The sequence below is a fragment of the Gobio gobio genome (assembly GCF_949357685.1).
Source record: "Gobio gobio genome assembly, chromosome: 7".
Lineage (NCBI taxonomy): Eukaryota > Metazoa > Chordata > Actinopteri > Cypriniformes > Gobionidae > Gobio > Gobio gobio.
In genome coordinates, this window is record NC_137103.1 from 17160040 (window position 1) to 17304218 (window position 144179).

At 40.1% G+C, this 144179-nt stretch overlaps 2 protein-coding genes across 2 annotated transcripts; one reads left to right on the plus strand and one right to left on the minus strand.

Moving 5' to 3' along the window:
• Positions 1-43566: 43566 nt before the first annotated feature.
• Positions 43567-91040, plus strand: galnt5 (polypeptide N-acetylgalactosaminyltransferase 5). The gene is made up of 10 exons (XM_079821941.1): positions 43567-45404; positions 45501-45667; positions 46196-46315; positions 47929-48064; positions 50050-50169; positions 82054-82171; positions 82488-82817; positions 82962-83042; positions 83142-83285; positions 88943-91040. Exons 1-10 carry the CDS (start codon positions 44350-44352, stop codon positions 89078-89080), a joined length of 2409 nt encoding a protein of 802 aa, XP_079678067.1. The 5' UTR covers positions 43567-44349; the 3' UTR covers positions 89081-91040.
• Positions 91041-110835: 19795 nt separating this feature from the next.
• Positions 110836-119677, minus strand: cytip (cytohesin 1 interacting protein). Its single transcript, XM_079821899.1, has 8 exons — positions 119405-119677; positions 119017-119066; positions 118879-118933; positions 118572-118674; positions 115928-116021; positions 114860-114926; positions 114560-114626; positions 110836-112640 (listed from the first exon to the last, which is right to left on the minus strand). The coding sequence occupies exons 1-8, from the start codon at positions 119579-119581 to the stop codon at positions 112222-112224; spliced, it is 1032 nt and encodes a 343-aa protein (XP_079678025.1). The 5' UTR covers positions 119582-119677; the 3' UTR covers positions 110836-112221.
• Between the last annotated feature and the right edge of the window lie 24502 nt (positions 119678-144179).

Here is a 144179-nt window from a genome sequence, read left to right on the forward strand (position 1 = left end):
TAAGCTGTTCCTAATCACCTCTGAGGAGATTGAATATGTTGCTTGCCAATAAATAAATAGTTGTCAATTCATGATACTTTGTCATCTCTAAATTTTTTTAATACTTAAATACATTGTTGTTAAGAATAGTTGGCCTATTATTTATTTTACTATCAGCCTATACTGCTTCCAGGGATCGTAATCGGTGATTGGCCCCAAAAATCCTGATCGGAGCACCCTTAACTGTGAAGGATAAGGATCCAGTCTTATCTTTTGCAGGTTGGAAGAAGATGACAACAACATACTGGGAAGCAGACAAGACAAGAATATAACTGACTTGACAGGACAATATCTGGGAAGACTTTTAAGACGACTTGGAAGACTTTGGTCAGCTAATGAAAGGAATCCTCAGGTGAGTCATTTCGCATGCATATGATATGCAGTTTTCGTGTGCATATTATATGCACTTTATGGCATGTAATACGCATGTAACCCACACCACACCACTAATCCTACCCAAGGGGTTTACAGTGTGTATCATATGCACGCAAAACTTATTTTTGCTTATAAATTGCACAATAAATTCAATTTGTGCTTTAGATATGCACTTTAATGAGATTGTGTTGGTAATGTAGGTAAGTTAGTCCGTATGTTCGGACGAGGCCAGACACCAACTGCTGTGTGCGAGTGTAACGCACGTTAGATAGCACTACTCTCACAGTAACTAGGTCACTATAGCAGCAACAACTATGGAGCAACGCAAAACGCAGGGATCTTTGGACCAGAATCAGAAGATTTGGATCGTCTCACTGGAGCAAAGATAAGTAATAAGTGTAATAGTATAATCTAGTAAATGACTCTAATCAATTTAGTATAAATTGGTAATCAAGTATAATAAATAATAGAGTCAATCAAGTAGGGAAAAAAATTATATTATAATGGTTCGACTGATTCTTTGACTTCAGTCAGTCTTTTTTAAATTCGCAATGAAATAAAATCAAAACAGAAATAACAACAAATCAAATGAATTGAATAGTAAAGACCCAAAATATATTTAAACAAAACAAATTTGACAGTGCAATATATAAAATAAAATACTGAATTTCACACAGTAAATTTCAAAGTCAGTGTCCGTTTCTCAAAAACATTCAGTTTGTAAGGCTTGAAATCAGTTTCACAATAAACTTCAGGTTTTTGTTCAAACGTAATGTCCAGTTCAGTTTTAGTTCAGGGTCTCAATTTCAAGAATATGAGAGCAATGTCCAGCAAAACTGGAAAAAAAAGTTAAATCCAGGAGAAAAACACAATGTTCGACCCACTGAAGATCCGGGTTGAGAGAGGAAAAAAAAACTCAAGGCAAAAATAGTTTGATCCTACCAGTTTGACAATTTCACACTCTTTTCAGTTTCCAGGCACGAGATGATGGAATGGCTCGCCAGTCCGAACGGAATACGAAGATTCAGCAAGGACAGGATTCAGGAACACAATTCTCAGTAAAGGAAGACAGTAAAAAAAAAAAACCCGGCCAAGGAGAAATATAAATCAGAAACTAAATTACAGATGTTTCTCCCCGAAAGAGATGTTGATTAACGTTATTATTGCGTCTGTCTCATCACGTCCTGTTCAAACTTCGTCACGTACACTACTATTCTCAAAACTTGACCTTCTAGAAGTTATAGATCACAGATTTAAGTTTCAACTTACAATAATCGATTGCTGGATTACTAAACAGAGGACTCTCATCATACATTATGCAACCGCGTCTTCTCTCGCTCAAGTTCACTCTCGTTCTGCTTGCTTGCTTGTGCGCGTGAGTGCGTGTGATTAGAACTCTGGGGACTGTGCTCGCTGGTAGAGTGAGGAAGAGCCTGGCGTGACAGTGACAAGAGCATTATCTTAGAATAAATGTAATAGTTATTGTGTCGGAATGTTGATTTAGAATGTTACAAGTTCAGGAGGAATTTGGGAGAGGAAAAGAAAGCCATGTCGGTTCTCAGATTAAACATAAACTTTAGACTTAGATCCTTCCTTGCTAGGCAGCAAGGGCTTTCCAGCATTTCTGAGGGTCTGGGCATCATTCCATGCAATGTTTAATGTCTTTAAATCCTGAATGAATATTCTTTGCCAACTGCCATGTTGGTGTCCTCATGGGCATTTAGCACCTAGAGGTGTCCACCTCATTGCAATCTTTGGGATCTGATGGTTCTGATGGCCGGCCATTTTGAGTCTTCTATGGGCAACGATGGTATGGAGGGTGCATGTGCCACTCCTAATTGTAATACATTATTGGTGGCAGTAGCGCACATAAACGCTACAGAAATATTAACAGGCTATTTACATGAGTACATTTAAATTAAAGAATTTATACTTTTACTAATTTGGTACGCTACTCCATACATCCCCCTGTCTCCTGTTAAAGAGGAATGGATGTGTTTACAATCTGACTAATTAGTTGCCTACTTTTGTAAGGTAAAATGAAGCATGGAATATTAATTTCTGCCCCTTACGGCTAGGGTGCACTGCATTTTCTTATTTTAAATATATGACAGTGTTCAATGATTCTCAAATGACTCGATGGATGAATCAGTCTCTCTAAATCCCTCCTTTCTGCGAGTCTACTCTGCTCTGATTGGTCAGATGGCCAAGTCTGTTGCGGTCTACTACGTACAGCACGTAATATCGCCTATTACCATAACTGAACTTCAGCTCCGTCAGGAGGCTTCTTAAAGCTCAGCGATAGTGCACACTGTAAAGACAGTAACAATGACGTCGATTTTACACCAATACCAGCTCAAGTCCGAATCGATGATGAAAAATGGGAAGAACTAGTTATTCATCCCTAACCTGGAGCAGGACGTTTCTCAGTGATGATACTCAGTTTGAGGTACATTAAGCGATATTTCAACTGTAATTCCTCACCATCGGAACAACGAATTTGGGGATGCTCCCTTAGCGACAGCGTATCTGGAGTCAGAATGAAACTATTCCAATCCTGATTGGTGTTGCGTCATGACGTAGAATGCGACGGCATACCCGGAATCTACATAAGGGGGGCTGGCACAAAGTAATGTCAGCTTTCGCTCTTCAGCATAGCGCTCTGTGTCAAAACTGTTCTGTCTATTTATTGTCGTTTGTCAAAAAAAGGAATATATATTGTGTGAGAATGGCGGAAAGAAAGTTTAAGCGACGTGTGCATCCGTGTCCCCATTTTATGTCGGGCTCGGATACACATTCGCTGTGTGTGGAGTGCTTGGGCGTTCAGCATGCTAGAGCGGCCTGTGAGCATTGTGATAAGCTGACGCTCAGGGTGCTTCACTCTCAGCTGGCCGTGTTCAATATCTCCCTCGCCACTCAAAGCCTGGGAAGGCCGTCCACCAGCTCCTCGCACCGGCAGTTGCAGAAAGAGAGTGTCGCCTCTAGAGCCTCTCCTCCGGGAGCTTGGCAACAGAGGCGGCGCTCTCACCAGCAGTCTTCAGCGCCTAAGGGCGATCTGAGGAACGTCCTTCAGGCAAGGAAGGCTGCTGGGAAGAAGTCCTAGCTGCGGCTGGGCTTCTAAGAGCGGTCCCCGCTCTTGGGAAATCGATGTTGTAATCCCGCCGTCACTGACGCTTCGGGCCACACCGGTTTCCCGCGAACGCACGCTGCACCAGCCGCCTCTGGAAAGACAGCCTACGCGTCCGCACACCGGAAATCGTTCCCAACTACTCCCTGCCGGTCAGCCGCTTCAGGGGGTTGGGGGTTGAACGAGGCTCGGATAACACCCGAGGCCAGCCTCGAGGCCAGCTGGTTCCCTTAGTAGATTATCTCAGCGCATGGGAGTGCCTTCCGTATATTTCTACATGGGTCCTGTGTACTGTAGAAAAAGGTTACAGACTGCAGTTCGGTCACCCTCCCCCAAAGTTCAACGGGGTGACTTGGACTGCAGTGGTACCAGAGCGGACCTCCGCGGTCACCATGTCCTGGTACAAACAGACAACACAGCAGTCGTTGCGTACCTGAATCGTCAGGGGGGTCTGAGGTCGCGCCCTCTTTGCAGACTGGCGCATCACATCCTCCTGTGGTCCCAAGGGAAACTGTTGTCCCTCAGGGGAATGTATGTCCCGGGGGTCCAAAATCAGGGATCAGACGTCCTGTCGAGGCAGGGGCTGAGGCCCGGGGAGTGGCGGCTCCACCCGGGGGTGGTGGAGGCCATGTGCGAGAGGTTCGTCCCAGTGAAAGTGGATCTGTTTGCGTCTCGAGAGACGTCCCACTGCCCACTGTGGTTTTCTCTCACGCATCCAGCCCCGCTGGGGTTGGATGCCATGGTGCAGACACCATCGCTCTGCTCCCGGGAGTACTGGAGAGGGTCCGTCAACAAGGGGTCAGCCTGCTCTTGGTGGCACCTCGTTGGCCGACTCGAGTTTGGTTCTCAGACATCATAGCTCTGCTGGCGGGTCCCCCGTGGCAGGTCCCTCTGAGGAGGGATCTCCTATCACAGGCGGGGGGCACGATATTTCTCCCCCGGCTGGGTATTTGTAACCTTTGGTACCTAGAGGCCGGCCTGCCGGCAGATGTGATTGAGACCTTGCTCAGTTCCAGGGCTCCATCTACAAGGAGACTGTTCAGCCTTAAGTGGAATGTGTTTTCCACTTGGTGTAGAGAGTGTGAGGTGGACCCAGTTAACTGCCCAGTGGCTTCAGTGCTGGGATTCCTCCAAAATCGCTTCCCTGCGGGTCTTATCCCGTCCACACTCAAGGTGTACGTGGCTGCCATTGGGGCTTTCCTCGCTCCTGTGAGTGATGGGCCTTTGGGTAGGCACCATCTGGTTGTGCGGTTCCTCCGTGGGGCTCGGAGGATGAGGCCTGTGGCTCGTTCCAGAGTTCCAACCTGGGATCTGGCGGTGGTACTTGAAGGTTTGGCTGAGGCCCCCTTTGAGCCACTGGAGTCGGCTGAGGCAAAGAACCTGACCCTTAAGGTGGCCTTTCTCCTTGCTATCACTTCTCTAAGGAGAGTGGGGGACCTCCAGGCCTTGGTGGTGACGCCGACTTGCCTGGAGTTTGCCCCTGGTGGAGTTAAGGCCATCTTACATCCTAAGCCGGGCTATGTGCCCAAGGTGCCATCTAGTGTGGCCAGGTCATTGGTTCTTCAGGCATTCCATCCTCCACCTCACGTGACGGCGGAAGAAAGGGAGACTTCACTTCAGAGGGCTCTTCGGAAGTGGCTTCGGAGGGCTCTCAGAATATATTTGGAGAAGTCTGCGCAGTGGAGGAGATCTCAACAGCTGTTAGTGTGCTTTGGTTCACCCAAGAAAGGGCTGCCGGCTTCGACTCAGACAATTAGTAATTGGATTGTCCAGGCTATAGCCACGGCCTATCAACGATGGCCGTGAGGGCCCATTCCACCAGGGGCATGGCCTCCTTGGTGGCCCTCCTTTCTGGAGTCCCGATGCAGGATATCTGCGAGGCGGCTGGGTGGGCCACCCCGCACACTTTCATAAGGTTCTACTGCTTACACCTCCCTACGACACCTGGCGCAAGGGTGCTCCAGTCCTAGTTGTGCCTGGGTTTCCAGCTTCATTCTAGGGCAGGCACTACCCTCGGTGTGGCCTAGTGGGTACTCGTTCCCTAAATTCGTCGTTCCACCGCAGTGCAAGTTCCCTCGAAAGGGAATGGCTCGGGTTATGTCTATAACCCTTGTTCCCTGAGATAGAGAACGAGCACTGCGTCTCAGCGCCACACCTCGTCACGCCTGGAGCACTTGCTTCATCACGATAACTGACATTACTATGTGCCAGCCCCCCTTATATAGCTTCCGGGTATGCCGTCACAATCACCAATCAGGATTGGAATAGTTTCATTCTGACTTCAGATACTCTGTTGCTAAGGGAGCATCCCCAAATTCGTTGTTACCTACATAATAATAAACACAATGCGTGCACAATAAGTGGACAGGAAATATGCTAATGTTTCATCTTGACGTCACAACGAAGCGGTCTGTTTCAAAAAACGATTTGTTTAATTGACTAAGAGTCGACTCTTACTTTTGAGAGACAATAACTTTATATATGGTGCATTTTAAGATTTAAAACTTTTAAGGATGTTTTCATTCACTTGGGTTCACATGGTAATTTTCAAAAATCCATAATAGGGGCAATTTAAATAGTCCAAAAACTAAAAAAAAAAATGTTTTTGCTGAATGCTGAACACATGTAGGAGTTAATTTAGGATTAATTAAATGTATACTCTCAGGCTTATTTTCTAGCTTAACCAGAAAGAGTTCTGCTCGGGTTATGTATATAACCCTTGTTCCCTGAGAAGGGGAACGAGCACTGCATCGGGACGACGCTTTGGGGATACTCCCTTAGCATCAGCGAATCTGAAACCAGAATGCCAACTAGGCCAATCCGATTGGCGTGCGTGATGACGTCATCGTGACGGCATACCCGGAAGTATAAAAGGGGTGCTGGAACGTAATGGCGGTAGTAATTGCTCTGAAGCATGCGCTCCAGGCGCGCCAAGGTGTGGCGTCGGGATGCAGTGCTCGTTCCCCTTCTCAGGGAACAAGGGTTATATACATAACCCGAGCAGTTCCCTTTCGAGGGAACTCGCACTGCATCGGGACGACGCTTTGGGGAACGAGTACCCACTAGGCCACACCGAAGGGTAGCGCCTGCCCTAGTGTGAAGCCGGAAACCGGGCACAGCTAGGACTGGAGCACCCTAGCACCAGGCGTCGTAGGGAGATCCAGGCTATAAAACCTGATAAAAGTGTGTGGGGTAGCCCACCCGGCCGCCTCGCAGATATCCTGCAAGGGGACCCCAGAAAGAAGGGCCACCGAAGAGGCCATGCCTCTGGTGGAATGAGCCCTCACAGCCACAGGTGAAGGCAAACTGCGCACCTGATAGGCCATGGTAATCGCCTGGACAATCCAATTACTGATTGTCTGAGTAGACGCAGGCAATCCCTTCTTAGGTGAGCCAAAACACACCAACAGTTGTTGTGATCTCCTCCACTGTGCAGACTTCGCCAAATAAACTCTGAGCGCCCTAACCGGGCAGAGTAGGTGAAGTCTCCCCTCTTCCGCCGTCACATGAGGCGGAGGATGAAATGCCTGCAGGACCAATGACCTGACCACCCTTGATGGCACCTTAGGCACGTAGCCCGGCCTAGGGTGTAAGATGGCCTTTACTCCTCCCGGGGCAAACTCCAGGCAGGTCGGCGTTACCGCCAAGGCCTGGAGATCTCCCACTCTCCTGAGAGAGGTAATGGCAAGGAGAAAAGCCACCTTAAGAGTCCGATCCTTTGGTCCAGCCGACTCCAATGGTTCGAAGGGGGCCTCAGCCATCCTTCGAGAACCACTGCCAGGTCCCAGGTTGGAACTCTGGTCCGAGCCGCAGGCCTCATCCTCCGAGCCCCACGGAGGAATTGTACAACCAGCTGGTGCCTACCCAGAGGCCCATCACCCAGAGGAGTGTGGAAAGCCGAAATGGCAGCCACGTACACCTTGAATGTGGACGGGGTAAGCCCTGCAGAAAAACTATCTTGGAGGAACTCCAGCACTGAAGCCACTGGGCAGTTAACTGGGTCCACCTCACGTTCTCTGCACCAAGTGGAAAATACATTCCACTTGAGGCTGTACAGTCTCCTCGTAGACGGAGCCCTGGAGCTGAGTAAGGTCTCTATCACCTCCGCCGATAGGCCAGCCTCTATGTACCTGGTCCCCTCAGGGGCCAGACCCATAGGTTCCAAATCTCCGGGCGGGGGTAAAATATCGTACCCGCCGCCTGAGATAGGAGATCCCTCCTCAGAGGAATCTCCCACGGCTGACCTGCTAGCAGAGCTATGATATCCGAGAACCAAACTCGAGTCGGCCAACGGGGTGCTACCAGAAGTAGACTGACCCCCTGTCGACGGACCCTTTCCAGGACTCCCGGGAGCAGAGCAATCGGGGGAAATGCGTACAGACGCAGCCTCGGCCACGTCTGCACCATGGCATCCAGCCCCAGCGGAGCTGGATGCGTGAGGGAAAACCACAGTGGACAGTGGGACGTCTCTCGAGACGCAAACAGATCCACTTCCACTGGGCCGAACCTCTTGCATATGGCCTCCACCACCTCTGGGTGGAGTCGCCACTCCCCGGGCCTCAGCCCCTGCCTCAGCAGGATGTCTGCTCCCTGATTTTGGACCCCCGGGACATACATTGCCCTGATGGACAACAGTTTCCCTTGGGACCACAGGAGGATGTGATGCGCCAGTCTGCAAAGAGGGTGCAACCTCAAACCCCCCTGCCGTGCCCCAACCAGTGAGGGAGGCGTCTGTTGAAACGGATTTCCGGCAACAGGACGTTCCCAACACTGGCCCTTGGGACAGAAACCAAGGTTTCTTCCATATGACTAGGGAACGAAGGCCACTGCGCGTTACCCTGATCATACAGAATGGATTTCCCCTCAAGGAAAGCCACCTGGTTTACTTCCATATCAGGACATGGTGGCCGCGGAGGTCCGGGAAAAAGCTCCTCAGAGCTTTGTAGACCGCCAGCATTTCCAGGCAGTAGATGTGCCAGGAGAAATGCCTGGTCTCCCACAGACCTCTCGCAAAGCGGCCGCCATGACCACGTCCCAGCCAGTGAGGGAGGCGTCTGTTGAAACGGATTCCCGGCAACAGAACGCTCCCAACACTGGCCCTTGGGACAGAAACCAAGGTTTCTTCCATATGACTAGGGAACGAAGGCCACTGCGCGTTACCCTGATCATACAGAATGGATTTCCCCTCAAGGAAAGCCACCTGGTTTACTTCCCATAACCACGTCCCAGCCAGTGAGGGAGGCGTCTGTTGAAACGGATTCCCGGCAACAGAACGCTCCCAACACTGGCCCCTGGGACAGAAACCAAGGTTTCTTCCATATGACTAGGGAACGAAGGCATCTGCGCGTTACCCTGATCATACAGAATGGTTTTCCCCCAGAGGAAAACCCCTTGATTCCCAGCTACCACTGTAAGGGTCTCATGCAGCAGGCCAAGAGATATTCTGTTGGACGCAGCCGCAATGAGCCCCAGCAGACCTTAAACTGCTTCACAGTGATGCTGTGGCCTAGCTTCATTTTAGAGACCAGGCCGCCTGGAAGAACCCGATATTGGTACGCTTTGCCCCAAAAAGCGAACCTCAGGAACTTCCTGTGACACAGAAGGATGGATACAGGGAAGTATGCATCCTCTTCAGACCCATCGTGACAGACCAGTCCTCAGACTGGATCTGAATCACAATGGCGGAAATGCTAAGCATCTTGAATCTGAATCTCCTCAGAGAACGATTCAAGTACCTCCGGTCTAAAGTTGGATGCAACTCGCCATCCCTCTTAGGAACTATGAAGTACTGGCTGTAGAACCCGGACTCCCTGTCTGGCGGAGGAGCACATTCTGTGGCCTCCTTACCAACAGGGAGTGAACTTCCTGTTCCATTACCCGAACCTGCCCAGGGACCACTGCCGTCCAGACCACCCCACTGAACTTCAGGGGAAGGTAACCGGACTGCAGTCTGTATGCCCCTTCCTACAGTCGCAGGCCCCAAGCTGATATATTCGGAGGCATAACCATGCGCCGAGATAATCTGCTAAGGGAACCAGCCTCTCGAGGCCGGTCTCGGGTGTCAACCGAGCCTCCTCCCCGACCCCCTGAAGCGGCTTACCGGCAGGGCGAAATCGAGGAAGATTTTCGGTGTGCGTACGCGTTTGCTGGACCACCGCAAGTCTTGCTAGAGGCGGCTGGTGCAGCACGCGTGCACGGGGAAACGATGTGGCCCGAAGCGTACTAGACGGCGGGAACACAGCATCGATTCCCGAAAACTCCACAGGGGAGGCGACCTCGATCGCTCCTACCCGGGAGAGGGGGCTGGCCAGCAGGGGGCCATATCTAAGGGAGCAGCTCAACAGGGCCACAACCCTAGAGCGGACACTGCGATTAGCAATTGCCTGAAACTGATGTGTCCCGCAGGCCACAAGGCGGCGAGAACGACATCAACTTCAGGAGGGCTCCATCTTAGATGAATATCCAGTTCACAAGTTAAACACGCTTGGGTGACAGAATTAAAGTATCCAACTTATCAAAGTCGGATAACATGACACTCAATTCCTCGGAATTAAATGCCATCATAATCACCAAACCCATGCAACCTGATCTGAATAATAGGCTGAATAAAAAATATATCTAACTCCTCAAAGTCAGATAATATTTTAATTTAATTCCTCAGAATTAAATGCAGCCACAATAAGGTGAAACATAGTCTGAATGATAGGCTGAATATCTAACTCCTCAAAGTTAGATTATATTTAATTTTAATTCCTTAGAATTAAATGTAGCCGTAATTAATCAGACGACACTGTTTTATTTGTATTTATACGGACTCATAGACCCCGCGTTGCCTCAGCAACGTGGTTCAAGCCGTCATAATACAATTGGCTTTCATCCCTCGAGAAAAAAAGCCAAACAGTGTCACACAATACAGTGAAACATGGTCTGAAATGACTGAATATCTAACTCCTCAGAGTCAGATAATATCTCATTTAAATCCTCAGACTTAAATGCAGCCATATCAGACAAATACTGATTTATTTTACTATACGGACTCGTCCGTTAAGCCAACCAGTATCTCATGCACACCGATCGCGTGTGTTCACATTAATTGCAGACCCATAACCTGCGCGCTGCCTTTTTTTTCTTTTTTTCCAGCAATCGCGTGGATGGAATCTTGTATATTTAAGAAGTGCTTATGACTTTGACTGCCTCGATGCTGAGTACGTCTAATTCCTCAGAATCAGACCTCTCACACATCGCGTCCTCCGCCCCGGGGGAAGAAGCCGCAGCGCGGGCTTCCACACGGGGAAGGAGAACATCTGAACTGTCAGATAAAGACTGGGAAGATGCCTCAGCAGTCCCAGTCCCGCTGACAGTCCATCCGTGAGCCCCATGACCAGCCTCGCCGCACCGCCTCGGCGGATGCGGGACCGATCCACGGGGCTCACGCCGAGAGCGGAGCACTCTGAGCGTCAGCTTTCATAATGCTCACAAGCGGCTCCCTCGAGAGCCGCTCGAGCATGCTGAACGCCCAGGCAGTGCACACACAGCAGGTGTGTATCCGAGCCCGACATGTAGCGAGGGCAAGGATGCACACACTGCTTGAACTCTCTCACTTTTTCACACTTCATTTCAATCACACACTTTCACTGACATACAACAGTAAATAGACAGACAGTTTGACAGATAGCGCTTGCTGAAGAGCAATAACTACCGCCATTACGTTCCAGCACCCCTTTTATACTTCCGGGTATGCCGTCACGATGACGTCATCACGCACGCCAATCGGATTGGCCTAGTTGGCATTCTGGTTTCAGATTCGCTGATGCTAAGGGAGTATCCCCAAAGCGTCGTCCCGATGCAGTGCGAGTTCCCTCGAAAGGGAACCTTGAATAAGCAGCTTTGTCAGGGGGGAAAAAAATCATGCTGGTTGACCAACCTTACCGGCATGAGTTTCTAGTGACCAGCAATAACCAGCATATACCAACGTGGAAATTCATTCTGCTTTTAGGTGGCCTATTCAGCATGGTAAACGTTAACTAGCCTGATGTTAAATGCTTACCTGTTCTAATCAGTTTGTATGTCTTTGCTTTCTTTCAGAAAAGATGTCTTCTAGCGCTTCACTCTTACATTTACATTTATGCCTAAACAACTTGCATTGCAAACAAGATACTTTTTTTCATGTTCCCTGGGAATCGAACACATGTTCTTCCCATTTCAAGCACCATTATGCTCTGCTGTTTGAGCTACAGGAACATTATACAAAAGGATCGAATGTAATGCTCTGATGTTACATATAAAGTGCACAAAGCTAGCTTTAAACTATTATTAATTAAAAGCTATTTTAAAAGTATTTATGTCTAGCTGAAGCAATCTATCTTTAACACAAGACATGAGACAGACTCATAAGAGGCTACAACATAAGCTTCTTTTTGAAGACAGTGAAAAATATTGGACATTTTTCTTTTTTCAATTCTCCTTTTCTTTTCTTCCCCTCCCTTGTGTCTCCAGGTTTCTGCCTCTATCACTGCGCTATTGATAAGATGTCTAAATTTATTGCAGAATAATTCTGAGGGAAAAGAGATAAAAGGTTTCTGAATAAAATATGAGGAACAGGCTGTAAATTGTAGCAATGCATATCATTTCATTCAAACGTAGGACGCAATTACCATCTGCAACGCTCATCAGCCCTTCCTTTATGGCTTAATTATATGTTTAATGCTATCAGATCAAGGAAAGGGCAAAACAGATGAATGAGGCAGAGAGAGGAAAGATTCCACAACAAGACAAAAGGCATATGAAAAAAGTAACATAAAGGATAGAATTGATTTCATTTACTGCCAAATTGGGAAAGTTAATTTAGACACATTGTGTGCTCGTCTTCTCTGTTGTATGATAATAAAAAAGACATGTATGGCAGTAGGCCTCATACAAATGTAACAAAGGGAGTCAACTTCCTTCAAAACCACCACATGTCAACTAGCCTCTGCTGTAGAATTATATGACTTGTTAATTTTTATAATCTATATAAGAATAAACCTCAAGGCTTTCTGGTTTTTAGACCTATCAGACGTTGAAACGCTCACAAGGCCAATTCAGTTTTTTTTTTCCTCAATGAACAGATACCTTTATACTTCATTCATTTACAACCCAAAATCAGAAAAAGTTGGGACAGTATGGAAAACGCAAACAAATAAAAAAAGAAGTGATTTCTAAATTTACTTTGACTTGTATTTCATTGCAGACAATATGAACAAAAAATATTTCATGTTTTGTCTGGTCAACTTCATGTAATTTGTAAATATGCATCCTTTCCTGTCATTCAGACCTGCAACACATTTTAAAAAAAGTTGGGACAGTAAAGCATTTACCACTTTGTAATGTAGCCATTTCTTTTCACAACACTAAAAAGACATTTAGGGACTGAAGACACCAAGTGATGGAGTGTTTCAGGTGTAATTTTGTCCCATTCTTCCTGCAAACAAGTCTTAAGGTGGGCAACAGTACGGGGTCTTCGTTGTCGCATTTTGCGCTCCAAAATGCGCCACACATTCTCTATTGGAGACAGGTCGGGACTGCAGGCAGGCCAGTCAAGTACCCGTACCCTCTTCCTCCGCAGCCAGGACTTTGTAATGTGTGCAGAATGTGGTTTTGCATTGTCTTGTTGAAATATGCATGGACGTCCCTGGAAAAGATGTCTTCTTGAAGGCAGCATATTATGCTCCAAAATCTCTATGTACTTTTCAGCATTAATGGTGCCTTCACAGAAGTGCAAGTTACCTTTGCCAAGGGCACTGACACAACCCCATACCATGACAGACCCTGGCTTTTGGACTTGTTGCTGGTAACAGTCTGGATGATCCTTTTCTTCTTTGGTCCGGAGCACACGGCGTCCATTCCTCACAAAAAATACCTGAAATACTGATTAATCTGACCACAGTAAATGTTTCCACTGTGTGATGGTCCATCCCAGATGCCTCCGAGCCCAGAGAAGTCGACGGCGCTTCTGGACACTGTTAACATAGGGCTTCCTTTTGGCACAGTACAGTTTTAACTGGCATTTGTGGAGGTAACTACGTATTGTGGTACTTCACAAAGGTTTGCCAAAGGAGTCCTGAGCCCATGTGGTGATATCGCTTATAGACAGTGTTGCCACAATTACTTTGAAAAAGTAACTTAGTTACTTTACAGATTACTTGATTTTTAAAAGTAACTAAGTTACTTTACAGATTACTTGATTTTAAAAGTAACTAAGTTAGATTACAAGTTACTTTATTAGTTACATTCATCAGTTGCCGACAAAATCTCTGCAGCCTCAACATAAAAATGACAACCGTTTTTGCCAACACTTTATTGGAAGTGCATTTTTAACAGTAACGTCAACAATGTATCTCCTGAAATTGTATCTCCAAAAAAAATCTTCTGACTAATCTTATAAAATCTAAACATGTTAATGAAAAGGTACAAATTACTTTGTGTTCTTATTAAATACATTTATGAAAAACAATTTATATTTAATTTTTTTAATTATATTTATATATGAATGTAAATAATGATATGGGCCTACACAAATAATATAAAATTACAAGATTTATAGTTTATTGTAAACCTAATGTGCAGCTCTGTAAAGGGACAACAAATATATGATAGATACGTGAGAACAATATATTTTTTTTAAGTGCACAAAACTATGAAAATATATGAAACGCTTCAAAACAGAGCGGCAACAAAGCACTTATGCGCATCCCGGGTGCAGAATGATGCGCTTACAGCAACATGGAGTCAGTGTGTGCAGTGCAGCACATTGAAAAGTTCACGGCATAAAGAGAAGATGAGCGTTGAGCGCACAAATCCTAGTCTTCTATGTAGCCTATATCGGTCCAAACATTCACTGATTATTTGTTTCTTCACAGTTTTAAATTCCGGTTATTGTGCGTGTAATAGTCCTTGTGTTGTCACCTGGGTAGCGAGCACAACATCTTTCAGAAACCGCTAGATAAACTCCAGGAAGATAAATGATTTTATCAACATATCAAGTATTATAACGGGAATATATCATATTGGAGTGAGCTTTACCGTGCTGCTGACTGTAACCGAACGACGCGCAGTTTTGCTGAACGGAGAATGACAGCTACAGCGGAGGAAAGACATTCAGCTATGGAATGGCTTTAGATGACTTTGTAGGCTACTAGCAAATAATAATATGCTAATAATGATTGCTGAAGGATAATGTGACAATGTGACATATATTTCTGATGATTATTTAATTATCACATGCCTAATCTGAGCAAGTGACTGCCTGTCTTCAGTTTTGTGAACAGGATGCGGCAAGAAATTTGACGGAGGCGGTCGCCTCGTAATTCTCTATGCAGGAAAAACCCTGCTGAGATTCAACAAGAAAGCAAAAATATATATTTTTACTAAGGAAAATGACAAAAATAGTAACTCACAGTGACTTAGATAAGTTACTTTAATCTGACTACTGGTTTGGAAATAGTAACGCGTTAGATTACTCGTTACTGGAAAAAAGTAGTCAGATTAGAGTAACGCGTTACTAGTACTGGCATCACTGCTTATAGATGAATGACGATTCTTGATGCAGTGCCGCCTGAGGGATCAGAGATCACGGTTGTTCAGCTTAGGCTTGCGCCCTTGTACTTTACGCACTGAAATTCCTCCAGATTCCTTGAATCTTTTAATTATGTTATGCACTGTTGAATGTGAAATATCCAAATCTCTTCCTATCTTTCTTTGAGGAACATTGTTTTTAAACATTTCAATCATTTTCTCACGTATTTGTATGCAAACTGGCGATCCTCGGCCCATCTTTGCTCCTAAAGGATTAGACCTTTCTTGGATGCTGCTTTTGTACCAAATCATAATTACAATCACCTGTTGACATCACCTGTTTCAAATCACATCATTATTTAACCATTTTACCTCATTACTAGCCCTAAATTGCTCCTGTCCCAACTTTTTTTTAAATGTGTTGCAGGTCTGAATGACAGGAAAGGATGCATATTTACAAATGACATGAAGTTGACCAGACAAAACATGAAATATTTTGTGTTCATATTGTCTGCAATGAAATACAAGTCAAAGTAAATTTAGAAATCACTTTTTTTTTTTTTGCGTTTTCCATACTCTCCCAACTTTTTCTGATTTGGGGTTGTATATTCAATATAAAGTGTCACTGTTTATTCTTTAACAGCTTAATGCTTGTCAGTTTCTACTACATTTCTCAAATTCTGAAGATGATTTGGCCACAAGCTTCTAACTAACTAACAAACATCCATTAAAAAAAATAGTTTAGGGTAAAACGGGGCTAAAGGTGCACCAGGGTAAAAGGAACATTTGACTCTCTTTTAAACCACTAGATGGCACAAAATTCAAATCTTTTCTTAACAACCGCTTTTGATAATGCAAGTGGAAATTTGGCTGAACCTTGATGCAATCACGAACAGCAACGCAAAGTTGATTCTGTGCTAATTTGATCTAATACTTAAAGGGGTACTTCAGCACTGGGAAGATGAATTTGTATTTAAACTGGGTAATTTATGAAGTAGAAATGTGAAATATTTTTGAATTTGGTGCCTTCTAGACTGAGAAAAGACAGAAAATGTATTTTTGTATCATGTGGATAAAGACAACAACTCCCAGAATGCGCTTGCTTCGCTGCCCTACAAGGCCACTCCCAAAGCCACGGCTACTGGTTACATCTCTTGCCCACCATTACCGCCCCCAACGTCCTTTTGATTTTCATAGTAATACAATAATTTCGTTCAGTTAGAGAATAGACACTACAATTAAAAACTGAACGTGTCTTTTCAATAACGTGTGAGTGAGCCAAACGAAAGTCACGGGACAAATTCAGCAGGAGTCAGGTGTCATTCATCACGAGAAGAGCTGAGCAGAGCTGAGGTAAGCGCGGCAGTCATTCACAGCGCGTGTCCAGTCTGGCGCGTTATCAGATCATGCCTATGGAAGCTAAACTTTCATAGGAATTCATTGAAAAGTTGAAACACTCACTTTTCTCTGCACCGCTCCGTTTTGAATGCCCGAGGTCGAGCCGAGCGCATTTACATTCTGTGAGTGAAATCCCTCCCCTGTGGGCGGGATGATAACATGTGGAACTAGCTCCTTCTACTGGCTGTAGTCTTAAGGCTCTGGCCAAAAAATTCTCCAATGACGCAAAATGACCATATTTGCATCGTCGGTGGATTTTTTACAGAAATAAAATGCATAATTCTCTCATCTCAGGGGGATATGAGGGGGGAAATTACCATAGTTTGAATATACTACCGGGTTTCTACTGATACAACGTTTAATGCTAAATCGCTGAAGTAACCCTTTAATGTTTTTTAAATTGTAGATTTATGTAGCAAATGAGAATCTATAAAAATTGACTATGTTTTGAGACTAAGGTCTTGTTAATGATTTCAGTTTTGTTCAAGGTAATTAAAGCAACAAGGGAAGAATATGCAATGCTATTGTACTTTATGGGGTAAAAGGTCATATCATATCACATAATAATATAAATGTATTTGTTACTACTGTAAATCTATATATTACATTATTATGGGATCTCATTTAATGCTTTCAGAATCTTTACCTTTTTAATAATTTTGTTTCTGTACATTTAAAGTGAACATATTTTAATGAATTTAATTGAAAAATTGAAAATATTATTGAAAAAAATTATTTTATCATAATAAGATGAAAATTGTATTAACTTATACATTATTAAAAACATTATTTTAGCTAAATTATTTGTATCAGTAGTTTGTGCATTTTTCCCTATGCTGGTGAGCTTTTTACCATGTGCATTTATACGATTTTTAAACGAACAAACCACTTTTATGATTTATTTTTCACACAAAATCTATTGCTCCATCAATGTTCAATACAGGGCTCAACATTAACGCTTGTCCGCTTGTCAAGGACAAGTGGATTTTTTGAAGGGGCAAGTGAAAGAGAATTTTTTTTTTTGAAAATTTTACTTGCCCGACCTGACAAGTAGCCTGATAAAACGTCATTAACAAAAAATTACTAGGGAATCACCAAAATGCAAGAATTCTGCATTCATTAGTGTAAGTGGCAATCGATAGTAGATAATATATAATGTATAATGAACTGACGCTGTTGACGCTCGCGCAGCCTCTCGAGGAGATATCTAAACAAATGTGCACCGCTCACACAGAGAAACTCAGTAACATACTGCAGTAAAAATGTAGAAATGTGGAGTTTATTTATATTTATAAAATTATACAGTTGCAACGTCACATTACCAAGAGTGCTGTTTTCCGGAATAACATCACGACTGATTTCATATGACAGTTCCATAAACAATTATTAACATTAAGTCACTTACATTTTAGATGCAATATTGAGTGTTTTTGTTCTATTTCAGCAGCGAAAATAGTTCCAAACAAAGATCACAGCAGAATGCGTGTCACCGCAACAGCGTGTTAGTGAATGAATGATTCAGCGTTTTGAATGAATCGTTTGAATCAAAGATTCAATGACCTATTCGTAAATGACTGCCTCATTCTTGAAAGAATCATCCGTTTGAACGAATCGACTCAATGACTCGCTCATTCAGACGGTCACCTGCCGCCACCTACTGGCGTTTTAGTTTCATGTTTAAACATTCTTTCCAACTTTTCTTATTTGTATATACAAAAAATATGTTAAATGATCTCATAACATTATTTAATGCAGTTGTAATTTTTCAGTGTTAATTTATTTAATTTGGTTGGTAACAGCCAGTTTCTTCTTCTAATTTAATTTATTGATCACATTTAAGAATATAAAAGGAAAGCTGAAGCATAGCCTATATTTAATAAGATTAGGGGGAAAATGCCCTTTATAAAAGGTAAAAATATCACAAATATGCAGATTTAAATATGTCAAAGCTGATTGAACACTGGTGAGATTATTCCTTCAGATTGAATACATTTTATTTACAACACACAAAAAAAAAAGATTTTTTTTCCGGACAAGCATTTTTTTTTACTCAGACAAGTGAATGACAGATTTACTTGTCCGAAGGACAAGCACGCGAACAAGCTTAATGTCGAGCCCTGCAAAATAAATATGTATTTTTTTCTGCAATCAAACACTATGGGGGTAGTAAAAAGCTTTTTTTTTATTAAGGTGTGCCTTTAGCCCTGTTGTACCTTACTAATATTTATGAAAATTATATTTGTGTATTTCCTGCACAAATGGATTAACAGGTGTTTGAGAATGAGTAATGTTCAAAATCTGTATTGAAGCATTTGGAGTCAGCCTGTTCATGAGGCTCCAGGCATGCCACAGGGCATGGAGGGGCCAATAAAGTCTCTGTCCAAGCTCTGAGATGCTGTCCAGCTCGCAGACTGACATTTAACACTGCTGCCATGCAAACACCTGCCACTGCTATCAGACCAACTCACACGCAGTCAGGCCACAATAATTGTACACTATAAAATGTTTTATGAGGTAACATATGATTTAACAGGTTCCCTTTTAGAGTTCGGTTCACTCAACATTGTGTCATGGCTGACGCTATGGGGGGAGGGGGGAGGTCCTCCTTCCTCAAATCTACTGAAGCTTTAGGCAAATCTCACCGGCGGGACATTTCGCCAGCCAATGGCATTCAAGCGCGCGAAATAGGAGCTCTGTAAGGTTTTTGCCTTTGCCATTGCCTCAGAATCTTTCTCCTTCAGCTACAAAAAGTCATCCACAGCTCGCCATTGAGGTCGTGTCCATATGCCCTTAATCAATGGTGGACCTTCAGACTCTGGTAATGAACTCATGCCGACTAAGTGTCCGCATTCTTCTCACCCAACCCTTTAAGGACATATGCCCGGCTTCTCATGCTCTCCCCTCTGTGGTGGAGTTGCAAGTCGAGCACGAGAAGGCTTGATCCTGCTCTTACGATCTGCCATGTACAAAGCACAAATCACTTTAGCTCCTTTACACGAATGAGGGGCTAGGCTCGACACCAATACCAAGTTACACTGGGCATATTCCACGTGGAAACATGCAACACAATGTCTGCCCGTAGGGAGGACTTAGAATACACATATGACCCGAGTAATGGCTGCATATGGAGCACACTGAGGTATCCAGCCCACAGGGTGGAGTGTTTCAACTAGGGATGAACCGAATCCAGGATTCGGGTTCGGCCGAATATTGGGCTTTTTGGCGGGGTTCGGTTTCTGCCGAATTTTTTTCCAGCGAACCGAACCCTATGCTTGCACTACGCGCGCTCCACTGGTCGAACGTAATGACGCTGCCGTTGATTATGGGAACGTGTTTACTAGGTGGACCATTCAAATACAGGCTGTGAGAAAGTGAAAATGGAACCCGTAATAAGAAAACGTGTTGTTTGGAGTACTTTCAGTCAAAAGAAGGTGATTCAAGTCGAGCTACATTTCGAGCTACAAACACAATTTGCAATGCCGATTTGTCTCGTGGTGGCAAGGACCCTAAACAATAGCCACTGTTAAGACATTTGCGTATGAAACTTCCGAAAGAATATGAGTTGTGCATGAAGGAATCTACAGACAGCAGCCAAAATGCAGCAACTTCAGGTACAGCAAAGGAAGGACAGTCATCCTGGCACAATGTTGCCTATTCTTAATTAAAATTAAATTAAATGAAAAATACACTGCTTGTAGGGATCCTCATTTCGGTTAATTTTCCCAACCGACAACCGCTGCTCATTATCCGATTATTAACAGTTAACTGATAAGATTATAATATTGAATTGACATTAAATAAAAATACGATTGATGAGTGTCTGTGACCTGTTAAAAAGTTATTTTCATGGGTTTATTTTACAGTGCAAACAGCATCATACAGATCAGATAAAATATAAATTCAATTCAATTCAAATTTATTTGTATAGCGCTTTTCACGATACATCGTTTCAAAGCAGCTTCACAGAAAATGCATCTACATTACAATTTAATTGATTTGTTCATGTTATGCATTTCAGAAGTGCACATATACAAGCACACAGATTAGCTAACTATCTATTATTAATCAATATAATAGCTATGGCATAGAAATAAGAATACATGTTGTTAATGAATAGGTATAGATGAGCATGAGTGTGTGTTGATGCAGAGATGCGTCATCTGAAGTCCTCGCAGGAGTTGAGTCGTCTATAAATAAAGATCTATAAATAAAAAGCATAAAATAAACAGGCCTACAGTAAATATTTTTCACTTAAATAATTACCAAATTAACGAAAATACACTGAATCCATTTGAAGCTTTGAAGAACCGGAATAGTTTTTTTTTTTTTTGTGTCAAATAAAAATAGCAGGCCTACCTCAATCCACACCTTGTATGTTTTTTTTTTTTTTTTTTTTAAGTAACATGTCTAAGTGATGTGGGTTAGTCTGGAGCGTAGCCTGTTGACCATTAGACCCGCGGCAGAAAACAACCTCTCAAGCCTTGTTTATACTTTCGTCTGGCTCCACAGCGCGAGCCTCTGCTGACTGTGCGCGTGCCTTCTGTGCTCGCCATTGTGTTGTTCTTTGAAATGACAGAGGGCGACTTGGGTTAATTGTTCTATAAACCATCAGGAAAAAGTGGCGAGAAGAACATACGTGAGTGACAATGTTTACTTACAAAGTAAACTTGACCAAAACCACACTACGAAAAGCCTTAAACAAGGCTTCACATGGCACTGGTGCCCCGGAATACAGAGATAACGCCTCACTAGAGCGGCCAGCGCCTTTCATTTGATTTCCTGCATATGTCTGTCAGCGAGGCGCCATGCACTAAAGCCCAAGAGGAAGCCACACTCCCGGTGGGGCATGGCAGTCCCTGAAACTGGTATGCCACAATAGTGTCCATGATCCAGTGAGACAACCTCTGATTAAAGAGAGCCTTCCCTTTCTGCTGCCCTCCGTAACAGACAAAGAGCTGGTCTGAGGTCCTGAAACACTGTCTTATCTACGTAAGCGTGAGGGGCGCATACTGGACAGAGCAGTGCCAAGGCTGGGTCTGCCTCCTCCAGGGGCAGCGCTTGCAGGTTCACCACCTGGTCCCCAAAAGAAGTGGTGGGAACCTCGAATTCCAGGCACACTTCGTCAACCGAAAATGCTTGCAGGTCCCCTACCCTCTTGATTGAGGCCAAAGCAACCAAGAGTGCTGTCTTCATAGAGAGGAACTTAAGCTCAATGGTCTGGAAAGGCTCAAAGGGAGCTATCTGCAGGGCAGATAGAACCACTGCGAGGTCCCAAGAGGGCATCTGTAGAGGGTGAGGCGGATTTATCCTCCTCGCTTCTCTAAGGAACCTGCTGACCAGGTCGTGCTGTCCTACCGTTTTTGAGTCGACAAGGTCATGGTGCGCTGATATCACAGCCACGTAAACCTTAAGGGATCCAATCCTTCTTGGAGGAAGGAGAGCACAGACCTGATGGGGCATTTCCTGGGCTCTTCCTGTCTCGTAGACAAGGCTCTTGCGGAAGTGATGGTAGCCACCACCTGAGGTGGTAGTGTACTCAAACCTTCCGCATCCCATCCAGGGTCCACACGTGTAGGTTCCACAGGTCGGGACCAGAGGGTGCTCTGTCTCTGAAAAAGGAGGTCCTTCCTCAGAGGGATTGCAGTTTTGCAGTTTCATCAGCAGAAGCCAGCTCAAGAGGAGTTCGTAGGCCGCACTCCCTCCAACAGTCTCCCCGCCTCCGTCTAATGTACATACAATTTTCTGAACAGTTATACTGTTTTCAAGGTCTAGACACGTCATTACTGCCATGTGGAATGATTCTGATTGATTCTAACAACATGCAATGTAAGCAACTTTCCACACGTAGACAGATAGAAGCATATATCACTAAAAATGCGTAGACTCGATGTCACCCAGGCCCAGATTAGTCCACAGTGACCTCGGAGGTCATAGAAAAGACGCCTCCAAGTCTAGAATCGTCTGCCGAAAGGACCATCTCCAATACTGGATCGGCACAGAATCATGAGACGCACACACAAAGCTCCGCAGAATAGCAGTTTCCATCAAGGTCGGGAACATCTTAACTAACTATCAACAAAGCACTTCTCCAAAACATGCTGATACTACATTGAGTACAGAAGTGAATTTATTTTATTTAGTAAGAAAAAAAAGTATATCAAAGAGGTACATAAAAGAGTCCCCACAAGAGTCCCATAGCTGTGACATAGATGACCCAAGGGGTCACTTTAGTAAGACATACAGTTAACACATGCTGAGCACTCTTCACTCCCTGGAGTGTCAAACCCCAAGGACATTTGCCTGTCAGCACGTCTTGACACAGACTCAGAGCAGCACCTAAAGAATGTGGATTCAAAAGCACACAGCAACTAAAACACTACAATATCCTAAATTACTCCTTGAATATAGAGAACTGATTTATCAAATGTAGGAAATGGTTATAACTTGATTATCATTAATTCTTATTTTAATATTGAACATAAAATCATTCTTGAAGGATATGTGTCTGATGAAGAGACAAGTGATGTTTGGCTTGACCCTTGACCCTTTAGTAGACCACCTTGTCGGTTGAGGTACGCTACTGTCGCCGTGTAGTCTGAACGGATCAGTTCGTGCTTGTCCTTCAGCAGGGCTCGAAAGAAGTGCAGGGCTAGACGTACGGCCAGCAACTAGAGGCAATTGACATGTCATAGGCGCTGGGGTCCTTTCCAGGGGCCCGTGGCAGCATGACCATTGCACATGGCACCCCAGCCCGTGGCAGAGGCATCTGTTGACAAAAATATGCCTGCAAACTCTGTCAAGGGCACTCGGCCCGTAGAAAGGTGAGGTTCGACCACGGGTGAAGGTCTGAAGGCAGGCCCGAGTGACTGGGACCCGGAGCGTGCCTGGTTGCCATGCCCATCTTGGGACTTGATCGCGAAGCCAGTGCTTAAGCTTTCTCATATGAAGCAAACCGAGCAGCATGACTGCCGCTGCGGATGCCATATGCCCCAGGAGCCTCTGAAATAACTTCAGTGGAACTGCATTCTTCCCCTCGAATTGACGAAGACAAGTCAGCAGTGACTGTGCGCACTCACTCGTAAGCTGCGCATACATGGCGACTGAGTCAATTTCCATACCGAGAAAAGAGATCCTCTGCACGGGGGAGTTTGCTCTTTTCCCAGTTTACCCGAAGGCCCCGACGGGCAAAGTGCCAGAGCACCAGATCCCTGTGTTCGCAAACCTGGTCTCTCTCCAGAGAGAGAGCTAGTATCAGCCAGTCGTCGAGATAGTTCAGGATCCGAACCCCGTGCTGCCTGAGTGGCACAAGGGCTGCCTCGACGACTTTCGTGAAGACGCGAGGTGACAGAGCTAACCCGAATGGGAGAACCGTGTACTGGTATGCCTGCCCCTCGAATGCAAACCATAGAAATGGTCTGTGTCAAGGAAGAAGGGAGACATGATAGTACACATCCTTTAGGTCGATCGCTGCAAAACAATCCAATGGACGAACACATTCAAAAATCTGAGCACGCAGATTGCTTTAGTGTAGGTATGATGTCTTTTAAAGCCAGAAGCAATTTGCTAATTTTGAGAGCTAGAGAAGGGAGACGCGCAGTATTGCTGAAATTACTTCTTACAAAGTAGTTAACAAATTCCTGATTTGATGTGATTAATCTTTGTTGATTAATTTAATAATAAACATTTGCGATAATCTCCCGCTTCATAAAACCCCAAACTTGCGAGAGTGAGTAAAATTATGCACAACACCCGCGCCAAAATTAAGACCCTGTATGGTATCGATTTAATATCGGTACTTCGGTATTAGATTGTGGTACCGTACCGAAGCCAAAATTGTGGTATCGAGCCATCCCTACTAGCCAGGCACCCAGAAACTGAACCAACGGGGTCATGTGAACCACAGGCGTACCCACGATGGGAGAGCAAAGCAGAATGACCGGCCCAGACATAGGAGGCATTGGAGCATCCCGAGGTGTGGGCGGGGTCATATTCCGCGCCCTGACAGAGGGGGCCAGGGAAGGACCAGTGTTTCAATGCGGCCTGCTCTGACAGGGGTCTGGCGACAGAGGGGGATGAGAGCAGCGAGGCATTGCTTCGCATATTGTCAACGCGCCCTCTTGGGGCTCGGAGGTGAACATGTCAAATCTTTCTTTAACCATGAATAGGGTGCCTTCGGCCGTGAGGCCAGCGGCGGGAGATGTAAAATTCCCTCGTCACCCTCCCCTGAGAAAGACCCGGGTTTTTCTCCTAGCTGCCCGTCTCAGGATCGCCGTTTGGCCTGGGCCACCTTCCTGCCACCTTCTCCGAGCCCTGGCCAGGGTCAAGGCTGCTTCTGGGGCCCAGGCAGGAGGGGCAGGAGCTGCAGGAGGGCGCCCTCGACAGGGAGCAGGCTGAGGCATCTTAGCCGGCGGCTGGGTGAAGGCACCAGCTGGCCACCGGGGCAGAATATGTTTAATTGCTGAAAACTTTGTTCTCTCAGCCTCTCACATATCCGCCAGGTTGAGCCAAAGATGACGTTCCCGGACCACACAAGTGGACATCACCTGACCAAGAGAATGTGCAGTAACCTTAATCTCCCGTAGGGAGTGGTTGGTTGCCGCACGCAACTCCTGCATTAAAGCAGGGTCAGCATTACTCTCGTGCATGTTTCGGAGGACCTTGGCCTGGTGGACCTGAAGGATCACCAAGCATGCAGAGCAGACGCGGCCTGGCCTGCAGCTCTATAAGTCTTTGCCACCAAAGTAGACGAGAACTTACAGGCCTTGGACAGGTGCTTTGGGTCACCGCGCTCAGCGTGGGAAACCCCAGTGTACCCTTTCGCCGCGGCGCCATCGAGAGTAATGAAGGCAGAGGAGGCCATCGAGTGATCGCGGTAAGTTAACGGGAACTTCCACGATTTTGACTCCTTCTCATGCACTTATGGGAAGAACGGAACTGGAGGCAGGTGCTGACAGGTGTCAGCATGGGCCGCCCCCAAGAACCAATCATCAAGCGTTTGGGACATGGCGGAGGGTTCCACTCAAGCCCGATGCTCTCAGCTGCCTGGGCAAGCATGGCCATGAGCTCTGGATCAGACTCGGGCAATGCTAGGACTCCCGAGGAAGGCAGCACAGCCGAATCCTCATCTCCAGAGGAATCCAGCCCACCTTGTGATGCGGCGATCAGCATGGCGTCATCCGCCGGCACCCCGAATGACACGCTGGGCCCCCCGTGGAACGAATCAGCGGCCTCATCCGGCAACACTACGGGTTGCAATGCGCTAGAGGGGGGTGTGGACAGAGGAGGATTCGTCGGTTCATTTCACATCGCGACCCTCAGATCACCCTGACCACCAGCCAAAGTATCCCCTCTCGAGGAGGAGATAGATTGGGGTGTGGTAGAGGGGACTCTACCTCCTAGACGGAGGTCACGGAGTCTCGATCGCAACATTGCGATGGACATGTTCCCGCTGTGGGATGAATGCTCTCTTGGCGTGCACAAGGCCCAAGCACGCAAGACAGTGATCATGCCTGTCAGACGGACTAACCATGTGACCTCACCCTAGATGGAACGCGCCATAACACCAACACTCTGGAGAGTGGAGAGATGCTCGTCTTGAAGAGTAGAAAAGCCAGGAAGGCAAGTGAACACTCGGCTCCGAAGCAGAAATATAATGCGAGATTGCACGCGCAACTCCTTATATACTCACGAGGTGTGTGCGGAGTCACCCTATACAAATTCTGTATACAAATTGTCTTGCCATTTGCTCGTTTTGTAGAACTTGAAGGCGATTGGCGATTGAAGGTGATTGAAAGCGAAACCCCCATTCTGTCAGTCCCTGAAGTAACGCGTAGTGACAGACTGAAAGGGAACTGAGGTTACGTTAGGTAACCAGAGATGTTTTATTCTAATCAAAATTACTGAATCCCTCAACGCCCTCAAGTTAGGCCAAGAAGATTTGTCTGTAAGGGTACTGTCTTAACACACAGTTACCTGACAAATATTTTTAAAGTAAACCTGACTCTCCATTTTCTTCCACCCCAGATAGGGGATTTCATCTTTATTTTTATTTTATTTTCATTCCTATTATAACTGTTATACTATATATATTTTTATTTTATTCACTTATGACTATTTTAACTTCATTTCTGTGTAAAGCACTTTGAATTGCCATGGTGTATGAAATGTGCTATACAAATAAACTTGCCTTGCCTTGCCTTGAATCAACTGAATGCATTTGGGTTACACTAAGAGAAGGGTTTTAGGAGTCAAATCAGGTAGAAAAAATATCTTAAGGAAGCAACTGCACATTTGTAGATTTTACAGAGTATAGTATTCTATGCTAGCGGTAAGTGGTTGTTCAATAAAGCCTTTTAATCAAGTGTAGGCCTATTTATTATGTTATAAAAATTAACAGCTGTTGCTAAAGTAAATGTAGCCTATGCACTAATTAAAATGCATAATGAGAGGAAGGCTACATGTTTTCTGTTAGAGATGTAGAATTAGTTTTCTTGTTACTTTTTGTGCAAATTAATATTAAAAACTATTTTAAAACCTTCTAAATTACTTTTTGTAAATAGGTTTAAGGGTTCTAAAACATTTCACAATTAATCCCTGTGTTTTGATAGGCCTTTCTTCTTTGATAGTATTATGGATATCTGGATATAAAATGCTTTACCTGCAGTACACTTTCTCTGCAGTACTACAGAGTCTTTCAAAGCTGCTCTCATAATAAATTGCAAAGAACATTTGCTTGTGTTGCTAGTGTTTATCTGCTAAAAACACAGAATCTGTGCAGATCTTTGTCATTTTATTATCGAAGTTTGAATTTGTATTGAATATATTTTGTTATTATATTATTTTTCAAATTGGGTGTTGTTAATGGGGTCTGAGATTAAAGGGAAATTATGTCATTAATTACTCACCCTTCATGTCGTTCCAAACCTGTAAGACCTTCGATCATCTTCGGAACACAAATTTAGGTATTTTTGATGAAATCCGAGAGCTCTCTGACCCCTCCATAGACAGCTATTTAATTAACACTTTCAAGGCCCAGAAGGGTATTGGAAAGACATCGTTAAAATAGGCCATGTGACATGGGTCAACCTTAATTTTATGAAGCGATGAGAACACCTTTTAAAAATGGACTAACCCAGCAATTGGGTTGTTTTAAGCAAATATTTATTCCAACCGCAGGGTTAAAACGACCCATTCACTGGGTTAAAACAACCCAATTGCTGGGTTAGTCCATTTTCAACCCAACTTGGGTTGTTTTTAACCCAGCATTTTTTTAGAGTGTAGGGTGATGCTGATCGCATTTCCTGCCCCAACCACTTACCCAACCCTTAATGACCCTGCTGTCCTCAGACTGCTGTGACTTACGGCTCTGTGGTTGGATGAATATTTGAATGCTACCGAGTCCCCACCCTGATCTGAATTCTGACTTGTGATAGCAGCCTAAATCATAATCACGCCATGTTCGTTTGTTGGCCAGAGGAGAACTGTCCCCCGAAACTGGGCCTTATATTCAACAATATTATTGAGCTTATACTGTTCTGATGATGTTGTATAAGAATTGGACTGAGTTGGACGAGGCCATCTTTTTTTCTTGCAGAACTGCTTTATGGCTGTGGCTGCTGTCCTAAAAACTGCTTTTTTGTTCTAAATAGCTAAAACACACAACATGTCAATTTTCAGGTAGATGTTCTCCATCGTCAGACATTTATATTATAAATATTTATAGGTAATAATATAAGTAATTATATTAAAAAGTAATATTTGACTAGGCTCGTGCTCAGTAAAAGGGGTCTAGTATCGCACCTTAATGTGACCATTTCTCAGCACTAAATTTTGGGTACACTGGGTTTGTATATATTTACCTGTTATTAAATGAACTACGCTGCCATCTAGTGACAGGGTGTTCAACAGCTGAAAAAGGAATGCATCTCCCCTCTTCCCTGCTGAGTTCCCTCTCTAATTTAAACACACATTGATCAATCAGCTGCTAATTAAGGTTTTTGGGTTTATTACAGCTAGGTGTGTTGAAGCAAAGTCAGAACTAAACTAGTTCTAGTTAAACCTGCTCTATGTTATTGCATGGTGTAGCATTAATTTTCCCCAGCAGAGAATACTGGAATAGGTGTCCACATACTTTTGATTATACATAACTGGCTCACCTGTTTTGTGAACTTCTGACATGTCAGTATCTCTAGTTAAGTATGACACTGTACAAACCTCTCTCTCTATCATAACGCTTCATACGGGGGGAATTCAGGTTGATTGGGGCACATTTTGCCATTGAGATGAATGTGAAAAAGTGTATTTATATCTTTAGTTCTGATTTACTGTCTCATGGATAAGTGTATTTTAATGTGTATACAAAGTACTTTTGATGGATAATACAGTGATTACATTTTGATGTGCCATTGCAGAAGACATAGAGAGCTGTATAAAATGAATGTAAAAATCAATTACTTAAAATGTTTTTTACAATAGCATTTATTGTATTAAATTGTACTTTATGTATCTCTGTTGAGTACCTGTAAGGTTCAATATATAGGTAATAGATTTCAATAATTGTTTTGAGACTGAGAATGTATTAAACATTGATTTATTTAATTGAAGCATTTGTAAATCAATTTACAACACACTGTTTTCATGTTATCAAAATGAAAATCAATTTCAGGTGGGCAAATATCGTGCCTTAATAGAGCAAGTTAATTTATTACATTAAATGTGATCATATACAATAGGCCTATAACTAGACTTTTTTATTTATTTATTTGTTTTACATATTTTCATTACTTTCTACCTCTGTCACTCACACTGATTGGCAGAAACTGATGGGCTGGGTTTGTCTCTGCCTGCAAAAGAGAGATTTACATATTTGAGGCGAGGTCCTGTTTAAGGGCTATAGTGCTGGACATAATAGATGCACCATCTCAGCCCCAAACATTGTAATCCAGGACTAATTAAAAAGATTGCTGCAGTGTGAGGATGGGTAGACAACTAACAACAACCATTACAACAGTCCAATTCATTTATTTGACTGCTGCGGTATAGCAGAGGTGGAGATGATCACTTATAACGGCTATTTACAGCTAATCACAGCTGCAGGAAATAGCATACAGATTTCCCACTCAGTGCCATACTAGTGAGTGAAAAAGTGCCATACTAGTGAGTGAAAAAGGAAGCAATTGAATTCAAATGAATTGTTTGAAAGGTTTTCTCAATGGGAGCCTTCTCTCCAAACAAGCTGAACATTTAGTATAAAATGTAATCATAATGAATTAAAGCCCTAACAAATTGCATACATCATAGTTAACATGGGCAGATAGTACAGCAGGAAATGTTATGAAACAAATTAGCTCCAACAATGAAAGAAAATGACCTCACATAACTAAATATTACGGTCGTTTCAGCAAGCCATATTTCTTAATGAATTCTCTAATTAAATTAATTCACACATTGTGCATAATTTGAAACAGGAAATGTCACTGGGTCAGATTTAACCATAGTCATGCTGGCTGTCGGTTTCAACAAGAGACACATTAGCTAAACATGACCTCTATGCAAATGAAAGACCAACTGTTGTAATTTTAATTCCAAATCCCTAATTAGCATGTTATAAAGACAAGCAAGATTGTTCCGCTCAACTCAGGACATGCCAGAGTCACTTTTTCGGGGTCTGAAAAGATCTCAATTAAGGGGGTTGTCTACATTACAAGGCTCTTTTCAAGATAACATGTTTAACCACAGTAATTACATCTTCTACTATTATATTAATTTGGAATAAACAGGTAACATTTTGAGTCTAAACTAATTTACCATTCTCTCGTTCCAAACCCGTAAGACATTTGTTCATCTTCGGAACACGAATTAAGATATTTTTGATGAAATCCGAAAGCTCTCAGGCCCCTCCCTAGACAGCAATTTAATTAACACGTTCAAGGCCCAGAAAGGTAGTAAAACCATTGTTAAAATCATCCATGTGACTCCAGTGGTTCAACCTGAATTTTATGAAGCGACGAGAATACCTTTTGTGCGTAAAAACAAACAAAAATAACTTTATTCAACAATTTCGTTCTAGCCTGTGTTAGTCTCCTACACAGTTTATGTTTGCTTATTTTGACAGTGGTTCTCAAAGTGTGGTACGCGTACCACTAGTGGTACTTAGGCTCCCTCTAGTGGTATGCAGAGGAATCACTAAATTAAAGTCACTGTAAAGGCGATTCTAAAATTTGTTTATATTCTAAACACATTATAGGGTTAGAAAAGTATTGCTGAAACACGTTACAAAGACTGAACTGTGTTGTACTAAAATGGTGGCTCGATGACGCACTGGAGCCATTGAGCATGGCCCCTCCCCTAACACTATAACAACTAACGTTAGCAGTGTTGCCAACTTAGCAATTTTGTTGCTAGATTTAGCAACTTTTCAGACTCCCCTAGCAACTTTTTTTTCTAAAAGCACCTAGCAACAAATTTAGCAATGTTTTAAATTTATTTGGCAACTTTTAGCAACTTCTGGAAAGTGACTCTAATCCAAACAACACACGTACAAGCTAGCTCAATAGGCCAAGCGGTTCATTCATAATTCCTTAAGATCGCTGTTGAAATGTGGAAATCGCTGTAAAAACCGGAAGATCATTTAGGTAGCATATTTACGGAGACCTGCATATGACATGCAGGAAAAAAACTAGTAGGCTAAATCGTGCACACGATTTATAAATCGAGGGAACAAATGAGTAAATCGTGTGGACGGTTTAGCAAATCGAGGGAACAAATTTGTAAATTTGGCGCACAATTTACTTTTTTTTTCTTGCACGTCATGTGTGGGCTCGATCCGTACATATTAACTAACACATTGCTTTAATTAATTTTTTACAAACAAATCTAAATTAGCATTTCAAATAATATAGACACGTTACATAATTACGAAGTTTTACCTTGCGATTACGTAATGACGTCACAACGTCATTTAGCAACTTTTAGCAACAACTCGATCTGCCTTTAGCAACTTCCCCTGAAAATTTGTTGGCAACAGTGAACGTTAGAGCTTAACCGCTTAACCGCAGTTATGCCTTCATCACGTAAATGCATATGACCTAATTGTAAAACGTATAAAAAGCTTATAAAACAAAATATCAATAGAAGCAAGGCCGGACTTACCATTGGGCTTGACTGGGCTGAAGCCCATGGGCCCCGCCCAATAGGGGGCCCCGCCCTTTTACGTTGATTTTTTTCAATAATATGTCAGTCATTTAATTTTTAATTTAAAGTTTGTTGATTGGAAAACGTGCGTGCTTATTGGGTGCGAAAAGGTCCGAAATCCGTTCAAAATAAGGATGCTAATGTCAAGGCTTCTGAACGCCACTACAAACATCAGAAGAGACTCGATTGATGTCAGAGTTCGCTTCGTTTGGATGATGTGAACACGGTCTTCCGAACTCGGGTGCGCACCCGCGAACCGTACCAGAGTCCGCTTAAAAAGGGTGGTCTGGGGTACGGTTATGCTGCGTTCACACCAAACGCGAATTGAGCGTCAGGCGCGAGTGATTTCAATGTTAAGTCAATGGAAAGGCTCGTTGACGCGCGTCTGGAGGTCCCGCGGCGCGGGAGGCGCGTTACGCGCGGCGCGAAGGACGCGAATCCGCCTCACGCGCGAATGGCGCGAATTGGACGCGAATTGAGCGTCTTGCGCGATACGCGCGTTACACGCGAATGGTGCTTTTGTGCATTCACGCGTTTGAAGCGAATTCGCGTCTGACGCCCGAGTTGAAAAATTTGAACTTTGGCGTCAATTCGCGCCGCGTTAACCAATCAGGAGCCTGCTCGCTGCTGTCACGTGGTAAAGTGACGTGTATGAGAAACCCTGCATAAATTAAAAACTCTGTGTCACAAAATGTAGTTTTAAGACGTTTTCAGGTGCGAATGTAGTTGTTTAAAGCTCAAATCTGTGGTTTATTTATAAAGAGAGCGCCTATTTAAAAAAAATAATCTTGTGTTTTTGGAGTTGTGAGATCCAGGCTATCACCGGGCAATCACTGCTCATAACCCCAGCGAAGGCAGCCTTTCCTCGGCCAGTCCTTCTGCTGCTGCCGCTGGCTCTGATGTCCTGTAGTGGTGCATCTTGTGTGGATCTAACGGGCGATCTTTGCTCTCATGAATATATAATTTGTTGTCTGCCAAATCGTTTTGACTGAGGGCAAAGAGAAGTTTTATAACTTTATATTTTAAGGATATTTAAACATACATGCAGTGAAGATAATGTAGGAGTTGCCTGGACCACATTTGTGTGGCTATTAATGCTTAATATATATGTTTAATGAAAATGAAAAGAGGCAGAGTGGTGTTTTATGACATATTTCTCCTGGAGTGCCTTGAACGCGCGTCAATTTCGCTTCCAGCGCTCGATTTCTACGCGCGTCCAATTCTCTGCTGACGCGCGAATGCATTCAAAATGTACGCGCGTGAAACTAGACGCGGTAGACGCGATTTTGACGCTCAATTCGCGTTTGGTGTGAACGCAGCATTAGGGTGACCACCTGTCCCGCTTTGCGTTGTACTGCACAGCATTTTCACCCCTTGTCCCGCATATTGAGGGGGATTGAGGGATCGTGGCAATCGAACTCGGGTTCGTTCCAGGCAATCGAACCAAGTGTGAAAGCACCCTAAAACTCATTTGAATGGTGAGTACTTGCCCAGAGAATGGTTGCTCTACCCACCATCCATCGGTTGTGTATTTTGTTTTGCTTGCCGCCTTTTTGGCAAAGGTTGCCGGTCAATCCCTTTTTGAGTCTGGCTATATGTGATGTAGTAGACATACTGTAGGTCAAAGTCAGCCTAACACTTCCTATATGTGTATGGAGATGTATATAATCTATACAATATGTCAGCACTTTTTTTTTTAAAGATTTATACACTCATAGATTTAGCTATTTATATGTAATACAAATGATTTGTTTTTCAATATGGTTTCCAGGTAAATAAGTGTTTTATTCTCATTCTGACCAAGACATTTGTGCATTGCAATAAAACACATGATCACTTTGAACTTTTTTAATCATTATTTATTTATTTATTGGAAAACTTTTTCAAGCTTCAATCAGTGGTCATATAAATAAATTATCACGTTTTGTATTTGTTCTTTTTTTTTTTACATGTAACACTGTATACTGTACCAGTCACCTTTTGAAATTAGCTTTGCACTTCAAATAACGATTGGATCGATTATATTGTTACGCCACCAGATGGCGACAAATTACTTTTAAAAAACATTTGTCATTGAATCGTTCATTCAGGAGATTGGTTCAAAGATGCTGATTCATCTATGAAACGATTGTATTTGATTGAGGAATTTAATCATTCTTTCAAACCCAAGTTTTTTTTAAATAAATAATTCAGATTAATTAAACATTTTTATAGACTTCAGCAATTAACATAAATTATGTTATTTTGTTTAGTTGTTTGTTCAGAATCGTGATCTCTATTTTTATTCTCAGTTTATCCAGAATTGTGTTGCTCTAATACATAGCTTATGTATCATTTTGTTCTATTTAAAGTAATGTATAGAAGGTAGGGCCCGAAAGTGACTCAAGCCCAGGGGCCCCCACCACCCTAAGTCCTGCCCTGAATAGAAGATATATCAAGAAGAGGTGGATTCATTTTGTGAACAGCTACCTTGAACACCACCAACACCTGCCTCTACAGTGATCGTTTTACACCGGATAGTTTTACAAACGTTGATCTGAGACAACTGGGATTCACTGATAATCCACTGCCGGACCGACACAGGACTTCATCCGCCCGTCCCGCCAACACCAGGGGCACGTTCAAAGCTCAAACCGGTGCGCAACGTTTTGCCACGGTTTCCGGTTGAACGTCATGTTTCCTGGAAACGGTGTGCAACGGTGTGCAACCAAGCCTGTAGTGCTTCAGTCAGAAATTGAAGCTTTCGCGCCTCGATCGCCCCCCGGTGGCCGGTCCCAGTATAGCTCCTAAACCCCGCCTCTCCATGTATTAGAATGGGCGCGAGACACACTAAACAATTTAATTACACTTCAAATAATTGTTTCCTAAAGATGGTTTCTGTCATTTTAGGCAGTTTTTATTACAATAATTTCATTTCAAGTGTTCGTTTTTTAAATAAGTTTAGTTTTAGTGAGTTATTTGATGCTATAAAAACGAGGGGTGTGACGTCATGATTGACAGCTGAGATTCACGGCTTCTCTGAATGAACTTGTCACTGAGGCACTAACGGACTTTTTTCTGGATTTTTGGGAGGAGATTGGAGCTTTAGCTTTAATTTCTACACTTCCATAACTGTTTATTTCACACCAACATAATGAATTGTTCTGCATCTGCGAGAGTGTGGGCGGGCTTTTGATAATCGCGCCTCTACTTCCTGTTCTCTACTGCGCAACTCCGGTCCCGAGATCGCTACTGCGCAGACTCGGTCCCAAGATGTCAGCGCCGTGAGCGGGCCTATGAAAGCTTCAACTTTGGTCAGCGGAAGTCAGTGTGAAGTCGCGTCGTCCATATTTTTTTACGGTCTATAGCTGTGTCCCAATTCAAGGGCTGCGTCCTTTGAAGGCCGTGTCCTTTGAAGTGCGCGGCCGACGCAGCCTTCAAAGGACGCACCGAGACTCGTTTACAGTGGAAGGTATAGCGGATTGCGTCACCGCAGCGCGACGAAGGCCGTCCCAATTCGTAGGTCCTTCGAAGGCTCCTTCAAAATATGGCCTGCAAATGCGTCCTTCTTTTCCCATGAAATGAAGGATAGTTGGATGGATGCTTCGCAGCCTTGCCTAACCCAGAATTCATTGCGCGCCGCGACGTCAGATTTTTGAAGAGAAATTGCCAGATTACACTTTTAAATGCAAGTATTGGGTTTCAATTTACTCCAGTAATCTAATGTATCTACTGATAAAAATAAAACGTTGACTAATATGTTACCAACATATGATTTTATATAGTTTATACTCTTTATTATGCACATAAATGGGCCGAGGTAAACATCTTTAGCTGTTTTGTTTTTAGGCAGTTGAATATAACTTTAAAGTCCAGTATAAATGTTCATTTCAGTTCTCTTCAATGGCAGCTGTCAACAGTTGCTAAATATTACAAATAATGTAACGAAATACATTTACTCTGTATTTGAGTATAATTGTGAAGTACCTCAGATTTTTATTCAACTTCATCTCAGAGGCAAATATTGTGGTTTTATGAAAAACTGACTTTTAACACATGGATATTACATTTTGATATAAGTTATCGTTTAAAAAAGAATCTAAAAATAAAATACACTAGAAATATGTGTTATAGATCAGGGATAGGCACTGTTGGTCTTGGAGGACCACTGTCCTGCAGAATTCAGCTCATAGAACAGTTATGCATGTTAAAATATTTTGTTGTTTGCTTTGAGGATGTGAGTTAATTTAATTTATTCTTCCCTCTTTCTGAAAACATCTTAGCGACATGGCAGCCGTCGAATAAGTCAGCACTGCAAACCTGTTGGTAGACAGTGGAAAATGCCCTGATCCCAGATGATGTCCCGCTGACAGAGGCTTCACCAGGGTCAATAAAGCCCAGCTCAATAAAAGACTACATAAAAACATTTTCTTCCATCTGTTATGTACAGTTAATTTTAAAATGTATTTAGTTTTTCTAATCTTAAACATAACTTATGTAAATAGTTGTAAAAAGTACTGTAAATAAAAATGTATAGAACAATTTATTTTTTAATTTACAAATTAATTGACATGACAAAAATAAATGTACAGAATTATTTATTTTATTAACAAATTATAACTTGCATAACAAAAATAATGTGTTGAACGGTAATATTTCATTTACACATTTTAATTTACAAAACCAAAATTTTAGTTCTCAACAATCTCTCAAGAAGAGAAAACAATCAGTCCATTCTCTCCCTGCTCTCCTCTGTGTCCCGCTGAAACTTCCTGTCCTCCCTCAGTATCTCCATCAGCTCATCCTCTCGTCTCGTCTCCTCTTGGTCATCCACTGCTGAACTTGGCCCTGGTGTGTCCTCAGGGATGATGGAGGCAATGAGGACAGTGGGGTTGTCCCAACACCTCATTCATGAAGACAAACCATGGCCAAGTTTCCCACTCCCTCACCTGTCCCAGGACAATTTCAATCCTAAGGCAGAGAAAATAAACATGTCTGTCAACAACAAACACAACAGCACAATACATTTCAGTAAAGATGTGTCTATTAACTTGCATACTTTTTATTTATTTTTTAAGTTGTAATAAGTTTACTTTTTTTACCTGCAAGGCAGGGGCGCAATCTTAAGAAAAATTAAAAATATGATGCATCAGTAGCCTACAAACATACAAAATACTCCAGAAATCATATTTATAGATACTCAAATTCTATATTCTCGATTTTTCCGGCCTGGTAAATAAATACTAATTTGCTGCCTCATTTTAATAAAGCTGCTAAAAGTAACTTGATCCATAACAAAACGAAATATTACATCAGATCACCTAACGAATAAAGCTGTGCCGTGGTAACACAGAAATAAAGACCACCGGCTTTTAAAACGTTTCGTTGGTTATTTTAGTAAATTAAAACACAACAGGCTACTTACATGTATAAGTGTTCCTCGGCCGCGGGATGGGCAGAGGAATACACTGCACAGGATCCACTTGTTCTGGTTGGTTCTATCCTTCGCGGCCGGGGAGAAAGACGGTGGGTAGGGTTGCCAGGTCTCTGCAACAAAAGTAGTCCAAAACTCCCAATGCGATTTTCTCCATCGAGCGGCCGAATTCTCCACTGCAGTTGTACGTTTGGGGGTGTTGGAGCGGCGAAATCGTACTTAAGGGGTAGAACCAAACCCGCGGAAATAATTTTTCACCCGCGGCAACAACTTAAAAGTGGTCTAATTCGGCTGAAAAAACGGGGACTTGGCAACAGGGACGGCAGGCTGCATTTGAAGGCTCCTTCGAATTGAGACAGCCTTCGTCGCGCTGCAGTGACGCAATCGGCCTTCAAATGCGGCCTTTGAAGGATGCAGCCCCCGAATTGGGACACAGCTTATGTGTGCAACGGGTTTGAGATCATAGACATAATAAATACATAGACGCCCTATTGGCCGCTTTAGAACGTTGCTGCAATACGTCAACGCGTCCGCCATATTGCTGAGGGCAAGACTGCACTGTAAACAAATGCAAGTAAACGGGTGAGCTGCGGCTTTTCTGGATAAAACAAACACAACGTTTACATTTATCAACCGATTTCAGTGGTTTATGATGTACGTGGTATACTAAAAGTTCTATTCTATAGTTACTTAAAATCTTGATAGTTAAGACTTATAAAATATATATATTAATAAGGAATTGTCAAAGGCTTGTAATGCGTTTGACTTTTTATACTTGAATAAGAATTATGAAGACGCCCATACTGAGATATAATTAAATTTTCACATTAAATGAAATAAAGTTTTCTTATAGTGGAAAAGGCATTTTCTGTATTTAACCGATTTTTGCTTTTCTTGTGCTTAGAATTGGCCGTCATTGAGAAAATGAAACAAATGTAAATACAAATCACACTGGCAGGCTGCTTTCTGTTTTTTTTATAGCACTAAAATGATAGATATTTACAGGTAGATACTCTAAATATACAATAACAAAGATAACTCATGGATCCTTTATACATATGATTTGGTACAACTACACTGCAATGCAAATAGTAAATACATGATAAAGTGAGAAGTAATAGTAAATAGTGTATAGTCAATAAAATAATAGTCAATGGAATAAACAAACAGTATATACAGCAAATAAAATAATGAATAGTATAATTATATAATATCAAAAACACAATAATATAATGATAATAGCATAGTTTGTATAATACTATAATAATAGCAATAGAATATGAAATATCAATTACAGAATAGAGACAATAATAAAACATAGTTAAATAGTGACTAGTGAAAAGTACAATAATTTACCAGCATAACTATAATAGATTGATAATTGCAAGTGGTATAATATAATAACGATAATAATAATAATAGCAAATACAATGTAATATCAATTGCAGAATAATATAGACAATAATAAAAATAGTAAATTAAATAGTGACTGGTAGGTACAATAATAGTATTGGTATAATAATAATAACAACAATAACAAAAGGCTGTATATTAACCATCAATCATCTATAATCAGTCATCCTTTGTAGGGTCACCAGGGGTTAGAGCTAAAACCCTTGAAAAGCTAGCATGGCACACATCACAGAAAAACACAAAACCTGAAATGTACACCAGGGCATTGTCCACAAGGCTACCAAAGCGGGTTGGCAGGAAGCTGTGGTCACACACAAGTGCAGAAACGTTTACAAAAGGGGATGGAAGCTCCTCAGATTCTTCTACTGCTAGAGATTACATTTCAACAGCTGGGGTCGGTTCTTCGTACCTCGCTTAATACATCCGAGATGATTTGACAGATCCCAGATCTTTTAATCGTGATCACTGATCTCTGGATAATTTGGTTCTTCAAACAAATTTGCGGATTGGATTAAAATATCTGGATTAAGTTATCTGAGATTACTGCACGTTCTTGTGTTCCCTGAAGAGGGCAGATACTCAAAACCATGATCAGCAATGCAGCGATTGGCTGGTGGCAAGACAGCAACGTAATGACATCATATAATTAAAAAAGCCACCTGGCTTTTAACTGTACGTGTGTAAACCTCTGATAAAATGATAATATATTCCATCACAAATAAATCTCTCAATCAAGTGGCTGTGTGTATAGTACTATACACAACATTATAGTATTATAATATTATTTTCAAATACTCATTTTTATATGATTTTTATATTATTATTATTTAAAATTATTATTGCCCCAGGTTCAGTAATGAACTCTTGAAATAAAGTAGCAGTGGCTGGGACAGATTTTAAGTATGCAACCTAATCCTATTTACATGAAATAAACCGCTCCTGAGCAGGTTTGAGTTTCCGGACCTGTTGCTATGACAGCAAGTCCAGGGGCCAGTTGCATAAACTAAGCCATTATGTTAAGACAGTGTCTTAAGATCTAGTATGAGCCACTAGCAGTTAGGCAAGTGGCATTCAGTCTTACTTTTCGTATCAAATTAAGCCAGTCTATGTTTTTATGTAACTGATTTAAAAAAAATTATGAACAGTCTTAAAGAAAAAAATGTATGTCTAACTTGTAAGACTAGTCTTAATGGATTATGCAACTGGCCCCCGGATGAGCTTCGAAGAACCAAACAATCCAAGATCATGCCAAATCGGCAACAATCAAGTCCAACTAACTGAGTTAGCCACATACGAAGAACAGACCCCTGATAGCGACAGGGTCTCATCCTGTGGTTCCACTTTCCCTGAAGTGCTTGGAGAGACACCGGACCATGAGACACCGGAAAATGCCCTGGAACTGGCCTGCAGTTGGATGTTTATTCCATCCCCCTAAAAACCACACACACACACACACACACACACACACACACACACACACACACACACACACACACACACACACACTTACTTAAGAAATAGTTCACACAAAAATTAAAATGAGCTGATAATGTATTCACCCTAAGGCCATCCAATATGTACATGTCATCTAAACATAGATATATGTCATATCTTGGCCAGCAGAGTTTCATATTTGGGTGAACTAGAACTGCAAAATTCTGGATGAATCACGATTTTTTGATGTAATCCTACTTATCAAAAAGTTTTAATAGAAATAGCAGAATAATTGTAATTTAAGAATAAGATGATGTAGGTGTTTGAATTAATATTCTTTTTACAATTAATCATGCAGCTCTTCCTTTAATACAGATATTGCCTCTTTTCAGATTATATTTTGATATCTGAAATCCGTCCCTGATGCTCGAATTCGAGCTCTGATATCGTACCTCTTTGTCTGGGAAAGCTTCAATGTGTGATAAAAGTTAGCTAGGCAACTAACTTAACTTAAGTTAACTAACGTTAAGAGTCACAATATGTCAGTCGCCTGTCATAAAAGTCTTTCAAAAATATATAGATGAATATTTCGATTTCAGGAAATTTAATTTATAATATAAAATATAATATAAGCTAAAACTATAATATAAATCATGTCAACTCATGTCTCAACTTCCACAGCTAAGTAGCGACATCGCTAGCTATTTTAGTCTGACTCTGGTGGTGACCAACACTATTACTAATTATATAATAATATAACGACCAAATACAACCAGAAACAAATGTTCAGTCTTACTTGTGAAAGGTAATTCCCCGAGAACTGTTTCCAATTGTGCGGTGAACAGCCCCGAGCAGCACGAAGCAGGCATTTTTCTCAATTCCTGTTATTAGAGTTATTGGAAAGTTGCCCTCCGCAATATGGCGGCGTCGTTGACGTACGGTCCAGCGGCCAATAGGGCGTCTATGTATTTATTATGTCTATGTTTGAGATGCGTTTGATCTCGTTTGGTGGGTGTGTCAAAAATGACAGCCCAATCAGCGGCAAAATGTATATAAACCACGCAGTTTTAAAGAGACAGCTCACACAATGGAAGTAAAGTTGTTTAATGTGTCCGCTGGTATTAGAAGACATGATTGTCGTAAGAGTTTAATATATATATATATATATATATATATATATATATATATATATATATATATATATATATATATATATATATATATATATATATATATATATAGGCTATATATATATATATATATATATATAGGCTATATATATAGGCTATATATATATATATATATATATATATATATATATATATATATATATATATATAGGCTATATATATATATATATATATATATATATATATATATATATATATATATATATATATATATATATATATATATATATATATATACATATATATCATGATGATGTATTTATTTATATCTTTAGCTTAATTGCAAGGCAAGTTTATTTATATACCAAATTTCATATATGGCAATTGCTTGACATAAAGTGAGAAAGAAAATACAAGCTATTAAAAAAGTAAGAACTAGAAATAAAATGATTTAAGTTAGAATTGATTACCAGGAGGTTCATTAAATGGGATTGGGATGTTGTCTTTTATTCTGGACGGCAAGGGCAGTGATTGCATGTATTTTGCAGTATTAAACACGTATTTATATCGATTTCATCAGGCTCCGAAAATTCCACAAAAAGAACACAAAGAATGGCCTTCTCGGCTGCCATAGTTACAACTCTTGCGTCAACAGAACAGGGTGTTCAACGCAGCACCGTTACCGTTTAAAAAACGTTTTGCAACGTTTTGTCGGGGCTGAACGCAGCCCTGGTGCCATCGTTGCAGTACGTATCACTGCCCAGTTGTCTTGTGTGCTAACTGCTGCTTTCCCGCTAGTGGGCGTGGTTTCAGCGCAGACAGTGTTTGAGAGCAGAGAATGCTGCTTATTTTTTTCAAGATTTTTGCTTGGCTTTTTTTTTTATAATTTAAATTTGGCACACAATTAATAACACATTTTTCTGTGGTGTGACAAACTCAGAACAAATATTTAATTTAGACTTTAAATATAAATTAATGTTAAAACAATACATTTTAATTTCATCTTTATTTGAGTAAAGTTGTTTTTACATTTAAGTACATGACAGTTTTAATTTAACTTTTAGATATAACACATTTTAATTTAATCATTATTATATTATTTTATTTACCTGTATGTAAGCACAGTGCAGTGTTAATGTACAAACTGTGTATTTATAATGTTAAAGTGGCTGACAACAAAAAAAATATTCCTATTAGGGAATAAACTGCCTCGTTTTTGAACTGTGCAGAGCTGTAGCTGAATAGTTAGGCCTACTACACTACTGTATTTTAATGTTGGTCATTATGGTGGTACTTGGAGAGCCACATATTTTCTGAATTGTGGTACTTGGTATAAACATTTTGAGAACCACTGGTCTATAATATCTACTTTTTTTATATTAGGCTCACACACAAAAAACTTTTCTTTAGCAGCTCACCCATACTTTAGCATTTTATGTTCGGGTGTGTTGTATGTGTAATAATACTGTGCTGTTTAAAAACTTTTAGTTTATTTTAGAAGAGCAAACACAGACAAGATTTTCAGGTATTGTCTCTCGCAACAAAACAGGTTAGACCAGACTTGATCTAAATAACAGCTTTTAAATCTTTCACAATCTTTCACAGACTGTGAGCATACACAGATATAACAATGTTAATATGTTGGCAACTTGGCAACTGTCCTCCACCTTATATAAAATAAAATAAAAAAATCTGTGACAGTACCATGGTACAGGTAAGGTATCATAATATATTATGTATTATGGTAATAGTGTGATACTATGAAATATACTATGGAACTTAATGACCATCCATGACACTGTGCAAGATCTGTGGTATTTAAACTGGGTCAAAAGTTTGGGACACACTTGCCTGAATTTATATTTCTCGTGGTCTTAAAAAACTTTTTTTTTTAAAGAATAATGCTTGAAATTAGTTTTGTACACAAACATAGTTAAGCAATTGTGAGAATGAATCATGTAGGCTATGAATTTGGTTTGAAAACAAAACATTTATTTATTTTTTAAATGGATGAGTTGAAGTAGATACTTGTAGCCTACTAAAAAGCATTGTTATGTAGGCTACTTCATTAAGTTGGATGATAGAATACAAATCTATTCAAAGAAATTAAAATATAAGATAATAATAAAGTTTTTATTTTGCTATTTTAAAGGACGTTGTTTGTAATTTTACATTCCCATATATAATTATTATATGTGTAAAATAGTATAGGCTAGAGAACAAGTAAGGTGTGCCCACACTATTAACAAGTAGCCTACTTCAAAGTATACTTAAATATACCATGCTATTGCCATGGCAGTCCAAACTCCCATAGTGTAATTTTTATAGATATTTTAAACGAATGTATTGACTAACATAGCCTACTGTAATATAAATATATGTCTTACTCGAACAACACCCTGATCAGGATTTAATTTATCAAGGCGTCCACAATATCGCTCTAAATATTGACACGTCGTCAGATATAAGTGTGTTTAGCCTACGTGTAAAACAGGGCAGGTCTGATGTGCAGGACGCCAGCAGGAACTACGGGCTTACAGGAGGATGTCCTTAACCCAGTGGAACACATGAACGTGTGTGGTTATGTGTGTGCTTAGAAGTGGCACCAGATAATTGTCGAATTGAACCTTTCAGAATATCGAAACGAAAACGTTAATTTGAGAAGACCGGAGCAGCACGTGTGTGATGACAAACTTTTCGACGGCGATCTCAATAGGAAGTTTCACGCGACTATTTCAGCGTTCTTTGAAACGACATATCCTATATGGATTTATTGTGGATCTAATATGCCTTTAAGTGCAAACCTGCGGAAGTTTGCCTGGACAACAGAGTTTTTAGGTCATACTGCAGAAATGTTGCCACGCAGTCTGGATGTTTACTGAAGTAGTGCCCACCTGGCTACCTTCTCACACTTAGTGTTTAGCAATGACAATATTTACTAAAATGTTTTGGTACTCTTAAATTGTCTATTTACACCACCAGTCACAAAATGGAATAAACATCGTCTGCATGGCCAGGTAAACCACAATCAAATCCCGTTTCTATTATCGCGATAGCTTGATAAACGCATGTAACCATAGCGACAGTTGTTTCAATTCTGCTAACATTTGCGGCTTCTTTGCTACGTTGTTTGTTCATTATTTCCATCTTGGCCCGCTTACCTAACACAAATCATCTCTTTGTTTCTTATCCAATTGTCACTTGTGAATATTTCAGGTAGTCACGTCAGTTTAATAATGTGGCGTCAGTCTCTTTCTGAAGCGTGAACATTAAAAATGAAGTTTAGGAAGTATTTCAGAGGCAGTGGGAGGGTCCTGGCGTTTGTGTTTATCGCATCTGTAATCTGGCTCCTCTTTGATATCGCAGCACTGCGGATATCCTTTAATGATGTGAATCAGGATCTCAAAGTGAGAGAGATTGCACTAAAACAGGGAAGGAGGAAAGGCAATGTAGAGGATGTCTTCAAACATCCTCTGCAAAAAGTAAACCAAGACAAGAGAGAGTTTTTTAAAAACAGAAACCGGTTTGAAAAGAAAGTTGATGAGATTTACAGAAAGTGGCCAAAGTTTAGGACGGAAACCCAAGCTTCAATTTTTTGGGCTGACAAGGCTTTTGTGGAACAAAATGATGTAATTAATCAAAACAAAGTGAATCTAACTGTGAAATCACCTGTGAAAGTAACAATTATTAGCATCCCTCGAAAAATAAATGAGACAAAAACTGTTATTAATGGCAAAGTGAACAGTATAACTGCAAAGATGAGCAAAATAAACGCTGGACAGACGGAAGCAAATCTAGATGTTAAAGCATACTTACTTACTAAAGCACTGCCTACTGTCCAGGAGAAAATGTATCGTCCTGCTCTCAAAGAAAACACTGTGGAGAAAGTACATCATACCAATGACACACTTGTGATGTCACTTAATGAAGTACATGTAGATGCAGGTTTACAAAAGAACTTGAGTAATGATTTGCTCAAACCAGCAGAGACTGATAAACTGAAAAGTATTATTGATAATAGAGAGAAACATGTCAATACTTTCAACAAAACTAAACCAGATATTAGGCCTACTAAAAAAATGGCAGAAGAGGTACTGCACTCTACTAGTGTGCGGATGAGGAAGTCAGGTGGGCTTCATAAAGTTGTGGCCCTAGATGTGACAGACATGCCCAGAGATCTGCAGGCCATGGGACAGTTTGGACAGCCTGCAAGAGTTCCCAGAGAAAAAGAACCGGAGAGTCGAAGACGCTGGAGTGAAGGATATTTTAATGTATTCCTGAGTGAACAGATACCAATAGATAGAGCCATTCCAGACACCAGACCACAAACGTGAGTTTGAACCATTGTATTCGGGCAGGTCATGGCAAATTTTATGTTATGGCAAGATAGCATATGTATAACACCTCCATACCCTGTATTGTTTAGATGTTCAGAAAATCTCGTTCATGATGACCTGCCCAATACCAGCGTGATCTTCTGCTTTGTGGATGAGGTTTGGTCAACTCTACTGCGCTCGGTGCACAGTGTGCTCAACAGGTCTCCCCCACACCTGCTGAAAGAGATCATTCTGGTGGATGACTGCAGCACCAAAGGTCTGAGGGAACAATTCCGTGCTGATTTACTTGCATTTTAAGGAAATTATTTGAATCGTGAGCTCAGTGACATGGTTTATTTCTAATAGTTAAAAGTCTTACACATAGTATCAATGTCCATTTTGGGTGATCAGCATTAAATACGGGGGTAAACATGGTATAAAACAGGCTTCTGTTTCACAGCTATCCATACAGTATGAGTAACTGGTTAATTTTTCAATCGGGAAAGCCTTGAAAGTCTTGAAAAAAGTGAAATGTATTAAACTATGTTTAATCTATTAAAAAACATCACAATTCCTAGAAGAAAAATATAAACATGGATTTGATCATTGAATAAAAATGTAAAGAAAAAGGAAAAGCCTTTGATTTATATTCTGACTATTATATTATATTCTTACTGTAAGCAGTTTTGCTTTAAAATTGTCATAAAAAGAAAATAATTAGAGACAACCTCTAATTGAAAAAGCAATGTAGTCCTCGCCTTTCTATGGTTCTGTTTTAAATTGAAGGATTTTGTCTGTGTTCTAGACTACCTGAAGGATCAGTTGGATGTTTATATGTCTCAATTCACTAAAGTAAGAATTATCCGTCTGAAAGAGAGACAAGGCCTCATCAGAGCCAGGATTGCAGGGGCCAATGCTGCTACAGGTACTGTACGCTCGAATTCAAATAATTTTACTCAGAAGTAGAGATGCACCGATTGCAATTTTCTTGGCCGATTCCGATTTCCGATTTTTTTGTTAATGAGATCGGCCGATACCGATTTTTGCCGATTCCGATTTTCTTTCTAAGAACTATAATTGACAGCATATACAAACAAAAATCCACTTTTTCTTCAAAGCAAATTGTTTTTGATTCTAAAATAAATTATTAAACATTACAACAGGATCTTCTCTCACTTAAACAACTCTCAAAAAATAAGTGTTCTGTGCCTGGAAAGAAGTAGAAATAACTGAAAATCAGTTGCTTTATGAAACAAAACATTTTAAATTGACCTTTTTCTCTTTTTTACTAAAGTACAAAAGATCCTATGAATGAACAAACCTGAAGTGTACAATACTCCTCCAAATAATAGTTCATTAATTTGGGTAATAAATGTTGCCGGCTAGGGATGTCACAGTACCAAAATTCCAGTAGTCGGTACCAATACCATAAAAATTTTATGGTACTCGGTACCAATTTCGGTATCACAGCTAAATGTATATATTAACCATTTAAAAAAAATATTAAATGTATTAAGTTCATTATTTATGATGATAATAATTATAAGTAAATCATACACAAACATTTAAAGGCTGTATGCTGTTTAAAAGTAAACATTGTTTATAAAAAAAAGATCAAGTGAAAAAAAATCAACCATTTAAGCATAATGATTATTAGTAGTAGAGACGTATTATTATTACATAGAGTCGGCGCTAAATCTACAGTAGGCTACAACAGTAGCCTAATATATTCTGTCAATTCAATTTTTTTTAAACCAAACTTTTATTTTGACGGGTTGCCGTGAAGACGGGTTACCGTTGCCCTTGAGTGTCTCCAATGAAACGGTAAATTCTCATGAAGTGGCGGTTTGTGCGATCGACTGATCATCCAGCGCCATGAAGTCCATAATTTCTTTGTAATTGCTTTGGTCTTTTCGCTGCTTATACCAAGGAAAGATAGGAGAGGCTGCTGACCTGTGGCTGGCTCCGAGCTCTGGCCAGCTTTAGCCGTTTTACCTTTACTAACGTTTCCTTCTTCAAACTGGGCAGTTCCGCCGCGGGGTGATGGAGTTTTAAGTGTCTAATTAGGTTTGTCGTGTTGTGCGCTTTCCTGGTGGTTCCCCCGCGGTTTATTTTAACCTTGCAAGTTTTACAAATGTTATAATTAGTGTCTTCTAGTGTTTGCATGCGGCTGTGAGCGCGAGTGTGGCTCTGACGTCAACGGCGCGGACGCGCTCGTGCTCCCAGCCGCATGTAGACGGATCGGCTCAAAATCGGAGACACGTGAGACTGATCGGCCGATAACTGATCAGGTCGATCATGCAGAAAATCGGCCAATTCCTATCCCTGGCCGATCAATCGGTTCATCTCTACTCAGAAGGCTTCAATCCGTACAGCAGCAATATGCCTAGGGACTGTCCTTGGATTTGTGCTTAATTTAATCTTTTAGGCAACATGGCAATGATGGCATTGACAGCTAGTATCTCTGCTATAAACAATGAATGTTGTTTTAGTGTTTGGCTGTAATGGTTGTTTCAACAGTTGTTGTTTCGTCTGCAGGTGAAGTGTTGACATTCCTGGACTCTCACATTGAGTGTAATGTGGGGTGGCTGGAGCCACTGTTAGAAAGAGTTTACCTGGACCGCAAAAAAGTGGTCTGCCCTGTTATTGAGGTCATCAGCGATAAGGACATGAGGTAATGAAGTATATTCAGTCATGCAATTTCAAGGCACTTCAAAGAATACCATGGTGTAACAGTGTAATGCCTGTTGTAGTTCCACTTTTAGACACCGGGTGGAATGTGGGTTTAATGGGTATATAGGTAGCCAGTAGGGATGGGCGATACCAAGCCTGTAGTGCTCCTCTCAGAAACTGAAGCCTCCACGCCTCGATCGCCCCCTAATGGTTGGTCCCAGTATAGCTCCTAAACCCCACCTCTCCATGCATTAGAATGGACGCGAGACACACTAAACAATTAAATTACACTTCAAATAATTGTTTCCTAAAGATGGTTTCTGTCATTTTAGGCAGTTTTTATCACGATGACTTCATTTCAAGTGTTCGTTTTTTAAATAAGTTTAGTTTTAGTTTTTCTCTTAGTGAAGTTGTCACTGAGGCACCGACTTTTTTTGGGAGGAGATTGGAACTTTAGCTTTAATTTCTACATTTCTATAACTGTTTAGTTCACACCAACATAATGACTTGTTCTGCATCTGTGAGAGTGTGGGCGGGCTTTTGATAATCGTGCCTCTACTTCATGCTCTCTACTGCGCAACTCCGGTCCCAAGATCGCTACTGCGCAGACTCTGTCCCAAGATGTCAGCGCTGTGTGCGGGTCTACGAAAGCTTCAACTCTGGTCAGCGGAAGTCAATGAAGTCGCGTCGTCCATATTTTTTACGTTCCATGTCCGATACAAAGTATCAACTCTCTTGCTTTTGAAAAAAGAAAAAGAATGTCTGTGATTTGCACTGAAATCATCGTGTTACAGGCATAAAGAATTTATGTTAGTAAATCTTTCCCAGGTTAAACTTTAATTTATTTAATAAACACATAAATGTACATTAAAAGTAAAAAATTATGAATATCCACCATAAGATACCAAGTAGCCTAATATAAAAAGATATAGGCTAATGAAAAAATTTAAAATCCTACTGTTTAAATTAAAATGTCCAGTAAGTTATTATAATATTCTTCATGAAATACTGCATTTAATCTTCATATCTGAAACAATCTGTATTGTATAGGTCTAAAGCATAATATAAATAAACGTGACTAGACTATTTTATTCAAATAATTTAATTTATGTAATCATCACTTGGTACCTTCTGCTAAAGAACTCGGCCTCGAGCCAGAAGATCATGAGGGTCGTGACTGTGTTACCTTCTCTGCTCGGCTCAGCTTTAGGCTACTACTTCGTGCTCTTTAGGGTGTTTAACTTTTAGATGCTTTGTCATGTTTGTGGTATTGCCACAATGGCAAATTGTTTGTTGACAAATGTCACATGAAGCTTTATCGTTGTTAACTGGAGGCAATAAGTCAAGTCATGACCGCAGCATTGCACTCGATTCTGCGCTGAGAGATTGTGGTGCTTACCGTTGTGCCGCTGACATGAATACATGATAAGCACAGACACAGCGGAAGAAGAAATAGTTCCCATTGACGTTCATATTTAAGTAAATTTATATACTATACGGCCTACTACTATTATAAACATATTATAAAATCGCTTGTTTAAAATAAATCCCAGGTAGAATCGATATTTCAATGTGAGATTCGATACTTTCGATACAATGCCAGTATCGGAAGTATCGATACTCTAGGATCAATCCGCCCATCCCTAGTAGCCAGAGAGTAAGTGAAGTCAGTTGTAATGAGGGAAGCAAACAATTTTTGACCGTGTCAGGAGTGGATATGCAAGGGGAGGATTACAATGTGTTTGAGTATCAGAACTGTGACAAATAAAGTGGATAAATGCAGTACTGGACTGGAAGCGTCTTGTTTTAGTTCTCACGCGTCAAATAACCCTGCAATACCTGTAAGTGACAAGATGGTCATTTGTCGCTTCAGATAGTACATGTTCTCATAAAACTAAAGAGTGTAGTTGCACTGCTGCATTAAACTGTTAAAATTAATGGACTAATATATATATATATATATATGTTTTGTTTGTTTTGTTGCAGTTACATGCTTGTTGATAACTTCCAAAGAGGCATTTTCAGATGGCCACTGGTGTTTGGCTGGAGTGCTCTACCTGAGGAATATATTAGAAAGAACCAGGTCAAGGATTCAGACCCCATCAGGTAACATTAACGTAATGGAATAACCTATATATGGGTCAATGACAAATAAGGTGTTTAAGATTTTAAAAATTATAATTTTAAGCAAAACAGTTTTAAAATGCATTTTTATGTCCCAAAAATGTATGGTGTTGATTCATATTGGTTTTACAGCATTTAAGACAGCATTAATTCATTATTAAACAAGATTTCTCATTTTACCACCCACAAAATGTAAGGTGGTGCGGCCATATATTCATTTAAAATAATATACATTTAATGTACTTAGCACTACTGAAAACTTGTAGATGTGAATTATTGTAGTGTCTAAAATGCATATTAAATTGTAAATTCCCTTTACATTTCTTTAAGTATTGCCCTTTTAGTCCAATACATATAAACGGGCACTTTTCTGTGTTCAAACACCCAATTTTCCATAAATATTTTTTGTTTTTAACTGTAAAAATTATTTGTATACGTTATATGATGGTTTACAGTTATATTTCTTACTTCATTTTGCAAATGCAGTGGGAATTGATGCTTTTAAATGTAAATTTGCTGGTTGCACCACCTGACATATTGGTCGCACCACCTGACATTTTAAACTCAATTCAAATCTAACAGGCATTAACTTGGGCACCTATACAAATGTTTGACCATATGCTCAAGGTTATACATAATTTTTTTTTAAATCAAATACACATTTTTATAATAACACATTTTCAAAGTTTTCCAGGGGTCATACAACCTGACATAAGTTGAATCGAATCAACCTCATCATTACTCAAAAATGTCAAATTATCTAATATTTATGGGAGGGTGACTAACATTGTTACTGCATCAAAGGGGTTCTTCTGTGTGATATCATATGCTGGCACATGGTTTTCTTAAAGTAACATTACATAAAATGGCCTTTTTATGTAGGTTGCCCACCTGACATTTGGAGAAGTAAATTTTTCGGACAAAAGTTTTTTAAGTAATAGAATTACTTTTTGAAAACGTTTTGAAATAGGACTGATACACTATTTTCCCTAATTTATAAGGAATTTAACGTAAAATCATGCCAAACTATTTGATTAAGAATTTTACTGAGAAAATTAACCTTTTTATTGCAGTTATGTTTTCTGTTTGTACGTTCGGACGGTCGCACAACTTGACATTTTTGGCCTTTCAAACAGCATTTCAAACATTGAATTTTAAAAATAAATAAAAGGGTTTCTTATAAAGGAAATATTGTAGATCAATTTGATATATGACATGTATTTATTAAAATTATTTTTAGGAAAATAATGAAATAGGACACAAAAAATGTCTTTGACCCATAAATAAATAAATATATATATATATATATATATATATATATATATATATTTCATTGCAAATAGGCCATCTAAACTTCACAAATCTTGGTATACATGGACAACAGGATATTCTGAGTAAACATGACAAATTTCTGATGAATCAATGGGAATGACATAAATTGACAGAGGCTGTAATACTAATGTTGTCCACCAGAGAGAGCCAAAGGATAAGAGAACCTTTGAGTTATCATATATTATATACAGAATTATTATGATTTATATAAAATAATTATTCAGACACCAGATATATTTTTTTATATCTTTACTTTTTTTAGTGGGTGTAGGACACTATAGTTCATTTTCTATAATTCTATAATTTCATTATAGAATGAAATTATAGAAGTGAGGATTGCAAAATAATGTAAACTGTGACACATTATACCCAAAAAATATTCATACAGTGGACTACCATTAAAATTGATAAATTTGGGACCAAAATGATTCACACTTTGACCTGACCATGTTTTGCTTAAGTGTTTTTTTTTTTTCTTTAATTGCTAATGCAACCTTTTACACCACAGACTAAACAAAATGAAGCATTACTTGGTAATTGGCGGACCTACATTATCTAATTGTGTACTTAAAGCTGCAGTCCGTAACTTTTTTGGGTTAAAAATTATCCAAAATAATTTTTTGAGCAAGTACATAACCAGCTAGTGTTCCATACTATCTGCTTACCTTAGCTCGATTTACAACGGTAAGCTTGTAATAATTCCAGTGGTAATTCAAGAAATGTCTTTGTGTCATTACGTCACATCTGTACACATAAAGAAGGTGTCCCGGCTAGTAGGCTATATTGTGTGTGAGGATGTTGGAGGTGGAGATTTATAGCCTTTTCTCTCAGCACTTGATATAAATAAACTTCTCAATTTGATGGCGGATCTAGAAAGGTTCAAACACAATCACCAGTGACAACTGGAGATTCACCCATTGTAAAATGCAAAAGACTTTGGACTTTCGGGGTGGGTCTCAATCAGCTCCCTAGTTCAGTAGTCAGGGCACTGATCAGGACATAAGGGAGCTGATTGAGACACACCCTCGGAGTGGCTACAGAAAAAAAGAGACCGCCACCGGGCCTATGCGAAAACAAGGATAAAAGGGCTTTTGAAAGGTGGCGTGAACACCGTGTTTTAAAGGGGTTCAAAACGGACGCAGAGACCGTTTTTTTTTCTGCTGGATAAGACATCTCAATGGTTAAATTATGTAATAGAAGCACACTTGTTTGCTTAATTCATGCAGTTACGGCGTTTTCTTTGTTGCGCCTTTCTCGTTTTGCTATGTGCATTATGGAAAATATCAATTATTTTGGGCTAGCTATGAGAGGGAGCAATTCACCTCTACTCCACATTCATTTGTTGGTATATGACAGATCGAAATTAGACTGCACAGAAATGGAAACTAAACTACAGGTAGCCCTAATACACATTAAATGTAGTCACGCTATGCTGATGTTGTTAACATTAACAATTTATAAACAAAGTATAATTTGCACGTGTTGACGTGATATGATAAGCGGTCGTTAGATTTAATCATCGCGATTTACTGCAATGCTTTTTTCCCCTTAGTTGGTCAGAACAAAAGTGGATGTTATCTACTTACTTGTTTGGATTACATTTCCCGGTGAAAATTCTTATGTTGGTCATACTTTCAAAAAGTATAATCTGTGATTCAGAATGACAGTATCCACCGGCGCGGTGACTGACAGCCACACATTCTCCTCAAAACATTGGATTCCTCCGCGCTGTGCCGAGCAGAGGCACAATTCACGTAAAGTTGATAATTCCGCGAATAACTGCAATTGCAGATTTTGAACAGAGATGGCGCCAAAGAGGAAACTACGGACTGCAGCTTCAAATTTAACAGCTGATTGGTTGATTGTAATCAATTACATACCTTTCTATCAAAGTTATCTGACATTATCAAGATGAATTTGTTCTGATAGAGTTCTTGAGTTCTTATCATATTTTATTACCATTTTCTAAACTATAGCGAATAAACTGTGATAATGTGAGAAAATGTACAGCAAATTTTATATTTATATATATATATATATATATATATATACATACACACACACACACACACACATATAATATACACACACACACATATATACATATATATATATATATAATGTGTGTGTGTATATTATTTATATATATATATATATTTATGTGTGTGTGTGTAAAAATAAATTATAATTATTAATTTCTAATAATAAATTATCGTAATAAATCGTTTTATTTATAATTATTAAATTATAAATAAAACGAATATATATATATATATATATATATATATATATATACGTTTTATTTATAAATAAATAAAACGTATATATATATATATATATTGTCACGGTGAGAAATCACACAACAAGGTAGCTCGTGAAAGTGAACCCCGGAGGGTGGATTTAATGTGAACACTTTGGGGAATAGGTGCAAACGGTGAAACAAAGGTGCGTGCTGTCGTCGTGGCTGGTGTCCCTGTGAAGTCCTCGTGCTCGTGAAGGTGGGTGTCCAGGCGTGCTCAGTCGGGCTGTCGGTCACTCGCTGCCTTCTGTGAGGTAAGAGAGAAAGGGTTAGTTCCAGCACGTTCAGCATGAGACGGGTGTCTGCTCAAGTGAGAGCGGCAGCGGCTTTTACACCCTCTCGCTGATCGGGTGCAGCTGTGACCGATCAGCCCGTGATGAGGTCGTGCAGGTGCCGTGCGTTGGTTGCCAGGGCGACGCTGATATGCCCAGAGAGACTCGTCACTATATATATATATATATATATATTCGTTTTATTTATAATTTAATAATTATAAATAAAACGATTTATTACGATAATTTATTATTATAAATTAATAATTATAATTTATTTTTACACACACACACACACATTCATTACAAGCAAACAAGGAGGGTAACCGAAAAGGTGTAGGCTGAAGCCACGGCTTATTATGCCTACCCTATTTACAAAACAACATCTACCCAAAAGTTTTAACATAAACAATATACATGTATTAACATATGCATAAATACACACATAGTCATATACACGTACTGTATATATACTCATATACATACATATATACATACATACATACATACACACACTTAATTACAAATGTTTGTTTGTTGCATGTGTTGTTTCAATTAATGCACAACATTTATGCATAAACTTATCTTAGACAATTTTTCTTAGGCATCCATATATTTGTCAAAAATTTTGATTTTTAACAGTTTTTTAAAATAATAAATGGAGTTGCTCCTCTTAAGATCAGCGGTGAGACCATTCCACAAGTTGACCCCTTATACTGAAATGGTGTTTATTTTACAGTTTCTTCTGACCATTTGTTTTTTAAACATATTCTCTCCTCTTAGGTTATATTTCTGTTCCCTGTTTTCAAACAAACATAGTATGTTAAAGCAAGGAATGCAAGAAGGGCTGCACAGGGTGTAAAATCTCGGTGCTCTTTGGTTGTATGGGATAATTAAGTTCAGAAACAAAGGTAGTCCAAGGCACTTGATGGGTGTGTTGAAAAAGTTAAAAAGCCTTTATTTTTTCATGGCTTAAACATTTAAAATTGGTGACAATAGGTCATTCTTGTTTGGGATTGCATAACAGCTAGAGATATTCCTCTCATCCAGATTGATATGTTTACTGCTTAGGTACAGCAAAACCTGTTGTTCCAATGTCTGCAATTCTTCTAGGGGAGCATCCTCGCCTTCATTTGCTCCAGCTGCTGCTCTAGCATAGCTGCGATGCTTTGTCTCTAGTCCAGTAATGATCCAGTAACATCCAGTTACATCCAGTAACATCCTTACTCCAAGTTTGTTGTTCAAATGCATCAATCCTTTGTTCAAGTTCGTCAGTCTTTTTGTCTCTCAGATTTTCTATTTCTCTTAGGTTACGTATCTCCTCCATGAGGGCCAGGATGCTTTGTTGTTGAGTAGCAACTTTGCTGATCTCATCTGCCATAAACTTTAAGGCAGCTTTTATTTCTTCCATTTTCTTGTTGCCATTGACTTGTGCACGGATATGTTCACAAAGATCCAGATATCTGGGTAGATTTATTATATATAAATATAAATAATCTGTTTGTAAAAAAATTATATTACCTTAATTTATATTATATTATATTATATTATATATATATATATATATATATATATATATATATATATATATATATATATAATGGAATGGAAAACTTATTTGTCAGTTGCCTTTAGTTGCCAGACATGACTTAGTTGCATTCTCAGAAAAATGGAGCGCAGCTGGAAGAAAACAAAACTAGAGGTCTTTCATAATTCGTGGAAAGAGAGCATGATCTTGTAATGGCAAAAATTAATTCGTCGACATCACTAATAAGAGACAAACCATAATCCAATTGTCTTTATAAAGATTTATTTTCCTTGCAAGGAAGAGCCACGGTCAAACGCAGCCGCTCGAGGCTACCTTGAGTGTGAACTGCTAAAACAAAAGAAAGCACAAACTTTTATACCCTCAATGTTTTAACAACCCCCTCAGTAATTTTCCATACATCTGCCGAAACCCACTGAAGGTTTCGCCTTGAGCAAGAGGTGAGACAATACACAAATGGTCCCCCTCCTGTCTTGGATCTCATTTGAATTAAAAGCAAGAAACACAATGGTCCTTCATCTTCATCTAACAAAGCATGTTAGCCAGGAACTCAGATTCCAAGAGCAATAAAAGATAAAAGGGACAATGTATGGCTTCCAAAGATGGGGCCTCTTTGATCTGACTCATTTAAAACACAATAGAGAAAACAGGTGTGGAAGATTAAATCTTCTGTGATTAAATTTTTCCCCAACAATTTCCCCCTTTTATCATTCTTTGATAACTTGCAAAAAAAAGAAAAATTTAAAATGTGTATATAATAAAAATAGAAGTAGTAATAATAGTCACTCATCACATTCATTAAAGCTGGATAACAGCAACCTGTCGAGTCTTTGTGTGGCATGAAATGGTTTCTGTCACCACGAACCCAAATTACCGCATGCGAAGTGTCACTTGGTTTTCTAAATGTACAGGTAAAACCTGTTGTGATACTGCCTATCACCGCTGTGCAGTTCCCTGTGGTCGAATTCTTGATGTCAATTCTGACTCTGCAGTCAGAACACCCTGCTTTCACGTTCAGCTTCAGTCTCGTGAGCACACGCACACATCTCCTTGAACATGCATCACTCTCAATTTTGTAATCAACATGTCTGTGTGGTTGTACCGCTGCGTTCTCTTTCGAGCAGACGTTGGATGTTTTGTTGGAATCTTCCCTTGCTCGATGTCCGCTGCAGCTCTAAGCACCACCTACTGGATTCTGTAGGCTTGAAATAGGGTTTAACTTGAAAACTGGTTGGCTCAGCACCACGTTGTGCCAGTGTCTCTGCTCCTGAGATGATAACGGCAAATGATGTTTATATATCTGCTCGCACAGACGTTTTCCTCCTGCTTCTCTCTCCTCTCGGCTCCTCCTCCCCGATCACTGTTGGGACCTTTCTGCAATGGCTCGCATGCACCCACGTCGCTCTCTCCGCTTCTTTGACGGCAGTGTCGTCAGAAGTCTGACAAAAGGCCCTAGCCACCTTTCCGCCTTCCAGCTCTTCGTACTCAGGTCCTGTTTTACCACGTGATCTCCTGGCTTGATGTTGTGCAAGGGAGTCTCAGCCGGTTTCCCCTGTAGCAGTTTTCGCCTGCACACATACACCAGACAACAGAGAAGACATTTCTTTGCAATAATTCACAATTCTATTGATGCAAGCTATTGTTTACCCCCTTCCATTCCCATGAATGGTGGTCTTCCAAAAAAAAAAAAATGTCTCAAACGGGCTCAGATTTACTCAAGGCCTTTTCTCGTTTTCATGTATTTCAATATGCATCAAAATGCGAAATTTTCAGCAAATATTGTAACCCCCTTATAAACTTCATTCATTTGAGTACCATTACCATTACCATTCCCCCTTTGGCTGCAGGCTCGCCCATGCAGCCATTTATCATAATCATTGAAAATATTGTTGGGGTAAACAAGGCTTGCCATCACTTCTTGTCTAGACGCCATTTTGCACATTCACACATCATTCATAAGTTTCCAGCCACGTCTCCACAGGTGCTTCTCCGCTGCTGTGGCAAATGCCTGCATACTCTGTAAGGAAATCAAAGCATTTGTGTTAGTTTCAGATAATAAAATACATTCTGGTTCCTTTGACTGCTGTGCTGCCGTGGCCTTCGCAGCCGCATCTGCTCTCATGGTTTTCTGTTGAAATAAACTCTTTGTTGTTAGTTACGCTGCGCATTTAAGTCTTAACTTGAAAGTTTCCCATAAACATACTGAAAATATCCAATAAAATGGAAGACAAATCCGTATTTCATCTCTGTAAGCCGGGCTAAGTCAGTAATCACTGTCACTGCTCTCCCATCATGTTAGGGGTGTGTGATACCTCCAAAATTCAAACATGCCAACTTTCTGCTATCAACCGTTTGACGACACACACATCCCTAGGTCAGACCCACAGTCACTCCTCAGAGACTAAACACTTTAGAAAACATATATGAAAAACAAACAATCAGTGGTTCTTTTGATTAATCAAAATCATAACAGACCTTTTTGGCATTCACTCAAACTCAAACTAAACAATACAAATAAGTAAGATAGATAATAATCCATCTTAGCGCCTTAAATCTCTACATAAAACATCCTTCAGTTAACATTTTGTGCTTTGCCCACAGTTTCTCACTGTGCATCACATTCTTATCACCCTTCCTTCAGTCAGTCATTTCAACACAATTCTTCACAAACTACCCTACTTACTATTTCCAACAGACCCATTTTCACTCATCATAGCCCACCTCATATTTAACCATTAACAAATATAAATCTAAATTTGTTAATGTTAAATATACTTCATCAAAATGACAAAATTATCAATTTGTATTACGTTCAATCAGCTCGTTCACTCATCTTTATCTCGTGACATCATACTTAATCATACTCAATACCCAATTCTTTATCAAAATCTTTTCAGCTCCTGTTATCAATAAACAAAATTAATTAATTAATCAATTAGGATTTCTTTTAAAGTACCCTTTTCTCCATGCCCTGTCCATTAAAACTCCTCTTACATCATGTAATTTGGCAGTGATTCTTATCATCAAACTAGCCACATCAATTTCTTTAACGCTGGTTAAAACCAATCTGTATTTTAAAAAGCATTCATATTTCAATATCCATTTTAGCCTAATTTGACTTTGATTGTTCACAATCCCTGTCAGAAATCCTAATTTTTATTTTTATTTTCTATTTATTTTTTTTGTTTCCTGTATGAATCAAAATATGTCTAGAAGTTATCTAGATATTCTTTTAGAAGTTATCTTTTTGGTTCGCCCTCCGGCCTTTCATAAATATGATGGAGTCTCTAGATCATTTGGATAGTGACTTCGGTTAAATTGTCACTTTGTCTCTTAATTAATCCAAAGATAAATTAAAATAGTCTTCATCCATGACAAATTTGGTCATAATTACTAGTGACAGACAGAGCTGGATGTCCAATCCACTTAAAGCTCGTCCCATGTTCTGATCATCTTTTCATCAGATTCACTCAGAATAATCAACTTCCTCTAAAGTTTTTTTTTTGTTTTGTTTAACTTAACTCATCTGTAATGATAAAGACACTAATTCCAGAGGTTACTGACACACTACACTCAATCATGACACATAAATATGAACTGCTCATTCTCAAGATGTGCTTTTACATGGTCTCTTAACCAGTTTCAAATATGTTCGTTCATTAGTTGTTTATTTTTAGAAAAGTCAGCTGGGTTGTTTTGTTCTGATATCATTGTTTTTTTGTAGTCTCAGCTTTAACTGAGCAATAACAGATATAGTACAATCCCTGTTTCCAGCCTCTCTCTCTCTCTCTCACCCAGATAATCTTTTCAACAGTCTTCTAAGACTTTAACTATAATGTTAAATTCATTAACCCTTAAATCATTAATCCTTCACAAAGTTTAGAAATTTCATAGTGTAACTTATTGTTTCAAGTTATCTTTAGTTTAGATTTCTTTGTTATTCAGACCTTCTCTTTAAACTTCAAAAGCCATCCTCATCTTAAAGCCATCACCATGTCTCCAAATTATCCTCTGCCATCCTAATGACCTGCAGGATTAAGACTATGATAGAGACATATTAGTTCAATATCATACAGTTTTACTAATCCAAATAAATTTTGTTCTGCTCCACAAAGTTATCAATCACAATCACAGCATGGTCTCAGCTGGCTCTTGAATGCCGATCTCATTCATAGCTCTTTTCCTTCAGGGTGTTTCCTGGCTCTCAATTTATGCGGTATTTGGTGAGCGGTATAGAGGGGCCAATATTAGGGCAGGGGCTGCTGTGTCCAGTCTTGACCTTGGCCCTTACGAAACACAGCTTCCCCCCCCAACAGAGATGCTGCTGGCCTCACAGACATCTGCCTCACCTCTCATACACACCTCACATAAAACCCCCTCCTCCTTTTTTTTTTTTTTTTTTTGGTAGGGGGTCCAAGGCGACTTATCGTGATTCCCCTGGCTTGGGTTGCTATCCTGTCAGGCCGTAGGAAGTCTTACCCGTCATCGGGAACAACCACATCGTGCTCAACCTCGTCATCGCTTTGAGATCTTTGACCCTAAACAGGATCCGATATTTTCTAGAGCCTTTCGGAAAGTGCATTCAAGAGTCATCAGAGCCATCTGGTCTGCTTTCAAATTAGCAAAAACATGGAGACAGGTTAATTATAACACAACTTAATCACTAAAATCCATCATACTTCTTCAAAGACGCAACCTAACAGTGCGTGGATTACACTCAGTGAATTTAGCCAAAACAACTCTCCATTCCATTTAATGTTCTGCTACATCTGTGACTAAGGCCATCAGTTCTGTACATGGTGAAGGCTAAGAGTAGACAGAAGTTACTGGTCATATCATACATTAATCAAAATTTCAGTTCAATTTCCGTCTTATTGCCCTCTTGATGGCACCTTTTTTATATCTTAACAAATAACTGTCTATTGTGTTCACATAATGCCCTGTGCTTTTACTCATCAATATCTTCTATCATCTGTGGCACAGGCTCAGATATCAGCTTTGAGCTGGTCTGGGATCAGAGAGAGACTCTGAGGCCTTCAGGGCTGGTACACTGCATTTTCATAAACCTTTCACTCCTCACACTAGCTCAGTGTAAGATCTGGCTTTGTTTTCAAATAAATATAAGACATTTTCCTTTTAACTCTATCCTCAGAGAGAAATCACATTTTCAAGTGATCATAACTTTATATTTGTCTTTTGCCCCCAAAATAAATTCAGAAGCTATAATTTTCACTCAGATTGAGTCTCTGTTACTCAAATTAGGCCACGTGGTGGCCGGATTGAGATTACAAATTGTTTATTTCAGCTCAGCACAGGCTTATCTTTTGAAACCAAAACATCAATTTCTAGGGTTTTCAACATTTTAACACCTATAGTTATTTCAACAACCCAATATTCAGTCAAATCATCATTATCAGAGTTTTGCAAAGGTGAGAAGAGCAAGAACATATTTATTATATCTTTTTCATTTAACTCGGTTAATCAGGATTTATATATTTTATATATCTTTTACAACATGTTTTATCATCTTTAACTTTACTTTTAACCTCATATTAAAATGATCTCAAATCCTTCCTTCAAAAATAATCACTAAAGAATTTATCAAGCTTATTATTTTCTCATTTTCTTAGTGTAAATCTGTTTTATTCTTTTTTTTTTTTTTTTTTTTTTTTACTGATTTCATTTACAGAATTTAGTCTGGTGGCCTGATTTGCCACACTTTTTACACCTTATGGGTGTTCAGACACAGTTACGCGCAAAATCAATGGCCCAGCTGAGCACAATTAAAACGCTCTCATCTTTAGCTTATGGAGCAACGTTCAGCAACCTGTGTGCTCCAAAAGTGGCAGTCTGTCTGAGAACAGAGCTCGCTCGAGGTCCAATAAAACAGACAATGGCTTGCAATTTATGGTGCTTTATCAAAGTTTATCTGCTTTTTCACCAACATTATTTTTAGTTACTCAAATTGTATATCTTCCTTCGGTTATGGCACCTCCCCCATTTTATAAATTAATGAATACGCACAAACATCTACAAATTTGAATTCTCTTGTTCTCTCTTTGTTTGTAGCTAGTTAACTTCCAATTACAATAAAAACATTTCTGCCCATTATCTTCATCAGTCCAGCAAATTTCTTTGAAGTCAGGGTTTCAGAGCGGAGCTGCTTACAGCATTTGCTCTTGTTCATCTTACAATCTTTATACCGACTAATCAAATTACTGATCATATCACTCAAATTGTTAGCTAAAATTTAGTCAAAGTTCATACTCACCAGCGATCTTTAAACAGCTGTGGCATTTTAATTTCTCCGTTTCATTTCTCCACAGTCAATGCCTCTCACACCCAGCATTTCGGTGTCTGCTCACAGTTCTCACACGCGTTCTCACAACAGCCCATCGATTTATCCTTTTCCTTCAACTGACTCTTTCACAGTCCCAGTCCGGTCACTCAGCGGTGACACTCAAATCATGACATTTAATGAACTTCGTATACGTTGCATGCATTTCTGGCCATATAATTTTCTCATTTGATAAAATACCGGTGTCTCATATTCAGCTAGCTTGCTTTGGGATTTCCCCATATTGGCAGTCTGATTCTGTGGCTTTTCGCGCGCGCGCTATTAATCTGTTGGACGTCTCCGGACAGATCTGATCTCCTCGCCCGAGATCAGCCGGGCGGACACTCTCAATAGTGCCCGATTTTGTGCCCTGGTTACCTGACCGCGGGCGGAACCAACCCAATCTAGGTAATATGGTTCCCAGACCAATCTAGGTCTTATTTATTCTCAGACCAATCTAGGTCTTATTTATACCAATCTAGGTATTTAATCGCCCACGTGATTTCAGTTCTTTTTTCTACCTCGTAAAAAACATCAATTCACGCTGCATTTGCCACAGAGTCAGACTCGCCTAATGGTTTATCCCTATCAATTCAATTTTCAATTTAACCAAATTCTATAAAATAAAAAATAAAACATTTCCCCCTGAATTTAAAAAGTTTGTCTCTTACCAGAAGCGCCCCGTTGCCATCGGATTCGTTTTCTCTGATTCCAGTGTCTGGACCCTCCGGACACCCCCAGAGCAGTCAGCCCTTCTCCCTCAATTCTTCGGGGTAAGGCTGTGACTCTAAGTCCAGGATGATCAGGTCACTGTCTGCTCTCGGGGTCCAGAAGGCACATCCAAGGAATCCCAAACTTCTGACACCAACTGTAATGGCAAAAATTAATTCGTCGACATCACTAATAAGAGACAAACCATAATCCAATTGTCTTTATAAAGATTTATTTTCCTTGCAAGGAAGAGCCACGGTCAAACGCAGCCGCTCGAGGCTACCTTGAGTGTGAACTGCTAAAACAAAAGAAAGCACAAACTTTTATACCCTCAATGTTTTAACAACCCCCTCAGTAATTTTCCATACATCTGGCGAAACCCACTGAAGGTTTCGCCTTGAGCAAGAGGTGAGACAATACACAAATGGTCCCCCTCCTGTCTTGGATCTCATTTGAATTAAAAGCAAGAAACACAATGGTCCTTCATCTTCATCTAACAAAGCATGTTAGCCAGGAACTCAGATTCCAAGAGCAATAAAAGATAAAAGGGACAATGTATGGCTTCCAAAGATGGGGCCTCTTTGATCTGACTCATTTAAAACACAATAGAGAAAACAGGTGTGGAAGATTAAATCTTCTGTGATTAATTTTTTCCCCAACAATCTCATACAGAAAGGCTGTAAAAACTGCTAGATCTGCTTATTTCTCAACTCTCTTAGAAGAAAACAAACACAAGCCTAGGTATTTATTCGATACAGTAGCTAAATTAACCAAAAATAAAGCTTCAACTTCTGATGTTTGTAAACAGCACAGCAGTAATGACTTTATGAACTTTTTTACATGTAAGATTGATAATATTAGGAAGATAATTTTAACCATGCAGCCATCTACTACAGTATCACATCAGACAGAGCATTGTAGTGTCACTGAGGGAAAATTACACTCATTCACTGCTATAGGAGAAGAAGAATTGGCTAAACTTGTTAAATCATCAAAATCAACAACATGAATGCTCGACCATATCCCGACTAGGCTATTAAAAGAGGAGCTTCCAGAGGTCATAGATCCTCTTCTTAATATCATTAATTCATCTTTGTCATTAGGATATGTACCAAAAACTTTTAAGTTGGCTATTATTAAACCACTTATTAAAAAAATGCAACTTGATCCTACAGAATTAGTCAAATACAGGCCAATCTTAAATCTACCCTGTCTGCCAAAAATACTTGAAAAGGCAGTGTCCTCACAATTATGTTAATTTTTAGAAAGAAATGGTATCTGTGAGGATTTCCAGTCAGGATTTAGACCGTATCATAGCACTGAGACTGCTCTCATCAGAGTTACAAATGATTTACTCTTATCATCCGATCTCTCTATTACAGTTTTTTACAATCACTTAGTTACTATTTTCAGAACCTTGATGCCATTTTTCACAACTCTAGACACAAAACGGTTATCACTTGTAACACAGGCTATCTAATGTTCAAAACATTACATTGTGCATTCACATCTTTAAAGAAATCTTGCACTTGCACAATCATTGGTTCAAAAAACAAATTTACTGTGAAATACCATTGAAACATAACTATAGATCACCCACACAGAAGCAACTGATAGTTTCACTGTGTTATTGTTCGTACAATCATTAAATATTGTAGAACAAAATAAGTGATACAGGTTTCATTATGGTACTACATGTACAGTAAATCTCTGTAAAAGTACTGCAGTAGTAGAGAGAATACTACAGACAGTGGAATCATTGAACAAAGTTTTTAATATATTGATGCAAAACTACAGTACAATCACAACATAGGTTTATTTATAAAACTAATCATCAAAAATAATTATCTATGAAATATGTAGCGACTATGAGTCAGATAAAATAATAACTCAATGGGGAACTGAATTAAAATGAAAGACTCGAATGACACTATATATTATAAATAATTCAGAATTAATGTTTACGCCTTAACTTATTCGTCCGCCGATATGTAAGGACTTAAAGGGGGCTCTGTTAAAGGGAAACATGTATATTTAGCTCAAATGAATGAATTTAATGAATTCATAGGGAATTTTGAGAGTCTATTTTACAGCCAAGCAAATGACTCTTCTAGCGTTCATTTGAACGGGCCGTAAATATCAACTCTGCAGCGGATATTAATATCCGAACAATAGTGAAACACTATTTAACAGCCAGGTAACTTAGATCGGCAGTTCAAGACATTAAATTGATAAGCACATAACACAAGAACAGTTATCTTTGAATACAAACGGAACTTTATTGATTAATCTAACACATCAAACTAATATCTAACATAAACACACGCTCGCACATTCACACGTTGCAGAAAGGAAGAAGGTGAGGAAAGAATAAGTTCTAAGAGAGAGAAATTATGAAATCCTAAGCAATCTATGCATTTATGAAACATGACCTGAAGAAACCATTGATCAGTAATTTAACCTCCTATCGTTTCTTAGGCAGGGTTATTACATTTGATCTAATGCACCAGTTCAGCTTGGAATCAAAAAGGCTTTACTTGCGTTTGGGTTTTGCGTGTGGTCTGACAAGGGGGATTCCCTTTTCCTGGCTGTACAGGGATTTTCCCGGATCTTTGATTCGCTGAAGGTCTGGTCGACGTCTGGGGAAGCCAACCACGTGGCGTGTTGGCGGCTGGATGAAAGTCTTGTGGGCGTTGTTTGAAGTTGGAGCGCGCTGTTAGAAACTCGTTGTTGAGAGACTTTTGCGGCGAAACTTAACAGAACCCGAGACTTAACGGAAATAAAATAAACTTTAAGTAAAAGAAAGGAAAGTGAGAGAGAAGCAGATGGCCTGAATGAAATCGTTGTTAACCCATTTTCTCTGATGTTGGTCTGTCACGATAGTCAGACCGTCTCCTGGGAGCTCCGTTCAGAACTCACTCTGGTCAAACTGCTAGGACTTAGATCATCTCTGAACTGCGAACAGGCCGCAAACCAGCTCGAACCGAACTGGAACCGAACTTGAGCTGAACTCTGCACTGCTTCTGGTCTGAACTGTACAGAACTGTAGACAGAACTGCAGACAGAACTGAACTTTTCGTTCGTGTTCTGAGATTAAACTCAAACATTTGCCCATCCCCTGGATGGGTTCTGGCCAATTAGGCTTCAGGGGTGACTGTGTCTCCACCCCTCCCACAAAATTGGGTTAACTATAGAATTTAGTTTCCTGCTCTTAAGCAGAGAGTAAATTTAGACCTAATTTCTTACTATAAGGACATGATCAATTCTATAAAGATTTCATTCAGCTCATCTGTTGGATTATACCCATACGAACACACCGGTATCAAACACAATGCTTTTTCATCCACTCATTCAATAGTTACATAATTGCATGAATTGTGAGTAATATACATGCCTAATAGTCTAACTAACGTGTATTAGTTGTAAACACACTAACAAGTTATGTCGAAGGCTATTTGAATGAAAGTCCAATAATCAGTTATTTGATGTACTCCATAAGCTAACAGTTTCTGTGAGCTTGCTTGGAGTTTTAGCGGTGTCGTGGAGTTAATTTACCGGTCATTGCAAAGACAGAGGTCTGGTTGTTTCTTTGTCTTGTGACAACCACGAGCCCTTTGTCCTCCTTTAAAGGGGTGGTAAACCACGATTTCACTATTCTAACTTTAGCTAACGTGTAATGTTGCTGCTTGAGCATAAACAACATCTGCAAAGTTACAACGTTCAAAGTTTAAAGCAAAGGGAGATATTTGCTTTTAAAGAAATCAGTTTCTAAGGACTACAGCAAACGGCCGCTAGGGACTACTACACATTCACCCAGGTTTTGCTGACATCACCAGGCCCAATATTTACATAAACCCCTCCTCCGGGGAATATGAAATAAGGGGGGGGTGAGGCCATTTTGTATCGCGGCGCTGTTGTGGTATAGTCAGGCTGGAGTGTTGTTGCCGCGATGCCGAGGAAACGCTGTTATTTTCATCCGGATTGCAGGTCTGGGGTACTTGCTCTGTTCAGCCTTCATAGGGACGGGGGTGCGTTGCAGAGCGTTTAACATACAGCATGTTATATGCACGTGTGTTTGAGACAGCGGGGAATCAGGCGCGCGCAGGGCTCCCTGCATCCACCGTCTTCGATTTCAATGCCGGATTTGCACAACGTCAGCTGCGTGAAAAAAACACTGCCGGTGCGTGGATGCATGACGCGCGCGCTGCACATTTCACGGAGGACAACACAAACTTCCACAAACTTCGCGAGTTCAATACAGGATATGCACAACAACGGCTTGTCCTGAAAGCTGGATTTACAAACAGAAGCTGTTCACGGGCCACAACCTGTAAGTCTGATTTATTTTTCATCGATGTGTTTTCCTGTAATAGGTTGTAGCAAGGAAGTAAACAGATGACAACGCTGTTCTGCAAACCAGTCTGTTAAATGCTCATTCATACTTAACGTTATCCGACGAACACCTATCGTTACAAACACTAACGTTAAAATCTCAACAGCGAACCTGGCATTAGTGTAAATGATTCTTTGATTAGAGCTTTTATGTATTGTTTATCTACAGGCATGCTAAACATGGTTCTGTGTGTGATTTGGCTAACTTACTAGTTTAAGCCAGTGCTTAGTGTTTGTTTTGGGTTAGTTCTTGTGACAGATATTTGGCTATAATCGTTCTAAAAATACAAAAGTTAAAGTGCCATTCAGTAGCGATCACTATCCGCAGTCTTTACTCTTGAGGACTGAACAGGTTCTGCTCGATCATCTTCACTCAAATGTTCTGGGTCTGATTCGGGCTCAGATTGGTATGGTTTTATTGACGCCGTTGTTTCTAACACTGACCAAAGCACAGCCTCCGATAAAGGGAAGGGGCGTGACGTTTCCGACATACGTGCACTAGGCGTTTAGCGAATCACAACACTGGGCCAGCTAACCAATCAGAGCCCATCGCGTATTTTTGAGGGACTGGCTTCATACAACCCGGAAAGCATCAGACCGTTTTACAAGGAGGGACAGAGCAGTGTAGAATAAAGGTCAAATATATGAAAAATAAGGCAATTTTTTTTTTAAATGAAGCATGAACACATGTTACAGTGCACCCCACAAACACAGTCAAGCCTTCAAAAGAATGTGTTTTACCACCCCTTTAACTGAGTTTGGTGGCGAGTCCATAGGAAGTCAGAACTAGTAGCTCAGGGGCAGAATCAAGCCCCCATCTCCCTCGTGATGATGATCGATTTCCTGGAGCTGAATTGTGCTTTGTTGAAAAGGATGTTAATTTGATCGAATCATTGGAAGATTAACTCATCTATATGTCTGCGTCCATAATTGCTACATATCCCCCCTTCGTTAGGCGATGTGTTGGGATGAAGACATCGGCGAACGCGGTAGAAGCACAGGGAGAAGAAGCAGACACAATACACAACAAACAACAAGACAACACCTCCATGATTGGCCACTGTACTGGTGCAGGGCCTTAGATTATTCGAGTACTAACAGTTTTAAACTTTAAACTTAAGGTTAACTTGAAGTTTACGTTTTAACGTTCCTCGGTTTATCGTGTCGACGTAATGTAGTTTAACTTTGGTGTTGTTCTAATTTGGTTCGGTACGGTGACTCTTTGACCAAATTCTGTGTTTAACTTTTGTTTTCTTTGTTTTCTTCACTTCTAAATCGTACTAGGTTGAGACCGTTGTACCTTTCTTCATGACGTGGTGACATCATTTGTGGTACAAATGAGGTGACCTCTTAATCATGGAGCTCTCTAGCTCACATTGGTTCAAAGGTGGCCTGCCGATATTAGGCGTGGTGCATCAATCCCTATATCGTGACCTTGACCCTTATGGGGTAGACAGGCATTTTACCTAATAAAAGAAGAAGGAGAGGGAAGGAAGAGGTGAAACAAAACAAAACAGTTGAGTGTCTCTAGGTCTTGCCTACAACTACTCGTGCAGCTAAGGTGTCGTGTACCCTAACTTAATGAGAGGTGTTCTACCTGTTGGGTAGATTGTGCAATGTTTCCTATGATGAGTGTAGCCGGGTCCATGCTAAGCTAGTTTCTACCTGTGGGAAGAACATGTTTGCTGAATGTTTTCCCTGGCAGATGTGGTTAACTTCTGTATGTTAGCGAGTATGTAAGTTATGTAGTGTATGTAACGTTAGTGGATGTATGGTCAGATCTGTTCTAGTTTGTTTTTGGTCCCCCCTTTCCTGGAAGGCGTGTCAATCAGAATCTGACTTCCCATTTCCTGTCCTCTTCATGGCATTTGAGGGATTCTCTCAATAGCTGCATGACTTCTTGTGAGTCGCTGCTTTGCTTGTGCCCACGGCCGTCTGGTTGTTTGGATCTGGCACTGCTATGAGAGTCTTGTTCTTCGGCGTACTCAGTGCTGTGCTTAACTGAGTGGTGCCGAGGTGGGTTTTGTCGTCGCTTACCCACGTTAGATGCTCTGGAATGTGTGGGATGACGATGGTCTTTGGCATCTTTAGGGTTTCTTGAGAAGCGAGGCTGGTCCCATGGCTTTTCCAAGCAGTTGGTGTGGTAGCTGTCATGGGAGTCACGTTCTCTGTACTCTTTAAGATGGACTGTAGTGTAGTCATGCCACTGGGTGTCGTCCAGTGCAAGGCTTGGGTCTTGGCTGACGGAGTTTGACACTGTGGATGTTTTCAAATCTTTCTTTGAGGCCATCTTTTGTTTGATGTAGGCCTTGTGTGTCAGGTCACGCAGCTGTTGGATTGTCATCGTGTCTGGGCAGGCCATGATGCCTAGATGACGACTCACTCCAGGGTGCAAGTTTCTCAGGAAGATGGTTTTGAAGTTCACCTCCTCTTCAAGTTCAGGTTCGTTATATGCACCAAAGTAGGCTTGTCGGAAACGGCCGTAGTAGGCTTGGGGAGTCTCTTGTCGACCTTGTTTGGTTTCCCAGGCGATTAACAGACCGTGTTCAGACTCTGGGCCTGTGAATTCTTGGGTCAGCGTCTCACGTAGTAGCTGGTAGTTGTACTTTACGTGAACAGGTTGCCGATCTAGAAAGCTTCGTACCTCGTGACTGGATGTGGCTCTGAGGAGGTATAACCTGTCTCGGTCGGTCACCTGAGGTCTTGCCTCTAGGTAGAAGTCAATATCTCGGAGGTAGGCCTGGATGTCGCGGCCCTCCGTGGAGTTTGGGTTGAACTGGGTGATGTTCTTAGCGAGCTTGTCGAGGTTTCCAAAGGTCATCTTTTGTGCAGGTTCGGAGTCTGCTTGGATGAGCTCTCTTTTGTTGGCAGGGACAAGTTCTGTGGTGAAGGCTGGTGACGCTTTGGGTTGCGGCCATTCACTTCTTCCGTTGTATGGCAGTTCTTGGAAGGAAGACTGTGTTCTACTCAGCAGTAGTGATGCTGAGGGAGTTCTATCCCTTCTTGGCTCTGGTCTCTGTTTGACAGCATGATTGAGTTCATATCTGACCGCGTAGAGCTCGTCGTTGGCGTCGTCTCGCTGTCGGATCAGATGGTCCATCTCAGTGCTGTACCTTTCAAGGTGGTCTTCCAGAGCATTGATTTTAGAGTTCTGGTTTTTAATATCAGCGTTGGCTTTCTCTAGCTGATGTTCAGCAGACTGGAGTTGGTTTAACAGGTGTTTATGTGCAGTCTTTGACTCTTGTTTGTCGCGTTCAGCGACTGCAAGGGCTTCTTGGAGCTTGTCAACTGGTTTCTTTGTTTCTTGCTCCACTTCGTCAGGCACTTTGAGTTTGTCTTGAGCTTTAGCCTTGAGCTGGTCTGTGCAGCGTTGAGTGTGCATCAGCTCTCTCAGGAACTCAGTGGTCTGACGCTTGAAGTCGTCCTGGACTTTCACTTCCAGCTTGTCTATGCGGTTTTGGGCACGTGTCAGCTCCTCTTGAAGGTGGATGATGTGCCTGTCGCTTAGTTTCAGCTGGGCTGTGAAGGCGTTGCTTAGGGAACAGGTGATCTTGGCTAGTTCCATGTGGTTGTTGTTCTGGCTTGAATCATGTGTCAGGAACCTTCTCAGAATCATGATTATTATTAAAAATAATAACAGTTCAATTGTCTTTGGTGTGAGGCTGTCTGTAATGCCTCTGAGACAGGCGTCCACATCTTCCCTTTGGGCAGTGGGGTTTGTCGTCTGCGACATGTTGGTACGCTGGGAGAAGAGACTGACACAGATCTGTGTGGGGTATAAGCCTATGTGTGGTGGAACAGCTAAGTGTCGTTTCAGTGATTGTACCCCAATAGTGGCGTGTGGTGACGACTATGTGTTGGTCTCAGTGTAGACAGGTAGGCTAGTGATGTGAAGGCTTTGTCACTCAACTAGGTAAGGGAAAGAGAGAGAAAAGGGTTAAAACAAATCTCAATAGATTGAAACAATTTTCTTTTCACTTGGAGAATTTCTTTTTTTTCTTAAAAGAAAATTCTATCAATGAAAAGCTGTTTCCAAATCGTGATGCGAGGACTATGTCACTCAGCTTAGTAAGGGAGGAAGAGAAAAAAGGTTAAAAACCTATTTTAATTGAAAGAAACAAAAATAACTTTCACTGGGAGAAAAAGTTCCTTTTTTTCTATAACTACTTCCTATCAATGAAAATCTTTTTTCAAAACAGAAGCAATATTATTGTTTATGTTACAGAGTAAAATAATACAATAACAATGCTGATACCTCTTTCCTTAGTCTGACAGGATTGACGCCACCTTACAGGCGGACCGCTTACGCAGGGATGCGTTGAAGGCGACGGTGGCTCAACACTTGTCTCTGTTAAATGAACTTAGATATGTCAAAATTTTAAATTGCGTTTACAAATGCAGGGAAAGCATGGAGAACAAAGGAGGGTTTGATTACCAATCAAATGCCTACTGGTTTGTTTCTCTGGGAAGAATTATCTTTCTCTTTCTTTTAGAAATGATCAATGATTCTTCCAGGCTTGTTCCCTATAAATATGAAGAATAAAATTGAATAGAGCAGGACAGAACAGGGAAGACGTGAGGAGAAGGGAGGAAAGCAAGGAGATCCGGCCCCACAAATGGCTCTGAAGCCTTTGTCTGACTACGAGTATAAAGTTGATAGTTGATGGTCAACTAATCACCCAAAATAAATATTTAGTCAATGAGGATTGTCTCTGATTTATTTTGAAACTCGTAGGAATCTGGCACTGTCTCCTATTGAGGCTCAGGTGTGTTGCTCCCAAGCTAGGTTATGTTGTGAACTTCAGTTGTTTGTTGAAGAATAGACCAGGAGACGTCAGATCAAGACAGAATTATTCTTTTAATGAGAACCTTCTGTCATGCAGGTCGTCCGAAAACAGTCTGATTTTAACAGTACAAAATAAGGCAATTTATCTACATGTTAGGGGGAGTGGTTATACAGCAGAGGAGGAGACATTCAAACAAAGGAAATGCATATGTTGTGTCGGTAAAAGACACACCCTACTATGAAATCCCTACCAGTCCCATTGAATCAGCATAGCTATTCGCATGCTGATACTAGCCAGGCCAAAGAGCCATAAAAGATCAATGTCTGGGCTGGGCTCCCAAAGGTGGGCTTTGACTCATTTAAAACACAATAGAGAATAACAGGTCTGGCAGGAAAGGAGACTCTTGTTAGAGCCTTTGAAGTCAGTAAAACAGGTCTGGGAGATTTGCGTAGCAGACTAATTCATCTGACATCATCATTTTTACCTAAAATCCTAAATGCAATGTACTTTCTAAAATTTGTAATCCCACAGTTACAAAAAGGGAAGTTAAATAAAGAGATAAATGAGTAAATAAAATAGAGTGGCTAAGTGAATAGCTACAATAGGAAGAGGGGATAAAGGAGGGTATAACGCAATAAAAATAATGAATAAGTGTGAGTCCAAAAGGTTTTGGTAATAGATATCAATTTAGTGGTTCACTTGAACTTCTAAAGTTCCAGACGAATACCTAAAGTAATTGGGTCTCAATGAGAAATTCTGAAAATGAGTAAATTCCAGAATAGTTAGAATAACTTTAAAATCATTTTACATGACTTTGAGGAATGAATCTTGAATTTTTTCTTTCATTAAATTCAAACTTAACAATTAATAATTGCAAACCAGTATCTTTCCTCTTCAAGTAAAATGTAGGTAAAGTAACTAACAATTGTGAACCAATATTTCCCTTAAAGTAGAGTATAACGTAATGTATTAGAAAGATAAGAGAAAAGTAAGAAAGACCAACAGTGTACATAAAGTTGAGGTGTTTAAATGGTTAAATCACTTTAAAGTGACTCAAACAGACACTGCATTTACACGTATGTTAATACGGTTGATACCTAAAACTAATGCTAAAGCTTTAGCATTTAGGCTTCAATGTAAACAACTGCTTCGATTAGCTTAGCCTGTAGCTGTTAGCTACCGTAAGGTTTGTTTACAAATATGGCTTCGACGCACTGCGCATGCGGTGAGTTTATCCGGAAGCACTGGTTGACTTCCGTGCCGCAGTCGTGACTATGGCGACAAACAAACGCTAGCGGCAAACATGTGAATTGCAGACAGGGGATACAGTTAGGAGTAACTAGAAAAGTCAGCGCTTTTCACCCTGTAAAGTTACACATAAGTTTAGCACGTGCAATCGAGTGTATTACGTGAAACGTCGGCACATTTCAACAATGAAAATCAAAATAAGGAACACCACTCGTAGCTGGTCTTGCTCTGTGGGGCTTTTCACTCAGTTTGTTAAGAGTGAGATTAAACTTTACAGTTACAGTTCAATGTTACAGTTTTGCGCTGTAAATAGAACACTATTGATCTCGGCGGATCTATGTGCATATAGAACCACAGGGTTTCTTCTACTGTTGATTCTATCAATGTCAGCTTTACTTGGGTTCAAATCATTCTCCCTTAAATCACACTGGGACACGCAGTGTTTTTACGAGATGGATATACACACCGGCAAGCTTTAACTGCTTAACATTAGCACAGGGAAGATATAGCTCTTCGAATTACAGTGGAACACGCACTGAATTAGCTATAAATAAGGCTTTAATACATCGATCAAGGAACACGCTTGATCTGACCGCGCTGTGAGGAGATTATTCCTCGCAGGGTATTTCAATTTATGCAGTTTAAGTTCGTTCAGTTCTCTGGCTGACTAATATACGTATAACGTTAGCTGTTTAATGACACTGGAACACGCAATGACATCAATTCGGCTATAAACGAGGCATTCTAGAAATTAAGGAACACGCTTAATTCTTACCTTATCGTATAGTGTGAGATCTCAGATCTTAAATTACTTTAATGCAGTTTTAGAACAGGGACAGACTTGGGTTACACAGCGTTCCTCATTCATTCAACACAGCTTTCAAATAGGCGCGCGCGCGCGCGCGCAGCTTGCGTCACGAGCGCGCGCACACACAGACAGACGCTAGCGGTCTGATCTCTCAAAATGTAATTCAAAGATAAAATCTCGATTTATATGCTTATAATTTAGGTTAAACTGCCCCGCGTTTTCCACCAAAATACTGTAGCGACTATGAGTCAGATAAAATAATAACTCAACGGGGAACTGAATTAAAATGAAAGACTCGAATGACACTATATATTATAAATAATTCAGAATTAATGTTTACACCTTAACTTATTCGTCCGCCGATATGTAAGGACTTAAAGGGGGCTCTGTTAAAGGGAAACATGTATATTTAGCTCAAATGAATGAATTTAATGAATTCATAGGGAATTTTGAGAGTCTATTTTACAGCCGAGCAAATGACTCTTCTAGCGTTCATTTGAACGGGCCGTAAATATCAACTCTGCAGCGGATATTAATATCCGAACAATAGTGAAACACTATTTAACAGCCAGGTAACTTAGATCGGCAGTTCAAGACATTAAATTGATAAGCACATAACACAAGAACAGTTATCTTTGAATACAAACGGAACTTTATTGATTAATCTAACACATCAAACTAATATCTAACATAAACACACGCTCGCACATTCACACGTTGCAGAAAGGAAGAAGGTGAGGAAAGAATAAGTTCTAAGAGAGAGAAATTATGAAATCCTAAGCAATCTATGCATTTATGAAACATGACCTGAAGAAACCATTGATCAGTAATTTAACCTCCTATCGTTTCTTAGGCAGGGTTATTACATTTGATCTAATGCACCAGTTCAGCTTGGAATCAAAAAGGCGTTACTTGCGTTTGGGTTTTGCGTGTGGTCTGACAAGGGGGATTCCCTTTTCCTGGCTGTACAGGGATTTTCCCGGATCTTTGATTCGCTGAAGGTCTGGTCGACGTCTGGGGAAGCCAACCACGTGGCGTGTTGGCGGCTGGATGAAAGTCTTGTGGGCGTTGTTTGAAGTTGGAGCGCGCTGTTAGAAACTCGTTGTTGAGAGACTTTTGCGGCGAAACTTAACAGAACCCGAGACTTAACGGAAATAAAATAAACTTTAAGTAAAAGAAAGGAAAGTGAGAGAAAAGCAGATGGCCTGAATGAAATCGTTGTTAACCCATTTTCTCTGATGTTGGTCTGTCACGATAGTCAGACCGTCTCCTGGGAGCTCCGTTCAGAACTCACTCTGGTCAAACTGCTAGGACTTAGATCATCTCTGAACTGCGAACAGGCCGCGAACCAGCTCGAACCGAACTGGAACCGAACTTGAGCTGAACTCTGCACTGCTTCTGGTCTGAACTGTACAGAACTGTAGACAGAACTGCAGACAGAACTGAACTTTTCGTTCGTGTTCTGAGATTAAACTCAAACATTTGCCCATCCCCTGGATGGGTTCTGGCCAATTAGGCTTCAGGGGTGACTGTGTCTCCACCCCTCCCACAAAATTGGGTTAACTATAGAATTTAGTTTCCTGCTCTTAAGCAGAGAGTAAATTTAGACCTAATTTCTTACTATAAGGACATGATCAATTCTATAAAGATTTCATTCAGCTCATCTGTTGGATTATACCCATACGAACACACCGGTATCAAACACAATGCTTTTTCATCCACTCATTCAATAGTTACATAATTGCATGAATTGTGAGTAATATACATGCCTAATAGTCTAACTAACGTGTATTAGTTGTAAACACACTAACAAGTTATGTCGAAGGCTATTTGAATGAAAGTCCAATAATCAGTTATTTGATGTACTCCATAAGCTAACAGTTTCTGTGAGCTTGCTTGGAGTTTTAGCTGTGTCGTGGAGTTAATTTACCGGTCATTGCAAAGACAGAGGTCTGGTTGTTTCTTTGTCTTGTGACAACCACGAGCCCTTTGTCCTCCTTTAACTGAGTTTGGTGGCGAGTCCATAGGATGTCAGAACTAGTAGCTCAGGGGCAGAATCAAGCCCCCATCTCCCTCGTGATGATGATCGATTTCCTGGAGCTGAATTGTGCTTTGTTGAAAAGGATGTTAATTTGATCGAATCATTGGAAGATTAACTCATCTATATGTCTGCGTCCATAATTGCTACAAATAGAAAAGAAAAGACAGTACTGTAAAACATCAAATGTAGTGTTCTTGCTTGCTTGTACTAGAAACAAAACATGAGTGATTACTGTACTTCTGCATTGTCATCAACTCTGTGTAGTGGATTTGGCCACAGGTTCTCATCTACATCACAATGGATGTTTTCATTAGTCAAACATCTTGGGAAAAACCTTCGTGCATGGCGAATCCAGGCCTGACACTGGTCTACTGTAATGTCATTGCAGGCTTCATCCATCGCCTGGAGAAGAGTGACTTGTTCATGAGGGTGCCTATCATGAACCTTCCATCTCCATGCGGAGAAAAATTCCTCAATCGGGTTAAGGAAGGGAGAGTATGGGGTTAAATACAGGGTGGTAAATTGTGCATGGGCCTGAAACCATGCTTGCACCACATGAGCATGATGGAACCTGACATTGTTCCACACAATGACATAGGTCACACCTTCAGCTCTACAAACCTGATCGAGCTCATCAAGAAAGGTGACAAGGAGATCTGCATTATATGGTCCAATATGAGGTCTGCGTCCCACCACACCATCTTCTGATATAGCCGCACACATGGTGATGTTGGCCCCACGTTGTCCAGGTACTTGGATGGTTGCCCGCTGGCCAATGAAAGTCCGACCTCTCCTCCTTGTCTTGGCCAGATTAAAACCTGCCTCATCCAAATATATAAATTTGTGATGGTCGTCATCAGCATCCAGCTCCATCACCCTCTAAAAATACATTTTGGAAAGAGATTTAGAGATACTGTACAATGTAGAATTTTGGGGAATGTTTTTACAACAGCCATCTTGAAACTGAACTCACCTGAACATACTCAGTCCTCATTTGCTTCACTCTGTCTGCATTTCTTTCGAAAGGCACATGATATAGTTGTTTTATAGATACCTGGTGCCTTTTCAGTATGCGTGCAATAGTCGGCAAACTTATGGATCCCACATTGTTGAACATGTCTTCATTGTCCAAGATATGCTGGCGAATTTCTGTAAGGCGAATATCACTTCTGGCCCGAACCAAATCGACCACAGCCTGCTCCTGTTGGTCAGTTAGAATTTTGCCTCTGCCTCCACTATTTGGCCTGGTCTCAATTCTACAGGGAAAATTAGAGTAAGAAGACACTTGGTCACATCACCTATTCTGTGATACACGTTGGTATGCAGTCATTTGACAATTGAGAGTAGCATAATGTTTAGTGCATGCTGATAACTTACCGGTTCTCATTGCGGAATGTTCTGATTATTGAGGCCACGGTTGACCTTCTGAGGTTTGGTTGAATCATTGCAGCCGCCTCAGTCATTGTCATGCCATGATTTATGACATGGTCTACAACTATTGCCCGAATTTCATTGGACACTCTATGCTGTTGCTGCCGCTGTCTTGGTCCGTGGTCTTGTCCTCTACCACGTTCCCCCACACCTCTCAAACGAGGCCCACGACCACCTCTCAAAAGGGGTGCCTGTCCTCTACCACGTTCCCCCACACCTCTCAAACGAGGCCCACGACCACCTCTCAAAAGGGGTGCCTGTCCTCTACCACGTTCCCCCACACCTCTCAAACGAGGCCCACGACCACCTCTCAGAAGGGGTGCCTGTCCCCTGCCATTCCTTTGACCAACACGTCTTCCTCGTCTTCCTCCCACCACTGCTTGACCTCCATTGTGACCTGGATCACCTGCTGGCTCCATGTTACATATCCCTACGCTCTTGCAATTGGATCCCAATCAACTCTTTATATACTCATTCCACAAAGTGCACTCAATCATTAGTAACGAGTTGGCAGAATTGGACAAGCAATTACAAGGGCCTGAATACAGTGCAGTGCTGTCAATACTGTAAATAGTCTGAAAAGGTGTAACAGTATTTGGGACCATAGACACAGTGTCTGATGAAGCATTATGATACAGTAAAATATTACTGTAGGCTACATCCATGGGTATTGTAGTCTAATTGGTTCATGCTTCACACTTATTAGTGACAAGGAATCTCGTTATCTTGAAACTTTCATGATTGAACAAACATTGAACAAACTGTTCATGATTTACTGTAAACATGGAAGATTGTTTGTCTGTTTCCATACAACTATTCATTAAGAGTAATGCAACAGTTACTTATCATTTTGAGCAGTTGTATCAATTGATAGTTAGATCATTGTAAGGAAATGAATAGACACTCATTTGAAATGTAATGTGTGAATTGCCTTTTGAAATAGTAGTAATTTGATGTTAAGTTGTGTCATATTGAACAGGTGATTTTTGTTGAATGAACAAATGATCTAAGTTTTATGTGTATTGTATCCAAGCAATTGAGAAAAGGGTTAGAGTTTTGAAAAATGTGCATTTTGATCATTGGTTGTGAGTTTTGTGTCTAGAGTTGTGAAAAATGGCATCAAGGTTCTGAAAATAGTAACTAAGTGATTGTAAAAAACTGTAGTGTTACTCGATCTTAGCGCTGCATTTGATACAGGGCTCCAGAGTGCGACTAAATGGTCGCATTTTGCGACTAAAATTTGAGAGTGTGCGACTGAATTTTACATCCAGTCGCACATGTGCGACCAGTAAATTTGCCTACTGTCGGTACTGGAGAAATTCAGAAAATACACTTACTAATTATAATTGATAGACGTTATGTCTGGCAAATTCTATCTTTGCCAGCCGTTTCTATATGAGAGAATATTAAACCATTTGTCCGTGGCATTTTTGCCATTTGCAAATGCAATCCAGAAGAGAGAGAAAGCGAGCGAGCTCTCACGTGGAGCTACAGCGAACACAACACCACAGTCAGCTTAATGAGTGACGATGGCCAAGAACTAAACAAAACTTTAGTCTGCTTAAACTTTAGGGATGTGCTGTGATATTAATCTAATTTTATTTTCGATTTTGGCTTCCAAGAATTATAAAAAGATGGTATGAGGTAAAACTATTCCTATAGCCGTGTTCGTCGAGCTCATCCTTCCCTTCACAGCCTTGCGCTGTCATTTCTCCCTAAACCTAAACTAAACGTCAGATTCAGTGATTGTTGTAAACTGCAGTCTCTACTGTTGCTAAACTGCGGGATGTGTTTGATAATAAAGAGCTATTAAATGCACAATAATCCGCGCAAGAGACGCTGTTTCCAACTTCAATGCGGCTTATGTGTGTGTGCTGCGAAATGGACCGACTTGCACTTAATATTTTAGGCTTCGTGTGCGCGTCTAAACCATCAAATAAACAACAAATAGCCGGTGTCAAAATGAACGGATTGGAGAGTAGTTATTTTAACAGTTTATATCTTAAATGGGCGTAAATAGTTTGGAGAAATAGGAGAATATGATATTATTAGTTCTACAATCGATCGGTCTTAAAGGGGCAGCGTCTAATAAACCTGCTGACGATTGAGACATTAATTCGAATCGAACAAAAGGCAAATAGAAAATATTCACATCTCTTGAATTAATAACTTTAGCTTTTATAAGCATTAATCTATCAATTTATACAGTGAAAACTATGCAGTGTTATTTTACATTTCATTACTTTATTAGATTTCTGTGTAGGTTTGTTCTTTACTGTAATATTAATGTTAGCAGACCTTCCGAATGCCTGCACACTGGTCCATTTACAAATAGATGTTTTATATTTTTGTTCAAACTTTGCGGTTTCTTTTGCTATAGATATTTTACTTTTCAGATTATAAAGCCATGTTAATTATGTTCTTAATTATGTTTTATATATATATATATATATATATATATATATATATATATATATATATATATATATATATATATATATATATATATATATATATATAAATATATATAAAGTATAATAAAAAGAACCGGTAAGAATACTGTTAAAGTAACGGATCAATAAGCAGTATCGGTAAGAGTAGTAATACTATTAAAACCTTAACAATACCGATCCCTATTAGTAATACAGTGGAAATTAGTAGATTTGGTTAGCATGTTGATTTACGGTGTGCGCCCCTAAAATTTCTGGTTGTGCCCCTAAAATTTTCAGTTGGGGGCCACTGTGCTCCTAGTGAAAAAAGTTAGTCTGGAGCCCTGTGATACTATCAACCACAACATTCTTTTGAATAGACTTGAAAATGATTTAGGCATTAGTGGAATTGCATTGGCATGGTTTAAATCATACCTATCTGACCGTTATCAGTTTGTAGCAGTAAATGAAGAGATGTCACACCGATCACAAGTTCAGCATGGAGTACCGCAGAGCTCAGTGTTAGGACCGTTGCTTTTCACCCTGTACATGCTACCACTGGGAGATATCATTAGGAAGCATGGCGTTAGTTTTCATTGTTATGCTGACGATACTCAGCTCTATATTTCTTCACGCCCTGACGAAACTTACCAATTCACAAGATTAACGGAATGCATAGCTGATATAAAAAATTGGATGACTAGTAATTTCCTGCAACTCAATTAAGAAAAAAAATATTTTAAATTATTGGACAAAACAGCTCCACAAGTAGCAACCTAGAATACTGTCTAACACTTGATGGCTGCTCTGTCAAGTCCTCGTCGTCAGTTAGGAACCTGGGTGTGCTCTTTGATACCAATCTCTCATTTGAAAGCCACATTTCTAGCATCTGTAAAACTGCATTCTACCATCTTAAAAACATATCTAAATTACGGCACATGCTCTCAATGCAAAATGCTGAACAGGTAGTTCATGCGTTCATGACCTCAAGGCTAGATTATTGTAATGCTCTACTGGGTGGTAAAGATTCAGCCTTTTAAAGTACATGGAGAAGTAATGTTACTCTGCATCAGTGCCTTATGACAAAGCATCTAAATGGTAACCGTTACAAAGAAATAACAGAGGCACTGCACCTTACTGTTAGGAGAAAATTAAGTGTTCATTGTGATTTTAGACTTAGTTTCCCATGGTTGTGTTGACATTTCTGCCTTTATAACTGAGGGGATTATAATCAGAGGAAGGTTATGTTTAAAATAAAAATGTTTAAATGTGAAATATTTTTCTCCTGGTCCTTATTTAAATGGGTCATAAAACATATCAATAATTATCGATATCAACCGATATGAAACGCTTATATCGTGATACAGTTTTCAGCCATATCGCCCAGCCCTACTAATAAACAAACTCCAACTGGTCCAAAACGCAGCAGCTCGAGTTCTTACTAGAACCAGAAAGTATGACCATATTAGCCCAGTTCCAACACTGCACTGGCTCCCTATTAAACATTGCATACATTTTAAAATCTTGCTTTTTACTTACAAAGCATTAAATGGTTTAGCTCCCCAGTACTTGAGCGAGCTTTTAACACATTATACTCCATCACGTCTACTACGGTCTCAAAATTCTGGCCAGTTGATAATATTGAGAATACCGAAATCAACTGCTGGCGGTCGATCCTTTCCCTATTTAGCACCTAAACTCTGGAACAGTCTTCCTAGCATTGTTCGGGAAGCAGACACACTCTGTCAGTTTAAATCAATATATTTATATATATATATATGTATAAGTAATGATTTACATAAAGCATATCCTGTTTAATTGGTCAGCAGATGTTCATTTACAGAAGAGATTCCGTTTTGTGTCCCAGTTTGTTTATTTTGTTTGTTTAACAATAAGATGCCCCAGCTTATCTCCGTTCATGAAAAAAGAAAGTTGTACATAAAAAAAAAAATTCATAGTCATTGATTCTTTCATAAATGAGAAACCCTATTGTATAATAGTTTTTTTCAATGTTCATGCAGTTACTACACTCTTACAAATTAACTATTAGGAATATTAGACATAGTAGTATCAGTGTACTTTTAGTTCAAATTTTTAGCATAATCATTTTGTAATATGTAAGAAAATGTATTCAATCTGAACATAAAGGTGTTTTTTGGGGGTGTTTTTTTTTTTTTAAATAATAATAATTTGTGCCAGTTAGCATATGTGGTGTGTTTTTATTCTTGCACAGGTGTCCTGTTATGGCAGGGGGTCTTTTCTCTATAGATAAGAGCTATTTCTATGAGCTGGGAACATACGACCCAGGCCTGGATGTCTGGGGTGGGGAAAACATGGAAATCTCTTTCAAGGTAAATTAGCAAAGGCTTATTAGCACAGTCCAGAGACCAAAGATCACCTTTTTTTGGATAAAATAGTTTATTGGCCGCTTTTTCTCTTCTTTTTTTTTCTCTTTGCATGCAGACTTAAATTGTTGAGCACAGTCTTATAGACATATCAGCATGGACTTTTAATGAAAAACAGAAATATGTTTCATAGTTAAAAACTATGTTTCCTCTAAAACTGGGGGAAAAAACGTCCTTTTAAACCTTTATTGAGCAATACTGAAATAACTGTATAGATTGCCCAGTGGCAGCAGATAATTATCTGTTGTTATTTGTGTTGTAGATCTGGATGTGTGGTGGCGAGATTGAAATCATCCCCTGCTCACGTGTCGGCCACATCTTCCGCGGTGATAATCCTTACAAGTTCCCTAAAGACCGTGTGAAGACAGTCGAGAGAAACTTGGCCAGGGTTGTAGAGGTGTGGCTGGATGAATATAAAGAACTATTTTATGGCCATGGCTACCACCACCTGCTGGACAAAAGTGTGACTGATATAGGAAATCTGACAGAACAGATTCAGCTGAGAGAAAAACTCAAGTGTAAAAGCTTTAAATGGTACTTGGAGAATGTCTACCCAGACCTGGAAGCCCCTCTGGTCAAAGCTGAAGGAGTGGTAGGTAGAAAATAATTTTTTTTTTAGATAATATTTATTTTAGAGGATGTATTATTTGCTGAATGTCTAATTCTTCTGTCACTAATTTTAGAGACATTCTTCTTGTATTGTTTTCTGTTTAGACATTTTCCTGTCTTTTTTCAGATTTTCAATGTTGGAGCTAGAAAATGTTTGGTATTTCAAAATGGCATATTTCTATTTGATAAATGTGATCTCACAAATAAGGTAAATCCAAATCAGATGTATTATTCACATGGATATTCTATTCTGCTGTATAATCTTTCATCATAAAAGCACTGCTTATTTCTTTCTCATACCTTGCAGAGTCAACAATTTAACTACACTTGGTTAAGGATGCTTCGACAGAACTCTTCCTGTTTGGCTCCTCAGGAAACACAGATTATCATGGAACCATGTGACAACAATAAGCCACATCTCCGCTGGATGCACAAGTCTGGTAAAGTTTTGGTAAGTCCTGGGCAAAATACAACCTCCATCATTGATGCCCTTCAGCTGTGACTTATTCATATACCATACAGCACTAGCCTCGAGTACCTTTATTGCTTTTTTTAAACGGTTACTACACAATACAAAATATTGAAGCCAAAAATATGTCTCAAGGCTACTTTCATGAAGTAAAATGTTTCCTGCCGCGGGAAAACAATAGTCACTGACCCTAAACCACAGAATGTTCCTAGGTGTAATATGCGTCCTCTCATGGAGCAGAACGTTGTACTCTGATTGTTTGAAGGTAAAATGATGCCATAAAGAATCGCATGCGCAGGGTAAGATTTGTGAAAGTGTACATACGATTGCAAGCGTAAATTAAATTTGCATGTGCAAGAGAAGTTTTGTAAAGGTGTAAATCGCCTTTCAAGTGTAAGAAAAAAATATATGCAGCATTTTACTGTTATTCGTAAGTGTAATTCATGTATTGTGAAACTGCAGCTTCATGTTAATGCAAAATAAATATGATCTGTATTCTTCTGACTTCCATTTTTCTGCATTTACACTTTTGACACGTTTCTTTCGCCAAAACACGGCCAAAATCATTGCACGCCTGTGAACATCGAAACTGTTGCAAATGTCTAAATTACTTGTTGTGAAGGCTACGTAGGGCAAAGAAGTCCCCAAAATAAACTGATTTGTACAATTCCGTCTTTCTTTTAGCTGCACTTACAGTTTTGGCACAATTCTGTCACTCATTCTCTCAGTTTTTCAAGTGCAAAGAGGAAGGCGGGTCCACCTTCTTCTGTAACCAATCAAATGAGCTTCTCGCTGACTCTTGATTTACTCTTATCTGATTGGTTCAATAAACACCACAGATGCCAGAACACATCTTTATCTTCATTTGGTTCAGCATCGTTCTCGTTGCCGAAATGTTACATTTAATGCACACAAACATGTTAATAAATAAATAAATCATGATTGCTTAATAAGCGGTGCACCATGCTGACTAAATGTGTTCATACTGAATTATGAGATGGTGTGTTAAGAAATTGCTGTGTATTCAGTGCATGTATCCTGCTCATCATCATCGTCATCCTCAGCAGATATTAGTTTGTAATCTTGATGCTGCTGTGCTATCTGCACTACATGCATAATTTCACCTCTCTACAGATCAGGGGAGGGGGTTCCAAAATTATTATTAATATTATTATTTCACTAAAATTAGTTATAATATTTTTTCATGTAACATGTATTTTAAGGGCATCTCTAAATTATGCACCATATAATAGCTGATAAGCTGTAATGCCATCGTATAACCTCTAGATGGCTGTATATCCATATAAACATATCAACATGGCTGTGTATTCCCTGGCTGCTGGGTTTTGATTCCGATATAATTTGTAACTTTGCATAGATTTGGATATGTATATTTAGACATTATTCAAGACTACTTTTTGTCAAAGTTGAAGTATCAATTTTGCATTACAGTCAAATCGACACAGAAAAAGCATTTTGTTATTCATACTAGCTACATGTAATAGCTTGATCAGTCACACGAAAGTAATCAGAATCAATATTGACAGTGCAACCAGGATGATATTTCAAAATATATAATTGAGTGTTAAATACCATGTACAGTGATGTGGTCTGAAAAATTCTGCACCAGAATGGTATTATTACATGGGTATTAAAGAATGGGTGTTAAACGTTCTGATTGTGAACTTTAACATCAGCTCAGTGGTGTATTATATAATATATACAATTTCAATGCAATATCAAACCAATAACATTAACACCATCTTTTTTAGGTTTGGTCAATCTATTTTGCAGTTGTTTTCGCTTGCAAATCAATGTTCACAGTCGTGCAATGATTTTGGCCGTATTTTGGTGAAAGAAACGTGTCAACAGTGTAAGTGAAGTGCAGAAAAATGGAAGTCAGAAGAATACAGATCATATTTATTTTGTGTTAACATAAAGCTGCAGTTTCACAATACATGAATTACACTTACGAATAACATCAAAATGCTGCAATTTTTTTTCTTACACTTGAAAGGCGATTTACACCTTTACCAAACTTCTCTTGCGCATGTAAACTTAATTTACGCTTGCAATCGTATGTACACTTTCACAAAACTTACCCTGCGCATGCGATTCTTTATGACATCATTTTACCTTCATATGATTGGCTCAGTCGTCTTTCATAGGCATACCATGATAGGATGTGTTCGTGGTCTTCAAAGTTGTGCCTTTTAATGAGAGTGCTGTTCATTCAGCTAAACAGAGGTTGTGTATGAGTGTACACAACAGTGTATGAGTGTGTATGAGTGTACACAACAGGCTGCACTAAATTCCTGCTTGTGTGCCGCAGCCATTTCCCCTGTGCGCTTCAGCACCAAAGAGAGTGTATTTGCCTGGAAGAGGTTACACAGGTGTGACACTGTGTCCTCTTTTGACGGCCACGATTACTGTCTCACATGCCTGGGCATAAGCATGCTCTTCGTGGGTGGCTCATGTTCTCTCATGAGAGCATGACCACGTTGTTCGTCTTGCCCTTCTCGTAAGGGCTTGAGCACTCTGTGTGTCGTGTGCCGTCGAGCTGTCGGCTGACAGCACAGGTTGTCACTGCAGCCCAGAGCATCGTTCAGCGCTCTAGATGCACGGTCGAGACTCAAGTGCCTCAAATGAGGTGGGGTCCCTTCGCCTATTCCCTGATCTAGTTCCTCTTCTGGTGGCCACCAGAAAAAGGCTACTTCGGCTAATAAGCCTGGGTGACCTGAGGATTACAGTGAGGGCTTTCCCCGCCAAGTACATCTCCATGGGCTCCCCACTCCTCTAGCGCATTGCAAGCTGTGCAGATTCCGGTTGGGATTGCTGGTCCAACTGTGCCAAAATCTGCATTAAACATTTTTTCCTCTCTCACTACCCTCGATGGTGGGGCAGCAGTGCTACTGGCAGGCCACCACTGCCTTACATGATCGTCACCCAGCAAGTCTATGGAAGGCCAAAGCACTAATAATGCACGAGGGTAGTTCTGAGCCGGGGTAGATGCAGGAACTGCGCACGGTGAATGACCATAATAAAGTCACAGCGCAGGCCCTTAGCCAGACATTGTCTACCCTGGTAGTCCAGAAGCGCTTCCTGGCTAAAACTTGCAGAGGTGTGAGATGTCGTCAATGTGCTTTTTTATTTTTTTTAGATTGCTCCATCTCACAAGGTGACCTTTTCGACTACACTGTTGAGGGCTGTGCTTAGCAGTTCTCCGCAGTTCAGAAGCAGGCTGAGGCAATCAAGAGCTTTCCCCCACGTGCTACCAGACAGAGCCCCTCAGTCTGTTCGTCGCCATGGGCGTCTGTCCCCTGCGGCAAAAAACAAACAAACTCCGGCACAGCCAGTTCTACTGTGATGTTGAGCCCTGGCAGGGAAAAAAACACCCCTGAGAAGGGCGACCCGGATAATCTTTTGTTGAATCAAATTTCTATTCTGCCACAGCCTGGTTACAACAACAGTAACAACAGTTGCTAGCTGTATGTCTAGCGCTGGGCCACTTCAAAATAAACGCTACATGGCAAGCATGTACTGATCCGTACGGACAGCACTTCGACCATTGCGTACATCAACCGCCAGGGTAGTCTACGCTCCTGCCGCATGTTGCAACTCGCCCGCCATCTCATCAGTCCAGCTGATTTGGAGACGCTTCAGAGCCGCACAGGTAGACCTGTTTGCCTCTCCGGACACGTCGCATTGCCAGTTGTTTTACTCCCTGACCGAGGGGATCCTCGGCACGGATGCACTGGCACACAGCTGGCCCCAGGGCCTACGCAAGTAAGCGTTTCTCCCAGTGAGCCTTCTCGCACAGACACTGTGCAAAGTCAGGGAGGACGAGGAGATGGCGGGCGAGCTAGTTGCGCCCTATTGGCCCAACCAGACCTGGTTCCCAGAACTCATGCCCCTCACAACAACCCCACCCTGGGGCATTCCTCTGAGGAGGGACCTGCTTTCTCAGAGATGGAGCGGTGGTAGACACCATCACTTCAGCTAGAGCCCCCTCTACGAGTCACCTCTATGCATTTGAAGTGGAACCTATTCATTGAGTTGTGCTCTTCCGACCGGGAAGACCCCCGGAGATGCCCAGTCAGGACTGTCCTTTCCTTTCTACAGCATGGGTTGGAGCGAAGGCTGTCTTTCTTCACCCTGAAAGTGTATGTTGCTGCACATCACGATGCAATTGAAGGTAAATCACGACCTGATCATCAAGTTCCTGAGGGGTGCGAGAAGGTTAAATCCTACTTTCCCTCACTCTATACCCTCTTGGCACTTGTCTCTGGTGCTTATGGCACTTCAGAGACCACTCTTTGAACCTCTGCTAGATTTTATAGCCTTTGTGTAAATCTGATATATCCTCCCGTGTACTCACCAGTAGCACTAGGAACCCGCTCAGTGTCTGCTTGCTCCATATGTGCCCCATCTATGATACATGCACCTATTTGCTCCAGTGACTTCCCCAGTTGGTGTTGAGTTCCTCCATTACCCTGGAAGTCAACAGGCTTAAAACTCGTATGCATTGGTGGAATCTGTGCTAGGCTGGGTGCCTATATGTAGTGATCCTTGCGGTGATCCCATATTTGTATTCTTTATATGTGTATCCCTCTCGGTGAGCCTGTGTCTGTCTCTGCCAGTGTTGTCTCCTCAATAACTAGGCCGGAGCCACCCCAGAGACATTTCATATGTTGCACTGCCTTAATTTGCCAGTCCATATGTGTAACTCCCATATGATACCTCCCTAAGGGCAGGATGTGATTGAAAGATTGAATAGCCTAAGATTGCCTGTTTGATATACTCAAAATTAATGATACCTATATTAATACCCATTTATCATTTTTAAAGGAATAGTTCACCCAAAAATAAAAAGGATATTATAATTTACTCACCCTCAAGTTGTTCCAAACCTGAATGAATATCTTTCTTCTGCTCAACACAAAAGAACGTATTTTGAAGATTATGAGTAAGCAAATAGTTAATGGGGCCATTGATTCCATAACAATCCTATGAAAGTCAATGTCCCAGGTTTGTTATATTGTTTGTGCCCAACACTGAGAGTATCTGTTTACTGAGCATTTATCATTGAGTTTTATATTCCAATTACTGTGTGAATGATGAGTTTTATTCAGTCCTTTCATCTGATAGTGAGTACCACACCATTCAGAATCACCAATAAACTCCAGTAAAAGGGCCATTTTTAACAAAAAACAGCCCTGACCTTTGTTCAGATTATGAATAATAATGGGAACATTGGAGAGAGTCTTGGAGAGAATTATACTGTGCTAACAGTAGTAAATATACGCAACACTATTTGAATATGCTGAATGGAGAATGACATTTGACAGCTGCTGCGATGGATAGAGTTTCCGTGAACTTCAATTTAACAACATAATATACTGTCTGTTCCTCAAATAAAGAAATTTAATGGCTTCAGAACACTTGGAATATAATGCACTAAACCTTTTGTGGTGCTTTTTTGTCCTTGTTTTGAGCTTGACGGGATCTTGTCTTGTCTGACCAATACCTGCATCCCTAGTTGTATGTACTCTTGTGTACCTAGCTCAAGATTTAAGTGTGCTTAGTTCAATTGTGTAATCATTGTTTGACCAAAGTTTACCCTCTATATCCATGTCTAGACGGAGAATTTGATGATAGAGGGCAATTCCCAACCCACCTGTCTGGAAGCTGGAGTTGAAGCTGGCCTCTACCTAAAGAACTGTGATCCCATCAATACTTTTCAGAAATGGCAGTTCACACACTACTATGCTCAGTGAGATGCTCCAGAATATCACTCACATATTCTCCATCACAACTTTCTCCTCTGTCCATTGTTTTTTGTTTATTATTGTTGTTTGTTTGTTTGTTTTTTCAATATGTGTGGTGTGAGGAAATGGGATTGGCATTTTTTTTTACTCATAAATGTTTGGGGATAACATTAAGGATTCAGGTCTCTCTTTTTGCCAATTCAGATTATTAATATTTTAGGAAATACTTTAGGATATTGATAGCAAATGCCCCTACACAGGGCAGGGTTTCCGGGCAGGTCTTAAAGTCTTAATTTGACCTTCCACAATTTAAGGCCCTAAAAATGTCTCCAAAAATTGGAGCTGAAAGTCTTAATTTCAAAATCATGACATTAAATTAGGGCCCTATGATTTCTGCGATGCAAAAAAACGTGAACAAAATTGCAGAATCCATTCATAAAAATGGAATTCACTGTATAATGCAGAATGTCATGGAATTTGTTAAATTTTGGATGAAAAGGACAAAAGTTCACCCAAAAATTTACATTCTGTCATCATTTCACCTTAATGTCATTCCAAACCCATAAGACTTTCATTCATCCTATAAAGTGAATTTGGAAAATTTGGAATAAACCACTTAATTCATATGGATTTGTTTTACAATCTCTTGATGAACTTTTTGAAGCTTCAAAGTTGCTTAGGCTGTCAATGGAGGGACAGAAATCTTTCTAATTTAATTAAAAATATCTTCATTTGTTTTCTGAAGATGAATGAAAGTCAGTAAAATTGAATTTAACTAATAAAGCAGAGTCCAGAAAAATTTTAAACAGAATAAACTATAAAACAAAACAAAAAACATTAATTAGGGCCCTAAATTTAATTGCAAAATTAAATTGCATGCACTGCAAAAGAAAATTATGTTCTTCCTCAGTATTTTTGTTTTCCAGCACACATTCAAAACATCCTTAGATCAAGATACATTTACTTGACATGCAAAATGAAGAAATAAAGTCTTGTTTTCTGAGAAATTGAACAAAATAAGGGAGTTTATGCTTAAAAACAAGAACAAATATCTGTCATTGGGTATGAAAATTATTTGCTTTTGAATTAAGTTGATTTTTATGAACCCAATTGGCAGATATTTGTTCTGGTTTTAATCATAAAATAACTTTCCCAAGATTTTATTGTAAAAGGAATCTGTTGGGAATTGTATTTTCAAACTTTGAAGTGTCACTAATATAACATTTTGTGCTTAGACATTTACATTCAGAGAACATATTGACGTTATGTTCTGTTCAATTTATTCCTTACATTTTCTTTAATTGGTCTTAAAAAGGTCTTAAATTTACCTCCATAAAACATGCACAAAACATTTACACACACAAAAAAAGTTTTTTTTTTTTTTAATATTTCATTTTTAAATACCCTTTTATTTTTTTCACAATAAAGTTTTAGTTGTTTCTAAACTGTCAAAAGATTTCATTTTTCACATCTTGAAGTTGGTATAAAATGACTTGCTTTAGCCCTATTCGGATGGCAATTGTTTCTCGTGGGGTCATAAGGTATTTTCATCATTGTCAGTGATTTTATTGCCGTCCGAATCCAGAATATCATTGTTTTTCTCCCACCACCCACGTAAAAATCCCCGGCGGAATTGCCTACTGTTTTTTGACAAACAGCAAAGTCGTGTGGCAATTTAAATGCCGTCTGTGAGTTTTCTAGAATTCAAACCACTTCAAAATTCACTGTTAAGGGGAGAGCTGGGCACAACCTAACGCTTTTTGACTTTCTCAGTTTGTTGAGTATTTATTTTTTCCCACATTAATTTCACACGTTTAGTACAATTATGTGGTTTTGTTTCCTTAATACGGTGTATACTTTTTTTCTTGATTTACCCTGAAAGAATGGAAGTGAATGCAATATGACAACATGTAACATGAGGGGCACAATGTAACATGACCAAATGACAGCTTAAAATGTTATCTGATCTAATAAAAAAAATTACTAAAATGTTTTGTCAAAATTCAATTATTAAATTTTTTTTCAAATAAAAATAATGGCATCTTTTAATTCATTAAAAATAAACTATTTTTTGAGTTTGACAACAAACCCAAAACACAGCTATACAGCATAGTTCAAAAAATAATAATAATTAAGCATTTCTGAACATTGACTGTCTTTATTCACATTTTTCTCATGGTTTCTCAATAGAATTCATAAAAGTATAGAATATAACAGCATATTTCTAATAGGGGCACAATGTAATGCAGTGTTACAACATGCCCTACCTGCGCAACTGGGATTTAAACCCGGCTCGTGTCTTCTGCTTGTTAGATCAGTATTAAAGAACTATCTCAACTCTTAAATAACAGATATAAGATTATAATAATATCAGATTTGTCTTATTTTAAATAAACCCAAAAAACAGAGATGGAAAAATGAACGCAAGAAAGACATTTTTACTTTTGCTATGGTTAAATAAATGTTCAGTGAAATCTTCCAAAGATTTTTTAATTTTGACGCATTTTTTTCTCTATATAGTGTTGGCAACTAGTAAATACACTAAGTTTCGTCATCCTGGCATGTCTGGAAAGTGTTAAACCATGTGTTTTACAACTAACCCCGCGTTAGGTTGTGCCCCACTCTCCCCTAGTACGTCCAGATTCACAGTACTTATAAAAGAGACAAAAAGTAAAGGCAAAAAAGGACTTCTGGTGAGATTCTGAAGTGTGCAGTGCATACAATCAGGGGCGCCGTATAGGGGGGAAAAGTTAGGACAATTCCAATTCCCAACAAATAGGTAAAAACGAATTAAAATGTTGTATTATATTATACACTATATCATCGAGTATATTTCAAATAATAATAAAATGAATGATGTCTATAACTTTTATTGCCAAAATAAGTAAAATCTGTGGCAGAACGGAAAAATCCGGATGCCACTTCTTTACTTTCACTTTCATTGCACGAACGGTAAAAGGGAGGTGGGCATATCAATTAAGGAGGGAAGTGAATATAAGGGTGGAGCGCACACACCGGAGGGGGAAGAGACGTCACAAGTGAACACAGTTGAGTTGAGAGTGGTGGGAGAGAAGTCGAGTGGTGTACCGTGGGAAGTGTGGCTCGTGTTCCTGTCAGCCTGATATTTCCAGATCTGCTACACGAGCTTGTGAACTGGCGCAAAGTTACCTTCACGTCTAAGCATCGCTAAGCCGTCCAAATGGGAACGCTGGTCGTAACCAGGATCATCGTTGAGTCCACTACGGTCCCTTGACACTCTTCAATAGCCCTGTGATCAGCTGCACTTGGGTCAGTGACGAAAATCCTTTCATTTCCCCAAACAATCGAGCACTGACGCGCTCTCTCTCCGACACACCCACACGCACACACATACACGCACACATACACAAACATATACAGATTGAGTCTATTGTTGGTTTATTTTTATTTTTTTGTTGTGGTGATTCTATAACCTTTCTACGAAACTACTTATTCATTAGTGTTTTTTTTAATGGACAAATTTGGGTTTAAAACGGACATGTGAATACTATTGCATGTGAATGAACTGTGACGTCTAAATGCAAACCACTAACCAAGAGAATAAAGAGTGGCGCCTGAACAGGGACCTGAACTGTGAAACTTGAATTGAAAATCATGAATTCTGAATGTGAAACATGAACTATGAACCTTGAACTGAATCATGATTTAAACTTGGTGTGAAAAAAAATAAAAAAAATTGTTTGTTTTTTTTAAATACAAATAATACAACACTGAGATTGTTTTTGAGCTGAAATACTGCTCTTGGTTGGGATTTATGTCTTTTTGATTTCCTTGTTTAAATTGAAAAAAAAAAAAAAAACTGTTTATTGTGATTTGGGATTTTTGTCATTTAATTCTCATTTGTGGGGAAATTGTATATGACACACGTCCCCAGATGCCTGAAGTATATTTTGACTGAACTGTGAGGAGTTATCCTTGTTATATCAAGTTAAATTACTGGAGTTTTCTTCTCTTTTTGGTGAAACAATTGTGTGAGCAAATTGGCAAGTGTGTAACTTCTGAAGAAATTACATAAGGGTTATTTCAAAAAAGTTGTTGGAACTGTTTATTTAACCTTGTAGTTTATTTTGCCCCTTTTGAACATTGTAGTTTGTTATTTTGCCCTGGTTTGTTATTTTGCCCCAGTTTATTTTCCCTTTATAAAAAAAACAAAAAAAACACCACAGACCCAGTTACCCATTTACTGATTTTTATTTTACACATAGTTCACACTTCCATCAACATGACTTCCACACCTTCCCCATCTCCATCCATTTGTGTGGATATTGATGTCCCTGAAGTGGAAACTCCCATGTGGACAGCAACAGCCCCCATCACCCCTTTCCCTTACACCCCTATTATGCCCCAAACTGACCCCACCGGAACCAGTGTGCGGTTTGCCACTTCCCCCTTGACTGTTAGCACTCCAGTACAAACCCTCACTTGGGAACCTCCCAGCGCAGACCATATGCAGCTTTGCTCATCACCTGAATCTTCTCCACCATCTTCTGTGGGACAACAGGATTTGCCTCGTGAACTTCCCACACCTGGCAGAGGAATACAACACCTTACCCAACAGGTAAAAGGAGATTTGGACTCCTTAAAGGGGTCTAGCCAAAAACAGGAGAGTGTAATTATTCAACTTACCCAGGAGGTAAAGGACAAGGCTGCTCAACATACAACAGATCTTTCCAATGTGGTAACTAAGAAGGCGGACAACCAGCAACAGTTACTCGAGTGCATCTCTAAAAACAAACAACATGTGGAAAGCGAGATGGATCAGTGGACCAAAGCTACCAAACTTAAGATTGCTGATGAACTGACAAATGTGAAGACTGCCCTTGTATCTGAGGTACGTTTCTTGGTTGAACAGCTTCAGGTAGAAATTCAAAAGGATCTGAAAGTCATGCGCAAGAACCTGCAGACTAGTCAAGATGAACTCTACCAAGAACTTCATCAATGTAAAAAGGAAGTGGCAGAGCTTAGCACTAACACTCAAAAATTCCAATCAGACCTGACAAAACAATTTGAAACTGAAAGAAAAGAGATGACGGATCAACCAAAAGAGGTATCCTTATCCACACCAGTTTCCCTTTCCTCACCACCCAGCCCAGAAGTGCACACCACCACATCTTCCACTGCTACGGCAGCAAAAAGTGATCACCTTCGACTAACATTCCCCACATTTGGAAGGCCATCCGATGATGCAGATCCTTTAAGTTATTTAACTAGATGTCAGGATTTTTTGGCATTACACCCTTTGTCGGATGTGGATCTTCTGGCTACTTTTCGCACCGTCTTACACGGGACTGCACGTGACTGGTGGGAAGTTGCTCGCTCTTCCATTTTCTCCTGGACTGAATTCGAAGCAGCTTTCCTCTCCACTTTCCTGTCAGAGGACTATGAAGATGAGTTGGCAGAGCGAGTAAGGACTAGGACTCAAGGAGAACGAGAACCTATCAGAGATTTTGCTTTCTCCTACCGAGCATTGTGCAAAAGATGGAAGAGCACATTAACAGAATGTGAAATTGTAAAAATGATTTTAAAAAATATCAAACCTCACCTCGCCAGTCAACTCCGCAGTCGTGTGTCTACAGTGGAAGAATTGGTGAAGTTGGGTCATCAATTTGAAAAGGACTTCGAGCAGCAACTCAGGTATGATGGAGGCATGTGAAAAATGAAATATAATCCCAACACTGCTCCATAAGTCAGGGATGTGGACGTAAGGACACTACCACCACAGAGGATCAAGTTTTAATTGCAAATGCAGTGAGAGAAGCAACTTTACCTCACAATGATGAAGTTCAGCTACGCCACCTGTTGGAGTCCCATCAAACAGTGTGTACCCACCGACCCGGACGTACGACAGTTCTTCAGCACTGCCTGTACACTCGTCATCCGGTACCCATTAAACAACGGCCCTATCGGCTCACACCTGCCAAGCAAGCCATAGTAAAGGAACAGATGGAAGACATGTTAAAAGCTGGCATCATAGAACCCTCTTATTCAGCATGGGCCTCACCAGTTGTCTTGGTCCCCAAGAAAGACGGAAGTCTCAGGTTCTGTGTTGACTATAGAAAGGTCAATGCCCTCAACGAGAGTGATGCATATCCAATTCCTAATATCACGGAGATCCTGGAGTCGCTTTCTGGTGCAGCCATTTTTTCAACTCTTGACCTTAACAGCAGATATTGGCAGGTACCCATGGAACCTGAGAGCAAGCCGAAGACCGCCTTCATCACATCGGGGGGGCTGTACCATTTCAATGTGTTGCCTTTTGGTCTGAAAAATGCCCCAGCAACCTTTCAAAGGCTGATGGAGATAGTCCTAAGAGAATTGCTTGGAACCATATGTTTCGTCTATATTGACGATATCATCGTTTACTCCCCATCTATGACTCAGCATTTCCTTCACATCCAGACCATCCTCCAACGGTTGCAATCAGCTGGGTTGACATTAAACCTAAAAAAATGCAAGTTTTGTCTTCAGGAGATCAACTTCCTTGGTCACGTAGTGAACAGACAGGGGATTACCGCTGACCCAAGCAAGGTGGAAGCAATCCGCACCTATCCAGTTCCACGTAATCTTAAAGAAGTCCAGCACTTCCTAGGGTTGGCTGGATGGTACCATCGATTCGTGCCAGAGTTCTCTAGGATTGCTGAGCCTCTCAACACCCTAAAAAAGAAAGGACAATCATTTCAGTGGACATCAAAATGCCAACAAGCTTTTGAGTATCTAAAAGCATGCCTTACCTCACCACCTATCCTTGGACACCCTAATCTCCAACTCCCCTTTACAGTGTACAATGATGCAAGCGACACCGGCTTTGGTGCTGTGTTAACTCAGCAGAAAGAACAAGGTGGTGAGGAAGTGATCGCTTACGCCAGTAGGACTCTAAATAAAGCTGAGACAAACTATGCTACCACCGAAAAGGAATGTCTTGCAGTGGTATGGGCTCTGGATAAATGGCAGCATTACCTGGAACCTCGACTGTTCACAGTAATTACCGACCATTCCTCGTTGCAATGGGTGATGAGTTCCACAAAAACAACCAGTCGACTCATCAGATGGGCTCTTCGGCTACAAAGATATGACTTTGTGATGGAGTACAGGAAAGGGAAGTTGAATGTAGCACCTGATGCTCTGTCACTAATGAACCACCTACCTGGGTGTAGTGTGTACACCAATCAGAAAGAGGAGTCAGAGTTTCCTATCACCCCTGAAAGCATCTGGGAAGAACAACATCAGGATCCTGAAATTGGAAAAATATTTCAGGCATTAGCAAAGAATGAACTCACTGAGAAGGAACAATATGCAGTATTGGAAGACAAATTGTATCACACCACTCACCTGACCGATGGCCGAGTCCATTACCGTGTTGTCATTCCCAGCAGCCTTGTCCCCAACATTCTCCAGTACTACCATTCCAATCCCATGAGTGGACATCTTGGAATTTTCAAGACGTATAAAAGAGTACAAGACGTTGCCTACTGGTCTGGCATGTGGACGGATGTCAAAAAACATGTTAAGAGGTGTGTAAAGTGTCAAACTCTCAAGAGTGATAACAAAAAAATGGCAGGAAAACTTCAACCAATCACTACATCACGACCCAATGAAATGCTGGGAGTAGATATAATGGGCCCACTGCCAAAAAGCACCAAACAACAGGAGTACTTACTCGTCTTTGTTGACTATTTTTCTCGATGGGTCGAGCTATTTCCTATGCGGCAAGCCACTGCTAAGACGATTGCTGAAATCTGGCGGAGAGAAGTGCTGACTCGTTGGGGTGTGCCTGATTACATCCTGTCTGACAGAGGAACCCAATTTGTCTCTGCAGTATTCACGGAATTGTGTGCGAAGTGGAATGTAACACACAAATTAACCACTGCTTACCATCTGCAAACGAATATGACCGAAAGAGTCAACCGTACTCTGAAGTGTATGATAGCTTCCTTCATAGAAGAGAATCACAAAGGTTGGGACCTCTACCTTCCCGAGTTTCGTTTTGCACTCAATACTGCAGTTCAGGAAACAATTGGAATGACGCCTGCTGAGCTCCATCTGGGCAGAAAACTTCAGAGTCCGGTGGACAAGTTGTTGCATGGACACAACCTTTCACCCTCTGGTCCTTCATATGATGTTGTTCATCAGTTGTCCCAGCTACAGAGAAAGGCAGCAGAAAACTGCAAAAGAGCTCAAACGAGACAGTTGAGAAGTTATAACAAAAACAGAAGAGATGTCTCCTTCCAGGAGAAAGATCGCATATGGGTAAGAAACTTCCCTCAATCTAGTTCACAACGTAATTTTAGTGCTAAGCTGGCACCAAAATGGAAGGGACCATATCGGATAATTCAACAGCTGGGGCCTCTCAACTATCAAGTTGCGCTGGAAACCACAGGAGAAGACGTGCGCACGGTGCATGTATGCAATATGAAACCTTGTTTCCCTACTGCAAAAGAAATTGAAGAACGTACTCTGGAGAACCTCCGGGAACTCTTCCATGAGACCTCGGATGAGGATGAAGATTTCCTGGGATTTTAGACTTCACAACCATGCGTTGTCTTCTCAAGGAGGGGAGAGTGTGGCAGAACGGAAAAATCCGGATGCCACTTCTTTACTTTCACTTTCATTGCACGAACGGTAAAAGGGAGGTGGGCATATCAATTAAGGAGGGAAGTGAATATAAGGGTGGAGCGCACACACCGGAGGGGGAAGAGACGTCACAAGTGAACACAGTTGAGTTGAGAGTGGTGGGAGAGAAGTTGAGTGGTGTACCGTGGGAAGTGTGGCTCGTGTTCCTGTCAGCCTGATGTTTCCAGATCTGCTACACGAGCTTGTGAACTGGCGCAAAGTTACCTTCACGTCTAAGCATCGCTAAGCCGTCCAAATGGGAACGCTGGTCGTAACCAGGATCATCGTTGAGTCCACTACGGTCCCTTGACACTCTTCAATAGCCCTGTGATCAGCTGCACTTGGGTCAGTGACGAAAATCCTTTCATTTCCCCAAACAATCGAGCACTGACGCGCTCTCTCTCCGACACACCCACACGCACACACATACACGCACACATACACAAACATATACAGATTGAGTCTATTGTTGGTTTATTTTTATTTTTTTTGTTGTGGTGATTCTATAACCCTTCTACGAAACTACTTATTCATTAGTGTTTTTTTTAATGGACAAATTTGGGTTTAAAACGGACATGTGAATACTATTGCATGTGAATTAACTGTGACGTCTAAATGCAAACCACTAACCAAGAGAATAAATAGTGGGGTCTGAAATTGTTCATCTGGTCTTTGTTTTGTTTTGTTTTGTTTGTTCCTTATGAGTTATATATATTTTGTTGTTGTTGTTTTTTTTGTTTATGACTGTATTGTTCATATTTATCAAACTAAGTTTAATGGTTTTTCTTATTTGTGGTGGGTGTTTTATGTAAACCCATTTGAGTAAAAACTTGGAAAAACAAAAGACTGAATATTTTGAGTTTATTGAATGTAACGGGTGGTTATTTAAAACTATCCTGTGTTTTTTAGTGGCAGGCCTATACCTGCCTGGCGCCCGAACAAGTTTGATTAAAAAACCAAAAACAATTTATTGAACACTGAGTTGTGAATTGTTGTTTTGGGGGTCACCACCGTTACAAATCAAATATCCCCATTGACCAAAAAGTAAACATCCATATTGACCGACCACACCCCTGCATGAGATGGTTTGGTCCTGCCTTAGCGCACTCATCAGTATCTGCGTTTCCATTACAGATTTGCACAACACTTTTGCGATATTTTCTAAAAATCGATCAAAAATATTACGAAATGATGGCGTTTCCATTAACTGATGTTATGTGACTAAAACTATTTTTTTTTCTCTCGTGATAAGTCATTCCAAAAATTATGCCATGTGTGTTGTTAGGTTTATATCCCAGCCACCGCATGCCATTATTATTAGCCTAATGGAAGGAGACGTGTGTTATCCAAGCATTGATGGATTAATGTTTGATTTTGATGGTGGTAATTCAAAGGTTTTTTTTTACCACTTTGTTATTTTGGCACGGAATTTAATTTGTTGGAAATATAAACTGAATTTAGAAATGCTTTTGAAATGAAAAACTTTGCGTTTAATAAACAAAATATATATTTGAAATGAAGACAGCATTTGGAGTGGAGTGCAAAATAATCCGTTCCCTGAGTCCACGGCCGTGCTGTTATTGTGAGTCTACACAAATCAAAGTAGACAGTTTATAGTTTATAATTATATCTTGCACTTTTCTGTATGGCTAAAAATGACGGAGTATTGTGAGTTTTTTCCACTGTCATAAAGGAAAAAAATCATTAGAAGGCGCCAACGACTTCGTCGGCCATGGGTTAAAGAAAACGCAGCCTATTTAGTTTCATAGTTAGGCTATGTTTAAATAGTATTATTATTTTAATTCCATATGTGGATTATGAAAAGTGAGCAGCATGAGTAAGGCACATAATCAGATGCGCATAGGCTATGTCTGGGGACATGGATTTTGAGCATGTAGCCTATTTCATTTAATTTTGTTTCCTATAAAGTCTTTCTTTAAAATTAATTTAGTTTTGTATAAATTGTATCTTAATTTTAATCAATGTTTCATAAACTAATTGGCTGGATTTAATAAACAATTAGGAAATATAGCAGTCAATATAATCGTGACATGGAGGCGTCAGCGACATTAATAGCATTGCATGTGAACTGGAGTGTGTCTCACAGACATGAGAAATATGTCGCTTGAAATGTCCACTTTTAAACGAAACAATTCAAAATGAAAAGAAATAGGCTACTCTCTGATTATGTAATAAAATGTGCATTTCTCTCTTGGCGCATCCACTACTGCGGAGATGGTGAGTCAGCACGTCAGCCGACATGACAGAAAACTCTAGAGTTTATTAATAAACAATTAAAATGTCTCCTTGCTATTTTTGACACATTCATAATCAATACATTTGCCGGTTCTTTGTGGCAAGCGTAATGCGTGCGCTTGAGTGGGGATAATAATAGCCTATTATATCTGTAGCCTACTCATTATGGTAATATTAATATATTAGCCTATGTAAACACTCGGGTTTAGTTAGTCAACGAATGGCTTAAATCAGGGGTGTCCAAAGTCTTTCAAACAGAAAAATTAATTTTTGAATGAAATGAATTTCAAACGGCCCGCAGCGCGTCTATTAAAGGGGTGGTAAAACACATTCTTTTGAAGGCTTGATTGTGTTTGTGGGGTGCACTGTAACATGTGTTCATGCTTCGTTTTTAAAAAAAAATTGCATTATTTTTCATATATTTTACCTTTATTCTACACTGCTCTGTCCCTCCTTGTAAAACGGTCTGATGCTTTGCGGGTTCTATGAGGCCAGTCCCTCAAAAATACGCAATGGGCTCAGATTGGTTAGCTGTCCCAGTGTGTTCTGATTCGCTAACCGCAGTGCACGTTTATCGGAAACGCCACGCCCCTTACCTTTACCGGAGGCTGTGCTTTGAGTAGTATTAGAAACAATGGCGTCAATAAAACCATACCAATCTGAGCCCGAATCAGACCCAGACCGTTTTAGTGAAGATGATCGAGCAGAACCTGTTCAACCTGTTCAGTCCTCAAGAGTAAAGACTGCGGATCTATAGTGATCCCTACTGAATGGCACTTTTGTATTTTTAGAACGATTATAGCCAAATATCTGTGGCAAGAACTATTAACCCAAAACGAACACTAAACACTGGCTTTACTAGTAGCCAAATCACACACAGAACCATGTTTAGCATGCCTGTAGATAAACAATACATAAAAGCTCTAATCAAAGAATCATTGACACTAATGCCAAGTTCGCTGTTGAGATTTTAACGTTAGTGTTTGTAACGTTATGTGTTCGTCGGATAACGTTAAGTATGAATGAGCATTTAACAGACTGGTTTGCAGAACAGCGTTGTCATCTGTTTACTTCCTTGCTACAACGTACAATTAACGTATTACAGGAAAACACAGATGAAAAATAAATCAGACTTACAGGTTGTGGCCATAGACCGTAAAAAAATATGGACGACGCGACTTCATTGACTTCCGCTGACCATAGTTGAAGCTTTCATAGGCCCGCTCACGGCGCTGACATCTTGGGACCGAGTCTGCGCAGTAGCGATCTCGGGACCGGAGTTGCGCAGTAGAGAACAGGAAGTAGAGGCGCGATTATCAAAAGCCCGCCAACACTCTCGCAGATGCAGAATAATTAATTGTGTTGGTGTGACATAAACAGTTATGGAAATGTAGAAATTAAAGCTAAAGCTCCAATCTCCTCCCAAAAATCCCGAAAAAAGTCTGTTAGTGCCTCAGTGACAACTTCACTCAGAGAAGCCGTCAATCTCAGCTGTCAATCATGACGTCAAACCCCCTGTTTTTATAGCATCAAATAACTCACTAAAACTAAACTTATTTAAAAATCGAACACTTGAAATGAAATTATCGTAATAAAAACTGCCTAAAATGACAGAAACCATCTTTAGGAAACAATTATTTGAAGTTTAATTGAATTGTTTAGTGTGTCTTGCGTCTATTCAAATACATGGAGGGGTGGGGTTTAGGAGCTATACTGGGACCGTCCACCGGGGGGGCGATCGAGGCGCGGAAGCTTCAATTTCTGACAGGAGCACTGCAGGCTTGGTTGAGGCCCGTAAACAGCTTCTGTTTGTAAATCCAGCTTTCAGGACAAGCCGTGGTGCGAATCCTTTATTGAACTCGCGAAGATTGTGGATGTTTTCCTCCGTGAAATGTGCAGCACGCGCGTTGTGCATCCACGCACTGGCAGTGTTTGTCTCGAGCAGCTGACGTTGTGCAAATCCGGCATTGAACTCGTGAAGATTGTGGATGTTTTCCTCCGTGAAATGTGAAGAGGGAGGCGCGCCCGTCGTGCATGATTCACACTGGCAGTGTTTGTCTCGCTGAACCACTCATGAATTGCAACGGACGAATATTGTCCATTATGCCACATTTTCCAGTCTTCTCCTCCAACCCTGTTTGTCTCGTGCTTTATGATGGGCAGCATATATCTGAGACCTGTTCCCCTCTGTCTCAAACACACGTGCATATAACATGCTGTATGTTAAACGCCCATCCCCAGACCTGCAATCCGGATGAAAATAACAGTGTTTCGTCGGCATTGCAGCTACACCACTTCAGCCTATACCACTATACCACAACAACAGCGATACAAAATGGCCTCACCCCCCCTTATTTAATATTCACGGAGGAGGGGTTTTTGTAAATATTGATGCTGGTGATGTCACCAACCCTGGAGGAATGTCTGTAGTCGCCTACTGGCCGTTTGCTGTAGTCCTTAGAAACGGATTTCTTTAAAAGCAAATATCTCCCTTTGCTTTAAACTTTGAACGTTGTAACTTTGCAGATGTTGTTTATGCTCAAGCAGCAACATTACACGCTAGCTAAAGTTAGAATAGTGAAATCGTTTAAAATGTATTATATGTGGCCTGCCACGGATCATTTACTAATCATGCAGTTTCACGATGTCACCGCAAGGTGGCAGTACTAGACTTTAGGCCAGGGAAACAGCGCCCAAAGCGGAACGAAACAGCGCTACTTGTGCTCTGCGCAACTCGCGAGCTCTGACTCTGAACAAATGTGTTTACCTGCTGAGTGTCTCGATCACGCGCCCACTAAACAGCCTTCCGAAGCCCGTGAGAAGTGTTTGAGTTCAGCGCTGAGGTCTCCGGTACTGAATCGCTCTGTGATTTGATTTAATTTAAATCCAGTTAAACAGCGCTGACTTAATAAACAACACTAACGTGCAAATCAGCTGAGCCGATTCAAAATCATTTTCAAACAACAATTCGCATTTCAAATTTATCATGGATTTACTGTGGTAACACCTGTAACCGTGGTAATTTGTCAGAAATGTAGGTTAATATCTAATTTTTTTAAATTTGTAATTTAGACATGTATTAAATGAGTAATAAAGGCCAAATTGCAGACAATTTTTTTGTCATAAACTTGCAGTTTTGTAGCCTGGCGTGGCCATACTCAATTCTAGTCAGAATTTGAGTCTGGTACCGCTCCATTGAGCTTTGATTATGGGGCGTGTTTCAACCGAGCCAGGAAAGACCTCAATTGGATAGACCCACAACCAATCAGAGCAACGGAGCGACGCGTAACGTTAGTTGTCAAATGTCAACAGAACTCAACTGCACTGTGTTACCAAGTCCGTGTTTTTCTCCATGTCCGCGGGTTGAAGCGACCCCAATTATGTGATTATATAAACCCAGGAATGCGAATTTTAGCAGGCAACCTTGCCAAAATAACATATTTTGCCAACCAAAACGTTTTGAGTAGCAATTGTGCGCGACATTGCAAAAACACTTGGAAACCCTGTCTGCACGCACGCATGATTAAGTAACGTTACAAGAAAAACATGAGTGTAAACGATCTTTGGCAGTAATAAAATAATTTAAGGATACACAGAGTACTTACCAACACGATCATCGTTTCTGAGAGAAATAGTGAAGGTGAACGCATATACGAACAAGTTCTCCGTTTAGGATAAGAGCAAATTCAACCCAAGAGCCTTCGATGACGTGGATGATTACGTTACTGTTGATCATCTGTCCATCATCGTCTAAAGCCCGCCCTGACAATTTCATTGGTCCGAACAGTTTCTGTTCGGGCATAATTCCTCCTCTATGGAGCGAGTCCAGACCGAATTGCCTGAGCAAAACATTTTGTGGGCGGGGCTAAATTCGGCTGGCATCCAGGCTAGCAGTTTTGTGCATTTGTATTTATATGTCTATAGACTAAATACCATTCTATATATATATATATATATATATATATATATATATATATATATATATATATATATATATATATATATATATGTATATATATATAATGTATGTATTACTTTTTGCCTTTTGTGCATTGAAAAAAATACTGTCATTTAGTATTCTTGTCATTTAGTTTCTAGTCTAAATATATCTAAAAATTCTTAAATCAAGATGTTACGAGATAAGTTAAATGACAATAGATATTTGTTCTTGTTTTCTGGAAAATAAAATTTAATTTAAGTGAGTTTTTGTTTAAAACAAGCAAATATATCTGCCAATGGGGTAAGAGAAATAATGTTTCTGTTTGGAATCTTTAAGGAAGATTTTGGAAGATTATTTTTCTAATCCATTGGCAGATCATTTAGTTTGTTTCAAGCAAAAACTCAATTCATTTTGATTTTTCCCCCAGGAATCAAGAAAAAATTTAATCCTTAGTAAAAGCATCTTGATTTAATAATTTTTTGATATTTGGACTGGAAAAAAGACAGAAATACCAAGTCAGAAAAGCACGTTTTGTAGTGTGGTTTTACCTGTGGTGATCTAAATAGAGCACTTATTAAATTTAAATAAGAATAGAGTTCTAACTCCATAATAATATTAAAATTTCACCCATTAAAACTTTTTGGTTGATGAAAGTTTTACCGATATTGTTAAATATCTATAAATTTCCTGTGTCCTATCTCAAGCTACTCTACAATATACATATATATATATATATATATATATATATATATATATATATATATATATATATATATATATATATATATATATATATATATATTTTTTTTTTTTTTTTTTTTTTTATAGAAAAGGGACCGCCCCCCGGGTATGTCCACAACATCAAATCCGGCCCCCTTTAAAAAAAGTTTGGACACCCCTGGCTTAAATGAACAACTAGGCCTACTATTATATATATAAAAAAAACTTTAGTCGGAGACACTTATTTCCCTACTTATTTCACATATTTTTGAACCAATGTCACAATGTGCATTCTGGGATGAGCGAGCAGCGCTGAGTGGAATGAGCAAGCTCGAGGGTCAGTATTAGATTTTGGATAGCTAGCTTGGCTTGTATGTTTGGTGCAGAATGGCGTGTTAGGGGGGGCCCAACCTCATATTCTTTCATAGGGCCCAAAATCGCTAGCGGCGCCCCTGCATACAATGGACACTTTACTATCCCATGAGGCCACGGGAGTTTGTGGATTTGTGAATGGCATACGTCCAGATTACATTCATACAACATACATTCATATCATATAGAACATACTTTTTTAGCGGTCGTGAAGTAATTATTTTTTTTTTTTAAGTATCTCAAGAAATTGCATGATTTCAGACGCAACCAATGACTTTGCTGGCAGCATTTGTGCATTTGGAATGCGTCCTCTGAAGGCAGCATTTTTAACAGGGTATCCGCAGGGCATTAAAAAGCATTAAAAGTCATTAAATGGATTTTGCGAAAATTAAGGCCTTAAATGGCATTAAAAAGCATTAAATTTTATTCTTACAGGCATTAAACTTTTTTAGATAGCCAGTTTATATTGAATATAGCCTTCATAAGAAAGCGCAAATGTGATGAATATACTTATTAACCTGATCTAGCTTCCGAAACCCCTGCTACCGCCGCACGAGCGCAAGATCTTGCTTTCCTGCCACTGCGCAGGCGCACCTCTCTCTGCGTCTGCTGTTCAGTGAGTGGCTGAGAGGAGCAGCGCATTCAGTTGAGGCTGTGCACTCTGCCAGAGAACAAAAAAAACTAGAGCTGCGTCCGAAATCGAATAGTTCTCTACTATATAGTGTGCAAAAAACAGTATGCCAACAGAGTAGTATGTCCGAATTCATAGTATTCAAAAAACAGTCGGCGAAAAGTACCCGAATGACCTAACGTACTACTTCCGGTTAGTAAAGTGTCCATCGTATGCGCACTTCAGAATCTATCCTATGAGGCCATTGAAGACGATTAATGAATGGAGGTGAAGGGATGCAACTGACGCTGGTAGGTCACATGATCATGACAACATGGCGTATATAGTACGTCCGGATTACAATCATACTACATTCATTCATACTATATAGAACATACTTTTTTAACGGTGGCGAAGTTCGTTCAAATTCAAAAGTAGTACCTACTCGCCTAGTACGCGATTTCGGACGCAGCCTAATGGTGTGGGTTACGTGGCAGCATCATGAGCACAGACAGTGCGCCAGAATCAAGTTCTCTTTCGCTCTTTAACAAACAATAACACACAGAATTATGCCTAAATGTACGTTTTGTCAAGTATCCTCATAAGAACAGTTTTAAATGAGTTAAATAACGTCTTAAATTAACTTTGAACAAATATTTAAAATATACTGTCTTTATTTTTTTCTACATTAATTTAGTGATTTACTGTGGAATTATTACATTATACAATATATTAAAAACATGTTTTAGACAGAAAAATGTGTGAATAATCTAGTTAAATTTTTTTTAAGTTTACATTAAAATATATTATGCATACCCACTATCTATCTACCTTTTGTATTTATTGCTTTGCATATTGTATGTTCAGGGATGACAGACTGATAAGCAGACATGCTATTTATGACTGGATGTAACTTTTGATAACTTTGCAGTAAAAGTGGCTATTGATTTTGCCCTATCAGTGTGGCTCTCCTGAAAAAAATAGCTGTTGAGGCTTGTGCATCATCTCGAGGAGAAATTGACACATGAGTGACACACACACATAAAGAAACTCAGTTAAACATACTGCGGTAAAAATTCAAAATGTGGAGTTTTTATAACTTGATACAGTTAAGCAAAATCACACGACCAAGAATGCTGTTTTCCTAAGCAGGCTAACATCTCGATTAAAAACGTGACACTGATTTCATACAACAGTCCAGTTAACAAATAGTTAATATTAAGTCACTTATATTTTAGAAGTAACATTGTTTGAAATTATTTTCACTGCTAAAATAGAACAAAAAGAGTCAAAGATCACAGCAGAACCATAGTGTAGCAACCCTGAATCCCAATGTGCATACTATCCGCCCTATATAGTATTGAATATTACTAATGTCTTTAGGATGGATAGAATGCACATTGAGACGCAGGCTCAGCCTTGATTTCGTTACTGAATGATTCAGCATTCTGACGAATCGTTTGAGTCAAAGATTCAATGACCCATTCATAAATACCTGCCTCATTCTTGAATGAATCAGCCATTGGAATGAATCGTTTGAATGAATGACTCACTTAAAGGGTTAGTTCACCCAAAAATGAAAATTCTGTCATTAATTACTCACCCTTATGTCGTTCGAGACCCGTAAGACCTCCGTTCATATTCGGAACACAAATGAAGATATTTTTGTTGAAAGCTGATGGCTGAGAAAGGCTTCAGATAGGCCTCCATTGGCATTCAGTACACTTATACTCCCAAGACCGATAAAAGGCACTTAAAATGTCGTTACAAAGTCCATCTCACCACAGTGACTCTACAATAATCTTACGATGCGACGACAATAGTTTTTGTGCGCAAAAAAAAAATCAAAATAATACCTTTATCCAGCTTGTTATTGCCTTCCGCGTGTGCCTCCACGACGCTTGCACGAGAATATGACGTAGCGCCGGGGTTCGGGATTCCATGAAATGCACACTCTAACCCCATTTTGAGCACTACGCCGAGACCTAAAGCACGATCAATGTAGAATCCAACAGCTGAGATACGCGCGTCTTCCTCTGATTGTAAACAGTTCACTTCTGGGTCATCTGTCCGAACGCCGGATCTGCGTCATATTCTCGCGCATGCGTCGTGGAGGCACACACGGAAGGCAGTAACAAGTTGGAAAAAGGTGTTATTTTGATTTTTTTTGCACACAAAAACTATTGTCGTCGCATCGTAAGATTATTGTAGAGTCACTGTGGTGAGATGGACTTTGTAACGATGTTTTGAGTGCCTTTTATCCGTCTTGGGAGTATAAGTGTACTGAATGCCAATGGAGGCCTATCAGAAGCCTTTCTCAGCCATCAGCTTTCAACAAAAATATCTTCATTTGTGTTCCGAATATGAACGGAGATCTTACGGGTCTCGAACGACGTGAGGGTGAGTAATTAATGACAGAATTTTCATTTTTGGGTGAACTAACCCTTTAAGACAGTTACTTGACGCCATCTACTGGTGGTTTACTTTTAATTTCTTAAAATTTCTTACAATCCAATAAAATTATTGAATGCAGTTGTAATTTTTTCATTGTAAATTTGTAAATTATTTAGTTTGATTGGTAACAAACTCAAATCTATCACACATATGCAGATTCAAGTATGTCAAAGCTCCAATATTCTGAAAGGTTATTGCTTCAGAAATTTTACACCACAAAAAATCTTTCTTCCAACAAGCAACTGTTTTACTCGTACAAGTGAATGACAAGGCTTAATGTCGAGCCCTGTATGTAGTCTTAATGGGCCGCGTTTCAGTCACCATTTTATATTGTCTGACAACAAAAACAGAAAAATATATAGATGAAACAATTTTATTGGGATTTTGGCTGTATTAAAATATACGTATAATGGGAGCATAAAGGGTAGCAGCAGAGAAGCAAACAAATCTAAAGGGCTGACACTTGGCAGAATGTGAATGCAAATATTCGAATTGCCGTGTAACGTCATCTATCGACATTTAGCGACATATATATGGCATAAAAAAAATTGTCATTAAAAAGGCATTCAATTAGATTTGATGAAACCTGCAGAAACCCTGTTTAAGCTTTTGGTCACAGCCTGTGTGTTGAGGTAAGTTGGAGCTAAATTCTGCAGGACAGTGGCCCTCCGGAGCATGTTTGGACACCCCTGGTGTAAAGTGTTCGGTGCACACACAAGCAGCTCTTGGTCTGTTTTCAGTGGCTCAGTTCACAGTAAATAGCCTGTAGCCTGTTTGCTTGTCATCTCTGCACCTGGGTCTCCTGTTTTCTGAGTTCATTAAACAACCGTGGTGATTTGGATTAGTAAATAGTGTCAAGCAAACAACTGTGGTAAATTGAATTAATCAACAAACACGGTAGCAGTATGTAGCAGTAAATGAAGAGATGTCACACCGATCACAAGTTCAGTATGGAGTACCGCAGAGCTCAGTGTTAGGACCGTTGCTTTTCACCCTGTACATGCTACCACTGGGAGATATCATTAGGAAGCATGGCGTTAGTTTTTATTGTTATGCTGACGATACTCGGCTCTATATTTCTTCACGCCCTGAAGAAATGTACCAATTCACAAGATTAACGAAAAATTGGATGACCAGTAATTTCCTGCAACTCAATTCAGAAAAAAAAATATTTTTAATTATTGGACAAAAAAGCTCCACAAGTAGTAACCTAGAATACTGTCTAACACTTGATGGCTGCTCTGTCAAGTCCTCGTCGTCAGTGAGGAACCTGGGTGTGCGTTTCAAAGCCACATTTCTAGCATCTGTAAAATTGCATTCTACCATCTTAAAAATATATCTACATTATGGCACATGCTCTCAATGCAACATGCTGAACAGTTAGTTCATGCGTTCATGACCTCAAGGTTAGATTATTGTAATGCTCTACTGGGTGGTTGCCCTGCTCGCTTAATAAACAAACTCCAGCTGGTCCAAAACGCAGCAGCTCGAGTTCTTACTAGAACCAGGAAGTATGACCATATTAGCCCAGTTCTGTCAACACTGCACTGGCTCCCTATTAAACATCGCATACATTTTAAAATCTTGCTTATTACTTACAAAGCACTAAATGGTTTAGCTCCCCAGTACTTGAGCGAGCTCTTAACACATTATACTCCATAACGTCTACTGTGGTCTCAAAATTCTGGCCAGTTAATAATACCTAGAATATCAAAATCAACAGCAGGCGGTCGATCCTTTTCCTATTTAGCACCTAAACTCTGGAACAGTCTTCCTAGTATTGTTCGGGAAGCAGACACACTCTGTCAGTTTAAATCTAGACTAAAAACGCATCTTTTTACTATGGCATACACATAAAACACTTTTTTCAATTAAATGATTGTTAGGCTGATTGTTCAGAATATCATAAAATGCACATATGTAGATCATGGAAATAAAAATTTTCTCGGGGGAGCCGAACACCCCTAACTACCTCACATTTGGGACTTCAGTGATTATAAATCTGCCTACATTGTATGATTAAGGGATGTACAATAATCATGCAGAATAAGGCATTAATATTTGCTTTATAAGTAGTAATAAACAGCCAATATCCTAATATGCATACTAATAAGCTATTAGTTAATAGTGAGAATTGGACCCTAAACTAAAGTGCTACCATTTTTTTCATACCCTCACCAGGGGCTGAGCCCCCCTAAAATGAAAATCCTAGAATTGCCCCTGCGTCCCATTACATTTCATGGAGAGGGTGGGGTTTATGACCTATACTGGGACCAACCACCTGGGGACGATCGAGAGCAACAGGAGTTTAAAAGTATTTATGTATGACCACTGGTGTTCACTAGAAACACGAGTGGTAACTCATAAATGAAAAAACAAGGCACTCAAGTGGTTAAAGATAAAAAGTCTAAAGATTATTAATAATTATTATTAATTAATATAATAATAATAAAAAAATCTGTTTTTCATCAAAACATTATAGCCTATAACCCTGAACATGTGTTAATTGCACTTGCTCAGGGCCAAATAAACTATATCTAGGATAAAATACTTTTCAAATCCAAACACATTGGTAAAAGGAAACAAAATAGAGAAGAGAAAACCATGTTTAGTACAGTCTTTTTGTGTCAAGCACATATACTTCCTGTATCGTATGCAGGTGACTAGCAGCAACTTTTTTTCTGAGAATATCCCCCAGTTCCCTCCCTCCCTATGCTTATAAAAAAAAATGACAAAGTAAATGAAACGCCATGCACTATTTTTCACAGTTAAGAGGTGTTGGAGATATATTTATATTTAGTTTAAGTAAAACTGTCCGTTACAGGAATCGCTAAAAAAGCAAGAAAAAAAAGTTGGTAAAGTAGCACCTCTAACAGACCACATCCTGTTATGAATTTTTCATACCTCTGTGGTTTGGAGCTCTGTCACTCATGTCATCTCAGTCTTTCCAAGTCTGCACTTAACTTTCATTTCACACACTCACTACAGATCAATCATTTTTATGCTTTAATGATTTAAAGTTCTCATCTGAACTAATCTGCGATCAGGACTGAATTACTTCTTAAAAAGTAGAAATGAAGAGTTATTTTTATAGATTTTCTATGGGCCAGGGCCAACAAGAAAAAATCACAGAAAGCTTGCAAGCAAAATGATTTGTTATGGTTATTTGTCATTTACTTGTTGGAACATATACATATTTTACACAAACATATTCTCATACACCCCCGAACACACGTAACATTTATTTCTATGCTTCTCTGTTTCAATCAACAATTCAGGGTTACCTTCAAATGTTGCCATGGGTTTTCTCCGGGTGCAGCCGGTGCACCGGTTTCAGTATACTATGCAGTATAGGTGGATTGGAGACACTAAATTGTGTGTGTCTTTGTGTGACCACTGTGATGGAAAGCCCATCCATCCAGGGTAATTCACCATCTGTGTCCCAAGACACTGGGTTAGACACCAGCATCCCCACAACTACAGAGGAAAAGCGGTTTTGGAGAATGGATGGATCCTTGCAACGCAACATCCCCATTTAAATCTATGGGTTCAGAGTATTCTAGTACTAGTTATTATTCAGGTAGCTTACATTCTTTTCCGCTTCTTCCAAAATCTGAATGAGAAAACTGACTTCAGAAGAAGGTGCTATACACACTTTTGCAGCCCTTGCGGAAATACAAAAAATTTAACTTGCGTTGTGTTACAGTCTGACACATTTTGGAGCGCAGCAAGGCACATACTTTACATTAAGAACTTATATGCCCTAACCACTGAGCAACCACACCTCAATTGCATGCTACAGCAGACTTTGAGATCTTGATTAGTTAGAGATCAAGTGAGAAATAGGAAACATTCATAAGCTTGCATGACTAAAGTTTAAACCGTGCACAATTCTAAATATTTTGCTCAAGTGATGTCATCCAGCTCAGTTCAAAGTCATAATGCTTTGTCATAATTGACAGAAAATGATACAGAGATTGCCATCATGCAGTCCGTAATGCTCATGTGAGACTCGACTCCTGTTTTTATCAACACTTAAAGCAGGAAAGTCATGAAATGCCATGAGGCATGAATTCTAGAACATCTTGAGACCAGAAGAGTTCAAAGTGGATTAATCTGATCAACAGTCAATGAAGGTATGAACAAGGTTCAGCTGCCTTCCTCTTCCTCTACGGAGTGATTCAATCCAGGTATGAACTTCAGAAGGTGCTTGCGGACGCTACCTCTTCTGCCTCTCCTTGGCAGGGTCCCAAACATGGATGAAGATGAATTTTCCCAGCTCGGGGAGAGTGAACTGTTACTGCTGGTCAGGCTAATGCTGCGTGTTCTTATCAGGGGTCTCAACGCTCCCCCCTCCAGCTGGAAAAAGCCACCATTTGGCTCAGTTGGGCTTAATGGACTTGAGTCATCAAATACTGGTGACATGAAGGCGCCATCCTCACTATCATCTGTCATTATGCTGCGGCAACTGCTGTCACTGGAAAAACGTTGCCCAGAGTGGCCCATTGGAGATGAAAGAGACATCATAGAGTCAAAAGACAGATGCTGTGCGCTTTCATTCAGATTACCTAGAAAACAGACACAGATACCTGTAATCCTAATGGCACTTAATCATTCAACATCCGCAAAAACATCAGCCTGTTGAGTAGGGACAAAATGAGGGTTTCCTAAAAACTTTGTTAAAACAGCGTTTGCTAACAGCTTCACAACTTAAGATAAAGCAGGGACTTATGCACAACTATGACAACGCATACATCAATTATCATGAAGGAAACCACCATAATAAGAACAAATGGTATATATAACATTTTAAACCTTTATTTCTGCAATATTTATGTAAATTCAGTGATTATTTTGTCTTGTGGGACATATGTAAATATTTATTATGCTGGGGTGTAAACTTAACTGTATAAATAACAATTTAGATTTTTTGGGGGGGTTTTATTAAAAATGTTGCATTTTTAACCTAAGACTTTAGATGTTATTTTTTTTATTTTAATTAAAAGGTTAGTTTACCCAAAAATGAAAATTCTGCCATCACAGAACAGAAGCTCAACTATACTTTCTTTACGATTGAGAATCATTGGTTCTTGCGGAAACTCAAAGAATGAACCTCATTGGATCCCGCACGTCAAGCGAACATGCTTGAGGTTCCCCAAAACTGATGTGTCATTGTCGCATGTTTATGTGTGAATAAATAAAAGCCTAATGAACTCTGTTCATCATATAAAGTGATTGTGTTTCTTCAGAAAACAATAAACCATTCAATTAATATGGATTAGTTTTACAATCTCTTTATGAACATTTTGTAGCGTCAAAGTGGTAGTTGCGTAAACTGTCAATGGAGAGACAGAAATCTCTTTTTTCTGTTGTTTCAAAGATGAACGAAAGTCTTACAGGTTAGAAATGTCATGAGGGTGAGTAAATTATGACAGAATTTACATTTTTGGGTAAACTAACCTTTTAAGACCATGAGAAACAAAAACTTTTGATAAATAATGAGATCCACTACAGTAAATTATCATGTTGAAATGGACAAAAAGTTTACATGCCAATATAATCTTTTCATTAAACATTAAAGGGATAGTTCACCCAAAAATGAAAATTAGCCCATAATTTACTCACCCTCAAGTCATCCTAGGTGTATATGACATTCTTTCAGACTAATAAAATCTGAGTTATATTACAAAAGTCCAGGCTAATCCAAGCATTAGAATTGGATTCATTGTTGCTCTGTTTTTGAAGTCCATAAAAAGTGCACCTGCCCATCAAATAACATGCTCCACGCGGGTGTTAATAAAGGCCTTCTAAGGCGAATCGATGTGTTTGTGTAAGAAAAATATCGATATTTAAAAATGTATCAAGTAAACTTTCGACCAACCGCTTTCCCTGTTCAATTTATGGAAAAATTGTTGAAAGTTACCCTGCTGATCGAAAGACTAACGCGACCAGGTACGCTCGTCATGACGTCACGTTCGCATCTTGAGTTTCACTTTCAACATTCAACACTTTTCCATGGAATGCGGTCGGTCGAAAGTTTACTTGATAAAGTTATAAATATGAATATTTTTCTTACACAAACGCATTGATTCGCTTCAGAAGGCCTTATTAACACCCCGGAGCCGCGTGGAGCACGTTATTTGACGGACAGATGCACTTTTTATGGACTTCAAAAACAGAGTAACTATGAATCAAATTCTAATGCTTGGATTAGCCTGGACTTTTGTAATATAACTCCGATTTTATTCGTCGAAAGAAGAATGTCATATACACCTAGGATGACTTGGGGGTGAGTAAATGATGGGCTAATTTTCATTTTTGGGTGAACTATCCCTTTAAGCTTTTGAATGAAAACGATCTCCATAACTTTCTATAAACCTAATTTAAAGCTGAATTATTCAAATACATTTGGAACTCTCTCAGGGAGATAAATGCCTAGAGATTAAACTAAATTGAGTAGTGTAGTTTAGTTTTTTTTTTTTCTCACCTCGAGTAAGACGCTTTTCCTGAAGTGTGAGAGTTTGCAGTTCCACCCATTTCTCACGAAGAGTTTGCTGTGCCGAAGGAAAGCACAGAAACAAGATCAGCATCTATGAGTCACTGTGGTAAATGTGTATGTACAGTATGTCGATCAGCATTAGATGCCTCAGCATTCATGGAAACACACACTACATTATATATAATTCAGGCTGCCTCAGTGATGCCTTCAGAGTAAGGTTGCTGAGTAAGGCTTTCTGTACATGTGGTAAACACACACAAACACACAATAATATGCATAAATACACACCTTAAGGTAGCGCATCTTTTTCTCTAATTCAATTCTCTTCACAACACTCCCACTGACTGTCTCCAACCTTCACACACATAAGAGGAGAGACAGACAGTGGTTCAAATTAATACATGATGGTCAAAGGGTCTTTTTTATGATTATGTAATATACACATATTGTTTCAATTGTTGGTTGCTAGGGTGTTCCGAACAAGTCCTTATTCATATGAAGTTCTGGATGGTTGTTAGGTTGTTATACAGTCCAAGTCAAAAGAGTCCTTGTCAAAAGGTGCAGTCTCTTCTTCTTCATTACTTTCTAGAGTGGTGAATTACCGGGGGGGTCTTCTTTTGGTGCCCCCTCAGCACTTAGTGGGAACGACGGCGCTGAGTACCATTATTACTTGGATTAGTCAGGAGATTTTTTTATTTAACTCTGATTGTATTAGTCTAAAATGTAGAATGTCATATAAACCTAGGATGGCTTGAGGGTGACTAAATCATGGGGTAATTTTCATTTTTGGGTGTAGCTAGAAGGTTGTAAGCTTTCCGTAAAGTAATGCACAGTCACATAATATGATGTTTTAACTCATCAATAGCAGCCTACAAATTTGCGAGCCGAAGTTGTGTTGAAACATCATGAATTTGTTTGTCCTGTTAAGGTAGATTCTAACTTTTGTTTAATGTTTTTATATGTAAATAACTGTTTTTGGGGCAATAAATAAAGACTGAAAAAAACAAGACATTACATTTACATTAATTATAATGATTTGACATGTACACAGAGCAATTTGCTGCAGAATCACTAACAAATCTTTATGCACATAATGTTCTCTCTCTTAAAATGTTTAGTATAAAAAATATATATAGTGCATACATTGTAACTTAATGTTCCTTCACGTCAGAACTATACTGAGTTGTAACTTAAGCAAAGCCGGTGCACATGTTCCCAGGTCTCCCTTTTGTTTCCATCCATTTTATCATCCATAAGTCTAGTCACTCAGTAGCACACATCTTCTTAACACGCTTCATTATTTGTGGTATTCATGACCGTAGCACAAACAAGTATCATTCTGATACTTATACTCACTTCAGCATGTTAGTGGAGTCTCGAATCAACTCAATAATATGCTGGTGAGTAGAACCCTCAATACTGACTCCATTTACTGACAATATGATGTCACCTATCAAAGAGAGAGAATTTTCAAATAAAATTAGACTATAACATTCATTATTACAAAGAGCTGGCAACCATACCACCACACACACACAATTTAATATTCATCTTTCATTTAAAGGGGCTATATGCAACTTTTCCCCCAAAATAAACGTAACAATAGCCTTTTTATTTTACCATTTATGACTCAAACATCTCTTGATGAGCATACTGACACCTTGACCGCTCACAGTGGGTGCACCTATAATCCTGTATCCTATTTTTCCTATTTTCTGTCGGGTCGGATTTTTCACGCGCTGTCTGCGGATGTGACGTCAAGCGCGTTCATGTTAAATGTTTCAGATCACTCTGCCACCACCGCTAGTCAGCAAGTAGCCTACACTCGCAAGCAGTGCAATGGATTTAGCGAATACACAGAAGAGACCTCCTTGCAGCAGATGACTTGTGAAGTGTGCATGTACGAGCGTGCGCTGCGAGAGCGAGCAGAAAGGAAGAGCAGTTCTGTTTTTTGGCCACAGGTTTCAGTCGCGAGTTTAAATTTCAAAAAACGCATATAGCCCCTTTAACCTTCTTAATTGCATGTCTAAAGGTGAAATTAATATTTTAGTGTTATTGTTGTCTCTATCAGTAGATTGATGTTTGCTTGCTTGTTTGTGACACTAGCAAAATGTATGATGTATTATTTGTTATACAAGTATCTTTTTGTATATTATTTTGCATATCTATATTACTCGTATATTCATTTACAGTGTTGTTACTTAAGCCTACTTTGATTTAATTATGTTGCACAAAATGCCAACCCGTTCTCACTCCCAAGGCGTTCAAATCTGAAGCATGGTCAAGTGCCTTCCCAATCACAGTGAAGACGCTAAAGGTACGCCTAGGCGTCACTATATCGACGCGGAAGGTACTCCAAGGTACGCGCAAGAAACCTTTGGCATCATACACAGATGCATTGGGCATGGGAACGTTATTGTCATGATGAAATTATATTTGGTTATGATTTTACCATTATGACATGTTGGAGTGTGATTCTCAATTTAATCAGGCAGCATAATTTTATTTACATTTATTTTATTTATGCTATTTAGACTCGTTTGAACATGTAACCCAACCCCATCCCATCCCTGAACCTACCCATTTGTGTATTATATGATATAAAATACAGGATATAACAGGCAGATACGACTGTGTGCGCAATTTATTCAAAAAGTACAAATATTCTAAGTGTCCCGAAGCCAAAAGATTGATTTGTGTGAAGAAAATCCCCAAAAGCGATCAGTGTATCCATCCGCCGAAGATCATGCACACATTCAAATTTCAAAAATTGCCGCCCAAAGAAACATTACGTCAGCTTTGATAGTGAAATTGCTTTGGCTCTCGTATGCCTCATAACCAATTGTGTCATTACGTCAGCTTTGATTGTAAAATGTCATTGGCTCTCGTGTGTCTTGTGACCGACTGCGTCCTGCTAAAGAGTCTGATGTATCATTTGAATGAGATATGACTGACTGAGCAGTGGGCTCATCATTTCAGCGTTTAAAACATAAAGATTAACTCTCTTCTTTACATGAAGATATCGTATGACTTCAGAAGACTTGGAATGCAACACAAGTTAATACTTTTATACTCTTTTTGCAATAAATACCTGTGATTGTACTTTATTTCCCTGCGATATGTTTTATATTGTTTTGAGAAGTGGGTAAGTTTAGGGTTGGAGTTGGGTTAGTTGCTCCAAAATATAAAAGTAGCCTATAAATCTTCATAAAATCATGTCTGCTTAATGCAAAAAATTAAATGCGTCTCTATCTGACGCATTGGGCAAACAACTGAAATCAATGGAGTACCTTTTGCGTCGATATAGTGTCCCTAGGGGTACCTTTAACGTCTTCATTGCACTTGACCATGCTTCAGATTTTGATGCCTTGCGAGTGAGAATGGGTTGAAAATGCAGACACAGATCTACTTCTTTACTGTTTCTTTGATTTAACCACTGGTGATATGGAGATAATAAAACAGTAAAACCTAATGGACTAAAAATAGAATGAGATGCCTGCAAAATTCTCCAAATGCAATGCACTCAAATTACTACAATGCTCAGCGCTGCAGCCTTTTGTGCAATGGGAGTAGTGAATTTAATGCTATTATCAACACTTTGATGATTGGTTAATCATCTGTAATCATAAAAACAAGTTCTATATGTGTTCAACTTGAGTCTTAAAGAAAAGCCTTAAACGGACTGTTTAAATCAGTTGGTAAAAAACAAGGTAGAACATTTCAAAATTCTGATGAAAATATTTGATGTAATATTTGTGTTTGATGTAAATATCTTATTAACATTATAAGTGGACCTCAGGACAAAGTGTACTCCATTGAATTGAAATTGACAGGTTTATAACATGAAATAACAGTCCATAAAGACCAAAGAGAGCAACATATCAGCTGTGTTAAATGTAGATTATGTTTAGCATGGTGAGAAAATGCCATGTAAACAAGGTCAGGTCAAATGGGTGGAGTGAGTAACACTCTGAGAAGAGGAAGCGGAAAACCTGCTCACCAGCAGTCAAACCTGCAGTTTCGGCTGCACTGCCATCCTGCACAGTGCACACAAATGTGCACATCTCCACCATACTACTGTTCTTCACCTTTAGACCATATGTCTGCACAGAAAGACACACACCCAAAGTACCGTTACTGAAATTATCATTAAAAAACATTTTAGCCTGTTCTAAAAAATGTATCTGATTAATTAGGTCACGCTAAATGTCTGAAGTCAGATACAAAATATCAAAGGAAGTAGCATTTAGGGGCCATAAAAATGCATTTATTGCAGTGTGAAGCATTGCTTAAAACATATAACATACCTGGACTTCAAATCCAAAGGCTTCATTGTCTTGTTTCTCCAATATAACCACTGTTCTGTGCAAAACAGGAGAAATGTGCACCTAATGTTTGCATGAGAGACATCAGACATTCACAGTGAATCAGTAAATCAGTCTTACCTCTGAGGATCAGTGTAATCTACCAGAGATGTTGAGTGTGTTCTGTGCAGCTGCAAAATAATAATTCTCAGATTAATTTAATGTGATTAATCAGATTAATCTAAAAGCATTTAAAACTGCAAAAATCTTGTAGAAATTGTTATTTTGCTGGAATGCATGTGAAATATATCTATTCGATCCTGAATAGTTGATCCAGCTTTCAAAAGTGTTTTAAACTGAAAAATGACAAAAAATCTAATAATATTCAATTAGGATATGTTGACAAAATGGATTAGGACAGATTAGTATGTTAGACAAGTTGTTAATTTATATAATTATAAACTCTCAGTATTCATGTTGCCACGAAAACAGATATTAAGATTCCATCACTGTATCTTGATTGTCTGACCTGACTGCGTGATAATGTCCCGCCTTTGATTTCTTCAGTGTTCAAACTTTTGGCACTGTTGAAAGAGCGTCGTCGCCACAGTATGCTTTTCTTCTTTTGAGGGCTGTCGATTATGTAGCTGTCCAGGCTGCTCAGCTGTTTTAAAGGTGCTTTAAAGTTCTTATTGGATGTCATCATGCTTCTTTATTCATAGAACCACAGTAAAAAACTGCAGGCTTCAGTGTGACCTGTCTGTAGTATACACAGCGGATATGCCCACGTCACGTGAGTATCAGGAACTAAAGGCATCGAAAATGTGTGTGGGGGTGTGTTGACCATCTTTTATGGTTCCTTTTTTTCCCCCATCTATTCTTTCACTTTTTTCATCTTCATAGTGTGCTGTGGACAGAAATGGTGCATCTGCCTATTGTTGTTTCCTTTTTTAACTTTAAGCTAGAGAATTTTGCAGTAGTCTGAGAACAAACATGCATGTTTGAGCCACAGTCTTGTCAAATCTGTCTCATATGTATCCACATCTGCATAGCTTTTACTTCTCTCCATCTTTCTGTGAACAATCACTTGTTTTGTGGTCTACACAGGACTTTTTTGAAAGCTAGCATAGTAAGAAACAGATGAGATGAGACCCTCAACACAAACAACCCGATTCACTGAGGTTTATAGGTTCTGAAATGACGCTGGATTAATTTTAGATTTGAGTCTAGAAAGCAATATGTCGTGTGAAAAAATATGCTCTAAAGTGGTGGGGTAAATTTTACCCAAATTCGGTACATATTCTTACACTGGACATTTTGGTTTGTTTTTTTCAATCACCAGCGCTGAATTTGTAAATACTCCTAATAGGGTCTCCATGCATTCTCACCAAATGTTGTATCATATTTCATGTCATGCAGACATGAAAATATTCTTCACATTTTCTTTTAATATATGACATGACAGCCTAGACAGAAGGTCTTCGTAGGCCAACTTTGATTTGGGAAAGATTTTGTTTTGTTCTAGAAAATCAAACCCAGCTTGCTTGTGCCATTTTCAACTAGTATCTCAAACTTTGTGCTTAGTACTACAATTATAAATCAAGATTTTCCATTCGATTGATGGCTGTAGTGAATGGTTTATTTACACAAATGTTGGCGTTCAAGGCAATGGCTATTTTAGAAAATAGCATGTCCAGATGCAGTTTAAGAATTTATTAAGAATTTATTATTAACAAAACATCAGAGGCAAATCCAGACAGAAAAAAAAACATAAGGTTCCAGGCAATGATCAACGTAGCTAACACAAATACATGACGTAGCTGCAACGTAATCTGCTGACTAAACTTTTGTCGTGGTGATGTTACTAGTTATGTTGTGGCAACTGGAAAAGTGAAATTCCCGGATACGTTGTCACAACGTAACTTTATAACGTTGCCAGTTAGTAACTGCAACGTTGTGGCAACGTCACGGATCAATAGTTGTGTGTTGGTAATCAGTTGGTAACTTTTATAATTATTTATTTTTCAATAGGCGGACATGCTGTAGTTCATCCTAATTTATGTCCTCATTTGCCCAAACTAATTTAAAGGCTATTTCAATAGCTGTGAATGACGAATGCAGACTCAAAGTTACTTCAGTTCATTTATTTTGAAAAACACAAAAACGAACAATAAAACACCGAAATTATTAAACACAAACATAGGACATACAGCAGAACATGAATGAAAGTATTCGAGATGCTCTGTGCTCAGCATTATAAACATGACGTATATGCTATGCTAGCGACGTACCATTTGCTAGTTGACATTTCAAATGATTCAGGAAAGATACCATAGAGGTATAAATAGTAACAAAAATACTTAAAGGAGACTGTAGGTAATGTTACTTAACCAATCTGACGCCGTTGTTGACGGCTGTTTCTGTTTGTGTTTACAGTTACCATGGCAACTCTCAACGGCCACCAGGCAAGCGCGTTCTCATTCAAGGTGTTTCTCAATGTCAAGGATCCTTCCTCTGCAGGACTGGTCCTTCCAAGTCAATTCCTTCAGAGGCTAGGCGAGGCTCCTCTTTAGCATTCGGAGAACAGGTAAATGGAACAGGCTAGCAAGTGCCCGTCAGCCTCATTCGACAGTGAAAAGGTCCATTAGCCGTCAATAACGTAATTTGTATAATATCAATACGGTTGAAATTTGTACTGGCATTTAAAAGTTAAACTTTACTTATATTTACTACGGTTATAACAAATGTTTGGTAACGTAAATACTTGCACTTGAAAGCATTAACCCCGTTAACGCTCCGACTCCGCCAACATCCAATATTTATTTTTTTAACAAGATAGCAAAGCTGTGCGCATAGGATTGTGGGTGATTTGAGAACGCTAAGTGCATTACTCGTATGCATCCTTTCCTGTATATGGCATATTTTTCGAACGAAGGACTCAGACCTTGGTTGAAATTCCGAGGATCCTCGACATTGGAACAGCCCTTCGACGGACGTCGATGACGTAGCATCCTCGGAATTCTGGCTTCCGAGGATCCTTCCTTGACATTGAGAAACGCCTTCAGTATATGTTAGATGAGATGTAGACAGGCCATGTCTGTCATTATTCCAAAGTTTTCTATGAAATAGTATGCAATAAAAAGTTTAACACCCCAGAAAAAAAATACTATTGCTAATAATAATATTGCCTAATGTGCGCACGCTGTGTGGCACGCACTCTTCAGTTGTGGAGGCGCGCGCTGATTGTCACGTGACATGTCACTGTATATAAAAAGATTGTTCATATTCTTAATTGTTGAAAAGAAACATTTATCTTAAAGGGAATTTCAATCCTGTGTCTGACGTTTAATTACACAGTTTAAATGGCAAATTCTGATAATAAGAACATAATAAATCAGAACATAAAGAACCTGCAAATGATGGTAATGAAATTATGAGCAGGTGACATTGCATTTATGTTGCCAGTAAGTCATAGAATTACAAATATATTACGAATTTTGTACGTATCTAGGACGTCCTTGGTTATCTAATAACGTAAGGAGATCGTACTGGCGACGTTGTGTGTTGATAATTTGATGGTAATGATATTACAGGCATGCAACGTTGTAGTTACGTTGTCATTGAGTCATAAAATTACCAAAATATTACGTGTGGAGTACGTATCTGGAACGTTGTTGGTAATCTTGTAACGTCCAGAGATCGCACTGACAAGGTTGTGAGAAGGTCATTTTATGGTAAGGAAATTACAGACATACGACGTTGAGACTTGTCAGTTCGTAAGTCATGAAATTACCAAAAAGTACGAATAAATTACGTAACTGTTACGTCGTGTGTTAGCTGGGAGTCCATACACGGCACAAAAGCAACTAAAGCAAGTTCACACATCCAAATAAGACAACACCACACAAAGCTGTAACTTAAGCTTGTATCCAGTGGGGGTGAAAATAAGAATCAATAAATTATACATATTTGTCTTGATCTGCTATAGCATAGCCTCCATCTGCAAACACCCACAAACTATAGCATTGTGGAAATCCAGTATAAGCATTCTTATACTGACAGGAGGCTGTCAACGGATCACCAAAGGAAACACTGTCATGCATACCTTTGATTCCTGCGATAGTTAGTTACACAGAATTGTAATCTAGGTCTCTCTTTTTTTAAGCTTGTGTTGGGAAGTCACTCTAAACTGATTTCAGTAGCGCAGTAAAGGTCGGAACTAATATCTATATCATCTTGCACTATCATCTCAAGAAACCTCGTCTGATCTTCAGATATTTGACACCATTGATGTATTATCTGAAGAGGCCTGTTAATTCAGGGAAATGTCAGACCAAACCACACATATATAACGAATTTTCCAGTGCACACTAAAAGAAGCCAAGGGTTTAAAACAGACAAACAACACATACACAAAAAATACACACAACTGTTTAACAGTTAGACTGAAACTGTCATGTCTGCAGGTTACTGAGGCAGAACTACACAGTTTAGTCATCAGCCAGGATGTGTTAGGGTTTAACAGCAAAAGGTAACGTTGGGTCAGAGCACACGTACAAAAATGAGTGGCAGAGGTGGACAGTAACTAAGTACATTTACTTGAGTACTGTACTTAATTACACTTTTTGAGTATCTGTAGTTTCCTTGAGTAGTATTGTTTCTAGAAACGTATGACTTTTACTTCACTACATTTGAAAGACAAATATCGTACTTTTTACTCCACTACATTTCTATCAAGGCCCTCGAAGTAGAAAGTCGTAGCCGCTTTGAAAGTCAGTGGATGATTTGTTTTCTTCTTTAAAACGGGATTTTTTTTTTTTTGCAGACAGCCTATCAGTAATCACTCTTGTAGGATCACATGAAGTTCAATGATTTCCAAGTATTTTTTGAACACCAATCAATTTTATGGCAAAACAGAAGGCGGCAGTTCCCAGACGCAGTGCGCGCAACCATGGCCATTCTTAAAAGTTAAAATTCAGAACAGCAGACGTGGATAAGTCTGAAAAAGTGCAACGACACGAAAGTGCACACAGAAAGCTGCCTCTCAGACGCCAGACCACAAGTACTGAATTTTAGTCTATTGAATCTACTAAAATCTTATTATAGTCAATTAAAACTAGACTAAAACTAAAACAATTCAGATGCCTAAAATGTTGTAGTCAAAAGACTGACTAAAACTAAATCAAAATTTGCTGTCAAAATTAACACTGGTATGAAGTATGGTCGGTCAAAAGCTTTTTATAGATTTACCCGCCAAGTTGCCATAGCCTTGTGGATACAACGCTAACGCATAGTGTTCGACAACGATGTTAGTTTTACTCAAGTAATGGAGTTGTGTACTTTGTCCACCTGTGATGAGTGGGAAATTCACATTTGTCAATGCTATAACTTAAGCTTGTATCCAGTGGGGGTGAAAATAAGAATCAGATACATATTTGTCTTGATCTGCTATCCGGTTGTTAAGTCTGACGTTACGCCGCAGCGCTTCCGGGTCCCAACGTTCCATCTCATACCACAAGAAAAACAACAAACGGTGCTAATATACACACACAATGTGGTGTAATACTACAAAAAAAAAATTATAATCATAACCTTTATCTCCATACCAAAATTCCAAATGGCCAGACAGTGATTCATCTTTTATAAATTGATAAAATATCAATATCTGTGACGCTGTGAGCACAGAGACTGTTGTGTAGACTGTTAAAATGTTTAACTTTTTAAAATGTTTGATGCTTAATGTGAATAATATAGCACTCATAAACGGCCTTCTCAAGTGAAACGGCGTTCCTTACGTCACGACTTAACAAGCGGATAGCATAGCCTCCATCTGCAAACTGTGATGTCTCAGCCAGCACAGCCAAATGGGGCCAGATGGGTTTGACCTGTTCGAAGCCTCGTTTGAGTGCAGCGAGGTTCACTTTTGGCAGGATGCTTCGACTATATGACATTGTAACGGTGGGGCCGCCATTGACACTAACTAAACTAAACCACCTCAACAACTTAATTTCAACATTTCGAGCGCCAGACAGTTTTTCTAAAACTGCCAAAATGTACATAACCCAAGATAGCAATAAGAAAAAAAAAACATTTACATAAAGACAGAAAATTTTACTTCATTTTCACACAGGAATTTGTATTCCTTTCAACAACTTCAAACAATCATCAGTTTCAGATAAGACACAAATCAAAGATAAAAAAAAATATATATATCAAGGTGACAGGTCAGTCCGTGTTAATCACATTCGAAACATTAGAGGTGAAATCTTGCAATCCCAGTTGACACTGGTCACAACCCCCTGAAAGTCCGCGTCGGCAGATTCATACCTCCACCTTCTCGCCAAACAATTTGGCGTGAATGGAGAGTTTAGAGGGACCTCATCAGGCTCCAGGATGAAAGGAAGAGCCTTTGAACTCGTCTCGTTTCCAGCCGATCATAGAAGTGCGTCGCATCAGAAGTCACAGACTCCGCGTCGTACCAGACAGCATGAGATGAACAAGCGGCCTTTTTCCACGGTAACCAAATACTTCTCTCAATCAAATTAACTCCTCGCTTATGCTGAACAACAACAACAACACTGACGGGTCCTTTATTTCAACTCTCAGGTGAAATAGACCTCGCCCTTATATACTAATTTCCGCAAATTAATTTACTCCACCCTTTTCATTTTAAAGTGACAGTGAAAGTAAATTTCTATTTGCTGCTCTGTTACAATGTGTCAAACTACACAAGCACTTCCACTGCCCTCTCTTAAGTCCACATTAATCACTTCCACTTTGTTTTATCCGATCTAAAGAACTCCATTTCCCTATGTTCAACAAAAGCACTCCCCAGTTACAAAATTATGAAACACTGAGCATAAATACTTGAATGATTAATTTATATATATGTGTGTGTGTGTGTGTGTGTGTGTGTGTGTGTGTGTGTGTGTGTGTGTGTGTGTGTGTGTGTGTGTGTGTGTGTGTGTGTGTGTGTGTGTGTGTGTGTGTGTGTGTGTGTGTGTGTGTGTGTGTGTGTATCAAGCCTTTGTGAGCACATTGGTACTGTCATAGTCCTGACCATTTTTAACCACCATTTTTGCATTGACCAGCAGGTGTCTTTAGTGTGCATTCGAAGCTTCAACCACTCTGCCTCTTTTCATTTTCATAAAAAAAAAAATATTAAACGTATTATAGCCACACAAATGTAGTGTGCAGGCAATGCATATTATCTTCAAAGCATGTATATAACAAAAGCGAAATATAAAAAAACCTAGCCTTTTTTCCTTTACATAAAAAAACATTAACATGTGTGCATATATAGGCTATGATTATCACTGTAATAAAATGAAATATGACATAAAACACATATAAGTAAAAGGAATAAGAAGCTATACAATAAATAAAGCAAAACTGTTGTAGGAGACTTTATAATAAAGTTATGAAACTTCACTTTGCTCTCAAACAAAACAATCTGTCAGGGAACAAATTATAGATTAATGAGAGCAAAGATCAGACGTTAGATTTACAAGACGAATCATATAACCATTACAGAGACATCAGAGCCAGCGGCAGGCTGAGGAAAGGCTGAACTTGGCAGGGTTAATGAGCGCTGAGCGCCTTTGATCCACTGGAGCTCACAACTCCGAAAAAGGCAGATCAAATTTTCAAAAAGGCGCTCTCTTTATAAATGAACCACAGATTTGAGCTTTAAACAACTACATTCTCACCTGAAAAGGACTTAATTATTGTATATGTATACATGTATACTTAACATGTATATAAAATATTTTGTGAAACATTAACACTACCAGAGGGCTCTCGCTAAGACCCATTCGTTTAGCCACCAAGGGGCAAGCTGGTATATCAGACTTTTGCCGAATCCAGTCAGTAAGACAGCGATAACATCTTTTTTAGATATGAAGGCTTCAAGTGTTGTTTTTTGCTCGGGTTTTAACGAAAAAGAAAAGTTTAAATCGCTTAAAACAGACGCGATAGGTGATTCGAACAAGTGGTGTTCCACGGCGGCATCCATCTTTGTAATGTACAAAATCTGCTTCACTGTCGCTGCGCTGTCGTCATCGTGTAAAGCCCGCCCCAACGTTTCTGATTGGTGCCACGATTTCGATGGATTAGAAATGGGACGTTTTTCTATTAATGGCGCTCTTCAAGATGCCTCCAAGACCTACCAAAGGTTACAATCGGTGATATACACCGGCTAGTACAAGCGGGAAGCTCAGTCCTGAGAAGCAAAAGGGAAAAAGGGTTCAAGATGTATATATGTAGTTAAATCAACAACTATGAAGGTAAGTTATACAACATTAACTATCTGACTGTCAAGCTTGCTAGCTGTAGTTAACGTCACTAGCTAACTTTGACAATTTGACAGGCTATTTTATCCAGTGTAAAGTGTTTTAATGATGTACTTATTTGTACGTGTATGCATAACATGAATGATGTCCAATGCCCCACAGTTTCAAATAAAGATTCATCAGGGAGGGTGAGCATCAGGGCTGTCTGTTACAGATCGATGAGAGAGCGAGAAGCCTCATGACCTCAGAGTAGGGAGTAGAAATAAGTGTTCATCAGTTCAAAGCCCAAATCAGGTTCAGGTTATGTGGTTTTGATGTGGCTAGGGGAGGTAATCTGTAATTTAGAATTCAAATAAAGCTAGCTGACATTTTGCAACAGGTTGCATAGGAACAATTGCTAACATCAACTGGTAATGTTAGCTAGTTATATGTGTGTAGCATGAAAGGGTCTTTCTTTTCGTTTTGCAAAATGGCAAATAAATAATCTAAACATACACCTAGCTTTCATGAAAACCACATAAACTGGTTGTGACGGTTGCTGTTCTTTACTGTATGTTTATTGTGACCAATGCATGGTCCAGTTATCTTTATGGTTCATTGGCCAGTGAGTAAGTGCTGATTTTGTACCCTGTACCTATGTTTGTCGTGTGTCAGGTTCTTTCTCTTTGCTTCTCACTATCCTTTACTTCATTCACTCTCCTTCCTGATTGTTTCAGGCTCACACACACACACTTAGGCCCTGTCCACACGAACACGGTATTTTCAAAACCGCAGCTTTTTCTACGCGGTTTGGCTGTTTGTCCACACGCAAACGCAGTATCCGGTTACTGAAACCGGACTTTTTTGAAAACTCCGGCCAGGGTGAAACTCCGGTTACAGCGTTGTCGTGTAGATGGTGAAACCGGAGATTTCGGCTTGTTAAGTCGAAATGGGTGCCGTTCTCTCCTTTGTTTGACGTCAGTTTGTGCGCCATTATTGCTTGATCCACATGAGTGGAGTCTATGCAGTTGCGGACGTAGCTTTTAATAACTCTGCTAATAGCGCTTATCACATGTATACAGATACATGCGCAGTTATCTCGTTGTATTGCAGAACTGAGGCGACAGAATGCAATAATACAACATAGTAAGGCAAGTGTGTGAAGCTTCAGTCCACTTGGGCCCTGCCCCTGTGTACATTTACTTGTCACTGAGTCCAAAGTAAACTTGTAGAAGGGTTTCACTGAGCCCATGGCATCCCTCAGTGCATCAGTGCCATGGATGGGACCCATGTGGAAATCAGGCAGCCAATCATAGCGCGGTTTTGCGTTTTCATGTGGACGGAGATTTTTTTTAAACCGTGCTTGTGTGGACGTGATTGTTTTTTAAAACGGAGGAGAAAAAACTCAGGTTATAAAAATATCTGTGTACGTGTGGACTCTAGGCCTTACTCACTCACTCTCTCGCTTGTTACGCTCATCTTCTCTCTGTCTACCTGCACCTGTTAGTCATCGCAATCAGCGTTCCGCTGCCTTGCGATGACACCTGTTCCCACTTTTGTTTTAGTGCTTACCCTTTATCTAGTGTTTGTTCATGCTGCCCCTTGTTGGATCATTGTTTCATGTCATGCGTTACGACTGCTGCTTTCTTCATGCCTGATTAGTTTAGGAAGTTCTCACCTTGTCTGGTTTGTCCGATATAGCCTTACGCCTAAGTTTTGTCTGTGTCCTGCATTTGCTGCTAGAGTACCTTCGCGGTCCTCTTTACCTGGCTGTGATTAACTCTCAAGTACTGCCTCCACCTCTACGGGTGTCCCGATATCTCACCTATTTCAAGACAGGATCATCTCTGCTGTCTTCTGAGTTTGCTTCTCCAGTTCTGTGTGCCTTAACGACAGACTGCCTTTTTTATATTCTCATTAAAGACTGCTCTTGGATCCATTCTTTATACCCCCTGACAATGTTACGCATTCAACGTTCACTTGTTCAACGTTCATTTGTTCAACGTTCATTGTTTTACTAACACTATATGAAAGTGAATAAATTGATAAGGTGATAAAGGCTGATCTATTTGTATGTACTTAGATTACAGTATTGTGTATGATGCCATTGATAATGGTTTATACATGGTTTAGCCTATTCCCATACCTACTACTTACCTGATCTGCCTGCTCTCAGCTTTCTCTCAGCTTTCTAATTTTCTGTGTTGTATTGAAGTCGTGTCCTAAATGTGAATTGACAGACATTTTTTTTAAATGTGTAGATTGTCTTTGAGGACGGCTCACCAGTTGACATTTCAGTGGCAGAGTGTTCCTGTGTGGCTGGAAGAGCACTCTACAACCACAATGTTGCACTGCTGTTCCAGACTGCGCACTACTCCAACCTGAACCTGGCTGCTGTACCCCCTGTCCTTAGCTGCACAGACACAGAGCAGCTCTGGCACAAGCCAAGGACCATGGGAAGTATGTGTTCACAACCAAACCATGGTTTAATGAGAAAAAATACTATAGTATTTACTATAGTAAATTGTAGTATACTGTACATATTTTAGTATTTACAACACGTAGTTAATGAATGCTGCTGTACACTGTAGTATTAACTATAGTCAACTGATAAACTGTGCTAAGTACTGTAGTATAATTTAATCTTTACTACAGTAAACTGTTGTGTGTTGTAGTATAATATACCCTTAGTTGTAGAAAACTAAGTACAGTATTGGTAAAGTAACTTGTTTATATTTCTATAGTTATATCTGCTATAGAATGACCACAACAAATTCATTCAAGTATTTTACTATAGTATGGTTCAAAAACACTGTAGTATTTACTATAAATTACTGAGCTGATCTAGTATCTTGCATCAGCAACCATTTAAATTAATGTGAAAATTAGGGTGTGAAACCAGACAGAGTGAGTGACATGGTGTTCATTTCCTCCAAGCCGAAACAGTTTATGGTTGCTGACGGTGAAAGGTATTGTTCTATGTAATTGTATAGCCTATATACATTTGTTATTGTTGCTTGGTAAAATTGTTCACACTGTTAAAGTCCGAATTGTGAAATTAAATTATCCAAAGGAGTACACGTTACAAGGCAGTGCGGGGGGAGCTGCCAGATCTAGATGTCCTTAAAGTTGACGAGGTGTACAACGACTTCTTTCCAAACATTGCTCCACTCATCACCACCATGGCGATAAATGCAGACGCCCCACTGGTTGATTCCACTTTTGGGAAAGTCCAGGAAGGCAGTCTATCCTACCGGCATCCTTTACCAGTGAGCCAGGTTGTAGTATGCCACCCAAATGCCCCTCCACCACCACCTCTACCTGTAGATGGCTATAGGCTCGAGCCTACCAGCTGCAAGTTTGTGTGCAGTCACCAACAACACCTCCATCTACGTGTCCGGAGGCCAAGAATAACTTCTTCCCGATTCAGGGAAATTTGCCATGTCAGAGGTCAGAGTTCTGCTGAAAACTTGGCTCAAAGAATTAAAAAGGGAGTGGCTCAAACGGCTGCAATGAAGAGGGGACTGGCACTGAAACCAGTTGCCATCCAGGAGTACTGCAGGCTAAAAAACACAAATTACTGGCCTTGTGGGTTCATCATCCACCCATCATCCGCCAGTTTGAAGAGGGTTCTCAATCACTTTTTTGCATTTAGAGTTCCCTTCGATGAATATGCACTGCATTTCTTTTCTTTGAACAACCACTGTATTTATTGCATTGATTCTTAATAAATAATATTATGAATGATGCGGTTAAGTATTTGAATAAATATTAACCTAAATGTGCTTCTTTGTGTGGCCTCCTCTTAATGCTATCATGGCTTGAGCCAGGTGTGTAAAACAATGCAGAACTCTAAATCTTCCTTAGTTGTAACGTGTAACTGCTCAATTCCTCACAATTTATTCATATACATGTATATAACTTTGTTTGAAAATAATAAAAAAATTTAATAATGTAAAAGATGTCAACAAACGGCCTTTTAAAGCAGCACTAGGTAACTTTTCAACCTTCATAATATATTTTCAAGACTCTTGTGATGATACATCGACTTACAATAGGTTGAATGACAGTCTGCCATAGCCTGACGGGGTCTGTATCGTTTTTAATCGTACTTTTAAACTTCGGGTTTCGGGTAGTAACCCGAGAACAAAAAGAACTACAAAATTCGACTGCTTTACGGCATATACGTCACTTCCACCACCACCCCCACTTCCTTAAACTCGGGCGTGCGAGCCCAACTATCGGTTGTTTGCCGGATGTTATAGTCATGGCCGAAGCAGCACAGAAAAATAAGAAAGCAAAGGTTTTGTCGGAGGAAAGCAAAAAGAGGAAACGAGAAAGTGATCGGATTAAAGGCAGGACGAGGATCAACATTGGGCCAGCGTTTGCTCGTTGGCGTGAGCTGAAGGAGGAGGGGCTAGACGAACAATAGATGAACAAAATCATATTTAGGATACCTAACATGTCTGTGATATTTGTTTATTTGTCTTGCCTCAAGCTATAATGCAAATCGATTTTTCAAATTTGCAGATTAATCTATGGTAGCTTGATATTATAATATTGACGATATATGGTTATTACCTACCACTCAAACATTGAATTGAAGTATCATATAGATTAGAGCCCGACCGATAAAGGATTTTTAAGGCCGATACCGATACAAATATTTGGTCACTTAAAAATCCGATATTCCGATATATCAGCCGATATATATAAAAAATAAAAAAATAAAATAACAGAAACGCGTAAAAAAACACAAACAGATTTCCCTTATACATCAGTTATTTGTAGTTATTCATGATCCCTCAGCCTCTCTAAAATAATATGATAATGCAGTTTAAAAATAAACTTGTTTGTTTTATTGTTACAACAGAACAGAGGAACATAAAATATATTAAAGTTCTGATAAATAAAATGTATAAAAATACAAACTTAAGATATGAAACTTAAAGTCGTTTGGACGAAAACACAATAGGCTAACAAAAACAAAAAATCAAAGTTACCAGTATTAATAGATGTGGTAAGCTTTATAAATATAACTTTTAGCAAGACTGGAAAAAAAAAATATTCAGTTAAGTTCTAGAAGTTCTGATAAATAACAACAACAGCAAAACATAAACTATATACAGTATAAATATGAGCCACCTTATAATTACAATGTCAACTTGCTTATCCCTTTACATGCACTTTTAATTCTATCCATCAAGCTACCACAAACCATTTTCAATCATCATTTGCTGCCTGCCTTCTAAAATCTACTAACGTTACTGATGATGACTCGTGTAATCCATTATTTGACTCGTTAATGCGGCGTCTGAACGAAGTCACGCACTTTCGTTCACTCTTCACGAGCCTAACTTACGATTTACAATGCAGAGACTGGAACTACAAATATACTAGTTATAAATACAGTAATCATTACTTTATTCAGGCAGAATAAGTTTGTTGTGATTTCCAAGGCGCATTAATGTTAGCGGTCTCCCACTGATAGCCATGGCATTAGCTAGCTTTGTGGTTAGCGTCTATGATAAGTTATAATTTAGAAATATGTATACTTTTTCAAAATAACGGGCAGGGGAGAGATGATACGTCTCATGATGTCAAACTGTAAGAAATACATTTTATTCAGTCACATTGTCCGAGGTAAAATAAGTCAGTCAACTGTAACCTAGCGTAATTACCAGCTCTCTTGGCTTACATGTAACAGCAAAACTGGACTTGGCAGTTACAAATTGTGTCATGTTATTTGAGTTAAGAGAACTGATGGGGATGTTCTTTTAACTGTTATTCAATTCAAGCAATGTATGTCTCGTTGCCAACTTACATGCATTTCGCGGATGATCTGTGTTGTGAATGCAGCGCTCAGAGCGCTGAAGCTCAGCATGACTCTGCTGGATCAGCTGGTGGTGTTGCCAGCCGGCACGTTGTAGAGCGCCCTCTGGTGGACAAACTATGAAACGCCAACACTCAATGTGTTTGAGAGGTGTTTCGTCCGGTTTTTTTATTTTTAAAAAAATATTCATTTATCGGCCATCATAAATGCCGATACCGATAGTTTGGAAAAAGCCTAATATCGGCCGATAATATCGGCCCGCCGATATATCGGTCGGGCTCTAATATAGATTCCGTAAAACGGTAACCAATAGACTAGGCTACTATAATGACGCTGGCTTGTAAACGTGAGCATCGCGATCATTTGGCGTTTGAAAAAAATTAAACCCATGAAATTATATTCATATCACATGCTGGAAGAAGATCCTGGATTGAATCCCACGATTCTCTCATGATCCAAAGATGTGTGAATTACAGATGCCAAGTTGTCTAAAGTGTCTAAAGGTGTGAGCTAAATTTCTTTTATTTTCATGATTTCTGGACAAACACACATTGTTTGTGAGTTGCTTTGCAATTACAAATGGAAAATATGTCCACAAAGAGCACATTTGAACTTGTTTTTAACCTTGAGGTTCCATGAACGTCTATATCGGACGTGCAGAACACGTCAAAAACAGACGTCATAGAAACTTTCATTCTGGCTCCTCAGTGGACATCTTTTCAACGTACGCCTCTAGGGGCAAAGACATTGAAAAGACGTCTTTTGGACATAACTTTGCTCAGTGGGCAGACATAAATGTAATGGCACCATGGGGTGCCATGCCGATCATGGCCTTGAATGTAGCATGAGGGGGTTACAACATTGTGAGTGTAAACAGCTATGCACTGAGGTTGCTGATCTTAAAAACATTGTTGTAAGACTGGAGAAGGATTTCAGCGACTTACCATCTCACCCTCTACTCCTCCGACCCAGGCTATCGAGGTACAAGAACACTTGTAAGGCTTGCTGTATTGTCGGATCCAGAAGGACGACGGAAGAGTCAAGGTCCAGCTCCTCATTCCGCTGACCCTGGTCCAGCAGACGCTACAGCCCTTCCATCAGAGGACAGCAGAGAGACATCATGGGCGGCTAAAGACCCTCCTGTAGATCCTGGAAGTTGCCTGGTGGCCCTCGATCCGCAGAGACATCTGGCAATTCGTCAGTGACTGCAAGGTGTGTGGAGTGGAGACAAGGGAGTGTGCTGTTATCAACCCTTACAAGAAAGCACCTCATCATCTACATCACCGTTCATCAGCAGCAACATCATCCATCAAATACCCCTTTTCCACCAAGGCAGTGCTAGAGCTAATTCAGAGCCAGAGCTAGTCCCAGTTCATAGTTGGTTCGACTGAGGAGCTTTCTAAGAACCGGTTTGCTTTTCCACGGGCTGAGAGCCACAACAGAGCCATGTCTTACGTCACTGTCTCTTACGTCCATCTCTCTCAGCAACGCTAGCGAGGCAGCGGCAATGTTGCCAAGTATGTGGTTTTGCCGCGGGCTGTTTTTTCATGTCCGCGGGATGAAGCGACCCCAATTATGTGATATTTAGCCCCGGGAATGCAAATTTTAGTGCCAAAAAACACATATTTTACCCCCAAATGTGATTTTTACTGGGGAATCCCCCCCTGGAACGCGATTGGGCTTGTTTTGAGTAGCAATTGGGCGGGTTTGTTGTGAAAACCTGGCAACCCTGGGCAGTGGGAAACACAAACACACCAGGCTTGTTCGAGATGCATCGTCACTGCACAGACCGATCCACGTATGATATAAAAAAACGCATGAGTGAATCAAAAGCATAAGGAGTGTATGCTCTCGCTGGACTCGTTATCATACGACGATCGGTCTCTGCACAGCACCGCTGCGAACAAGCCATCCATCAACAATGCAAACGTTGCGTTACTATTCATTCACATGGCTTTACGATCCTACATCGGCATCAAAACACAACGCAAACACAGCGAATCCAACGCATTCATGTAGTTCGCCGTCATTTGTATAGACGGAGATTACAAACGAACAGCAGCTGTTAGCTCCATTAGCTGCTATTTCAAAAATGGTGGATCTAAAGTTTGTGTTCGTCTTGTTGACCCCGCCCCCAGCGCCTGACGTAATCGGTTCTTACTTCTAGCCCTGTTCTAGCCCAGCAATGTTTTGGTGCTACTTAAGAACCACTTTTCCTGGCTCGGAGCTGGGGCTTTGTGTGTGGAAACACAAAGAACCGATTTGAAACTAGGCTCTGGCTCCGATCTAGCTCTGGCTCTGCTTTGGTCGAAAAGGGGTAACAGAGACCTTCAAGCCGGTTAGGAGCAAATGCCAGGGTTTTAGTCCTCTTATCTGTTTTAATGTGTGTATGTCTCATGATTGATCACATGACAGGAAACAGGAATTCATAATTTATGAATGCAGCAATGCATGCTGGGTACCAGAATAGTGCAAAGTCCCAGCATGCATTGCAGCATGAATCAATTATGCAGCTGAATTGTCCTATTGTTTTAATTCTAAATATTTGCTTTTATTTTTTGTTGTTGTTGTGACATTTAGTAGCTTTTTGTTAATCTAATTATATGACTATTTTGTTGACTGTTACCATTGATGAGATTCATGTGCTTTTTGTTGATGTCTGTGTGTGTCTGTATACCATTGTGGATTAACTGTTAGTGCTCATGTTTGTTAAAATCTTTTAATTATAATACTATATAAATTCGTGTTGCACTGGGTTTATAATGTAAATGTATTAATGGCACAACTCAACTGTTCGATTGAAATGACATCAGTTGATTTCACAACAATTATGAAACCATCAACAGGTAACAATCACCACCTGGGGCCTCTACCATGAAGCCAGTTTCGCTGGCTAGCCAAGTAAATTTCAGTTCAGATTGCAGTAATCCTGGGTTTTAGGTACCATGAAAGTGACTTGGCTTTTAGCTGTGTTCATCGTCATAGTAACTTAAACTCCACAGTTAACCTGCTCTGGTGCAGGTTATGTTCTGGATTAGAGATTTTAAACTGAAATTAGACAATCAGCTGTGAGCAAATTGACACGTCTGATGCAATAAAGTCACTCCCAAGTCAAGTCAAGTCAACTTTATTTATATAGCGCTTTTAACAATGTAGATTGTTTCAAAGCAGCTTTACAGTGTTAAACAGGAAAATAATGCAGCATAATTTTAATCAGCTGTATAGCATTTCTGGAAACATTTCAAGTATCATACAGTGACAGTGTGGGCGTTAGATCAATAATTCAATCAGTAATTTAGTTTAAATGCTTAATTTAGTTTAAATTTTTCAACTAAACATCGAAATAAATCTAAATAATAATGTCCCCAACTGAGCACGCCAAGCCAGAGGCAACAGTGGCAAGGAAACCAAAACCCCATTAGGTGACCTAATGGAGAAAAATAAACCTTGGGAGAAACCAGGCTCAGTCGGGGTGCCAGTTCTCCTCTGGCCAATTAACAAACAGCGTATTATTATTATTATTATTCTGGCAGCTTTACAGCTCGGAGGTCATAATAGATCAGAATATTCGAGGGACCGGGGGCAACATGCTGGAGACGGGTTTATTGAGGATGATGTTGAATAAATAATTATTTAAGTGCAATATTCGAATGATCGGAGGCAACACGCTGGAGACGGGTTTATTGAGGATGACATATCGATTTAAGTATTATTTAATTGTAATATTCGAACAATCTGAGTCAACACGCCGGAGACGGGTTTATTGAGATGCCGTGTCGATGTGGCAGTTGCAGGGGGCGTCTAATCACGGTCTCTCAGACACTTCGGGGGCCTGTGTTGGTCTTCTCTGGGCGCAGGTCCACCATCTGAACTGGATACGGCCTAGATCCGGCTGACTGCAGTAAACCTCGGGATAAAACAGAGAGACTATCATTAGCGTAGATGCCATTCTTCTGATGTTGTCACGAGTACATCAGGTGTTATGGGAAGTGTTCCCGGTTCCGGCTGACCTAGTTAATGCAGCCTAACAATCATTTCATTGAAAAAGTGATTTTATGTGTATGCCACAGTAAAGAGATGTGTTTTTAGACAGAGTGTGTCTGCTTCCCGAACAATGTTAGGAAGACTGTTCCAGAGTTTAGGTGCTAAATAGGAAAAGGATCGACCGCCTGCAGTTGATTTGGATATTCTCGGTATGATCAACTGGCCAGAGTTTTGAGACCGCAGTAGACGTGATGGAGTATAATATGTTAAGAGCTCGCTCAAGTATTGGGGAGTTAAACCATTTAGTGCTTTGTAAGTAATAAGTAAGATTTTAAAATGTATGCGATGTTTAATAGGCAGCCAGTGCAGTGTTGACAGAACTGGGCTAATATGGTCATACTTCCTGGTTCTAGTAAGAACTCGAGCTGCTGCGTTTTGGACCAGCTGGAGTTTATTTATTACTCATAAAATAGAGCATTACAATAATCTAACCTTGAGGTCATGAACGCATGAACTAACTGTTCAGCATTTTGCATTGAGAGCATGTGCCGTAATTTAGATATATTTTTAAGATGGTAGAAAGCAGTTTTACAGATGCTAGAAACGTGGCTTTCAAACGAAAGATTGGTATCAAAGAGCACACCCAGGTTCCTCACTGACGACGAGGACTTGACAGAACAGCCATCAAGTGTTAGACAGTATTCTAGGTTACTACTTGTGGAGCTTTTTTGTCCAATAATTAAAAATTCAGTTTTTTCTGAATTGAGTTGCAAGAAATTACCGGTCATCCAATGTTTTATATCAGCTATGCATTCCGTTAATCTTGTGAATTGGTAAGTTTCTTCAGGGCGTGAAGAAATATAGAGCTGAGTATCGTCAGCATAACAATGAAAACTAACGCCATGCTTCCTAATGATATCTCCCAGTGGTAGCATGTACAGGGTGAAGAGTAGCGGTCCTAGCACTGAGCCTTGTGGTACTGAACTTGCGATCGGTGTGACATATCTTCATTTACTACTACAAACGGATAACGGTCGCATAGGTATGATTTAAACCATGATAATGCAATTCCACTAATACCTACATAATTTTCGAGTCTATTCAAAAGAATGTTGTGGTCGATAGTATCAAATGCAGCGCTAAGATCGAGTAACACTAATAGAGAGATACAGCCACGATCGGATGATAAGAGTAAATCATTTGTAACTCTGATGAGAGCAGTCTCAGTACTATGATACGGTCTAAATCCTGACTGGAAATCCTCACAGATACCATTTCTTTCTAAAAAGGAACATAATTGTGAAGACACTGCCTTTTCAAGTATTTTTGACAGAAAGGGTAGATTTGAGATTGGTCTATAATTGACTAAATCTGTAGGATCAAGTTGCGGTTTTTTAATAAGTGGTTTAATAATAGCCAACTTAAAAGTTTTCGGTACATTTCCTAATGACAAAGATGAATTAATGATATTAAGAAGAGGATCTATGACCTCTGGTAGCATCTCTTTTAATAGCCTAGTTGGTATAGGGTCGAGCATACATGTTGTTGATTTAGATGATTTAACGAGTTTAGCCAATTCTTCTTCTCCTATAGCAGTGAATGAGTGTAATTTTTCCTCAGTGACACTACAATGCTCTGTCTGATGTGATGCTGTAGTAGACGGCTGCATGGTTAAAAAAATTTTCCTAATATTATCAATCTTACATGTGAAGAAGTTCATAAAGTCATTACTGCTGTGCTGTTTACAATCATCAGAAGTTGAAGCTTTATTTTTGGTTAATTTAGCCACTGTATCGAATAAATACCTTGGGTTGTGTTTGTTTTCTTCCAAGAGAGTTGAGAAATAAGTAGATCTAGCAGTTTTTACGGCCTTTCTGTATGTGATCATGTGCTCTTTCCACGAATTACGAAATACCTCTAATTTTGTTTTCTTCCAGCTGCGCTCCATTTTTCTGGCTGCTGTTTTAAGGGCCCGGGTGTGCTCGTTGTACCACGGCGTTGGACTATTTTCTTTAATCTTCTTTAAGCGCAGAGGAGCAACTGTGTCTAAAGTACTGGAAAAGAGAGAGTCAATAGTTTCTGTTGCAACATCGAGTTCTCCTATACTATCTGGGATGCTGAGCAGATGATACTGATGAGGAAGATTATTTAAAAAGCAATCTTTAGTAGCGGCAGTGATTGTCCTGCCATTTTTAAAGCGAGGGGGCGGCTTTGCAACCTTAGCTAAATTAAGTATACATGATACTAAGTAATGATCTGAGATGTCATCGCTCTGCTGCAGAATTTCAACGGTATCAACTCCCCCAGTTTCTCTTGCTCCAAATTAAAGGTCACTATATGATTTAAAAATATTTATTGTCTGACTTTAATGATAATTACTTAATATAACTTTAAACGATTCATAATTAATTTATATAATGATATATTTTATATATATATATATATATATATATATATATATATATATATATATATATATATATATATATATATATATATATATAATCATATGCCCATAATCCATTACAGACAAGCAATTTTAGTTCATAAATGATTAAGCTTTTAGTTTAAATTAATTTAATATATACAGATAATATGCAACAAGCTGTAGAATAAATAGATAAAGCTTTAAAAATGTGTCCTTGCATGTTCGAGTCTCTAGTATATAGTATATATTCGATATATCTCTCAACTATATAAACTGATTTCACAACTTTAGCAAGATATTTTATTTATTTATCCTCTTTCATGAAAAAGTATTTTCTTCTGTGTAAATGCATTTGAATTCTTTACTTCAATCTCTTAATCTTCAGAAGAAGAGTTTTGAAATATGTTGGCTCTCTCGCGAGAAGTTAATCACACTTTCTCTGTGTTGAAAGGCATGTGATTTGCTGTTCACTACTGATGTCACACTTTCATGCGCACACTCTCCACAAACTCAGAATCAAAGCCTAAATTGACAGAGAAAGCTGATGATCAGCATCATGGTACCAACAAAGCCAGATTGGATTGGATTGGTTTGGTTTTGTCAACTCGAAACTAGTCCAGTAACCCTGAGTTTGTTCAGCTACCATCATGGTACAGGTCATTTCGCTTTAGCTTCCTTTGCTACTGCAAATGTTTTTACAACCACATGTGTTTTGTAAAAATGTATTATGTGTTTTGCTTTCTTTTTTAGCCAATGAATCACATTGCATACAACAATTTAGAAGCCTTTCTCTGGCTTCTTTGACTACCTAAGGAATAACCAGGAGAGAAAAAATACTGTCAAGTTCAACAGTATTATAAATAAACTTTAACAACACTAATACCTTAACCTGTTAACTTGCATCAACATTTGGAACCAAAATCAAAGAAATAGCATATCCTAATCAAAATACAAATACAAATTCTTATCACAGAATGAGGCAGAAATTCGATTATTTTATAGCTATACAGTGATAAATGATTTGTTGATTAGCATTGCATTATACAAGTTAGTTGTGCTATTCACAACTAACACTATCAATATTTCATGTTTTCAATATCACGGTTATTGTCAATACCGGTATATCGCGACACCCCTAGTTTGATCACATCATTAGAAATAAGTGTGAATAATTTTGAATCATTATGTATAAACGATGATAACTGTTTAGCTTTTGCTTCGCATCTAGTGTTTTGCGACACAAATGTATCTCAGTGTGATATGTGTTTTAGTGAGTGAGAATGTGTTTAGAGTTTTGCAAAAAGAGTGCAGGAGATTTGCAAATAGTGTCTGAAAATTATTAATGTTTTGCTGAAATAGTGATTTATTCGACAAATTGTTTTAGGCTATTGAGAATTTGGTTTAGTGGTTTAGTGTCTTAGCAATTGTGAAAAACGTCTCAGGTTACGAATGTAACCATTGTTCCCTGAGAACAGGGAACGAGACGCTGCGTCAGCTTGACGCTACGGGGAACGCCTCCAGCGTGACTGGTGCCTGAAATCACAATGAAAAAACTTCAATCCTATTGACCGGCGACAGCCTATGATGTCATCAAGGTGCGACCAGGAAGTATATAAGGGCACCTTGCCAACATGACAGTATCTCATCGTCTGAAGGGACTGTTTTCGGCAGGTAGGCCCTGCGGCATGGCACAGCGACGCAGCGTCTCGTTCCCTGTTCTCAGGGAACAATGGTTACATTCGTAACCTGAGACGTTCCCTTTCGAAAGGGAACTCGCGCTGCGTCAGCTTGACGCTACGGGGAACGATATACCAACGCCGCCATGCCGACGGGAGTGCATGCCCACTGGCAGTGACAACTGTCAAGACAAGCAGATTCTACTGAGATGCCTGAACCACTCCCCTTCTGGTCACATTAGGCTGTCAGTGACAGCGCTCCCTACGGTCATAGCCCAAGCTATCGCCCAAGAAGGAACCTTCACACACATGAGGTCCTTCCCAGGCCCTGCTCGAAGGCCTGGAACCACCCATTCGACTTAGAAGGGGTTCCTTTAAGGGAACTACGAGGGAACCCTATGCCAGTCACTATTCGGGAGGTTCTCACCGAATGCCACCAGGGAGACCTGACCAGGTGACCCAGTCTGTTATGGGACACGTAATACGGTCAACCCTGTCTGTACAGTACAGAGCCTCTGGTACTCGCCTCCGAAGAGGCATCCCGCTAGGGTGCTGCAAGAAAGGCAGTGACATCCACTAGCCGGATCTCAGAGACGGGTTATCCCGGAGAGCAGCTCTCAGCGAAGTGCTATATAACCCTTGCTAGCGAGGGGAGTTTAGCCGCTCGATCCTCGGATCTACCAAGCACCTACTTTAAAACGTGCTTAGGAGGCCAGAGGCCTTACAGGCTGATTATGCCAGGGAGGCCCCGAGGGGCCTACAACCCTTAACCGGCGCCAAGCGGCCGTAAGCTCATAGTAGACCCTCATTCGAGAGGAGCTCATAAGCATGCCTGGTAGGTAGCCATGCCGTAGGCAAACTATGAAAGTCCCCTCCCGTGGGGACCGCATAGCAGCAGTAACGTCTCGTCGTGCTAGGGTAAGAACACCACCTCCAGGTCTCGCGAATGGCCAGAGACCGGCGCCTGATAGCGGGTGGCCACTAGCTGTCAGCATAAAGCCAGTTGTGTGTTCCCGCCTGGGGAACTCGTCCCCCAGGGAGGCCGAGAGAGGCCTCCACCTGGTAACCTGATAGACCGCTTGCGCATCCACAGTAGCGCTCATCCTCAGGAAGGCCAAACGGGCCTGATACCTGATCGCAGTCGTGCTTGCCCTCGAGGTAGCTGGGAAGACCAGGGACTCGCTTATCAGGGAGGCCAAGCAGGCCTACCAACTGCAAAGACACCGGGCACTCACAGCCTAGCTGAATGTGCTACTCGTAGCACTTCAGGCTCACCACAGCGGCTGGGGACCGGGAGCTCGCTCTCAGGGAGGTACCATGCCTACCATCTGACAGCAGAACGTGCCGCTCACAGCACTTCATGCTCACCACAGCGGCCGGGGAGCCGGCCTCTGCTCAGTGACTGGACCCCTCCAGAAAACCACGAGACCAGAGCGTGCCCTCAGAGGAGGCCACGTGGGCCTACTACTCCAAGCGAATCCCTTCAGGGAAGCCCGTGCAGCTTTTCCTGATAGCAGCCCATGCTACGGTCCGTTACCGAAACTGGGGACCAGGGAACGATTCCAGGGAGGCGCAATGCCTCCACCTAGTAGCAGAACATGCCGTCCGTAGCGCTTCGCTACGCTTTCTCCCTCCAAGGGGGTCACTCAGGGAGGCCGGATGAGGCCTACTACCTCCTAGCACTCGTGCTAGTCATACAGTGACTGGGGCCCAGGAACGCCATCCGCAGAGGAGGTCGAGTGAGCCTGCTTCCCCACAGCAGGCCCATAGGGAGGCCCGGTAGGGCCTACCACCTATTTAGCAGCTCGTACCAGCCGTCGAGGGACTTAATGCCTATGGTGCCCCCTCGGGGGAGACCAGGCAGCGCCTGCTGACCACAGCAGGCTCTCAGGGAGGCCGAACAGGGCCTAGGTCCTGAGCGAAGGTAACCCAGACCGGGAGCCTACCCCTCAGGGAGGCCTGGCAGGACCTATCCCCCGAATAGGGGGTCTGCAGATTCCAAGGATCCTGCCGAGACTTTAAGAAGGCTGGCTGCTGCTACCTGGGCTGACGGCAGCTGTCTGCTGCTGACGAAGGCCTGGAAATCCAGTTAACACCTGGGGACTCATCCCCAGGGCCAAATGACGGGTCACTGCTGACGTCGACACCAGTGGAGAAGAGCCTCCGAGGCCCACTCGTGGGCCATGGTGTCGGGACTTTCCTGCAAGGAGGCCGGAACGCCTACTACCTGTCCTGAAGTCCAGCTGCCCAGACTGCCCAAGCTGGCTACTAACAACCAGCTGGCTCCTACGCCCGCACCTGGGGCTGGCTCCATCCCAGAGGCAGCTAGGGACAACTTGCATCGCCGTGTCCTAGGGCCCCCAGGACGGCGCAGTCTCTCGGGCAGTGCCTACAAACATGGACCTAATCACATTGCCAACAGCAGTGTACTCAGCGGAAGTGCTTAAACAAAGACCCTCTAAAGCGAGGGGAGTACAACTTACGTCACCTGCATAGGGGCGGCTGCCTATTTCTTTCCATGCAGCGGCCAACACAAGTGCGAGGGCGTCAGCCATTGGCAATGCTCGGGCCTCAGGGGAGCATCCGACCAGAACCGTACAGACAGAAGGATTATCCGATGTTCAGCTCGACCCGGGCCCTAAAGGAGGTGGAGCAGAGACATAAAGCAAGGGAACAATATCACAGAAATGTGAAATCCACCGGCCGTACCATCCTCCAGGAAGAGGCCGGGGGCCGCCAGCAGATGGCAGCCACCAAGCTCCGAAAGGCGGAAACAGCAGATAAAGTCTAGTCGCAAACCGGCGAAAGACGCTTAATTCCACCCCACGACCACTGGCAAAGTCGCTGTCTCCTGCAACACCTCGTCTGCATTACACGTGACCCCAGAACGCAGAGAAGGGGGCGGGCCTTGGCCGGACGACTCTGTAACAGAGGAGGCTGAAACAAGGATGCATAAACAACGCCATGTTCTTGAATAAAAAGACAGGCCAGGGGCGAACATCTTCATTAAAAGGGAACGCCCCCATCCTTGACAAAGCCTAGGCCAAGTGGTGCGACATAAGTCCGCACTAGATCTACTCAGGGCCCGGGAAAGAAATATTATCACCTCTAAT

Bases quoted from the DNA above. Each gene is read 5' to 3' on its own strand.
- galnt5 (XM_079821941.1), top strand. From the start codon at position 44,350: ATGAAGTTTAGGAAGTATTTCAGAGGCAGTGGGAGGGTCCTGGCGTTT. The intron at 45,668-46,195 runs GTCTGAGGGAAC...TCTGTGTTCTAG, and splicing joins GGATGACTGCAGCACCAAAG to ACTACCTGAAGGATCAGTTG. The intron at 83,286-88,942 runs GTAAGTCCTGGG...ATCCATGTCTAG, and splicing joins ACAAGTCTGGTAAAGTTTTG to ACGGAGAATTTGATGATAGA.
- cytip (XM_079821899.1), bottom strand. From the start codon at position 119,581: ATGATGACATCCAATAAGAACTTTAAAGCACCTTTAAAACAGCTGAGC. The intron at 119,067-119,404 runs GTCAGACAATCA...ATTATTTTGCAG, and splicing joins GGACATTATCACGCAGTCAG to CTGCACAGAACACACTCAAC. The intron at 114,927-115,927 runs GTGAGTATAAGT...ATGTGTGTGAAG, and splicing joins GACTCCACTAACATGCTGAA to GTTGGAGACAGTCAGTGGGA.